This window comes from Aquila chrysaetos, chromosome 18, assembly GCF_900496995.4.
Source record: "Aquila chrysaetos chrysaetos chromosome 18, bAquChr1.4, whole genome shotgun sequence".
Lineage (NCBI taxonomy): Eukaryota > Metazoa > Chordata > Aves > Accipitriformes > Accipitridae > Aquila > Aquila chrysaetos.
This window is the reverse complement of record NC_044021.1, coordinates 26,573,050-26,699,584: the sequence shown is the minus strand read 5'-3', so window position 1 is coordinate 26,699,584 and position 126,535 is coordinate 26,573,050. Positions and strand designations below refer to the sequence as shown.

Here is a 126,535-nt window from a genome sequence, read left to right as displayed (position 1 = left end):
TTTTCACGAATGAAGAACGGAAAGAATCAGATGCTGATGTTCCCAAAAAAGTTCTGCGCAAACAAAGCTCAGGTGGGCATTCATAGCGCAACAGTGTCGTCCTCTCACCGCCAGGAACTGAAGGCAATATTGATGATAGGTGCAATTAGAGAGGCTCTGCAGAGGAAATGCAGATGCCCAGCCATCTTCGCAGCTTGTCAACGTGACAGCACCACGGCCTCTGGCTGTCTCAGCTTTATAGCAGAAAAGTTTATTAACTCTAGTAAGCTTGAAAGAAACTCGTATTAATCCAGCACTATAGTTTTATTTCCACAAACTCCCCAGAGAGCTCTTGCATAAACAAAGACTTAAAGGACTGGATGATGTCATTGGATTTACTGTTGGAAGCATCCTAACGCAGCCTCCAGTTGGGACAAACTTAAGGCTGATTTTCATCATTAGTTTATTAATTGGAGAAATTATTAGTGACTATCATTGCCATGAATAATACCACTTTTTTTTTACATTAGTTAAGAACTCTGAAATTCTATTTCATTAAAAAAATGTGTAAGTACTGAAAGAAAGCAGTAGAGAAGTACTGCCATTTACATAAAATCAAGATGTGAACTAGCAGAATGAAGCAGCCAGAAATACCTGCTGCTACCCAGAAATAGCAGTCAGAGATTGGAACATCATATTATGAGCCAATCAACCCCCAAAAATCTGCATGTTGGATTTCAAGCACCTCTGACTCAAAGGTGCTTGACTGATAGGAGGCAGCTGGTTGCAGAGGGAGGCAGTCCTGAAGGGCAAAGGACTCCAGGAAGGCTGGATGCTCTTCAAGAATGAAATCTTCAAGGCGCAGGAGCAGGCCGTCCCCATGTGCCGAAAGATGAGCCGGTGAAGAATAAGACCAGCCTGGCTGAATGGAGATCTTTGGCTGGAACTCGGGGAGAAAAAGAGAGTTTATGACCTTTGGAAGAAGGGGCAGGCAACAAGTGATAGGGTGAGAGGAAACGGCCTCAAGTTGCGCCAGGGGAGGTTTAGATTGGATATTGGGAAAAACTTCTTCACCAAAAGGGTTGTCAGGCACTGGAACAGGCTGCCCAGGGAAGTGGTTCAGTCACCATCCCTGGAGGTATTTAAAAGACGTGTAGATGTGGCAGTTAGGGACATGGTTTAGTGTTGGACTTGGTAGTGTTAGGTTAATGGTTGGACTTGATGACCTTAAAGGTCTTTTCCAACCTAAATGATTCTATGATTCTATTCATTATTAGGCCAGCGGCCTCCAAACTGCTCCTGTCTGGGGTTCTGTGCAAGGAAGTAGAAACTATTTCAATATACTGTGTTGCCCATACCTTCTTCCTAGATAGTTTTAGAGTTTCGTCAAAGTGAAGTTAATGAAAGACTCCTACTTATTTCAGTAGGTATTGGTTCTTGCATGTTACACTTCTGCTTTGTAGTTTTCTGGAAGAATAGCTCAAAAAGTGGAATATTTCAAATAACTAGAATATTTTCAACCAACAAATTCTGTGTTTTTATAGACTAAGTCAGTTCAAATTCTCTTGGCAAACAGAAAATTTTCCCACAGTAAGGCTTCAGTTACATATTATTCCTGGGTTAAATACTTGCATTAGTAGGCAAGGAAGCCCTGATTCTTTAATAAATATTTTTAAGAAAATAGAAAAAAAAATATTCAAAATGTGTTATGTAAGCTGCAAAATTATTTATTTAGTAAATGTTTTGAAAGATAATTGATTTCATAGTAGGAGTCTTGGTTTTATTTTAGTATTCACAGCCAGTGCTTTGATGCCAATGACAGTGTATTGACTGTGCTAGAAATCTTTTCAGCAATAGCAAGAAAATAAATATTAAAAGTGGATGGATTCAGTCAGTGTTTTGAATTGCAGTTGTTTTGTACTTAGAACTTGGGGTTTGTTTCAGTCCCGTCATAGCTAAGTTATAATAATGCTTATTGTTTACAATTGGCATTCAGCAGATATCTATCGTAGTGTCTTGGGTTTGTTTGGCAAGGTTTTGGTGGTAGGGGGGCTGCAGGGGCGGCTTCTGGGAGAAGAGACCAGGAGCTGCCCCTGTGTTGGATAGAGCCAAGGCCAGCCGGCTCCAAGACAGACCCACCACTGGCCAAGGCCGAGCCCAGGGTCATGCCCCTATGATAACATATTTAAGAAGGGGTAAAAAACGCTGCACAGCAGCTGGGGGACAGGGGTGAGAATATATGAGAGAGACAACCCTGCAGACCCCCAGGCCAGTGCAGAAGGAGGGGGAGGAGATGCTCCAGGCGCCGGAGCAGAGATTCCCCTGCAGCCCGTGGGGAAGACCACGGTGAGGCAGGCTGTCCCCCTGCAGCCCAGGGAGGTCCACGGTGGAGCAGATCTCCACCTGCAGCCCATGGAGAGAGGACCCCACACCGGAGCAGGGGGATGCCCGAAGGAGGCTGTGACCCCGTGGGAAGCCCACGCTGGAGCAGGCTCCCGGCAGGACCTGCGGATCTGTGGAGAGAGGAGCCCACGCTGGAGCAGTCTGTGCCTGAAGGACTGCAGCCCGTGGAAGGGACCCACGCTGGAGCAGTTCATGAAGGGCTGCAGCCTGTGGGAAGGACTCAGTTGGAGCAGTTCATGAAGGACTGTCTCCTGTGGGAGAGACCCCACGCTGGAGCAGGGGAAGAGTGTGAGAAGGAAGGAGCAGCAGAGTCAATGTGTGATGAACTGACCACAACTGCCATTCCCCATCCCCCTGCGCTGCTCGGTGGGAGGAGGTAGAGAAGTCGGGAGTGAAGGAAGAAGGGAGGGGTGGGGGGAAGGTTTTTTAATATTTGTTGTTATTTCTCACTACCCTGCTCTGTTTAACTGGCAATAAGCTAAATTAATTTCCCCAAGTTGAGTCTGTTTTGCCTGTGTCGGTAATTGCTGAGTGATCTCCCTGTCCTTTTCTCAACCCACAAGCTTTTTAATCTTATTTTCTCCTCCTGTCCTGCTGAGGAAGGGGAGTGATAGAGCAGCTTGGTGGGCACTTGGCAGCCAGCCAGTGTCAACCCACTACACATATGTAACAAGCTAAAAGATGAATATGGTAATTAGTGCAGTATTGATAATATTTATCCATTATTTTAAAGACTACAAATCATGTCTGTTTGCACTGCTAACACCGTGACCTTGAATGTAACTTGATGCCGAATTGAACTTGCATAGTACGCAAGGAAATTCTGTGTCGTGTCCTTATACTCCTCCACTTCACTCTGTCCGTATTAGACAGGAGTATATGATTTTGTGAAGAAGGCTTTTTTTTCCCTTTAAACAGTGGATTTATTCTGAAGGAGTACTAGCTACAGTTGCAGTAAAAGATCTCCTTACAGCTACCCTGTTTCTAGAAACTGGCAGTCCTGTTATGTTCATCATAACATTATGATTTCTCAGGCTGTATACTACAAGCTAAAAATAGCACAAGCCATCATCGCAGTTTTTGAGGGAAAGAGGAGGTCAACCTTTGTTTTTTCAAGACACATAAGAAGTCCTTTGGCAAAAATCAACCAGAAATCTTGTGGCCTCTTAGAAACATGAGCTATGAAATTGCTGTCTGATGAGAAAACTCTGATGAAACCATCAACAGCAATCACAATTTAGATGTTTATTCCATTGTCCCCAAGTTTGGACTGTCTGCCAGATTGCACATGTATGATATTGTCACTAGCTTAAAAATCAGGGGCCAAGTCTCCAAAAAGCATAAAGTTGGCTCAAAAATTATAGTATGTTCTAAATCAGGGTATGAACCTTTTCTTTTTCAAGGCTTTAGGGAAAAGTAGTTCAAACCACAGGGAGAGTACTTTCATTTCCTAGCATCAGAAGATGCTTTGGATGCCTCAGAAGCTCTCATCACTGAAGATTCCTCTCAACCCCAAATTTCTTAGGCTCTCCGCTGGTCTTCCTTTATGTCCTATCTACCTCTTTGAACCATAAATAGGAAAAGTTTTCCCATGAACTTGCCTTCAGTCTCATTAAAATCAGTGAGTGGCAACCAGCTTTATTGAGATTAGCATCACTTCTGTCAATGCGCTGGCAGAATTTAGTACATTTAGGTAAAGCCATGTTGCTCGGCTGCAGGCTTTCTGCTAATGGCAAGACACAGCAGCCATTTTTATAAAGCAAAAATACAAGATGACAAATTTCACCATTCAAGAAACTTTCACCTTTGTCTTTTCTCCCTCCCCCAGTTAACAAGTTATAATGGGAATTGATCACAGGTAGGTAGGATCACAATTGTCCCTTCCAAGGGACAATTAGGCAAAGGATCCACTTTATGTCTTTTATATGAAACTGTTACTGCATAAATATAGTCTTTGGAGCATGGACCAGAATATTCCCTTCATGGATAAGTGTCAGAACTATTCATTCTTCCCTCTGCCCCTCTCCTTTCTGGTCCTGTAAGCTAGGGAATAAAGAGATTTCTTTTCTTGTTATTTACCCAAAGAACCTTACTTTCTTTTTCTGTTGAATGGTTTGGCAGGAGAAACGTGACTTCACTGCTTTCCTTCCCAGTCCAGGGTAGCAGCTAGACAGGTGATTGGAATACTGAAAGCAATTTAATCTCAAGGAAAAAAAAAAAATCATACTGACATAATAACTATAAGATAGTACATGCTAAATTTCTCACACTAGTGTTTGTACTGGTAAAAACTTAAGACTATGACTTAGCCTATGATATTAAGAGAACAAGACTACCTTGTGTCCTTTTTCAATAATTTCAAGATCCATATGAGTTTGTATTTTATCCTGTCTAACTAGAAACATACATAAGGAATAATTGGCAGACAAATATAAGTTTAAGAGACTGGAACCGAATCTCTCTCATATGGAGATAAGTATCGATTTTAGTGGACTGCCTCTATGACTGGCGTATTTAAGATCAGAATGCAAAGTAACATTTTTAGTCTGTATTAAGTTTTATACTAATCCAATGTCAAGAGTAGTACCTCAGCTGAAGTCACTGTATCCAGTTAACAGAAAGTTTGCTGAGATCTCATTCCTCTCCCTAAACTGTATTTCTCTTTCATCTGCCCCCTTCCTAGATTTATTTCTGCCTGTTTCAAAGCTATTGCGGTGCTCAATTTTCACAAGGTATCTTCACAGCACATCCAAACAGTTCTCAAGTTGCAGGATTTTGCAAAAATATCAGCACTTTTCTCCCTTTTTTCTCCTCTTACCCATTTGTTTTTTGGTGAGTTTTCTGTCTGGTTGCTTGGTTGGTTTTGGTTTTTTTACTTGTGGAAAAACTACATTTAGTAGGTTTTTCAAATGGCCATAGAGGCAGTTCCATCACATAGAACCGGCTGCATGAAGTTGTGCTTACAAGTTCTTTCCTCCTTACTCAAGCTCTTGTAAGTAATCAGTCATCCATTTAGACCACTGAACATAAATGTTTTGGACGCTGATCCTTGCGTTAAAAGGGAATGGAAATGAGGGGAAACTTGTGAATTAACAATACACTCTAATGCAGTGTAACGTCTGTTAGTCTTGCCAGAGATAAATTGGCTTTCACACTTATGAAAATACTTCTGAAAACCAAACATTTGGAGTTTCAAATGAATATGTTTGGCTCTAAAAGGCAGAGTGCTAAAAATAGAAATTATCTTCCCTGACACATACCAAAAGTTTTTGTTTCCCCTGTAGCAAGCAATCTGAACTATATGCATTGATTAAGCAAAAAGGCATTTAATGCAAGTCTGTTTGTCATGTAATATTGTTTACCTCTTTGGTAATGGTTATGAGAACGTTCTGGTTTAAATACGGAAACAAATAACTAATACATTCACAGTTTCTTCACCCACTCCTTTCTGGAAGCAAATCACAGTTCTCTTCCCTCTTTGGAGGAGATTATTGTGCATACCTTGCACAGATGGAAGCCACAAAATAGCTCCAGTGCTACCAGCTGCTCTGCCAGTTTTCCAGAAAATGTCTTCCAAGAATACGCTTCAAATACTGAATTTCTCCAGGAAAAATAGTTTTTACCTCCTAGGTACCAATGAATGTTTTTTCAGTATCATTTTTCTTTCATGGGCCATTTCTTTTTATGTAGTACTGTACTTGACAATGCAGTGCATGAGAGAGTCATACAAAGAGCAGTTTAAAAGTTCAGTTAAAAAAGGAGGTCTTCAAAAGTGTCATTGACATGAAGCATACAAAAAACCGCCTACATAGATGTGATAATACAAAGGTAAACTGTAGTCTAAGAGTTAAACTCATCATTGAGCATTCTGTGGTGAAGCCTAGATCAGGTAGATTTGCTGTTGCACTTCAAAAAACCAAACCTTTTTGTCTTTCTGTTTCTTACATGTTTAATAAGGGAAGAAAGAGTACATCATGCATGAAGGTTGCAAGGCTTTCTTCTTAAATGGGCAAAAATTGTTCTGATGGATAGCACAGTAAAATGGTTTTGCTTTTATTAATGTTGAAAATCCTGCCATTTATTTGGTATTTTCAAGGAAAGGGATACCAGTGCCCCTAGAACATTTTTTACAAGTTCTTCAATCTGATTTTTTTTTTCTTTTGAAATCCCTGTTTTTCCACCTGTGCAGGTAACAGCAGTAATTTAGTGGCCTAAGTGGTTACCAAGCCACCTGTTTTGCAAGAATCCCAACTCTTTCATGTTGAACTATCAGTTCATAGTGAACAGTCAGTTTATATATTTTCTTGAGGTAGAATTTACATTGCAGTTGGATTATCATTGCATGTCTTCAACCAATAAAAAAATTAGATGCTTTCCTCAACTGAATTTCAGTCATATTCCCCACCCAACATTTGCTGTGTTCCACTTTCTTTTTCTTTTGCAAACTTGAATTTAAATCTATATAAAGAATGGTTTCAATTAATTTGCATTCAGGGGCCAATAAGAGAACAGTGGTTTTGTTGCCAATTTTGTCTGTTACCTAGCTTTTAATAATATTTATTGTAGAAGTGGAATATTTTTAAAATGGAAGTGGTTGGTGATAGCTTACAACTTTCTGATTTTCACCCAAATGAACACTTCTTCCTGAAGTGCATAGTGGTTGGTGTTCAAAAGGTAGAGTGTTGCTGACAAGCCTGTAGAGAAATGCCCTTTAGTTCACAACAGGGTATTAAGTTCAGGCACAGGACACTCTAGGGGAGGCAGGAAATGTAAGTCATGTTCAGTGCCAGTATTCCTGGAAAGTGGCAGGTTTTATATCAGTCTCTTATATCCCATTTTGTACTTTTCCCTTCTCAAAGAAGAATATAATTTTTATTTATTTCTCCAGAATCCCTTGTATCTGTTTTTCTATACCTTCCTTATATACTTATTATTACTTCCTTAAATACAGTGGCTACTCTGAGTGGAAGCCATCCATGTGCAAAATATGTTATCTAGGCTCCCTTGACACTCATTAGAGAGGACAGGCACATTTAGAATGCACTTCATCTGACCTGTTTTAGAGGTGTAACATAGAGTAAGATGAATCACACCGTAAAAAACACTTTTTTCTGTCCATAGATTTATAGGAATCCAGATGACAAGTTCAGACGTAGATACCTACACACGTGGGCACATGAATCCAAATGTAATGTCCCCCTCCCCTTTTTTTTTTATATTCTCTAATGTTCCCTTTGACAATAACATCAGGAGTTTCATTTTCAAGTGCTCATTTATTTTCTTGGCATAGAAAATGAGTGATAACTTTATGTATCAAAAGTATTCCCCCATACCACAGCAACGAAAAAAGCCCTGGTACTAATGTAGATGTTAAAGAATATATCAGTTTTAAACTACATACCCAGATTAAGAGGAAGAAGCTAAAATTATGTTCTATAACTATATCAGTCCTGCCCATATATTTCCTAGCTGCACATTTTTCTCAGTTTGTGTGTTATATTCCTTCTGCTTTGGTACCGGACAGAATCTGTGCCTTCTCAGGGAAGAGAAGATTCTAGGGACTGCAGTGTGTGGCAGGCAGGCAGGAGTGAGAGCAAGCCTACGCTGAATGAAGTAATATTTTCTAGGAACCAGGGAAGACAAAAGTAAGAAGCTTGAAGTTCATAGAAAATAAATCTGAAAGCAACAGACCCATCTTCAAGGACATAGTGCATGGGGAAAGCACCATTTATAAATCTTTTTATTTGTGTTATGTGAAGTTACGTGTTCTAGTTGATACTGCAATAAAATCTGACTTTCTTGAATTTAAAAAGTCTGTTGGCCTTTTTTGAGGAGCTCACTACTGGGAAATAATCTAAACATAACCACCACAAAATGTTGGCACTTAAGACATTCCATTTCATCACCGGATGCAGTTAGTATTACTGAAAATACTGGGAAAGCATCAATCTGATAAGATTATTCAGAATTGGGCTCAGGACCCATGACACTTTGTTGAGAGTTTTGTGGCTCAACAATAACATCCAGCCTAGATCATATGTGGCCACAGCATTAACAAAAAATGACCGCAGGCTTTAGGTGCGTCTGAATTTTTACTGATTAGTTTTCCTTCTTGTCTGTTTTCACTGGCTGTAGAAATGAAAGAGTGTGAATCATTTGGGCTGTAACGGTGGCATTCTAGGCACAGACTCATTAAGTTGTGTCAGCGCTGTCAATTTGGTGCAGCAAGTGTTTTGTTCTTCATTCCCTGGTCAGCTGATCCTCTGTACTAAATGCAGACTTATGTGCTCCAGGGCTCTCGGCAGGTAAGTGGAAGAACCAGCTCATTTTAAGAGGAAACCATGGCACGTTTGAGATTTGCTCAGTGTCATTCTCACAGCAGACAACGTGAGCGTGTGATATGTGAAGTTAGCTCTCTCCCTTCTGGAGAGCCCACTCATATTTTCCCTGCAGACTTCTCGCACGCAGAAGGTGAAGAATGCCTTCCTCTTTTGCCTTGGCTATTTGCCGTTGGCTATACTGTGAAGTTGCATTACCCGTGAGTCACAAACCGGCTGTCTCAAAATTTTGATCCCTTGCCCGCCTGTGGTTTCAGCTACTCTTTGCTCGCGCCTGCTGCACCCCTTGCTTGGGCAGTCCCGTCGTCGGGCTGCGGCAGGGTGGCACAGATCACCAGCAGCTGCCTCGCAGCACTGCAATCCCCTCAGCTTCTTAAAAGGTTTTCTCCGTGACGCAGCCCTTTAATACAATACTTAGATTGTATCCTAGGCCTCCACTACCAAGTAGGTTTCCAGTTCGAAGCAAAAAAATTTTGCAACCACCTCATAAAAGTGGAGATGGAAAAAAGAAAATCTCGTGAAGGTACAGTCATAATGTGAGAGGCAAAATCATATATACAAAAGCTACTATTTCCATACAACTTCTGAGGTGCATGATACTGGATTGCCATGTCAGAAACTCTGTGAGGGTTTCTGGTTTGACAGGGTGTGTGGGTAGCAGATATTCAGCATAAAAGACAACAGACAAGTGATAAACTAAACACCTAGATACACGAACCCTAACGAGCAGGAGATTACAAGAGACAAAGACCAGAACTCTCGGATCACAAGTTGATGGGCCTTTGAAGGGACCACTCAGGCATAACCTTGAACAGACACAAACAGAACTTTGTAACTGATGAGAAGGAGGGAAATAAGATTCTCGTGGAAAACTTATTATGTGATATTTGAGAGGGCTTGTGAGAGTGTGTGAAAATTAGTACGGGATGTGTTAACGGGTCTGCGTGGGTCTTAGTATATTTAGGGAAAGGCCCAAAGGCAAGGAAATGAAGGGATCGGAGTGGTTTGGGGAGGAAAACATGGGAGAAAAGTGAGGATGAGAGGATCTGATCACAGTAAACAGCTGTTGGTCCATATGTTTGGCTGGCCAAGTCCTGGACCTGACTACTGCAGTCTATTCCATCTTCTTATTAAACTCTATTTCTAAGTAGAGCCATCAGATAGGATGAGACCAGCATCTGGAAAGACGCAAGGTCTGAGCTGGACTTTGGATAAATGAAGCCCCAGATCTGGGCATGGATTCTGCGTAAACTTACTATCTGGTCTAGGATTTGAGGAACCTGCATGTGGATCAAGAAAATGAGTGAGTGTATGTCCACTAGTAAACTTCAGTCCTGGTCAGCTACAGAGGAGGAATAGGACGGGGCTTTGTGTTGTTCATGCGCACGGGAAGCACATCTGCTGGAAACGGCATTGCTGTCTGTGTTGATTTCTGCGGCCAGCCATATGTATAGGGTGTGCGTGTTTGTACGCTTGCGATGCGTGTTCAGCCTTGCTACCTGCTGGACTGTTAGCAGACGGGGAAGAGAGATCCCATGGGCCTTGAATTTCAGTGGGCTCACAGGAACCAGTCTGTTCCTGACAAGTTGTAAACCTCAGTCTTAAGATGCAAGTATGAGGGAAGGCAGAGGACAGGTAGCGGTGTAGTTCCATGCGTTCACAGTCACTTCAAAAGACTTATAGGCCTGTAATCCTTATTTTCAACATGAGATGCCTTACAGAAAGGGACATGTGAACTCGAGGCAGAGGACAACCAAGCAGCTTCTGCTGAGAAGCATCCTGCACATACTCTGGAGTAGCTGGAAATGATAGCTGGAGCTGTTGGAAAATCTCCATCTGAAATTTGAGTGTATCCATGCCCCAAGAAAACTAGCAGGCAATTCTTTGAGGTCCATGGGGACCCACAGAGCAAGACAGGAGAGAATAGAAGTGGTAGTGCTTCTCAGGCTTTGCCTAGCCATGAACCTCCTGCTGCAGAGAGCTGTTGTGATAGTGCATTGGGTTTACATGGCAAAGTTTAGGAAGTGCGGTGGCTGCAGGGGTGGCCTCTGCGAGAAAAGACCAGGAGCTGCCCCCATGTTGGATAGAGCCAGTTCCAGCCAGGTCCAAGATGGACCTGCCACTGGCCAAAGCTGAGCCCATCAGCAATGCCGGTGGTCATGCCCCTGTGATAACATATTTAAGAAGGGGTAAAAAACGCTGCACAACAGCAGCAGCTGGAGAGACGAGTAAGAATATGTGAGAGAAACAGCCCTGCAGACCCCCAGGTCAGTGCAGAAGGAAGGGGAGAAGATGCTCCAGGCGCTGGAGCAGAGATTCCCCTGCAGCCCGTGGGGAAGACCATGGTGAGGCAGGCTGTCCCCCTGCAGCCCAGGGAGGTCCACGGTGGAGCAGATCTCCACCTGCAGCCCAGGGAGAGAGGACCCCACACCGGAGCAGGGGGATGCCCGAAGGAGGCTGTGACCCCATGGGAAGCCCGCGCTGGAGCAGGCTCCTGGCAGGACCTGCGGATCCATGGAGAGAGGAGCCCACGCTGGAGCAGGTTTTCTGGCAGGACTTGTGACCCCACGGGGGACCCACGCTGCAGCAGTCTGTGCCTGAAGGACTGCAGCCCGTGGAAGGGACCCACGCTGGAGCAGGGTGTGAGAAGGAAGGAGCGGCAGAGTCAACGTGTGATGAACTGACCACAACTCCCATTCCCCATCCCCCTGTGCTGCTCGGTGGGAGGAGGTAGAGAAGTCGGGAGTGAAGGTGAGCCCAGGAAGAAGGGAGGGGTGGGGGGAAGGTTTTTTAATATTTGTTGTTACTTCTCACTACCCTGCTCTGTTTAACTGGCAATAAATTAAATTAGTTTCCCCAAGTTGAGTCTGTTTTGCCTGTGATGGTAATTGCTGAGTGATCTCCCTGTCCTTTTCTCAACCCACAAGCTTTTTAATCTTATTTTCTCCTCCTGTCCTGCTGAGGAAGGGGAGACAGAGCAGCATGGTGGGCACCTGGTGGCCAACCAAGGTCAACCAACCACAGATAGCCTCTGTTAGAGAGGATCCACCAAACCTTACTGCTTTTCCCTTTTAAGTAATCCACTCCAGTAGCATCTGGATGCAGGAGTCAGTATAATCATCTTCTATAGGAGTAAACAGGGCATATGATCATCTCAGTCATTTAACCGTTTGTGCAATGCTTTGGGGCTGTATTAGCCAACATTCTTCCAAACATGCCTTGGCTAACTATTGGATAGCTATTGGGATAGGACTGAGGTAGCAATGTGGACAAGTGAGTGCTGTTTTGGCAAGTACCCTTTAAAATGGTCCTCTTGGCATGCTCTGAGATCAAAGACACATACACCCTGTTACACACCATACCTGGGACATCGTACCATCACTAAAATAGCACAGGAACCCACTTGCAGAGGCTATGAAAAAGGTCTGTGTGACTCGTCTGGAGTGTCTACGTGACAGTGAGGCAGAAGGATGTAAGGGGAGGTTGCCGGCAGAGCCCCAAGGGCACAGGTAGGATTTGACCGCTCGGAGCAGCCTCACTTGAGACCTCTGTACATGTCCTCTGCCCATGGAGCCAGGAACTGCATTTAAGCTCAAACGTGAGTCTCCTGTCTTTGCATGAGCTATGCGTAATTGTAAGGGGGGGGGCGGTCCTGTGGAAATTGTGATCTTCCCCTTGGTAGTGTGTGGGCTTCAGAGCTGACTTTTTCAAGGGAAATCGCAAGAAAAAGTATATTCTGAGTTTTATCTGTTTGAACCCTCAGTACCAAAATTTGGATCCAGCTTTCAGTCTTCCTATAGCATTTATGTGGGGTCTCATGGACCAAGTGTAAGAAAAGCTGTGGTGCCAAAATGACAACTCTGAAGTGCATGGTAGGAAGGGAATCCCAAAGAGTGATCTAGGCAGGAGGAAGTGGCTCTAACATAAAACATGGGATACCAGGTGCTAAAATAATCAGTGGAAACTAATACTGCTGAAGAGACCAGTGTCAGCTTTGTAAACTGTAGGGCTATCGTTTAATTGTTTTTTTAGTAAGCCGTAGTATATTACATTGCATTAGATAATACAGGAAATTATGCAAAATACTAAGGAGCAAGAGTGGAACCTGAGTTCTTCAAGGGACAAAAAGGTGACACTAGACATACGTCTTGTTTTACGCAGACAGAAGTAACTTCTGTCCTTTGAAGACTAAATGATTCACAGTTTGTGAACTTTGCCAATAACCAATAAAAATCTAGTTATGATAAAACAAGTTACCTGCATTTTGAAGGAAATTCAACTTTATTGCTTCATTCAATGTCAGAGTAATGACATTCTGTAAAATAGATAAGTGAATGGGTGGTCTGCCATCAAAGGAATTTTTCTCATGTATCTTCCAACACGAGTTTGCGGACATCCAAAACTACATATTCTACAGTTTGAAACATTGCTGCAATCGATAAAAAAATCATCCTCTATGGAAACCTTAACATGATTCTCTTAAGTCATTTTAACTTAGTTTCCTGGAGGGATGAAAGATAGGCAGTTACACTGTGTGCGCCATCCATTCCCTCATCCCCCAAAATATTTAATTATTTGAAATTGTATTTGGTGGTAGTAAGCAGAGAAAAGAAATTATCACTAAGCCACTGTATAAGCCCACCGCACGCCTGCATCTTATATGTTGTAAGCTGTTCTTTTTTCCCTCTTCTCACTTCAGCAGTCTAAAAAATGGTGTGGGAAAATAACGGAAGATTGGCGAGGAGGATTGTAAACACGCTGAAGTAACCTGCAGCTGAGGTGTCGAAAAACACATGTATCATACTAATTGTTGTTTAGCCTTGTGTGTTGGACAAGTAGAACATCTGTGTTTTGATAACATCGGCCTGTGATGTTATCAGAGGCACCCTATCAAAGATGCTTGAGATTCCTGCCCTGCTGTGGGAAAGATCAAAGCACAGTGGTAAATTATGCCTGTGCGAATCCCTGAAAAACAGGCACAAAGAGCCGGTTTGGCAATCCTCTCGCATGGACCGAGCTCCGTGGTGCCTGCATCCCAGCTTGTGTGCCGGTGCCTGGGTGCTGCTTCGGGGACCCCCCGGTTGGCGAGGTAACGAAAATAAATTTGCTCTTTGCATTCCATCCGTGGTTTTGTGGTTGTTCCCGCATCCTGCCTGTGCTAGCTTATACAAATGGACACAGCACAATCAGAAAGATTCAGAGAAGGGTATAAAGGAGAAACAAAGGTAGGTAATACATGCAAGAACATGCAAGAACTCTGACAGAAGAGAGGCGACCAGGGTATTTTTATAAAAGCCTATCAGAACTTGAGTTGCACGAAGGACTGTTTACTTTGCCTTCTGAAGTAACTGAGGACATCAAATAAAGTCGCTAAGTAACCATTTCAAAAAAACCAACCAAACAAAAATAGTTCTTCACATAATATTCAGTTAAACTATGGAATTCCTTGACACAGCATACTACAGATGCTAAAAGTTTACTCTCTCAGAGTTATACCAGGTTGCTCTTTGAATCAATTTTACAGCTGTCTCTATTATGAATGACAATTTCATACTGCAAAAAATGTGCCCAATTGTGGACACATATTTAGCTAACATCGGTCGCAAGAACATTCCAGAGGCCTTTACAAGATCTTGAACAGAATAAACAAGAAGACAAAAAAAGAAAGATGCCAATTAGAAGAACACAGGTGCGCATTCCACGATAAAGGGAACTTGACACAAAGAACCTCAATTCGGCAGTTTATCTTGACCAATTAGACTGAGACAAGTTTCGCATGTTTTAATTGGTATAACCAATTATGTCCTATGTTTATGCGCGTGTACAGAGTTAGTATAACCAATTATATCTTATGTTTATGCGCGTGTACAGTGTTGATATAACCTATCATATTTTATGCTTGTGCGCGTGTACAGTGACTGTGCAGAATATGTGACTATAAGTATGTGTGTGTTTTAGCAATAAAGGGTCGTCTGTCGTCTGCTCTCAAGATTACAGGCGTCCGTCTACTTCAATCTCCTCACCCAATGGGAGGAAATTTTATATTAGATCCCATCTTTGAGGAAAGACAAATGGTTCACAAACTTAGAAATTAATGCCTGTTCAGATGATCATACTTTGACTACATTTGTCAGGAAAAAAAGTAAAAATTGTAACGTATGCATGCTTTTGTTAATAAAAGTTTCACAAAACTAAAAAACATTTTAAACTAAACAAGGGCAGAGGAAGGCTTTAAATAGAAAATCAAAAGGGATTGCCATGATGATTTCATCATTAAATTTAAGTGCAGGAATCTATCAGAAAAGTAAATTCCCATGAAATTACTGATTTTGTATTTCAATTCACTGACAGAAAACAGAAAAGAAAATTTCATTGCTCATGTTAGAGGTATTGGTCCTGAATCTGGTTTTACTCCTGCAAATTTCTGAATCTACACAAGTAAAAAAGCCCTCATTTTGAACTTAGTTCTAGAAAAATGACACTAGTTTTGATGAGGGTAGTAGGGGATTGAGACACTTTCTTCTGAAGCTGCTGACTAATCCACAGCTTATTATCTTGTATCATCCAGCAATTGTAGATTAAACTTCATATGATCTGAATGAGATGTCTCAGTCCTGAGCTTCATGTAAGAAGGCTGCCAGTCAGACTTGACCACTGAAAAGAGAAGAGTGAATTTGTTTCGTGCATACCAATTCCTGTGAAGCTCAGAAGACAGCATCAAACTTCCCAATTTTTTTTCTATAGCAATCAGAAAAGAAAGCTAAATTTTCGTGTTGGATGAAAAACTGATATGTGAATTACCAATGTTCTTCATGAGTTACTTCTACTCAAGTTTAGAACAAAATGTTCAGACTTGCAAGTGAGGATGTTCTTAAATCTCTATTTTAGAATAAGAACAAGGTTCATACTATTATTAGAAATGCATCTTTTGTAAAAGGGGCTAGGAATTCTGTAAATTTCCTCTACGGCCTTCCAGTCACAAGCTGCTAAAACTCATGAGATTTTCAGTGTAATTGAGATTGTCTTTAGGGAAAAGTAGTTACTTAAAGCTCTGCTGCTTGCATACAATACAAGGAAACAAATATTTTTGTAGGATGAGGGGGAGTAACTCTTACATAAAAGCTTTTTCCTGGCTAAAATTAGTGACATTAGTTAAGAAAAAAAAATTACATTCTTACTGTATTTTTAATGCTAAGATAATATATTCCAAGCCCTAAGTAAAAAATATCAGCACACCCAGAAAGTTGTGTAGGCTCACATCATTCGGACTGTGCAGCCAGATTTTGTCTCTGTTCACATGCTATATAGAGAATACAGAAAAAGCCAGTATTCCTTTCTGCCTCCTTCCAAAGAAGGGAAGTCTTTCAAAAGTCTAAGAGTGAATGGGTTTGGGAACAATGTCAGAGCGCAGCGAGGACCAGTTGCTCCCCAGCGGATGGGAGCCAGGGGCTGAGCACGATAACAAGCCTGGCAGAGTCTTTACCCCAAGCAAGCAGGGCAGACCCAGGGCTGGTAGCCAGTTTCAGCCAAGAGTCCACAAAAAAACCCAAAAAATCACGGTGATGAGGCAGGTCTGAGGTCAAGCTGGGAAAACAAGTCTACAGGCCAGGGTCCAGATCAATGAAGTCCATGGCCAGGCACAGGCATGGCGGTGATGGAGCTGGAGACTGGTACTCCGGTGACGTCATGCGGGCAGGCGGTGAAAGCCCAGGCATGAGATCAAAAACATGTCCTGGCACCCAGCTCATTCAGTCCCACCAAATGATTCCACAGTGAAGAGAACATGAGAGTGATTGACAGTGATAGATTCACCTGTCTTAAGGAGATTTCATCCATTTTGGTACCAAGTCCAGTCTGGGGTATCAAATGGTGACCATCTGGGCCTGTTCCTTTTCCATAATGGGGAGCAATGTTTTAAATCATGTCATCTGCATCTGCCATTTGTTCCAGAAGAAGAAGGGAGGGCGGCTCTAAACACAGAAGTAAAATAACACAAAGTTGTAACTGCTTAATCAGAACTTTTGTCTGGACAGTGTAGAGCTATATTTGGTATTTTCACTTTCAGTGAATTGATTGATAATCCTATAATTCTGGTGTTTATTGTTCATCTCCAGGTTACTTTACCTTCAGAGAGTCTGAGCACCTATAGTTTTGTTGCCAGGCAGCTTCTCTTCAAAAGTCTTCTCTGATTTAGGTGTCTCAGCTGACTTTGAAAACTTATTAATGTAATTATGCACACATTTATCATGCAGTAAATCTCAGTGAGGTCCATGAAAGTAACATTCATATAACTGAGAGTACAATTTGTTTATGTTAACCAAATATACATACAACTGTCAATTATTTAAAAAATCATTTTAGAAAATCTATCTGCAAAGAAAATTTTAGTCACAGATAAAAACAAATATTACATGACTGACCTCAAGTAAGGTAAACTATTCAAAATGTGAATAGTTTTCCCTTCTTGCAGATGCCTTGGTTTGACATTCCAGAACTTCAACCAGCAATGAAGTATTCTTGTTGTCAGCTTTGACGCTTTCGGCATATGGCATTTGAAAGCTCTTACTTTCTCACTCTACTAGCGTGCATGTAATCTTTTCCAAGTTATTACCACGGAGGAGTAAAAACTGTATTGTCCTTCTGCCTCCAAATTATCAGCAGCATGAAATGCTTATGTAAATTTCATCACTCAGCCAACACAAGGATCATCAATACAGTTACTTAGACCCATATTTTTTTGTACTCCCATGACTAGTTCAGAATAACCACTCCAGTTGCAATCTATCAACAAGCAGTGGGAATGTTACAGCTTAGCGCAGTGATCAGACTTGATCAACAAGATGATCTGGGAAAATTTTCTTGAGTAGCATTAAATGTTAAAATTTATTTTGGGCCGTGGCTGATGACATCCCTGCTCATGCTTCATGCTTCAGTGACATATTACTGCTTCCAGGTCATCATACAGTACTGGATTTTATTACTAAACTCTTGACAACGTGATGAAGACAATGTCACTGAGAGATATATTGGTGGTAGTTTATGACGCCACCATGTATTCATAATTTATATAGAAATTAAAAACATGGGAGCTGGAAGAAATCTGTTGAATCATTGAGTCAAGCATCTTGCAGTCGCATGTAATCCTTTACAGCAATTACCAGCTATTTAGATTTCTTATGCTGCCTGTTTATTGGGAGCTTGTCCAGAATGTCACTCCCTGATTGTTAAAAGCCCATTTTTAATTTCCAGTTTAAATTTAATCATAGCCAATTCATATCTTTTTGTTTTTCTGCCAATTATTCTGTTACCTTAAATAGTTCTGCTCACTTCCAACTGTGTACCCCTATGCTGTATTTGCAAAGAACAAAACCAAACTCTATCTTGACCCTGTCCTGTTTTGTTTTGGCCTCTGATAGGCTAAGCAATCTGAGCTGGTTTTGCTTTATCTCTTAGGAGAACTCTTCTATTCCCTGAATTGTGGATCACATTTTCTTAAACATAGGTAACTGGGGATGTACATGAATTAAATTCCAGATGAGGGAATTCGAGATGAGTTTTACTTGTGCTTTGGATAATGGCAGCTCAGTTTATTTATCTTACAGACAGCTCATCTCCTCTTGCAACTGAAGATCCTACTTGCTGCTGCCTTCTTGAGTTTCTAAACATTGCGACTGGTTTGTAACTATTGGCATGCCCTGGATATTGAGCCATTACCTTTCACTGAGATGCTATCACTTCATTCTCTATAATACCTAAGTAGTTCTGTACGCTGTTGCAGTTCCCCATGGACAATGCTTAGCGTCCTCAGAAAATTCTATTATCATAGACTTAATCTGATGTGAAATCCATTAATAAAAATAAGAAATATTATTGGACTGATTATTAAGGATTTATATAAATGAAGTTCTTTGGCCTGATATCCCCCTCACCTGGTTTTGTTTTTTCTCCCCTTTAGCCTTTACACACCTACAGTTCTTGGACCAATATGAATTTTCACTAGTATAACTAATACTTTGCCTACATTAACTCTTTTAAAGGCTTTACTGGCATCCAAATGTCTTACCTGATGTTGAACAAAAATATCAAATGAGTAATATTACTCCATGGAGATATGCCACTTCCACCTATCCCAGCTGTAGTGATATGCAGAGGTACTTCCTATGCAGAATTTCTATGCAGTCTTTCAGTGGAATCTCTTGTTTCAGCTGCTCTTGCCGATTTCAGATTCTTGTGGTGTTCCCCTATTGACAGTCTAATGTACAAGGTCTCTGAAGTACTTCGCATTCCCAGAATGGAAACGCAGACAAATAGGATCTTACTCTTCTCACTAAAGAGACAACACTTGGGGATGGAACTGCCATCTTCCCTTTTTCTTGCTTCCAGTCCCCAGTACCCTGGGATGCAATAATGGTAAGGAAACAACTAATTTAAGACAGACTCAAAACAGCTATTTTACTTAGACATTAGCAGGCAAGGATATTATAATTTTATTAATATAAATAATATTACAGCACCATAGAAAAAAATTAGCTTGCAAGGGACCTCTGAAGGTCTGTAGTCCAACCTGCTCAAAGTGGATTTAACTACAGGCTAGATCAGGTTGCTCAAGGCCCTGTCCAGGTGATTTTTTTAAATCTCCAAGGATGTAGATCCTACCATCTCTCTGGCCAACCTGCTTAATGTTCTAAGAGTGAAGAATCTTATTCTCCTCTCCAGTCAGAATTTCCGTTGTTTCAGTTTGAATCTGTTGCTTCTTGTCTACCTGTGCATGTCAGATAAGAGCTTGGCTCAGTTTTCTCTATAAACCCCCTTAGGTAGCCGAAGGTAGTTGAAGATAGCCAACTACCTCATTTAGTCTTCTCTTCTCTTGGCTGGACAAAGCCAGTTGCTTCAGCCTCTCCCCATACATATTACGAGGCCCTTGGTGGCCCATTCCTCCAACTTGTCAAGGCCAAGCTGAATGACAGGCCTGCCTTTGAGCAGATCATGCACTCCGTGCAGTTTTGTGTCATACGCAAACTTGCTCAGGGTCCTTCCGTCCCCTTTTCCAGGTCATCGGTGAAGATGTTAAACAGTGTCAGCCTCAGTGTTGACCCTTAAGAAATGCTATTTAATTAGGCTGCCAGCTAGATGATCATTGGCACCTAGTCATAGAAGTCCTTTACCTTTTGTCTATCATCTGGTATATCCAAACTTCTCCCTGTTTTTCTTCTCTCTCTTTCTCTCCCTCACTCCCTGTACAGATATGTACACGCACACACACATATTCTGCAGAATTGTGAGTTTCTGTTACATAAATTGACAGTAAAGGAATTTGAGACAGAATACGCTATTTTTTGCTCTTCTGAATGGCTCTATTTTCACCTGCTTTTTCAGGTTTTTCCTCTAGTGTAAGACCCAGACGCATCAGTTGAACAGTACGCTCGGCATTGTAGACTCGTGTGCTGTGTTATCACTGCATAGTATTCAGAGTCCTGACAACAAATATATAGGAATATTTTTCAGGTGAGTGTACTACAGGACACAAAAAGCTTCTGTTTTCTATAGTCTCATGGATACTGTGTAGGCATCTGGGTGAGTCAACTCCCAGTTCAGGGTGAAAATTATGTGTCGTATTCTAATCTCCCTTCTCGGGCTTTCTCCTTCTTTACCCTATTTTCTGAGTGCTCTGTGCATATTTCTTCAGTACTGCAATACCTCTTTTTTAGATCCTTTTTTTTTCTTCTCCTCTAATTTGTCAGATGTTGGAAAGCAGCTCTGTTGCCACAGGCTGCTCATCAATTCAGAGGTACAGTTTCTTCTGATTATGAAAATAACTCTGAGAGGGGCTCTGATTCTTTGTTCTGTTACCATGACATCAAAGATTTTTTTCTGTATCATTCCTGAAGTATCATTCTTCGTGCCTCTTCTCAGTATTGGGAGAGCAACCAGGTGGTAAATTACCTGGCACGGTCCCCCTGTCTACTTCTACTGTGTGCAGTGAATTCTTCTGCTTGTTTGCCTCTGACATTTGAATGGTTAAGTGGTAGAGGAAGGAAACCGTATGGGTTACAAGGATCTATTTGAAATCCACCATGTTTAAATTTTAAGATCTTTCTTTAAAAAAAAGCTTAAACTTACTGTAGTAAATTGGGTGACACAACATTGGTAGAGTCCTCTTGTATTCTTTTCCTTGAAATTATATAAAGTAGGAAAGGCTGACTAGAAATCACAGGGATGTGACTACAGATCTACTGCATGTCACCTGTACATGTGACAGGTGCACTTGGAGCAAGTGCCTTGTGTTCTGGTTAGAAGTGTAGCTAACTGAGAAATATATGCATGGTAAGCCCAGTATGTTGGATTTTGCATGGGCATTGGAGGTACTTTGTATTCATACTGGGGATCTCACCAGCACATAATATTACTACTCATCGAGATTTTCCAGATAGAAGTATGGATGCTCAGAAATTTTGTAACAAGATATAGTTTATGTTTATACAGCTAAATTCTTCTTCTCCCAAAATAGGGTGTCTGCTGCATGCAGATCAGAAGTTAGTTGCCAGGAGTCCTTTAGCATAAAGGCCTTTGGTCCTTATTGCCAGCATGTCTTTCTAGTATGCCATGCATATCTCCCTTTCCTTACCTCCCTATGGACACCATTCTAAAACAATACTTACTCTATACCTGCAGACTGGTGATCTGTGCTTAGTTCCTGGTAACGCAACATGCTGTGTGTGGGCAATGCACTTTCCTACCTCATTTGCTGCTTGTGTTCATGCCAGACAGCTTTCACCACCTGCTTGGCCCTGTGTGGGGACCTGCCTCTTGCTTCCACCTAGGACAGCAGAGCTGCTGCTTGCTGGAGGCTCCAAACCAAGATGCAAGCTCTAAGAAGGAGAAAGCCTGAGAAGGGAGATTAGAATATGACACATAATTTTCACCCTGAACTGGGAGTTGACTCACCCAGATGCCTACACAATATCCATGAGACTATAGGAAACAGAAGCTTTTTGTGTCCTGTAGTACACTCACCTGAAAAAAATCCCTATATATTTATTCTCAGGACTCTGCATCCTATGCAGTGGTCCAAGTATCTCAGCAATGTGTAAAAGGGAACAGTTGCTGTAGGCAACCTCTTTTTGTCTGTGTAAAAAGGCTGTGTGGGCACTGCAGAACTTGTCCTCCATAAGCTGTTCATCAGGGAGAGCAATGTAGGGACCTGGGACACCAGGACCGCAGGTAGGATCAGCTTGTGCTATGCACCTCAGAAATCAGAAGTGGGGACAGAATTTCAACGTGTGAAAAGTCATCTCTGAAACTCCCTGCTGGGCCACTGTCTTTTGTGAGCACATCACTCTGGGAAGAAAAGAAGTCACTGGAGCCTTCTTATATCTGACTCTTACCAGCCTGTGGGAAGAGTATTAGGTGTTGGCCAGCTCATGATAGACATGAACCAGGCCTTTTGGCCTACCTAGACTGTAGCCAAAAATTAAATAAATAAGCTCTGATTTCTCTCTCTCCATCTGCATCCATATGCTGGCAAGTTCTGCAAGTTTCCCCGTGGTCCCTTCCCTAGCTGCGTTCTCCACAGACACATCCAGTCTCTTCCCTCTGTTTCTGCCTCTCCAATGCATGTGCAGGCAGCCACAATTTATATCCACAGTAGCCATCTCACAGGATGTGTCCACTTCCACTTCATGCTGAGACTGTTGATGTCTTTCCTCTGCCAAATCATACGGAACACAGCTGGCTTTGGTGCCAAGTGGCTGACTGCTCCCAAGAGTTGAGCCTTCCTGGTCTGAGGCTGCAGGAGGTAGTGCTGCTCTGTGGTGTTTGAACAAAAAGGGGCACGGAGATCTTCCAAAGGAGCCACTTGTCTATCTGTGGCTTGAGCTGTTCCATCCACTAGAAGAGTTGGCTGCTGAGAATTGAGAAACTCTGCTAGTGTAGAGCTGAGAGCGCACAATGCCACGGCACGTCTGCATTGTGTCCCAGCTGCTCCTGAGGTAATGCCTGCCCTTGATCTTGCCCCTTCCCTTGCAAGAGCCCTTCCAGGAAATGGGTGAAGAGTCATCATTTTCACTCCTACCACCTTGATCAGGGCAACCTCTAGCCTCATCCCGACTCCTGTGGTTTCCAGTCTCAAATGCCCCTGTGGAGAAAGAATATTGGGAGAGACATGTTTCTTGGTGTTGTCTGGAGATACACACTACAGCACAACATTGCCCATATTGCTCCTTCCTGTGGACACCAGTATTCCAAGCCTTTAGCTTGCAACAGAGCTGGAGGAGGCTTGAGCTAGACTTGTTCCTCTGCAGACCATGTCCCAGGAGAAATGCCAAGACTCATCTTTTGTAGGCCCTTTTGGCCTTGTCCAGCTGAGTTATGAGGGGAGTAGAACCCTGTTGGAGTTGTGTGAGCAGATCTCCAACTTGCAAGTAAGCATGAAGCACCTGGTGTGGCTGGATGACTTCACAGGAGGAAACCAAAGTAAGCAAAGCACAGGGTCTGCTGTGTAAATATATGGATGTTGTTAGCATGGGCAAATGCTACCAATAGGAAGATGGTGACCCTCTCATCTCTGGAGAATGTTACTGGAGGTATTGGTCCAGGATTTGATTGATGTTCAGTCTGATGACTTGTCTGGGAGATGGTACAAGGAGAGGTGGGTTTACGCTTGGAGAAGGCCCATAAGCTCCATTAAAAACCTTGCTGTTAAATGGGCCCCTTGGTCACTAATTATGCTGTCTGGGAGGCCACGGCATCATAAAACACGCTACAGGAATGGTGAGGTGGTCTGTGGAGCTATGGGGCAATTTTCTGAGGGGGATGAAGTAAACTATGTTGGTGAACAGGTCCACAATCACTATGACCACTGCATTCCAATCGAAGAAGGGCAGTTCTGCTATTAAATCCATCTGCACAAATAGCCAAGGCTATTTGGAAGCAGGGAGGAGCCGTTAGAGACCCTGTGATCTTTTGGTGCAAGCACAGGTGTTGTGGGCCTGGACATAGTCAGCCACATCTCCATGTCCTGTGGGCCACCAGGTAATCAGGTACTGCATCATCCAGCAGTCCCTGTGTCTGGGTGCAGGAACATGAAGGCATTGGCAGAAGTCTTGTGTCTGCAGTGGTCCCTGTAGGATGTACAGCTGCCTGCCATGGTACAGGCAACCATCCTGGAAAAATTCTGCAGTGAATTCATCCTCTGCCATGGCTGTAACGAAATGTCTTAGAGAAAACAGGGTTGGGGTGTATGCAGAAGGTGTGCATCCAAATCTGAATCTTCCCTCCATGACAAAGCATCTGCCTTGCTGTTCTGCTTTCCTGGACATAACATGAAAGTGAAGGAGAAGCATGAAAAGGAGGCAAGATGGGGAGAGAAACACTTCACCCACTGATACTATTCCATGTTCTGATGGTTGGTCAGCAACACTGTTGTGTTTTTTGCCCTCTCAAGGCGTTGCTGCCATTCCTCAAAGGCAGCTTTGATTGACAAGACACTCCTTATCCCAGATAAGCTTCTAATTCCTCTCGGGAGGGAGGAGCTGCTAAGAGAAAAAAGGGTGGCACTCCTGTGTAAGGCTGACCTTCTGGCAGAGGATGGTCACTGTGGCTTGGTTTGAGGCATCTGCTTCCGCAACTTAAGGCCAACTGGGGTCTGGGTAGAGTAGGTTAGTACCTGTGGTGAATGCCCATTTCATTTTCTCAAAAGCCACTTGTGCTACAGGCATCCACCAAAAGCAAGCCCACTTCAGGTGAATGCTCCTGTAGGAACCACAATACCAGAAAAAAACCCCTTCATGAATTGTCAGTAGATGTTGGCAAATCCTAAGATCCTTTGCACAGCCTGCACACCAGAGAGTGATGGCTTCAACTTCTTTGGGGTCCATACGCAAGATGTTGGGGCCCCAGGAACTCCACCCTCTGCTGGTCAAAGGATCATTTCTCCAGTTTGGCATAGAATTCTGTGCTGCCACGGGAAACTCAAGACCTCCCAGCCATGGTCTACATATGCCTCTTAAGTGGTGCAGAATATCAAAGATGTAATCTGGACATGCAGCTACGTAGTAATGAAGCAGGTCCTTCACAACATCATTTACAATACACTGGAAGCTGGCTGGAGCATTGCAGAGAGCAGATGGCATCACAACTTACTCTTAGTAGCTGTATGTGGTGTGAAAAGCAGTTTTCCATTCATTCTTCTGCCAGGCCTCTCACAGGTCTAGCTTTGCGAACCAGCAAATTCCCTGCACAAGTTCACAGAACTCCAGGGCAAGGGACAGAGGGTGCTAGTTCTTTACCGTGGTGCCATTCTGCCCACTGCAATCTACAGAAACTTTTTTTTTCAAGAAGGAAAAAAAAGAATAGAGGCCCCAGGGACATGGGAGGGGTGGATAAACCTAGATGCCAGATGGTCCTTGAGGTCCTCTTTGCAGGCTGGTAATTCAGGATGCTATACGCAAAGATGTACCTGAAGGGCACCCCCTTTCCTGGTGCCAGGTCAATGTAGCAGTCACGAGTAATGGGCTAGTAGTGTTTTCTGCCTCCTTCTTCTCACAGACATCCACAGGATCACTGTATTTATCTGGGAGCATAGAGGGGTGGGGAGCTGAGGCTGAGGTAGATAAAGGTATGGTCTTGGCATCTGGCAAGATAGAGGTGCGGTGATGTAGAGGTATTGGGCTGAGGCTGTGCTCTGGTGCCTCACACAGCGTAAAGCCAGAAACATGGGAGTCCAGACCAAGCCACATGGGGTGCTGAAATAGGGAAGACAGCCCGGAGAAGATCCCAGGGCAGACTTTTGCCCTCAGGATCTGGGTATTCCTCTCTTGCAGGGAAACACAAGAAACTCAATTGCCAGTTAATGAGAAGTTCGTGCTTGTGTAACACAGCGGACTGGACATAAATTGCAGGGTTTCAGCGGCAGGTTGCAGAGGTGACGTGCAGGAGAAGATCATGTAATGCTCTGTGCCAGTCACTGCCAGTACCAGATAACTCTGAAATCAATGTAAATAACCCACTACACCCCAAAACTTTAGAAGACCACATGGCACCCTACCTCACATATATTTAAGAGATAGCAGCAGCCACTTAGGGAGGAAAAGAAGAAAAGATACTGAGAGGAAGCAGAGGACACATGAAAGGAGAAATGGAGGAAACACATAGAAAGAGACATTGTTGGGGACACAGCTGGAGATGCACTGCTGAAAAGAGGTGCCCTATACCTGCAGAGGTACATCCCAAAGGGGACTGTGACCCATGGGTGAGCCATACCAGAGCAGAGGAAAATGAGTAAGAAGCAAGGAGCAGTAGAAAGAAACCATTACACAAATTACTCCAATTTCTTGCACCACCCATCACTGCTACCAAAGGAATGAACTTGAGTAGGCAGTAATCTGTAGTGGGCATTAAGAACTCATTCTTCCCAGCCAGTTTTCCACAGCCAATGCATAAATTGGATTGTCTAGTCAGTAACCACCTGGTTTCCCTGTGGGAGCTGGCAATCACAACCATGGCTATGCATCAATGGTCCCCAAAGACACCACTTCGAACCAGTGAGTAAGGCTTCAGGGTTCTGGAAAAGTGTCATTGCATTTCGAGGTGACTCAATCCAGGTCCACCCTGAAAGCCAGGAGATTAGGACTGCAGAGCAGCTAGTATCTATTGCCTTGGCTGTAAAGATTAGCCACATGTGCCTAATAAATCCCTGAACCGTCACCTGATCCCCACTGAAGGGAGCTTGGCAAAGCTGGAGGCAGGCGATGTTAAAGGATCCTGCAGGGCTGTGACCCATCTCTGCGTCCTGGCCAGGGTTTGGAGGTTGGCTTGGAGCTGTTGGGAGCCATTGGGACTAGCCCCTGCACAGCCTGAGGGCCTGGACCCACAGTGCTCAGCTTGGAGTTCAAGGAGGCTTGATCTTGTGGGACTGCTCCACAGGGGAAGACAAGCCAGGACTGACCATAAGACAAGGCAGGGGCAGGGATCTCACCGCTCACGGTGCAGTCCTGCAGTACCCAAGCAAGGCTGGTGACAATAACAGGCTTCATCAACAGTCATCATCAGACACAGGCGAGGTGGTAAGTCGGATGTGAGGTCAACCCTGAAATCCAGGAGACAGAACAAGAAACAGGAGACAGAAGTGGACACAAGTATACCTGTGGTACACCTATGAGGTAGCTCAGGCGAGGGTCAGGGACCCGGTTCTGAACTTAAATGTTGCTCCTGGGCCCATGGGCAGAGCATGTGGGTGGAAGCCTGGGTGAGGCTGGTCAGGGCAAGTAAGGTCTATTGATGCAACCATGGCCTTAATTTTCCTGTGTGGTGCTTTGGGATGGACACTCAGATTTTTCAAACCAGACTAGCCATTCTGTTACTAGTATCATGTTATTAGTATCAGTACCCCACCATTACGTTTTCTTTCAGCTTCTAACTTGGTTGGATCATCGGAGCACCCATACTTGTTAGGTCAAGTGCAGCTTAATCTTGACATTTGACCTTCTTTCAGTGCTGCCTGGCCAGGACTGTAAATGATCTTTAATCTGACATCACCTGTCAAAGGTCAGTGCTCAGTCTGTTTCCTCCCTCTGTGCTGCTCTAGATTTTGCAGACCTCTATCATATCCCCCGCGACACACTCTTTTCTAGAAGGTTTATCTAAGTCATTCTTTGTACAGAAGCCATTGCATGCTTATGATCCCTTTTTCCTTGCCCTTTTCTGAACGTTTCCCTGTGTCTCTGTACTCTCTTTGAGATGGAGGACCCATACTTGCGTATAATATTTATCAATTTATACACTGTCTTGATGTTTTCTCTGTTTTATTCTTTACTCCTTTCTTAGCAATGTTTAATAATTGATTTGCTTTCTTTCACACTGACTGGGCACAGAGAAGACACTTTCATACAACTACCTGTTATAACTGTTGCAACAGCTCAGGGCTCTTCATTTCAAATGTGAAGATAGGACGGTGTCTTCCCATATGCGCTAATTTACATTGAAGTTCCCTAAATTTCATCTGCCATTCTTTGCCCATACAGTCAGTATCCTAAGACTCTTCTGCTTGCAGTTCTTCTCAGCCTGCCATTGCCTGTATTTCCCTAAATAACATTGTACCATCAGCAGACTCTGGCACTGCCATTTCCAGGTCCTTGAGAAATACGTTGCACAGATCAGGTTCCAGAACACATCCTTGTGGGACTTTACTGATGACCTCCTTCTACTGTGAAAACACACTATTGACTCCTACTGTCTTATTTCCTGTCTTTCAACCAGTTATTTACCCCTGCAATTATTTATTTCTTGGCAGTGTAACTTTTAAGAACTTTTGATGACTGACCTCTCCAAATACCTTCCAGAAATCCACGGTCAGGATTCCAGGGTCTATCTCCCTTAGCCACAAGCTTGTTGACTCATAAACGTTTCAGTAGGATTGTGAGGCAGTTCTTCCCTTTACAAAAGCCATTTTGACTCATCCCTATTATAGCATCTTTATGCATATGCTCACTAATTCTACCTTACAGTTTCCATTAAATTGCCTGCTACAGATATCAGGCCTGTACTTTTCTAGATTTCTTATGGCATCCTTTTAGAAAATTGACATTACAGCTGACACCTGCTACCAAAGCGGTTTTATACTAGAGGTTGTACAGGGCAGTTTGTAGTTCACCCTTGAATTCTTTTAGAATGGTTGGTTATATACCATCTGGTCCTTGTGATTTGTTACTGTTAATTTTGCCTATGTGTTCCATAACCTATATGTTCCATACTGACTCTTTCAAGACACAACCCCTGGTCAGTCCCCCCATAAAGAAGAGCTGGCTTGGGAATCTCATCCAGCTCTGCTGTAGTGAACACAGATGTAAAGAATTAATTTAGAGTTTCTTTTATTTTCTCTGTATGCTCCTTTAAATTTCTTTTAATTTTCCTGGTGCTGCAGACTGTCTGGCAGGCTTCCAGAGCCTGAAGTGTTTAAAAAGGGATTTATTATTAGATTTTATGCCTTATGCAAGTTGTTCCTCAAACCCTTTTGGCCTGCCTCATGGTGTGGTTTACTTTTCATCTGTCACAAGTTTGGATTCTATTTTCAATTTTAGGCCCAAATTTAGCTTTTGAAGGGCTGCTTCTGAAAAGCTGTCCCCAGCAACAGGCTCCCTCGTCCCTGCTGCTTAACCATGGCAGGTTCCTTTTTCCCCTTATATGTATTTGCCCCGAGCCTCCAGTATGGTAACCTTAAAGTATCCATGTAACCCTCAAAGACATAATTATTTTAGTTGCCCCTCCGTTTTTAACAAGCTTGCTCATTTTTAGGTAGCTGCTTTTTTTTTTTTTAAATGAAAGCACATATTGGTGGACTTTTTTTTTTTTTTTTTTTGCTTCTCCATAAGGGCTTTATGTAAGGAAGGAAAGGACAAAAGAGAGAGAACATCACTGTGTGCTGCAATGGACTGTGCCCACAGCATCTTATAACTATTCCCTTGCCTTCTGGAGGGGTACACAGTACTGTATTAAATTATTGCTTCTGGCTGCAGGGATTGTAACCCCAATGGCATTTGGAAACACCTAGGAACAGCTTCTTTAAAAATCAGGAACTCCAGGAAATCCTTTGCACAAAAGGGTATGGTGTGTATGCAGGAGACTTGTGCTGAACATGTAGACTTGCAGTTGATTGGCTGTAGTCCGTTTTGTCTTCCTCACCAGAATCTCAGCATCAGGGCAACCTTGCTCTCTTTGCGTGAAGGCATCTCCTGAGAAGTCACTGACCCCACCATGGGCTGACTGGTCTTTAAAAATGACTATACCATGATGCCAGCTCAGGAGTGAATATATTTCTATTAGCAGATTTATCTTCCTTGGCATGCTGGCACTGACAGTCATGGCTAGAGATTCCCTTCCTTCTGCTTCCCCACCTCATCTCCCCTCTCCCTTGAAGGCAAGGCTGTTTACCAGCATCCCTGCTGCATATAGGAGAGATCTGTGACTGTAAGGGCCCTGAGTACATCTCCCCCATGTCCCTTCCCACCACCCTGGGGATTTGTCTGGATGGGATCAGTGCTAACTTTTGTAAGTAGCTGTCAGGCCTTGAGAAGCTTCAGTGGATTCCTGCCCTTCATTCTTTCCCACGCTGCTTTAAAATTCCTGCTCTTGGCCTTAGTGTCTGCCTGAACTCCGTTGTAGGTATGCTCGTGCCTACCCTCTCTGATCCTTACCCACCGGCTTGACTTCTGGCTTGAGCTGCCCTGTCACTACAGGCTTGCCTGGCAACCTGGCCTGGTGCCTGAAGTGTCGGTGAACCTGCTCTGCTCTTCTTGCTCAGGTATTGTGGAATTTGCTGACTCTCAGCTCCCAGCTCTACTTTCCATATGGAGCAGTCTGTCCCTGCTGCTTCCTCACAGTCGTACTGGTCAGATGGAAAAAAGCAGCCACTGAGAAAAGAAACGAGTGATAAATGGCCAAAGGATGGGGAGTTAAATATTCAAGCATGACAAAGTAGAAACAAAAAATATGTTTTAAGGGAGGGTGTATGACACAGTGGGGAGATCCTTGCCCCAATCCCTGCACTGAAAAGGAGAAATGATGAGGAAAAGATACAAAGACTATTCTGGCCAAACTAAAGAAGAGAGTAAAATCACATGCCTGTACAGAAATGCTGGGCAATTAAGTTAGGCTATCAGGAGTGGATGGGTTGGCCCAATGCAAATATAAGACAAGAAAGGAAAAAAAGCAGAACTGTTTCGATAAAAAGGGAAAGGGGTTAACAAGGGAAAAGCTGTATAGACCTAATCATTGGCATTTGTGCAGCAGCACATACAGGTGCAAATCCCTAGAGTGCTTTCCATACCACAACTGGTTTTTTTGGTGGTAGCAAAAAAGAGTGCAGATACTGAAATGGTAGCGCTGTGGTATTCGTGTAAAGCAGTGTTAAAAATTTGTAGCAGTTCTACGTGATTGTTATGGTCACATCCCTACAGTAGTGACAGAGAAGTCTACGAGAACCAGAGGACTATTGCAAGTGTCTTGACAGCAGCAGGAAAACCAAGCGTCACCTCCGAAAGGATGCCACTGCCACAAACCTTTCTTTGCAACCTCAGATGGTCACAATGTTTACATACAGCAAAGCACTTTGAGCAGGCTCAAAATCCATGGCAAAACATGTAGCATCTTCATACGCCTGTTGCCACACTGGTTTGCAAACTTCCTTTGCAGCGGTGACAGGATTCTGGGGTGCATTTCAACAGCTAGCATTTCTGCAGCAAGCCCACTGGTTGTTCAAGGGCTTTGGAGCCATGAACTTTGCTCACTAGGACGGGAAGATCTACGCAGCAAACGGCACTTTGATCTGTGAATTTCACCAGGCGGGTGTGGAGGGCAGAATGCAGAGGCTGTGTGCAGCAGTGCTCCTGAGGTGCCATTCTTCAGAGCTGCAGTTGCTACAGAACCGCGAACTTAACGCTGCAGCGCCCGAGAAGATCAGCAGCTCCGTAAGGACTCTGGAGCCACATTGCAGCCGTAAAAGCACAGAACTGTTCAGTAGATGTACTGTAACCATGGCACTGCAAACCTCTGCAGGGAGGTGTGAATCATGCAACGGTTCAACACGGGTGCTGAAAGCCGCAGTATGACAAAGCGTGGAGTTCTTCGGAGCGCTTGTAGCCGGAGCGTGACAAGGTTTGCCTGCAGCACCAGCCGCGGCCCTGGAATCCTCGTGTGGGCTTTCCAACAGAAGCTGAACTTCCAGCACCCGTTTGGGACGACAAGCGTGTTCCTCTGCCCCCTCCCTAGAGGGCCGCATGAGGGATGCCACAGACGGCCCGATGACACCCCTGACTTTCGGCCCTGCGCCTGGACAAACCGCCTCTTTCACCACAGACCGACGGGCCGTCCCGCCCGCACCCCCCCGCCGCTCTCGGCCCGGCGGGGCCGAGCTCCCAAAGGCAGCCGGTACAGTGAGCCCATTCCAGGGCCGGGCGGCAACAGGCGAGCCGATGGCTAGGGAAACGGGCAATTTATCGCCCGGGCTGGCATTTCCTCGCCGCCGTTAGCTCGCCTCCCTCCCTCCCCCGCAGCACCAGACGAGGGTCCCTCCGTCCCGCCGCCGCCGCCTGAGGCAGCGCCGCGCGCCCGCCCCGCCCCCGGCCCCGCCCCCGGCCCCGCCTCCTGCTCTCCCGCTCGCGCTCCGGGCGCCAGGGCGGCTGCGCGCTCATAGCCGCGCTCTGCCGGGGAGGGGAAAGGGGGTGTGGTGTGGTGTGGTGTGTGTGTGGGCACGCGAGCTGTGCGCATGCGCGGCGGCCGGGAAGCCGGACCGCGGAGCGCAGCGGGGGGGGGGGGGGGGTGCGTGCGTTGCGTTGGCATGGCGGAGGCGCGGCCCGGCGCAGGTGAGTGCGGCCGCGGTGGTCGGGACGGAGGGGGGGGGAATTCGGGGAGGGGGCCGGTGGGGCGAGGAGGAGGAGGAGGAAGAAGGAGCCGTCGCGATGCCCCCGGGCGGAGGGGTCGCGGCCGAGCGCTGGCTGTGGCGGGGCGCGGGGCTGCGGCACCACCTGTTGCCGCCGTCCCGCCCCGCCGCAACTTCGCGGCGCCTGAGGGGCTCAAAATGGCCGGGCTGGCCTCTGCCGCAGGGCGCGCTCGGGACACTTTGCCTGAGGAGGAGGAAGGCGGGAGCTTCTCGTGTGTGACAAACGAAGGGGAACGGCAGAGAAAATGCGAAGAGCCGGTGGGTTTTGTGGAAAAGTTGCCGCGCTCTGCCCACCCGTGCCGTGGAAGCCCGCGGAGGCGGGTGTGCTGCTTGCGCAGGGCAGCCTGACCTCTCCCAGCCCACCCCGGGCCGCTGTGGAGCGGGGGTCTGGGAGCAGAGGCCTGGGGCTGCCTCGAGTGGGTGGCCTGGGCAAGGGCCGACGGGTGGAGGGCGGCCTGGGGACCCGGCCTGGGGTGGGGTTGAACGCCGCAAGTGCAGGAAAAGATTCTTTTCCCTTGTTTGTTTTTCCCTGCTGGCTTTTACGGCGGAGGTGCAGCTTAACTTTGGTTTTACTGGGTGTGGCTGCCGAGGAGGAGGGGGAATAGCCTTTCAAGATCCACATCCCAGCCTCACATTTAATGGTTTATCGTGTATTACGGGCACTTAACGATAGAAGAACCCTTACGTAATTGTGTCTTGAGCGTGTAACTAGAAATAACACTGTTGCCCAGAGTCAGTCATGATATTTAGTGTTTTCGTCACGTCTCTTGATTTTCTTGCAGTCTGGGTAGATTTCTCAGGTAATCAATGTCACTTTGGGGTCACTTGATGAGCTAACTCATCTTGTTGTTTGTAGTTAGATTTCTGCCAGGAAGAATCCTGGACTTCTGTGGCTGGAGTGAAGAAGAAAATACAAACCTCTGCTTTTGCAGCATGTGGATGTTAATTCAGATTAATGTTATCATTAGGCTATATCCTAAATAGCATCCCCTGTCTCTTCTCTGTTCTTGGCAGCCTGGCTATCATGATGGAAAAGTGTTTTTAGTTCATTTTTTAATGGGATGAAAATGGGTCCACAGCAGCCTTGTGGGAAGTGGAATGGCCTGGGTCATGGTTCAGAGAGCAGAGACTGATAGTTTCAGTAAAGAGAAGCTGGTGTACGCACATGTCCGCTGGCCTGTTTATCTTCCATGCTGTCAGGCTGCGAGTCAGTGCTGGTCCTGAAACCTTTTGTACAGTGTATATGTATTGGAATAAAGGGTCTTAAATAGGTATATTGAGCTAAAAATAGCTTTACTGAAAAGCAGTAGATTAGTCTGGATGGTACACCATTTCTACGTTTGCTTTATAATACTTAAGCTAACACAGATATTGTCACATAGCATTCAATTTTGGAGTTCATTCCTTGTTATGGTAGTGCATACTATGTTATCAAGAGCCATCTCATCGGTAACTTTCGAATTGTGCTTGTGCAATATTAGGATGGGAACTGGCTTTTGCTCTGCAACTTCATGGACAGAGGGAGTGTATGATTATGAGAGCTTAAATATGAAAAATATTTCTGCTGTCAGGGTAGATCAGGGGAAGCAGTTGGGGTTGAAGAATGACAGTTTTGGGTCATGGCAGATGTGCAGCCCATCCAGGATATTTTGCCAATAGTGAACGATGCAGGGAAAGAGTATAAGAGACAAAGGGGAAAAATATAAGAAACAAGGCAATTGTAGAATGATTATTCACATTGATATACCTTCCCAGTTTCCAGCCCTGTGCACCTAGAAGGGATAGGTGGTATTTGTATTTAATAGCCATTAATGGATTTTTTTTTTTTCCCCATCGGTTGCCATAATTGCTGTTGAATGTATTTTTAGCTTTTTTGCCTTCACAATGACAGCTGCGTCGTTATATATGGTATAGTGCATCATTAAACTGAAGATATCAGGGAGTTGCCATAAAGCATTGAGTAGCCCACTGTAAGAGTGAACAGGAAAGTGAAAACTTATAATACATTTATTCTCCTTATGCAAAATCCCATTCTGTAGTAGATACTTCTCTTAGGATGATGAAGCTACTCATGGCGAAGTTGTATTGCCCTACTTTCATATTTCTCCTATGTCATCTTGAAATGGGCTAGCTAAAACTTCACGTTCTGTTCAAAATGTGGATGCACAGAATTTGGACAGTAGCATATAAAGACAAAAACATAGCACTGTGCACCAGTATACACAGGGGGCTAAATAGCTGGAGAGTAGCTCTGCAGACAGGGATCTTGGGGTCCTTGGTGGACTATAAGCAGACCATGAGTCAGCAATGCACCCCCTCTGCGAGGAAGGTCAACAGTATCCTAGACTACATTAGGAAGAGTGTTGCCAGTTTGTCGGGGAGGTCCACCTTCCCCTCTGCCTAGCACTGGTGAGGCCACCCCTGGAGCGCTGTGTCCAGTTCTGGGTTCCCCTGTACAAGGAAGACGTGAACATACTGGAGTGAGGCCAGCAAAGGGCCATGAAGATGATTAAGGGATTGGAGCATCCCTCATATGAGGAGAGGCTGAGAGAGCTGGGGCTGTTCGGTCTGGAGAAGAGAAGTCTTGGAGTGATCTTAGTGCTGTGTACAAATACCTGATGGGAGGGAGTAAAGTATATGGAGCCAGATTCTTCTGAGTGGTAATAAGTGAAAAGACAAGAGGCAACAGGTGCAAATTAAAACACATGAAATTCCATCAGAACACAAGAAAAAGGCTTTTTACTGTGAAGATGGTCACGCACTGGAACAGGTTGCTCAGAGAGGTTGTGGTCTCTCCATCCTTGGAGATATTAAAAACCCAGCTGGACACAGTCATGGGCAACTTGCTCTAGCTGACCCTGTTTGAGCAGAGTATTTGGACAAGAGGTCCCTTCCAACCTCAGCCATTCTCTGATTCTATGGTAGCGATGATTTTGCGTGTTAATCTTTCTCTAATAATTTCTGGCAAGAGTTGCGGGAAGGGAGTATATCTTTTATTAGGTGAGCTGTTAGAGTTGGAATAAACAACAAGTTTTGGGTAGGCAGATTGTTTTGCATAAAAATGGGTTGCACTGCTTGAGTCTTTAAGCCTGAAACAGTGTAACTCCTGTTTAGGAAGAAATGCAACCTTTTGTAAATCTGTGTAGTCTCCTGAAATGATAGGATGCTGTAGGTGAATATATAAAATGATCAAAGAAGACAGAAAAGATCAGGCTTAGTGTTCTGTCAGGAAGAGGTTTAAAGCTTTCAGTGCTATGGGGAAAGCCTCAGATTTCCATAATGTACCATTCCTGGGTTTTTTTGTGGTACAGTGTAATACAGGTACTGTAAGACCTGCAGGGAGTGTCTTCCCTATAACTTGTGCTTTGTGTTCAGCTGACTGGACCATTTCTTGTCTGGATGTATGCAGTGCTGACACAAACAGATTGTTGTGTATGGACTCTGTACTGTTGACTGTCTTTAGGTGAAAGAATAGGTTATTTGAATTGCTTTAAAACTGAAGACATCTGTCCTGAAATTACCTTTGTCTTCTACTGAGAGCCAGTATATAAACAGAACATATAATCATACAATATCCTGAAGGATAATCCCTGAAGGGGACTCACAAGGGTCATTGAGTCCAACTCCTGACTCCACACAGGACAACCTAAAAGTTAAACCAGATATCTAAGCATTATCCAAACACTTCTTGAACACTGAAAGGCTTGGGACCATAACCTCTTCCCTGAGAAGCTTTTTCCAGTGCTTGACCACCCTCTCACTGAAGAACTTTTTCCTAATAACTACCCAGTCTGAATTTCCCTTGACAGAGCTTTAAGCCATTCCCTCATGTCCTATCACTGCATCCCAGGGAGAAGAGATCAGCACCTCCCTCTCTACTTGCCCTCATGAGGAGGCTGGAGAGAGCAATGAGGTTGCCCCTTAGCCTCCTTTTCTCCAAGCTGAACAAAGCTAATATTCTCAGCTGTTTCTCCTAAGTCATGTCCTGTCGTCCTTTCACCATCTTTGTTGCCCTCCTTTGGACACATTCTAATATTTTTATATCCTTCTTGTATTGTGGAGTCCAAAACTGCACACAGTACTCAAGGTGACATTATTTTTGGTTGAATTTATGGGTATCTCAATAAGAAGTGATCAATTAAAAAATAAGTGCTTGTCCAGTCAGAAAGACTGGTACTAATCAGTGTTGTTTATTTAGTTCCAGTTTTGTATTGATCTGAAGCTTCAGAAGGAAAATCAGGATTCTTCCTATCTAGTAGATAGAGCTGAATTCATTTAAGAATAAAGAAGTACTACCTCTGACACCTAAGGGGCTACCCTGTGGACTCTTGTACCCATTATATTTTTTCCTGGCTGGACTTCTTAAATATATTTTTTTTTCTTTCTTATATTTATTCTTTAATTACCAACTTCATACAGTCTCTGCCTAATTAAAGTATGTTGTTTAATGGCTTTTCAAAATCTAATTGAATTTAGCTTGCTGAGACCATGCTAAGAAATGTCACTTAGGCATGATGTCTTTAAGTGGCATCTTCAAATGTCATTATTGATGTCTTCATAAAAAAAAGTACCCAAGTTATTAAGTTTGGCTGTACTGTTCCCCAAAATAAGCTCTGTTTTTGAAGCAGAGCTTGTACTTATTAAAATGAGACATGTACTTACTAATTTGCTTCATATTTTTAAAAGTGTCCTTATGAAATTATTTTTCTGAAGGATGGTTCACACAGACTACCTGACTTTGCCAGGGCATTCTGGCTCTGTCCACAGTCAATGCTGAAGGGGTGAATGGCCAAACAGGCATGAAAACATAAGTTTCATATGTTTGGTTTTAATTCACATTGAAGCTCTTAGGGATATTAAAATCTGCAATGTAAGGGTTGTTTCTAAAGGTACTGTGATTTTCTTTGTTTATTTTATAGAAATACAGGCTGGAATCTAGCTTTGGAGGTTCCCTTTTTCTTGGGATTTTTGTGTATGTACTTACAAACATGTCAGAGGAAATTTAAGCCAGTGTTACCTACTGATTACTACACTTGTATATGTATTTTGCTGTTTCTTGTCTTGGCTGACAGAAATCAGTTTTAGTAGAACTTACCACTTCTTTGGAAATTTTTTATAATGTAAAAGCTGACAGTAAGAATAGGAATCCTGTTCCTGGGTGATATAAAAAGTCCTAATGAATTATTCATATTTTGGAGGTGCTTTTAAATATCTGAATCCTGGTTTCCCATCTGTTTCTTCAAACTTAATAGATTATTTGGAAAGTGCTTTCAAAAATATCACTTCCACAGCTACATTTCCAGTCCTGGTTATGCTTCTTGGAGGCCATGCTCAAAAGTCAACTTGACTGTATTTTAGAAAACCAGCATTTTAAAGCCATGTCCAGCATGTTTTTTACGTCAGTATAAGATAGTATGTTTTAGTGATCTACAAAATATACTTAGCAAGCTTATTTAGTGCGTTCATTTGAAAGCCCTCTGCAGCAATTTGTTTATAATTCATGCATACATTTTACATACCACATCTCATAACCGAAGAAACAATGGTCTTTAATAATAGAATATACTTTTTAGAGGCAAGCTGTGTGATTTTTTTTTTTGAAAAACATGTTTTTATTAAACATTAAGAAGCTATTTGGTTTACCTTCTTACATCTATCCATCAGACTTTTAAATTTTAGGGTATACAAAAGAAATCTTAAACCAACTAATAAAATGGGTTGTTTCAAATAAGGTTTGTATGTAATTATAGGATTGCATCCTGTCTTCAAATCATCCTATGTGAAATTCTATTTTAAGTAATCTATACTGAATGAATGCTGTTTACATTATAATGTAAAAGGACTACAATTTATGTTTGTAGTCCTCGTTATTAGTGATAGAAAAGAAACTGGCAAAACACTGGAAAAACTGAAAGTGTAGTTGTAGAAAGTAAAAAGGACAACTTTATATTTTGAGTTCTTTACAGGATACATGTGCTAAAATGAGAAAGATAGAATGTTTCCAGGGAAGCTGCTTGCAGTCCAGATTCTTTCAGATATATAAGCCTAATATTTTGATCCTACTAGGTTCTGCAGTCCTAATGATAGAATAGGATATTTCAGTTAGAATGGACTTACAACAATCATCTAGTCCCACTGCCTGACCACTTCAGGGCTGACCAAAAGCTAAAGCATGTCATTAAGGGCATTGTCCAAATGCCTCTTAAACACTGACAGCCTTGGGGCATCGGCCACCTCTCTAGGAAGCCTGTTCCAGGGTTTGGGCACCCTCTTGGTAAAGAAATGTTTCCTCATGTCAAGTCTGAACCTCCCCTGAGGGACACGGCTTTGAGCCATTCCCACACGTCCTGGCACTGGGTACCAGGGAGAAGAGCTCAGCACCTCCCTCTCCCCTTCTCCTCCCCTTGAGTTAAGATTGATTCTTAACTCAATCCCCAGCTGTTTTGAAAGACCTCTCTCTGGTGTTCTGATTCTGTTGTCTCAAAATCAGGTTAGTATTACAGGTTTGAAAAAAAAAAAACCAAAAAAAACCTCCAACCAACAAACTACAAACACTTTGTATTTACCATTTGTATCTAGTGTAATAATAATATTTATTCTATAGCATAGCATATAATAATATAATATGCTATGCTATATTAACAATGTATACTTTATTATAATATTAACATATACTATAATTCTAATACCTCTTAATATATTATAATATATAACAATATATAATTATATATATTGTCTTTGCAAAGACAAGAAACCAAAGTGATTTCAGCTGAGTCTCTCTTTAAAAACAAGTATGAATTAGGTTATGTGTTTAAGAACATCCTTAAAAGTAATTTTAAATTCCTAACTTTTAGTAAGCTTAAAGCTTCACTTCCACAAAGTTGTATGTTATATTTTTTTATTTGGCCACCAAACACCTCATAGTAGTTATGACCATTCCTAGAGGTTTAAAAGTACTCTTTCATTTGAAAGTAAATGAAATTCAGTGAAAAACCCCCAAACTTAATGCTTGGAAGTGTTCTGGTTCGTTCTTCCCTTCAAAATGTTAATTTCCACAGTCTTTATTGAAAAGTTAAAATAATAGGTAGTTGAGAGACCAGATAGCATCAGCCTTTTGGAGAGTCTCTTAGGTTCATAGCCCAAGTGCTTGATTCTTTCTTCGAATTGTTCCGAACCAGGAATAAACTTCACCTGCCCTACTGTCAGAGGTAACCTACCTAATCTGTAAAATGGGCACTACCCCCATGAGATTTTAGAAGCCTCTTCTCTTTTTTACACTACTCTGTAAGACTTAACCAATCTGCCACAGCCCATTAAACTGTCCCTGATATTCACCTGATAATTCCTGTTGCAGGCAGGCTCTGCTGGCATGATGTGATATGAAATTGAGCAACATAGGATTTCTAACATGGACCTCTTTCTTTCGTCTAGAGACATAGAAATAATAGGAGACCTCCCAAATAGAAGCATAGTTCATGTTGATGGCCTCATAACACAAAAATAATTTTGTTAAGCTGCCCTGGGTAATCCCTCTTCCATTTAATATGTCTATATGTAGAACAGTGTAATCAGAGTTCATGCAAGCATTTAGTATTGCTACTCTTTGGCTGATGGATTTTAATTTATATTCAAAGTTCTGTGTAATTTTAAAATCTCAGATGTAGACGTATTTAAAGGACCACTTTTTCTTCAGGTTTGAGTGTGTATGTAAACATGCTAGGAAAAACTGCAGCACATGTTAAGTGCTGATTATCACACTTGCATGTCTTGTATACGTACGGTGCTGCTTCAAATGTTTTCTTCACCTTACGTGTTTATATTCTTATCTTAACTCTGGGTCATCACAGTCTTTCTCTGAAGATGACAAGGGAAGGTAACTTCCACAAAGCACTGTATGATTCAACTGTGGTTTCTGGAAACTTGTTTGCAGTTGTTTTGTCAAGTGTGGGATTGATTGAACTTCTGGGCCTTTGCATGCATGGTAATTTTGCTGAGAAGAAATGTTTACTGTTTAATAGTCTTACACATATGTTTTTATTTTTTCACTTTTTAGGTGCATTGAATTTCCATCCTGATGCTGCTGATTCCATTCCAGGAGAAAGACAACCTACAGATATAAACTGGGTAAATAAAGATAGGAAAGACTCTAACAGTAATCAGAATAGAAGTAATTTACCATTTCCTAGTCTGTCTTCTGAAAGAGGTACAGATTATGAAAGCTCTTCCACAAAGCATCATGGCTTTTCTAACCCAGAAAGTCAGTATGGGAATTCCGAAGACTTCCACCAATATTTTGGTACCGGTAAAAGTTTGAAGAATCGCAACTTGCAAAGCCAGAGATGGCACAGATCAAGAAACGATAGCACGTGTACTAGAAGTAAGATAAGGCAAAGTACTGTGGATACTGCTGCCGGTCCAGGAATTTCTGATGCTGCAGTAATACCTGGGAGAAGAGCACCTCCTAGGGGATACAATGACTTTCTCTCCTCAGAGAGTGACAGGGAGGTACCTAATGCAGATAGCAGAGGAGCAAAGCCAAAGAAGACACATCTGATGCATGCATCTGGAAGGGGTTTCAGGGAGAAGGGAAAGCAAGTACATGACCGGGAAAAGAGAGTGAGCTCTAAACAGAAAGTAGAGCTGTTTGAAAATGTTCCGTCTTTGGATATGACTCAGTCTGACTCTTCAGAATCATCTGTTGGAAAGGCATTCTGTGATGCACCTGTCGGTAGTGGGGATGAGCAGAAAGGCTACAATTACGTAAACAAAAGATATCCCCGGAAGCCTGTGTGGAATAAACCCCCAGTAGAAAAGGAGTGTCAGAAAAGACATGATTCTCACCGTAGTAAAAATACTAAAGTAGGTAAGAAGTCTTCTCTTGCATATACGCCAAAAGATAAAAATGAGAGGAAGAAAGAGCTCTCTGTTCACAAGAATGATGAGAACATGACCAGTGAAATCAGGCATCAGTTGTCCGATTCTGTCAGGTGTAATGGAAGGAAGTTCCTTCTGAAGGGGGATCAGGCACCTGCACTTCATTTCAGCTGGACCCAGTACTGGAAAAAGCAAAGTGATGTACCAAAAAACAAAGAAACTCACACAGGTAAGCTTCCTAGACTGTCCTGTACTCCTGTATTAAAGATACAATCTTGAGTAGTTTAAACTGCCTTCACATTTGACTAGCTGAAGGATCTTATTATTTCACATTAGGTCAGTATCAGTTTCAGAGGGTAGAATTACATGTAAATGTGTGGTTTCTGAGCGGGGAGGTGTTCTGTAAGTTTACTAGGGAAGAACAGATTTTGTTTATAAAGTTGTTTTTGTTTTACTACCAAACTGCAAATGATGGCCTTGTTAGGCACTGTGTTAAAACATGTATGTTGCAGGAGTGGGGAGTAAAATTCTGAGCATTCTGAACAATGGGACTTGGAGGGACAATCTTAAAACTGATTTTTGCAGAGTAAGTTTTCTCATGTTTTATGTAGCAGTAGGAAAAATGCCAGATAGAGGAATTCTATTCTGCTCCTAACTGGATTTTTTAATACGGTAGTATTAAAAGGTAATTAGAAATAGAGAAAGTCTCTGGATACTATTTTGGGAAGTTGAGAATAGAAACAAGTCCCATTGACAAGTCCCATTGTCCCTGGTAAAGCAGACCCACAGGTTTTGACTGTTGGGAGTGAATTTTGTGGCAACTCATACCATTAGGGACTTAAAACATTAAATGGAAATCAGCTGAATCTCTTTAGTGCCATGGTGCTAGTTTCTGTTTCTAGACAACCTAGGTAGCTTTTTCGTACTGCTTTAGATAAGCTTAACTGTGCACTGAGAAAATAGTCTCATGTTATTCATAGCACCCAGCAGAAGTCCTGTTTTCTTTCAGAGGCAATAAGGAGAGATTTTTTTTTTTTTTTGTCCCCTTCCAGTTGAACAAACAATAAGAATTATATTTAGTTGGTTTTTACAAAGCATCTCAACCTGATCTCCTGCTGCCAAGAATGATAGAGAGGGGTAGACTAGTTCTTGTTACCTTAACTGTGGTATTGAATCTTTTGAAGATTTTTGCATCTCGGTATCTCTTCTCTTTCAGAGCTGAGAAAGCAGTAGCATAATCAGGAAGCATAAGATAGCTCCAGTCAGAAGCTTTGTTCCATTAGGAGAAGCTCAAGCGTTAAGATCTTCCTTGACCCTTTCTAACTTAAACACATGCACTTTGACGCTCCTGGGTTCTACTTGAATCATAAAATTAAAGATACCTCAGTCTTTCTCCCAGCATTATTATTAAATGAAAAACATCATACGCAATAAGCAGGAAGAGAAGTAGTAATCTTTTACAGGGAACTTAAGGAACTTCCCCCTCCAAAATGGCAGTCTTTCTTTGCATGCTTTAGTTTGGAGCTATTTTGGAAACACTATCTGCCACTATTTTCAGGGGACTTAGTCTGTGTTTTTTAACTATTTATGGGACAGCTATCCTTTCTGAGTATGGTATAGCTTTAGTCTTCTGGAGAAAAGTAGTACGTTTTAAGTGGGGATGCTTTCTTTGCAGCAGGTAATATTCATGGGGTACCGAAAACGGAAATGACTGTTCATTCTAAAACTTGTGGTGCTTGATGCAGCAGGGTTGGAAAAGAAGCTTGAAAGTGCTTATATCCTATTAAGGAGGGGAAATGGTGTTAACACTTCTGGGTTTCCAGGCATCCATGGGCTTGCTTTCAGTCATGTGTGGTCCAAGCACATTTTGAATTGATAGTCATTTTTCTTTTGTTATTTTCATTTTTTTGTCCTTCATTGTGAGTTCTAACTTCCCTTGTATTGGCACCATCTAAAAATGGTACATTTTTACACTTTACGCTTGTAATTAAGATATTTTAAAATTCTGTGGGCATAAATCAAATAGCATTTCTAAGGTGTATTTGGTAGCCTTACCGCGATGGGGGAGTTAATCTGGCAGAACTGAAGTTATGTGGTGCCTTTGTTATGGTTGCACATCTAACTGTTTTCAGGCTGTTTTGTCTTTCATGTGGAGTTCTTGCTTTATTTTCAAAGTACTTTTTCCATGTTCTTTCATATGGCTCAAAAGGCCCTGTACTTTGACTATTGTTTCCCAGTAATTCCACTCCTAAAGCAGTCAGTTTGAGGGGTTTATTTCTGTAATACAGGTACTTTGCTGTTAATATTTGTTGTGTGGTCTTCCAGGAATACTTGAGGATGGGAATTAAATTTAGTTTTGGCTGAAACTTCTGTAGTTAAGCGCTTTAAGATTTTTGGTTTAAACTTTATGCAAAAGTAAATTTTCTTATAAAGTGATGAGTAAAGTCTCAAACTTCTGCAAAGTTTAAAACTATTAACTAATTTGTAAGATCAGAATGATTGCTACTCATCAACAGGAATTATTGTTGCCACTTTTATGGGAATCTCATACTCCTTTTCCTGCTCTGAAACTAGAGAAATGCATACCGAATATGAAACTGGAATCTTCTGGGATTAAACTAATACCTTGCTTACAGCCACACAGGAAAAATAAGTTCTGTTATAATTTAAATGAAATCTTGGCATTTCACTTGAATTTTGTTTCTCAGCTAGCTGATGTTTCATGCACAAATAATATATTTTATTTGCAGGGTCGTTGATTGAACAGCTGACCACAGAGAAGTATGAGTGCATGGTATGTTGTGAGGTAGTCCGAATAGTAGCCCCGGTGTGGAGCTGTCAGAATTGTTACCATGTATTCCACCTGAATTGCATTAAGAAGTGGGCACGATCACCAGCTTCACAAGCTGAAGGTTGGTATTCTCTCTTGCACACACTTTCTCTCTCAAATATATATAATAGCAAAGTTCATGTGTTTCTTATGTTGGAAAACTACTTATAAATATTGTCTAAGGTAACCACTAAGCTGTGAACAAAGCAAGTTTTAAATAAAAAAAATTTTTTTCAGTGTTCTTTGGACGCTTTGTATAATTCTCTTAATTGTTTTGATTCTTTCTAGTATTCTAGCTAAAAGTAATTTCCAGGTTTGGATAGATAAGTGTAAGATCACTCAATGAAATCAGTGCATCAAGATGCAAAGCTCCACGGCTGTGTTTTTACACACCAAGAAATGTCTCATCTTCTCTCATCTGTGCTTGGCTGAGCAGTCAAACGTAAGAAGCACTCCAAGCATTAGTTGTCTGCTTTTACTCAACCACTTCTTAGTTCTGTTCTCAGATAAAGTACTCCTGAAATGTCACAGATGCCATGCAGTGAAATGAAATTCAGAGAAGACAGAAAGCTTCTGCCTTTGTCATTAGCTTAAACTGTTTCAGATTCTTTGTGTTATACCACTTTCTGAAACTCTTATACCACTACATTCTGCTTTTTGAATGCCTTGGTGTAAGTTAAGGCTGAATTGCAGCTTCTCTGTGTGACGTAGACACGCTCTGAAGACTGTAATGTTAACCTTGAAGTAGGTTAATTTCTCCTGTACCCTGCTTGTTTAGCATTTACCATTCTTCATGTTTTTCTGTCTCTCTCTGGGCAGACTGAGAAAATGTAGTCTGTCAGCTACTTCCAAATGTTTGAGAGAAGTTCTTACAGACTGTAAATCTCTTGCAGAAAGGATTGGTTGCAAGGTTCTTGGATTTCTGAAGATGCATAGACAGACTTCTGGGTAGGGCTGGTCATGCTTCATATTGACAGTAGAAAGGAAGTTACAAGTATCAGCACAAGATTTGAAACATAAAGGCATTGGAATGTTTGAGAAAGGAGCAGATTTTTGGGTAAGACTGAGATCCTAAGCCAAACTGAGAATGACTGCTGAGAACCTTTATCTCCTAGCTGCTTTTCTGTCACGTTCTTTGGAGCTGATTTATCTCCCTGAAACAGCTTATTGCTCGATCAAAAGAGTATCTGTTTGTGTAAGGGAGGTTTTGCTTATCTGTCAAGACAGTGACCTTAGATGCTTGAATCCTGACCGCATTTCAAATACCCATATCTTTTGGCCATTTGCTTTTCTTGTAAGAATTTGTGCACTAAATATGTTACTGTATCCCATGTGTGAGAGAACTTGAGCTAATCATTAATTGAAATTAAAGGTGGTGGCCTCAGTAGACCTGATTCCACAGCTCCAGTAAGGACACTGATGCATATTTCTTGACCTGCAAGGCCCTGCTACCCTATCTTGATTAGAACTTGTACTTCAGAGTGTATTTGTTTTATCTTAGGTTGTTTCAATGTAGATTCTACTTTTTAGGCTTTGTATAATGTTGAAGAATTCACTAGAACGCTAGCAGTAATTATTGTCTATAGACAACAGAGAAGAGAACTAGGATGCTGTAATCTACCTAACTTGGTAATTGGCTGTTTTTCTGGAAGAGGAAAAAAACCTGTTTTTTTTTCTGGACATGATTTATTTTAAATTTGCTTCGATTCTGCAAATGTTGTAATGAATTCCAAGAAATCTTATCTAATCTCAGCACCCAAACTTTTCACTGCTACATTTCACTTCCAGCCTAGTGAGAATATTTTGTTCAGAAGATCAGGTTTGAGCGTTCATTCTTTTATGTTTTTGAAGCAACTGAATGTTTTGGTGAGAATGTCCCTCCATTTGGGGTCTTAGAGCAGCTCTTCTTTATCACACATAGTAGGAGGCTGAAAGTATGTATGTCTACATAATTTCTCACAGTTTTTTGTGGTCATAGCATTCTATTGGAGAAATCCTGAATACTTGGATGAAGTAGATAATGTCCTTGGTGGGGTATCTTCTCACATTGTTCCATCTTCCAGATCAATAGTAATGGGTATCTGTTATGAGGGAAAAGCAGGTGCAGATCCCTCAGGGATGAGGCACAACACTCACCAAGTGAAAGCTTTGGCTTTAATGAACGGGTAGCATTACCACGGTGGGAGCCCCAGGACACCAATGCTAACCAAATGGTGACCCAACGCAATGGAGCCCTGCTCGGGAGTGAAGCTTAAAGGAATGCACCGCAGGGATGGATAATAAAACTTGTGCCGATTAACATGTTGTACATATGCAGTGTTCTGTTTTGCTCATTAGTGAACTTGATGATGTAATGCAGGTGCTGTTCTCCAAATTCTGAGATCTGCAGCTGGCTGTCAGGTTAGCACCCATGTAAAGGTGGGTGCAGATGAGGGGGGGGGGAAGTGAACTATCCTGGGTTACCATGTCAGTGAGATAAGATGTGATTGGGACTCTACATGTGTGGGTGGGAAGAAGCAAAGAACTCTCCTAGGTTACCATAACAAAGTCTTCTCACAACCTATGGTATCTCTCTTTTCAGGGACTCTTTCCGATGTGTTTTACTGAAGGTGTCTTCCCTCAGAGGCTTCTTTGCCTTCTATTGTCTTGGCGGTCATCTGAAAAATGACTTTTAGTTTGGCCAAGCCAGGTGAAAGAATCTCCTGATTTTCTGTGGGGAGTCATAGGGCATTGCTCTGTTCTTGCTCTGATTACGTTAGTCTTGTGGTTGACATCCACCATTCAGTATTTCTACAATGCAGACTGTCAGCAGCACTCAGAACTAGAGAATGGATTTTCATTGTGTATTGGAGATGTCCTGGTCAGGAGGAGGTGCTCTGCTAGGCATCGCTTTGCTGTTACGTGGAAAGATCCTTTTCTGTAAGGAAGAACATAACTTTCTCCTGAGGAAGCATTTTTACTAACAGTTTGAATTATGTCTTGGAGGAATGTGGCCTTTAGAAATGGCACAGCTAAGGTCAATCTGACAAAAATACCTGCATTATGCACAAGATCTTTTATAAAGGGGAAATTGTTGTCTCTTGCCCCCTTCCTCCTTCTCCTTCTTTTAAAAACTGATGCTTCAATGGTGTTTGACTTGTGCCCTTACATTGATGGAATAAATGTTTAAGGCATTTGCTCCCCTCTTTGCAGGGAAGGTAGTTTTACTGATATTTTCATTTTGGTTGGAAGGATTGGAGATATTTGAGTTATTACAACTGTATTCTGCTCCCTGTGCTACCCCTGCCCTCCACTTCCAGATGAGCTAGTGGTCTGTACCAATCTGATATTGGCCTCTAAGATGGCTTCTGAGTTTCAGTGGTCAGAATATGAATCTACTTGCTTTTATTTTCTTTTTTCCTTTTTTTTTTTTTTTCTTAAGCCCTGCTGTTCAAGGGCTGAAGCCATTCTGTGTGCCTTGGATATTACATAAATGTTGTCACTTTTTTGTTACTGGGACAAAAGTTTTTGATTGTGTCTGGCTGAGAAGTCAAAGCAGTAATTTATTCTGATACAGATTATCTCATTGGAGAACTGCATAAGACCTTTTAGAAATGGTAACATGAAACTGCCAGTGTTGATTCTGGTATATTGTGCTAAAGTGACTGAAATCCTCTGTTCAGAGTTATTTTGATGTACCTAGCATTGTATGTATGTTGAAAGTTCCTGCTGTATTGCTGCCTTTGGAAACGTGGCCTTCTAGCATTCACTCTTTATTCCAGCAGATGTGTTTGGATCCTTTCTTACGTAATCACCTGTGACTCATCTAGGCAAGCATGTAAAGAGGAAAGTTGCTTGTTTGAAACTGCATGTAAAGATCCGTAGTCTGTATATGTAATTCCCAGCTCTTCCTACTCAAGTTTCTTTTGAGCCCCTTAATCCTTTAGGATGCTGGAAACTGAGGAGAGTGTTCACTGTGCCTTTATGACAACAGGTATGCAATAGGAAGGGCAGGGTTTGGGGCATGCTACCACAGGTAAAGATTTTTGTGGCTGAAAGTGCTACACATAGGGACGCTTGCAATATGAAAGTGTATGGAACAAATTTTGGTAAATAATTACAAGTAAGGAATCTTTATCCCAGAAGGAGAGGATAGCAAATACTAAAACAATCTCTAGTAAACGGGAGTGAGATGTGTTGATTTTGCTTAGACAACTGTCCTTTTGGTGTCTTTGGTTGGAATTCTGCCTACTTCGCTCCTATTCATGAGAAGATTGATGAGAATGGAATGTTCATTCTCTAGGATCATCCTCATTCTCACTTTCTTCAGTAATCAGGATTTGTAAGGAGTGGTTACAGGACCACTCCTTACAAATGTGGATGTCAGGAGTCATCCTACTGTCATTCTATCCTACTGTAATTGCATCTGAATCCAGGAAGAAAACTTTTGTATCTTTGGAAGAAAGCAGCCATGCATGTTCCTTGTGGGTGGAATGTAGTTATGTCTTAGAGGAGCAAAGGATAATCAATGATTAAGAAGAACGAAATATATCTTGAAAGGCTGTTTTGCTTTGTGAAAGGTCGCTATTTTACAAGGACCTTCACGATACTCTAGAGATACTGTTGCTTGTAGGGGACTAGGCATCCTGCTCTGGGAGAGATGTTGATAGGAGAGGCCTTCTGCTGGCCTACTCAAGCTTTGATGATAGGCTTACCTTCACAGCTTTTGAAAAATGTAATGTGGAATAAAAATGAAAGAAATTGTTGCTGCTGTAATAGTTAACTATACTGTATGAAGGAATCCCTTAGGGTTTAGTATGCTAGCTTTGGGAGGAGCCACATAAGGTGCTGACAGCTTCGTCAGCAGATACCCCTTTCAGTCCCCTGCTGCCAGTTTTTACCTGTAGCTTTTAACACTTCTGAGATGCTTCTTTCTGAGGTGTTTCAGTTTGTAGCAGTAAAAAAAAAAAAAAAAAAAAAAAAAAAAAATCTTGGTCAGGAAATACAGGTTGGTCTTGAGCACGAATATGAGAGTATACTCCTTGTGCTACTGTCCTACAGCTGCTCAGCCCATAACTGTACAGCTCTCTGCAGCAGTCTTGGTGGCACAGTGATCTGAGCTGGGATATCGAGGGGTATGAATAGGCACAAAATTTTGAAAAGAATAGATGTGCTTTAGATTTGCATTTAGAATCATAGAATCATTTAGGTTGGAAAAGACCTTTAAGATCGAGTCCAACCATCAACCCAACACCACCATGCCCACTAAACCATGTCCTGAAGAGTGTCAAGGCAGTCTATAATCTGGATCATTTCTGGTGTGTGAAGATCATTACTGTGCATTATGATGGTTAACATAAGAAGTCTCCAATCCAATTGATAGCATAGCGAACCTAGGTGTGCCTGTCATTACAGTGCAGTTGTCTTGTCACACATAGGGTTTCCTGTTTGCAATCCCTCCTGCATTCATAACATGAAAAATATAAATCTTGGTCAGATTTCTTCATCATGAAGAACAGTTCTAAAATCACAGCTTTATTAATTTACCGGCACTGCATTGGTTGGTTAAGAGAGACGGCAAGAGCTAATGAGTTTATACATTTTTATTTTTATATCTATCTATATAGATAAAAAAAAAGAAATCTCTCCTCCCTGCCCCCCTTTGTGTTCAACAGTGCTCTCACACTGGTATCCTTCATAGCCAGATATATACTACATTTGGGAAACATCTTCATGAATGTCACTTTCCTTATGCTGATGTTCTTTACTGCTAACCAACACCCTCCTGAAATGCAGAAGCAAGAAAACTACAATTTAATAAAATACCAACTTGAAAAATAATGTCCTAGTTAATAGCTAGGTATTGTCACCTTTAAATTAATTAAAGGTAGATTATTCTGGTTGATATAGCACTAATCTATTCTGGACATGAAGCAATACTAAATTGGTCTTCTACAAGATGTGTAAACGCATAGCATGAGAGGATAACAAAAAGGAAAATACAGGTGGTGCTTAAGACTGTAGGTAATTGTATTTTTCTCACCAATTTCCCACACTTTAACACTTTTTTTTTCACATCTTTCAATATGGTGAAGACTGTTTATATTCTGGTAGAATGTCTTATAACAGGGTACATGATAGTAGAAAAAGTGCAATTTTAAAATTTGTTCTTGCTTCTATATAAAGTTGGAGCTTGGTCAAATGAAGGACCACTGCTGTGTTTATCTTCATACTGTATAAAATGCATTTTTATTAACCTGCTTTCTCACCACTTCTGACTAAATGGAAAAATTTAGTTTGGTTGCAGCTGTGGTAAGAAACAAGGCAAGAGCACTTATTCAAGGTTTGCAAATTAGCTCCTTTATTTACTTTAAGTAATTTTTATCTTTAATTTTTTTATCTATAGATGGTAATAGTGGTTGGAGATGTCCAGCTTGTCAGAATGCTTCTACGCAAGTTCCTAAAACTTACACTTGTTTCTGTGGTGAGTTTCTTGCTTGCTTTTGCGAAGAAAAACAATTTTGTCCTTTTGATTCTTTTTTTTTTTTTAAATTTGAATTCTGATGTTGCTGCTTGTTTGCTACATCCCTGAAATTTAACCCTTTTTAACACTTTATTGACACTGGAAGGTGGCTGCACAGAGAATCACACATATGTTGCTTAAAACATTTTAAAAAAGAAATATTAAATCATAAGTGATAAATATTTTCCTATCACTATGTAAAAATAGGGGTTTTTATAGACTAATGGTAGAATTGGGCTGCTATCCTACATGCTTTCCTTCTGTAGAAGGACTGAAATAACTTGCATGTGTTATGTCTCTTTGTGGCAAGACACACCACAGTAATACACAATTAAAGCATACAACTGTCTAAACCTTTAAATTGACATAACAATTTTGTCATTTATGTTGATCGGGGACACATAAAGGTTAAATAGGAAATAATATTCAGACTTTTCAGACCTTTATGTAGATACATCTTTAATAAGAGGTAAATGAAGTGAGTACAACATTCACTAAGACATAAGTATATGACAAAAAGGGAGAAATTGTTACTTAATTGCAAATAAATTTTGTTTGGGATTTACACTTTTGAAGTTTGTGTTGATTTCACATAGCTTTCCCTTCCTTAAGTCAGAGTCACTGGGAAGTTTCACCTCACTTTCTACAAAACAGAATATTCTGGAATTGAGACAGGAAGTGGGAGTCAGTGAACTTGCCCTAAAGAAACTAGATTTATGCTGTAATAGGTAACAATTTTATCTAAAGTTCCCTTTATTTAAATGTGTTAGTGAGTCAGTTAAGAACAGTGCAGTGCAGGTGAGACAGAGTCTTGGTGTGACAACGTGTGAAATGTTACAAGTATAGAGATAATAATTCAGTTAGAATGAATGTTTTGATTCCACTTGAAAATTACACTTTAAGACAGGTTGTCCATCTGTTAAATAGGAAAGAAAATCTGCCTAGTTTTAAAGACTGTTTCATAGTTTTGGGAGATCTACAATAGGAACCTCAAGTTGTCCATAGGCTTAATATTAGCAGAGCACCATGTTGGAACATAAGACTTTAATCTTCTATAGATAATTTTACTTTAATGATATAGCATTTGGACATCACCAGGATTTTCCTGGGTATTCAACTAGTTTAATTGAAACTTAGGTGAATAAATGCCATCTGTGGTCTTTATTCATATTTTTCTAGCTTGCTACTTGTAGAATATATGAAGGTATACTAAAAGAGTTAAAATGATATGTCACCAAAAATACATTTTCTTGGTGTTTTTCATTGTCGCAACTCAAATTTGTAATACTGGCTCGGTTGCTTCATTGCTAATTTAGTTCCCCCCTTGCAGAGAGCCAAATTAGGTGTGTGTATGTTAACCATGGTAATTAACTTTAACCCTGATGATCATCTCATGCACTTAGAGCTATGAAATTTGCTAACAGTGTGTCAGGTTAATTAAAATATGGTTTCAGTGCTTGTCTGAAATACAGAATACTTGAAGCTAACATACTGGATTTATCACTTCTTATTCAAGCTTTAATGTTTAGATTTATGTAGAGTCTGCTTCTTTTTAGAGAAGTAAATTTTATAATTTGCCCAGTCATTTCATTCCGCCCCTATTCCCCATCATGTTACCTGCTATATCTTATATCTTATTTTCTGGGAATGGAGTCTCCCCCCCCCCCCCCCCCTTCTGCATTGAGGCAGCAAGGGAGTTTCACCCTTTAATTTTCTTACCTACTGTGCAGCCTGACCAGCTAAGGGGGGCTTTTAATGTTCTTGTATTTTATCAGTTTAATGTAAAATACCAGCTACCTAAGTGCCTGCTGAGAGCATAGAAGGAAAGAATCTTCTAGAGCTTGATATTCCAGTGGCATGCACTTCTAAAGAAGTTGAGTATATATCAGCACTGAAAGTGGAGAAAACCACAAAACCTCTTGTGTCATTTTGTTTTTCAAAGAAGAATGCTGCCAATATTGAAAATATAGCTTTTTCTTTTTGGTGTGGTATTTTTCCCAAATTCAGTATTGTATTCAAGGCAATAAATATGTTTTTGTCTTTGACATGGTTTAGGTAAGGTGCACAATCCTGAATGGAATAGAAATGAAATCCCACATAGCTGTGGGGAGCTTTGTGGAAAGAAGAGGCAGTGTTTGGACTGTCCACATCTTTGTAACATGTAAGTAAATGTTTATTGTATGAATATTGAAATGATCCAGAGAAAATTTCTGGAGTCCGTATTTGGACGTTTTTTGACGGTAGGATATGCTTAGAGGTGTATTTGGTTTATAGCTCAGCTGAAACATGGAAAAAATGGAGGCTACTTTTATTTGTATTTCTAAAGTGAGTTCATAAGAGAGAATGAACAGGCAGTCCACAATAGGTGTAGCAACATTTCCATCATATTTTAGGAACTGAACCAGCTCCCTGACTTGGTTTCAAGAGCTTTCATTGAAGTAGAGAAGTTATTCTTGATATTGCCCTTTCTCCAGTATTTAATCTCATCTATTCCAGGAAACCCTTTGCAGTTGAAGTATGTGGGATTCTTTGTGGCTATTCATCAACAGTCAGAGTATGGGAGATTTAGATGCTTATAGCTATCCACTGCTCTTTATATCTGAATTATTTATGCAGTGCCTAGCAACAGAATCTGAATTGTAGTATCGTCTTGAGTTTTCAGAAGCCACACACCATGTATCTACACTGCAGCTATCTGATGTGACACTACCAGAAACAAACAAACATCATCCCCTTTTCTCCCAATACATGACACCAGAGGAACATTGTTCTCATTGCTTTGCATTAGGATGCTTGTACTTGCTCCCTCTGCCGTGTAGAGGAAATGTGCAGAGTACAGGAGATTTTGAAAGTAAGCCATTGTAATAGTTGTTGGTGGTCTAAACTGCAGCCTCCCTCTGGCTCTCTGCCCTTTGTGTGCATTGTGTTACACTATATGCTAGGTTTGTGCGCATAATTGTCCCCTGTGGAATGAGCAGCTCTGAGAGCGATGTGACTGTTCATGTAATCTTTTGGTGGTGCCAGTTGTGCTATTCCAAGTGCTGCTTAGGTGGTTACATTATTGAAGTAGCAAGTTGAAATGGATCAAAGTGGATTAAGTTACTTTAGAATCTGTTTTCCCTTTAAAACTGAGTAAGCATCAGACTCTTGTGGCTGAGGAGAAAGAATTGGATTAAAAGTCATGGGAAAAGATTTTGATCCTTTTACTTTAATACTTTGTAAAGTGATTTGTTTTATCAAGAAAACATTGAAAATATGGGGATTTTCACCCCGCTGTGTTCCCCGAGTAGGAAATGAGACCTTCAATTAAATCAGAAGGTGGCAAATTCAGAATGCATCAAATGCATTGTGCTAGGCAGGTCATCTCCGTGCAAGAAATTGATGCAAATAATTAATAAGATTCAAAAGAGAACAGATCCTCATACGGCTAGTAAGAATGTCTAGAGCTCTCAGTATCACGTAGATGCTTTTGGAAAGGATATTAAAGCTCATACTCTAGTTAGAGATTAGGGTGACAGCCAGCTTCAGGCAAGAAGTGTATTGTATGTGGGGAGGGTCTAATTGGTCATCATTTTCTACTTTTGCAGTGTTAGACCATCATTTCTGAGGCCTTTGTCTCTAAGCACTGTCTAAAATGATGTAATGAGACATATGCATCCTACATATTTTCAGTTTGAATCAGAGCTATGTTTCCTTAGGTTTTGTGACCCTGGTGGTTATGGCTTTCACATTATTTGGCATCTCCTTTATACTTGTCAGGAATGTCTGAAATTGATGTTCAGATTTAAAAAATGAGCTTACAGAGATACAGCAATTCTTCAGCCTACTGTTGCCTGTAACCAGCTTACAGCTATGTGTTGATCCCCTTTATACCACTGGAACAAATGGTTTTCTACTGAAGTGGTATTTTGGTTATTTGTTTATGATTTGGGGGTTTGCTTCCCTCCCCCCCACCGCCCCCAACCTTGTGTATGGAATTGTTTAAATGGTTGGCCAATTCCTAACTGTATTTCCTCAACCTTTTTTTTTCTTTTTTTTAAAAAATGTAGATGTCATTGTGTTAATCTCCTTTCCATGGTATAGAGTTTAGTTGGATGCTTGTGTTAACTGTGGCGCTAGCTAGCCCATTTTGGTGAAAATGAGTGAGGGTAATTTACACTGTTTTAATAATAAATCTTTAATATTTGCTCAGATTTACTGAAATGTGTTAGTAACCATTTATATAAACAGCTTCTTGGCAGAGCTGAGGAACAGGCAAGCAGCTGTTTGAAAGGGGATTGCTTTGCAAGCCTTTTACTAGTGTGAGCTGTGGCATGCGTAGCACTTCACAAAGTGAGTTCTCTTCACATTTTTAGTTCAAATATGCTGAAATTAATTTTGCTGTGCTAGGTTCTACATCAAAGAAACATCTAGCTTAACCTTCAAGAAAATGTTCCTGATAATAAACTTCATGCAAACTTAAACTTTTAAGACTCTGAAGTTCTCCCTGCCAACTGGAACTATGCAAGGCCTTGAGAGCATTTGAAAAAGGTCTTACAAAGGCAGTAAATGAAATTTTCTCACTGCTAGTTTGAATTTTAGTGTCTGGTCTTCCTTCATAGATCTTTGGTGCTTTAATCTTTTCCACAGCAGCTACTGGAAGCCCTTTTGGGCTGTCTTACAGTATCTAGTATTTTTACTGTCAGGCAGATGGATGTTTAATTTTTTCTATGTCTAGATGTATCTATCATTACAACTTTTGTTGTTTGCCAGTTCTCTAGAGAAGCGGTAGTAAATTGTGAATTAACTGCTCCGTGCTAATGATAGATAATGGAGTTTCAGTAAAAATAAGACTTCATTCACTGAACAGAAGTTAATACTGAAGTCTTTAACCTGTCTTTCTGAGTTTAGTTTGTAACACCGTTAAGATGTTTAACTTAACGTTTTGATTAGTCCCTTAAAACAGACTAAAACTCTAAGGTATGACCCATCTTTATCATCTAAGGAGAATTTCCTGCACTTTCTCTGTGTGTCTGCGTGCTGGATGAAATTTGAATTTCTATCTTAACTGTTGTTGTATTGATCAAGTAAATCTTGGAACCGTAGACATACTATAGCTTCTGTGTAAACCAAATTGCACCAGAGACTTTTGCTAAATAAGTAGCATGCAAGTGCATGTACCTGGAGGAATGCGTAAAGAATACTTATTTTTGAAGTTGGAAGTTTCGTTTCAAAGGGTTAGTTTTTGCATTACTAGAATTTTTCTGTTCATATTAACAAAATGACACATGCTTACTTAAAACTGTCTCGGAAACAAACATTATCAAAAATTGGAGATGTCTGGAAATTAATTGTGTGATACCCTTCTAACAAAAGGAATCTTGCTATAAGACTGCAGTCTACTATTACAGATATTTACAACTTAAAAATATCCGTGATCATTGTAAATTGCTGTTGTGTGGTATAGTATCATCAGATAGTGTGCCACGACTGGGCTCACGGAAGCAATGTTAACATTGCTTGAATATGACAGCGTTGAGGAAAATAATATACCAGGTAGAAAACTTAATGTAACAATATTTCTGAAGATGACGTGTCTTCTCTCTTTTCCAATTTATGACCTACATCATAGTATTTTTAGTTTATATCTACTTTTAATCTGATTCTTAAGTTTGTAAGGTGGCATCCAGCCATTAGAATCCTTCATGGGTCAGTGAGAATTGAAGTCAAGACAGTGAAATATATAGCACTGTCCTCTTACAAGAGGTTTTCTGTTGCAGAGTGCTTAAGTTAATTCTCATTGTTTGAAGTTCTACAATACAGTTTTAATTAATTTAATGGATTTGCTTTCTTTCCATTTCTCTCTGTATTGTGTTTTCTCTGTTCCATCCAGTTTTGTTCTTTTCTCCTGGTCCTTGTGCCTGTGCTGGTGCTTATTTAATTCTTCATTATGCCATAAAACTGACCTATCGAAGAGGGAGGGTTGTGGTTTGGTGGTTTGTTTTTTCATTTCGTTTTTGGTGGTGGTTTTTTGTGTCAAATTGGTTTGTCGTGTAATGGCTTGGCTTTACTGTTAGAGCTGGTATAAGCTGGATGATAGGTTAGGCCTTGTTGTCAACTGGGAGGAGTGGTAGAGGAAGAAGGGAGCCAGACCACTGTTGACAAACTGCTGACATGACTCAATTATATTTCATATGACTATAGTAACTGGTGTGCTAATTAGTGCTTGCATAATGACTGTACTTGGGGAATTTATTAATTGGGTAGTCTGTGTTTATGGGTTTGGGGGATTTTTTTTTTTTCCTTTTTCTTTTGGCTAGGACATCTGGGCTGGTCAGTCCTGGCTGATAATTGTTCCACGTGAAAGTTGCTGTATTTGCAAAGGAAAGCAACTGGGAGCTGTCTAAGGAAGAGTGCAGACAAGTTAGTTAAGTACAATTTCACAAACCTGCAATTGTCTGTGCCCAACAGAGGTCTTATATGCAGATAGGGACCATCTAGTGCTTCTTGAAGTAGGAGGTGAGATCTGATAAGTAAAGGACTGGCAAGTTCCTGTGCGTGTCATCAATGCACTTGATAGTAAGGAAGAAAACTGAGGCAGACTTGCTGCGTCTCCCACATGTTACCTTACAGGAAAAGGAACAACAGCTCTTGCTGGTGGAGTTAGAGATGCTGAGTTCAAAGATAAAGCCACCAACTCAAAAGAAGAAATTTGTAGAGAAGTTTTTGTCTCTAATCTATTTAAGATCACTGAAGAAAGAACTGTATTAATGGTTTGGACATGTGATGTTTGTTTTGAGTGTTATCAGTGATGAACACAGTTGATACTGCATGTCTGCTGGTGAAATGCAAAATATGAAATGTGTTAGTAGCACTGTTACTGTTGATTTGACAGCAGCAGGAATACTGAAGTCTTCCTTCAGCATCAGTGACACTTGAGACTGATGGAACTGTAGTTATCCAATACTCTTTTCTTGTGTTAATAGTGCTTTCATACCCTGCAGGAGTGTAGATGGCTTGTATAATATTCTGCTAATGCACTGTGGATTGGGTCATGGTGGTTGGTTTTTCTGGGAGTGTAGTAAAGCTAAAGTTAACTTTACAATTTTGTTTGCTTTTTTAACTTATTTTTAAGCCTGTGCCATCCAGGACCTTGCCCTTCATGCCCAGCCTTTGTGACAAAAACATGTGAATGTGGACAAACAAGGTGAGAATGCTTCTATTATACAAAAAAAAGTTTATATAAGAATAGTTTATTAAAAGTTTATTTAATAGAATTTTTCTTTCTTATAGTTTATTGAAAGTTTACAGAGCAAAGTTTATTCTGAGCTGTAACTTTATTTTAGCATGCAAATAAATGTGGAGAATTTTATACTTTAAAAAATGCAATTACTTTTAATCTTTTAAGAAAAAATAAAAATAATTAAAAAAGAATTGTCTGTGTTAAAATCAATTTGTGGTACACGTAGCTGAATTGTCCAAGCAATCTGAGTTGGGTTGATTTTGAAATCCTATTCTAGTATTTATTTATTTCATTTTGTAGAAGACACAGGGAAAGAAGCAGAAAAAGGTTCACACCCTTTCTGTCTGAATGGAGTATAATGTTGAGTTACTCCATTCCAGAAATAATAATTTCAAAAATAACATGTACATTTCTGGGAAGCTGTACCACTAGCAAGAGAGATGTATTATATTCCAGACCTGAAGGCTATCTTTTCCTTGCATGTTTGATGTATATAGAGTCATTGCCAACAGCAAGACTGTAGTGCCCCTACTATCTGTGATCTGTCACATTCAGTTGTTCTGAGCCTTTACAGTCCCTGTTCTAGCTACCTAGAACTGATTATGTGTAATAAAATATCTTCCTGTGCTTGTTTCCAGAACCAAAACAAACAAAAACTGATTTCAGTGCTAGCATTCTTGCTTTAGAAAAAAGGTTTTCAGACTTAATTATTTCTGAAAGTTTGAATGTAATATTAAGTGATGTTAATTTTTCAAAAGAAGGTACAGCTATTTCTGTGGCAGTATTTGTAGTTGAAAGCACTTTGTCTTCAGTAGAAAAATGGATTGGTTGTAGATTGCTGAATTTTATTTTACATAGTAAGATCACCTTTTTTTTTTATTCTAGCTATTCTTGCATTTAAACATTTAATAGGTTCAACCAACTTTGATTTATTATTTTTTTCCCAGGTGCCAGGTACTTTCACCAGATTGCTGATTTTTGTAATACTGCATTTAATACTTAAAACTTGCTTCTAAACAGCATTTTTTCATATGTACTGTATTAGCACACAAGATGTATGTGGTATGGCACCTCTGACCTTAAGATATTTTAAAGTTACTATTTCAAATATACATTTTTACAGCCATTGTATAACGCCAGCCAGAATAGAAAAAGAGGAGAATTTATTGTTTTATCCTACTTTTTTAACAATTTAATTTAAAAAAACTAACTCTTTTTTGTAGACTACTGACTCAATATTAAGGCCCACATCCCTATCTTCATTGTGCTCAGTGGACTTAAGATTGTTTAAGTCTCAGAAAGATGTTTGTAATAGAAGTAGCTGCTCTTCTGGCATGATGCATAACCATATGTTAGGTTCAAGTTAGTGTGACTTTTTTTTTTTCCATTTTGTTGAGAGAAAATTCTGTAGACTTACTGCTGGTCCTAAGTGTCCTACTTTAGGGGGGTGGGAAAGGGGAAGCAGGGGGAAAAATAGGGGGGTTATTTCCTAAAAACTCTTTCATTAATAAGTTATGCTCCCTTTCAAAGGCTTTGGCATTTCACTGAAAAACTATTTTCCTTTTTAATAAATGCTCTATAGATACTAAGGTAGCTGACAGACTATGGTGTCATTTCTCTACAGTCATTCAGTTCGCTGTGGCCAATCAACAAAAATTCATTGTTCTAATGTATGTGGAAATACTTTAAACTGTGGTAAGCACAGCTGTACTCAAGTGTGCCATGCAGGAAAATGTTCACCTTGCCAATTAACAGTACAGCAAGGTAAGTGTTGAAATGCTTTATGTATCTCCACTCTATACTATGAAAACAAGAGGGTGACAAAAAACAGTACCAAGAGGCAAGTGCTTTATTTTCACTTAACAAAACCAAAATCTATTGCTAGAATATTTAAAAAATGGAAAATGGGTCAGCATCGCTATGTATTTAAGTAAGAATATAAAAGTGACTAGAAAGAATCCTGCCAAGATGATTAGGCTGTTGGAGCACGTGCCCTCTTAGGACAGGCTGGTGGTACTGGACTTTGTTAGCTTGAGAAAGCTGAGAAGTAGCCTTTCAGTAGCTAATAGGAGGTAATCAAGTAGACAGAGACAGGCTGTGCATGGAGGGGTGGATGAGAGATAATGAGCCTAAGTTGAAATGTTACAACTAACTATAAGGTAAAACACTTTTCTTGGAAACCTGCAGGTTTTCAAGACCCAGCTGAATAAAACACTTGAGTAATGTGGTCTGATCTCATTGCTGACTCTGCTTTAAGTAAGGGCTTGGACTAGCTGATCCCCCCCGAGGGCCTTTCTGACCTGAATTGTCCTATGATCCTACTTAATCTTTTACTATAATTCTGAGACTTGATTCAACAGTGCATGGAAGAAGAATAGAAAGAGGTATAGGAAAGCATATTTCAACAAGCTACTCACAGTTTCTGTTAAAATTTTCTAGACTTAGTCTTGAATGGAAATTAAATTGTCCAAGTATATGTGCCAATATACAAATACATTTTTGTTGAACAGTTTATACAGAAAATTGCAAGTTAATTTTCTCAACTTTTAAGGTAATATTTAACTTGTTATGTATACTCCTTTAATAAGTAAGCTTTTTGGGCAGACAGTACTTCCCCTTTAGTTTTTATCTCCTTATCAAAACAAATAAAACAGGAATTCCTGCTTCTGTAGGACTGAGAAACCTCTATTGCTGAAATAAGTCTAAAGAGGAGCAACTTCATTATCCTTCTAAAAACTGACTGTAACATTTTTTCATATTTTATCTTTTTATATTTGCTGTACTGCTGGAAGTGTTTTGTCACTGATATTCTCTTGTTTTCTGTGGAATATTGCTTTCTTTCAGTGTGTTACTGTGGAAGCAACTTTAAAGAAGTGTTGTGTGGGACAAAGGAAGAATTCTCTGATGGATTTGGGAATTTCTCATGTCAGAATATATGTGGCAAGTAAGGTCACTATAATTTAGGCTTTTGAAAAGAAAAAGGTAATTTTATTTGCATTCAGTGATCGTGATACCCTTAGATAATTCCGCTTTTTTGTTTTGTTTTGTTTTTTGTTTCTTTGGTTTTGTTTTTTTCCAGAAAATTAAATTGTGGGAGGCACAACTGCACACAAGTATGCCATCCTCAGCCTTGCCAGCTCTGTCCACGACTTCCTCAAGTAGTGTATCGCTGTCCCTGTGGTCAGACTCCTCTCAGCAAGTTACTGGAACTAGGATGTGTTGAACGTAAAATATGCACAGACCCTATCCCGTCATGTGGAAAAACATGTGGCAAACCTCTCTCTTGTGGTAGCTATGGTAATTAGAACTTTCTGCATTAGAGTATTCAAATTATTTCGTTGTTTAAAAAAAAAAAAAAGTGGTCCTTAACTGTATCATTTCAAGAAATAAGTATTTGCTTAGTGATTTGGGGGTTTTAACTGAACTGAGTGTAAAAGCCACTGAATGTAATGTAAAAGCCTGCAGTCTGACTGTTCATAGTTATACCTTAAAATCAGGTAATATATTTGTCTAGAAAGCACGAACACTAGCTAGCCTTTTAAATTTTGTTTACATGCACCTTTCCTATATTGGCAGACGAATAGAGCTGTAGGAATTTCCAGAGAGTAGTATGTCTTTTAAAAGCCCACCAACATCTTTGACTTTCATGTGGAGACTGGTAGACATAAATGACTTTTTTCAGATGTCTTTAGTAAATACTCATTTACTGCTGCTGTAAGAGGGTCATGAAGTAAAAAGTAGCATTGGAAAGTTGGAGAAAGTTATGTGCAGAAGCAATTTGACACTTCAGTGAGTGCATTAGGTAACTCAAGTGTATTTAACTGTGAGATTGTGTGAAGCTCAAGTTTTACAGCCTACATATTTAATCATGATTTGTTAGACCTTAGAGAGGAGAGAGCAATGCTGTCAAGATGAGGGCTGCTTAGTAATGAGTGATCCATTTTGTCAGGCAAAGGACAACAAGTAGAAAGGGAATGAGTAATTTAGCTTTTAATTGAATTTCAGTTACCCTAGTAAGTGAAATATGAAGGTATGCATAGTAAGTCATTCTTTTGGGCTGAAAGGGAAGACAAAATTACTTAAAATTCCTGGATCTTAGGGAAGATAGTATCACACAAAATCTTTTTTTTTTTTTTTGTTTCGATATGTTAATGTAAAAAATATTTAAAACGTATGCATTTTCAGTGTTAATTCTAGACCAGAAACTCTTGTCTATAGATTCAGGATTAAAAAGTTGAAAATAATGACAAATTTTATGCACATTTAACTCAAAATAGTTAATTTGTTTGGAAATGCAGCTGCACATAAGCTTAGTATCTTTGACCAGTGATGCTCCTAGTAAGTATGAAGTTCCAGGTCATGGATTTTATTTCTTTATTTATTGTTAATCTTTGTATTTTCTTTTTGCTAGAGTTCGTTCATACATGTGAAAGCCTTTGCCATGAAGGAGAGTGTAGACCATGTTCTCACACATCAAATATTTATTGTAGGTGTGGCTTCAAAAAAAAGGTGAGTGTATAAAGCTTGACCATGGAAATGGGTAATCTTTGTTGGTTTTTAAAGCTGTGGAGGAAAAGGAGCTGAGCTGAAGTAGTTGAGGAAAAGAAAGTTAAGAGGTATAAGAGGTGCTGTGCTCCTTAGTTGCAAGAACCTCCATTGTATACTAACTGATAGATGCTGACTACATTATACTGTGAAGTGCTAACATAGGCTACTTACTGTGAAGGCAATTTTTTTAAGTATTTTTGCAGAGTTTACACAGAATTCTGTTTGTTTAAGCTGGTTGCAAAGTCCTATATTATCCTGTAATGTTTATATAGCACAAAGAATGGTAGTTTTACTGAGAGTAATGTAAACAGAGAAGAAAGGTAGCCTGACATAAAAAGCTCACTAAAAATTTATAGTAATAGCTCGTAGATTTGTTGTAGAATTTTTTGGAGAGAATACGAAGTTTTTACTGGTCCCCATTTATATATCTATATAGTAACACAGCAATTGTTATATAATAATTAGTGTATTTTTAAATTACGCTACTTTCTGTAATCATAGCTTTGAAATCTTTGGCTACTATCACAGGAGCCTTGATGACTTTTCTGACCTGTTACATATCATCTATAAGTAGACATGGCTTCTGAATATATAAGTCCATAAGTACATGGAAATGACTGAGACTTTGCTTGAGGTTGGAACAGTTTTTTCCTGCAAGTTTGCTGAAGGTAGTTATGGGGTAGAAGGCTTCAGATTATCTTTCATTTTGAGGCCTGAAACAAAGTAGTGAGGTTTGGGTTTTAGTTTATGCAGCTTCTTGGACAAGAAAGCTACTTCTTGAGAAAGTATGAGTGAACTACAGTGATAATTTAAATCAGTCATGAAAAATGTGATGCTTAGAAATGACAACTCAGAATGTAAAGTTGTGATGACTGAAGGTTCAAATGTAGGCGATCAACAATGTTTTGTTTTCATCCATCACCTTTTGTTTTCATGTTGAGGTCTTTAGGTAAAACTACTTTGATCATGAGATTTGACTTCAGTCTCTCTTTGTCTGTGGTTTGGTTTTTTGTTTTTTTTTTTTTTTTTTTTTTTTTTTTTTTTTTAAATCAAGTCAGACTTGTATTTTTTAGGACAGTTGGTCAAAGCACAAATTTACGTGCTCTGTCAGTATTCTCTGGGAGAGCTCTTTTGGTTTCTTCCTTGCAAGTTTCTGGTTTCTTAGGACAAACTTCTTCTGTCACTTCACAGCATTATCTGCTGAATGAAGTGGGGAATACAAAACTACAATTTTTTTAAATTGGTATTGAATCTCTAAGGAAAAAGTATTATGTTGAAAGATTTGAGGATTTTTTCCAGCTTTTGTTTCAATTTTGTATACAGATGTGTTATACACATGAAAACTGAGTGCTTCTTTCTGTCTGATGTGACTAGGAGTTATATAGATAAGTAAGTTTCAGTTGTTTCATGTGTTTTAACCTAATGGCTCCCTGTTTGTTTCGTAGGAAGTCCCATGTGCTCTCCTCAGAAATAAAGGTACAATGTTATGTTACATATATAATGTGAAATTGTTTTAAAAACGATACACAGCTCATTCTAGTTTGGGGTTTAATTGACGAAGTGGGCAAACATCTGATGAGTAGTGCTTCTTTTATCCACACTTCTATGCCAAGTTGGTTGTTTCTTGAGATGCTGCTACTTTTGGGAAGAGGTTTGGAATAAACTTCTTTCACTTCTATCCATTTTTTATGTAAGGAAAAACTTCTTCAGCATTTGATCTCAAAGATTCCAGACAAGCTGTCTATTTCAATTTGAACATTTCTTATGCCAGCTGCCGTATTCAAGAGGTTGCCCCCCACCCAGCATCCTGCACATCTTTGGGTCAACTTGCATAGCTCAGATGCAAAGTAATGCTTTTGCTCTGCTCTTGTCCAAGTTCCTGGGGAAATACAAGCTTTGATTTTGCTTCACAGTTGTATGCTGCTGGTCTTTGCATCTGAGCTTGGCAGAGAGTTCCCATTTGACACTTCTTAGTATTCTGGATGTAGCATCTCAAAATTCACCTCAGTCAAATGTTTACTTGATGGACCCCTGTCATACTGAAGTACTTATTTACAAGATACATAAGGAATTAATATGTATATTTCCTAATTCGAGCTTTTGTCTGTGAAGACTTTGCTCTTCAGAATCCAGAAGCGATTGCTTTTGTTGCCTATGGATAGTGATAAGGATGGTATTTGTTAGCCCTACTTTCATGAGCATATCAGCAGTAGTTGTATTTACCTGGCTTTTACTGCCTTACCAATTTGAGCAGTCTTAAGTTGGATGTTTGTGTTACTCCAGTGTGTCAGGATATCCTGTTTTCTGTGCTCTGTTGTGCAGAGTTTATGGTGTAAAGACTAATGTGAAATAAACTAGTTTCATGTATTCTGTTCTCCAAAATCCTTTTGAACAAGAGTTTGTTTAAAGGAAGCCCAGTGTTCACATAGGAATTAATGTGGTAGAGCAAGTAATTTAAAAGTTTGCTTGCTGACTTACTTGGAGTTAGTCTCTTCTAGACCATGCTCTGCAACAGCCTTGGCATAATATTGTGATCGCAGCTTTTGTTCTCAGCATAAGCAAATACATAAAAGTAATGACTGTTTGAGTTTGGGGGTTTTTTGTTGTTTTTTTTTTAATAGCTGCTATTACATTCATGTGTGACAAGCGATGCAACAAGAAAAGATCATGTGGACGACACAAGTGTAATGAAGTTTGCTGTGTGGTAAGTTTATGTGTGGTTTTCTAAAATTGTTAGTTGTGATGTGTGTCTGGTTTTGGTTGTGATGTTAAAAGACTTTTTTGCCATCGTATCTTTCCATTTTTGTGCATCTTCAGTCTCTATTTGCAGTATTGGTCGTGCTCAAAAATTTGTGTGAATGCATTTATTTTGCAGTATTTGTTTTATGGGTATCATTATAAATGTAAAACCATTTTCCAGCCTAAATGCAATTAAATTGGTTTAAAGGTGCTTTTTGTCAATGCAGTGATTCCAGGGAGAATGGGGAGGGGAAGGATATTGCTTAATACAAGAAGCACAAGCTATCATGTAGCTATGTCTGCAACAGAGGTCTTAACAGAATCCGCTTTAAAAATTGTGTATCCATACAGTGATGGAAAAATTCTATAGATCAGGCCTAAGCTATTTTTTGCACTATACAGTTTTGTCAATTAGTAGATTATGACCTCACAGAGAAAAATAAACCACTGGGGTTTATAGTTTAATTCTGCTTTTCTTTTTTGCCTTCCCGTAGGACACAGAACATAAGTGTTCTTTGGTTTGTGGTCGTAAACTCAACTGTGGGCTTCATAGATGTGAAGAACCCTGTCATCGGGGCAGTTGTCAAACATGCTGGCAAACAAGTAAGTTACGTGCAAGAATATTATATTTTATTTCTTATATATTATAGAAATTTATTCACTTAACTGGTCAGAATTAAACAGACAATGTGATCCAAATTGACCAGAACCTGGAGAATAAGCAGTTGATTTTGACTGGGTTTTTTTTTATGAAAGAGGAAGTTATTTCATTTTAGATGAGTTTACCAAGTGTTGGATTTTAATACTTAAAATTGAATTACAGTGAAATATATTCAGTTATGTATGTTCATCCAGCAATCGCTTAAAAAAAAATCGAGGAATCATGCAAGAAAAAAAAGCCGTTTAGAAAGATAATTTCTAAGTGAAGGGAACTCTTGTTTAACAACGTAATAACTGTTCAAGATATTGAAGTATGTAGCAGAATTTGTTTAGCTACTTAGAATTCAGACTTTCCCAACTTGGTACACTAGTGATTTTTCTTTAGACAGGACCATCTGAACAAACAAGAGATGTCAGTTGTGTGTGTCTTAGGCTTTCTGATCACATTCTGGATGGTGGAAATTAGTACTGAATTGCTAGAAATAGATTGACAGCCAGCAGGTACTAATTTTCTTATGATTGCTGAACTATTTAAAGATTTAAGCTGGTGCAGTAGCTTTAGACAGATAGGTACTCTGTTAAAAGCTGTGCCACTTTAATTTGCTAGTTTTCTACAACTGCTTTTTACCACTTGATGTAGGCTACCATATGTTGATTATTTTGCACCATTATAATAGGTAGATAATACTAAATTTTCTGATTTTGGCCTGAAGCAGACAGAAGAGTGCTTCTACATTTCCTTCTGCTAGCAGAATCTTCAGTTGATCTGGAACATCTTCATATGTGATAACAGTTTAATTTTTTTTTCTCAGTCTCCTATTTTAATAGAGATTTCCCCTTTCTTTATATAGATGTAGCTTATCACAGAAATTATAAGCTATTTATGAAATGCAATTTCTGAAAGTTGGGCAGAAAAAAGCCCTTAGTGGATTCTTCAGCTTGTATCCATCCTTCCACTCAGCGCTTGCTTAAGAAGTTTGAAAGTTTTCTTTAAATCCATCATCATTAAGTCTTACAGCTGTGAATTCTATGCTTATTTTTGCATCTTCTGTAATCTACAATAAAACTGTGAGGGGAGAGTGTTTCTAGAATGGAATATAAATACTTACCTGTAGTTCCCCTTCAGCTTTCATCAAATACTGTCTTTTACCTAGTAGTTCTGTAGTCACTCCTGGAGAAAAGTGAGTCTTCTCTCTCAGAAGCTGGGTACTGCTTTGGAACTGCTCATTGGAATGGGGGAAAGGGGACAGTGAAATGTTGAAAGTGTGAACCAGTGAAAAGGAGAGAGACAGGTGTTGTACATTGTAAGGATACTGTTTACAGCTGGAAGTGTCTTAGCTGCAGTAGTACATGTATCTGTCCTATATTGTATGCATATGGACATAGTCAAAGAACTCCATTTTTATGGAGACCAACTTTTCATGGAAACACCTTCTCTTTTCCAGGATAATAGAGCCTCTATAGCTCACTGTGGTTGAAATAGCGCTGTAGTCTGTCTTAATAGCCTACATGCATGCTGACTGTACCTCTCTTTAAAAAAAATAAATGGTTGTGTGTCCAAGCATTTCTCTTGACATAGCAAAATAGTAATCTAAATGTCTCAGAGGTCCTGTTAGTAACTTCTGGTCTAGTTGAGTCAGAACGCACAGGTTTTTCTGACGGGTTGTTTTTCTTCACTGGATTTCATGGGTTTGATCTTCAAGATCATTAAACTTCTCCCCATTGCTGCAGTACTTCTGAGGATTGTATTTCATTTTCAGACCTAAGGTTCAGATGCCTGTCTTAGCCTGGAGAGACCTAAGGATTGCCTCCCCTGTCAACTGTTCCACTATTGGATGTGATGCAATTGAGAGGTCAAGCTTCTCTGCTGAAATTTTGCAGTGGGGTCCTTTTCTGAGCACAGGAGAAGCAGCTACTTACTCAAGGAACCAGATACTTACTGTCATTTGGCTCAAACCTTTGTGTCCCTGAAGTCTCCCATTCTGAATCTGTCCAGAGGTAAATCAGCTAAGCAGTATCTTCAAAGATTTTTTTACCTGCTTTCCCTGGATGCTGCTAGTTGAGATTTCAGAGGCATACATTGTGTGGTTCTGACCTTGTAGCTGATAGGGAGTGCTTCTCAGCACCAAGAAGTCCATCCTTGGCTCTGATCCACCTGTCTAGCCACCAGTTTGCAATTGGGCTGCATCAGCTGTGGTATCGTGTGCCATGGCATGGTCAGCTGTAAGCCACTTGCCACTCATTAGATTGGATATCTTGCCCCTGCCTCCATCTCCACTACTGGTTTTGCTGGAAATGGTGAGGGCTGGCATCAAGATGCAGTACTATAGTGCATCTACACCTCTGTGGTTCTGTGTTCTTCCCATGTACTTTACATTTCCAGTGTCATTTCCTCAGTGCTGAAAGGTGAGGTCCCTTTCTATGCCAGGGTCTCTTTATACACACCCAGTCTACTTCAAGAGAGCAATACATCTCTTGGGGAAGATAAATTATGTCAGTGTTAGCTCTTTTTTTTTTTTTTTTTTTTTTTTTTTTTTTTTTTTAAAGCTGTCAGATGTTGTATTTCTACTCTTTGGATCAGACCTCTCTGCACTTCCTCCCCATTGTCCCAATTAGTGCTAGTTAAGGAACCTTCATTGCAGTTAAGATTCTTCACCTATCACTTCTCATCAGTAGCAAGCAGCCAGTGTAGCTGTCTAACACTCAGGTCTTCCAGGGACTTTGGTCTCTGGTCTTTCATCTTCCTGGACCAAGGAAGATTTGTGGCTTTGAAGCCTGGAAGGTTATAGGTTGTTTCAAGACCTGTAGTGAGGGACAGCAAAAGCCCTACTCTTTCCTATGCTTGCTTTCAACAGAAAATCCATGAATGTTCTGAAACTTTTCAGCTTATTCTACTTCTTTCTACCTCTTCCTTCTAACCCTTAATATTTTGTTCTCCCTAGCATTCTTACTTGCTGGAATTTATTGTGATTGAGTCTCATTAGACAAAAATTACGATCCTTTCTACTAACTGCTGCACTCTAAGATACACAGGCAAATGCCTAGGACCTGGCCTGAGATTTAACTCGCTGAACAGACCATAAAAAACAACCACACATGAGAAATTTCTGAACATAACAAAAAACACAGTGAAAAGCTGACAAAAGTTGGATTTCACAGATGTTAAGGGTAAGAGATGACTGAGCTTCACAGATAACTGGAGGAGGGAGGTATTGGGAACCTTTTGGGGAGTGGAATATTGCAAGGCTAACAGAACTTAGGTAGTTGTGTGAGGCTGGGATGACCTAGGTAATGATACCAGAAATAGCAGATTTGGGTACATTTGTAGCTATACTGGGACCGATGGGGAGAAATTTATTGTGGTAGATTATTTGGGAGGAATCAGGGTGGATGCACGGGAAAATGGAGAGAAGGGGAGATAAAAGACACCATTTGCACAAAGGAAGCTGCTGGTCAGTGCACTGTTCTGACACAGCCCTGTGTACTTGATGGCAACTGTCTATCCTGTCCTAGTTAAGAATAAGATTTAATATCTTTCACTGTAATTTCAGGCTCTATTCTGCATGTGAGGTCTAAGTGCCAGCACCTGGAGACTTGGCCGCAAATCGTGCGGGCACATAGTCTCTGTGCTAGCAACTGGAGAGACCAGACAGACTTACTATACTGTGTGCCAGCAGCTGGAGAATGGGATCACAAGTTATAGGGGCCCCTCGGTCTGAGTGCCAGCACCTGGAGAGACCAGGGGGTCTGCCATCCCTTGTTAATTCCAGTCCTGTCTGTGCCTGTGTATGTCTGGGTAATTTGCTAATGAACTTGCTTCAAAGCTGGACTGACTGGCTAGTGGGAGGAGATCTGCCTCTGGAAATACCCAAGGTTTTAGCCAGTGACTGGGTAAGGGGTCTGTCCAGATATGGATATTAGACAGAGCCTATGCTAATATTTGAGATCCATGAATGTGGCGTGCATATGAATCTAGAGTGCATGCGTGTATGTGTGTTTCTTCACTAGTGAACTTCAATCCTGATGAGCTGGAGAGGAGGAAGACTTGGCTATTGGTATTCCTGTTCACATGAATCTTGTTTGTGTTCAGTTGGCTCTGTGTGTCCGGTCATGTTGTTGTCATGTATGTATTGTCTCTCTGGAATATGTGTTCAGTCTGGCTACTGGCTGGACCTGCGTATTGATCCAGCAGCCTTCATATCCATATGGAAGTGGGACAGTAGGAACCTTTGGGGTTTTAGAGTTCAACAGATTTTGCTTTGGTAGACTAGGAGGGAGGAATCCTGTGATTCCCGAAGTCAGAGAACTTGCTGAACTCAGCAGCTCCCTTAACACACTCGTCTTCTCTTCAAGTTGGAATTGTTGTTTTGTATTTTTATTGCCCCATTATTCTTTTACCTCCTCCATCATTCTCTTTTGTTCTCCCTGATCCACTCTCTCTATTTGTTTATAGACCAATCATATTCTCTTTTTGTTCTCAGATCTCCTTCTATACAACTTCTGATGTTAATATTTTCTCTTAGTGTCCTGTTTTTCTAAGAATTTATCTGTTTGAACTGTAGTTTGCATTCCAATCAGTCTCCCTCCCAGTTTATTTATAGTCTGAAAAACAGCAGTGAACTCTAATGATTTTTGTGCAGTGTTAAGTTTTAGTTGGGATGGTGTATGTAAGTTTTTCTATTCCTTTGCTTGTTTTATCACTGAGACTTGGAATCTTGTGATGAGTTTAAAATCTGTTTCCCAAATGTGGAAGGAGAAAAAAAAGAAAAAAAAAAACAAAAAAAAAGAAAGAAGAAAATGTATACTGCCTGAGACAGAGAACTTCCAAAATGTACAAAGTTGGCTTTAAAGTATTTGGACAGGTTCATAAGCTGCTTATGAGGATCCATGTAATACGAAATGACATAAAGAAGCATACAGAAGAAATTACAGGAAGAAGTCTACATACTGGATGCCTTTTGGTAATTTTCTCTGGAATCTTTCCAGTACCATGTGCAGGACTTGGTAAAAGGACAAAATCTAACCATTGGTCTGAAAAAGCGATGCCAGAGGGAAGTTTGGAGCACAAGGTTTGGATGATGTGCTTTCTAGAAGGGAATTCAAGAGATATCTCCCCATTTTTAAGTCAAGGATAGAACAGCAACAACTTTCAACTTGACATGAGCATATCTCTTACTCCAGTTCAAAATGTTGCTGTGAAAGAACCACTCTCTAAAAGCAAGCATAATTCCTAATGAAGTGATCATAGTCCAGTTTTCTTGTAGGAGCCACAAAAGCTAATAAATTCGCTACCCTGGTGCTTAATAAAAAACGAAGCTGGAGTAAAACGTTTGCATGTTATTTAAAGGTTTCTCCTAGTGGAGAAATGCAAATACATGTAGCCATTGGGGGATATATTTGACTTGTTTTTTCAGGTTTTGACGAGTTAACTTGTTATTGTGGTGAATCCGTGATTTACCCCCCTGTCCCCTGTGGCACTCAACCACCAGAGTGTAAGAAAACATGCACCAGGCCACATGACTGTGATCATCCAGGTAAGTCAGGCCATTCAGTTTTGCTTGGGTTTTTTGGTTTGGTTTGGGTTTTTTTGATCAAAATGTAGAAAAGTGTACATAGGTCTGTTTGAAAATATATTTGCTTTTTTATTAGATGCTTTTTCAGTAGTTGTGAATATTTCCTAAAGTCTACGCTTAAAAGCCAACCAACTAAAAACTTGCCATGAATACTAGTAGTGGTACTTCTGACTGGTAAAAGCATTGAATTTTTTTCTAATCATTGTTAATAGTCACAACACATTAAATGCTATATTCTAATGATTGGAACAGTAGGGTAAACTAGTGAACAGTTAGTTTCTATGTTCCTTGGAACTACATTGGCCGATCGCAAAAAATACAACGCAGGTCAAACAGATGTGCTTTCTGACAAATTCTGTCTGATAGTATAACCCTGCTCAGAAGTTAGAAAATTCTCTGTTATTTAATTTAGAAAATATGGAAGAATATTCACCTGAAAACCTGCCATCATAGTTTTTAAAGAACAGATGATCCTTGCATGAAGCATCATGCTTCCCATAAATTTTGTAGTTCTGAAATGCAAACTCATGTTTAATAGTCTTTATTGTCTCCTTTAATGCATTTGACTGAAGTATGCTAAAAAAATTGTGCTGGCTTTTATATTTCTGTGACTGCAGTGTACCACTCATGTCATAGTGAGGAGAAATGTCCACCCTGTACCTATCTCACTCAGAAATGGTGTATGGGCAAGCACGAAGTAAGTCTGGACGCTTAATGTTTTTGAATACTAGATAATGTTCTAGGACTGTAGGCTTAGATTCTTGTGGCCTCTTTAGAATGGAATATGTTACTGGACTTTTAGTTTAATGTCATTAAATTAGACAAGTGTCTCTTTTATGCCATACACATTCAGACCAACTGCTGGACTATGATATAAAGAAAAACTCAGTCTTTGTCCTAAGATATTTTAGTATTGCTATTCTTATGTGGACAGTGCCAAATGGAAGGTGTGAACAGTAAAAGTACTTTGAGATTTGCATTTATAATTTTTCATTTTTAGTTGTCATCTTTTTCCTCCCCTCTTCCAGCTGCGAAGTAATATTCCTTGTCATCTCACTGACATTTCCTGCGGACTTCGCTGCAATCAAATGTTAAAATGTGGGATGCACAAATGTAAAAGAATCTGTCATAAAGGAGAATGTCTTATAGATGAAGAGTGTAAACAGCCATGTACTATTCCAAGGCTATATTGTAATCATCCCTGTATGGCTCCATGTCATCCTTCTTCACCCTGCCCGACAACATCCTGCTGTGCAAAGGTTAGATACCCAAAGAAAATTCACTGCAAATTCACAGGCAAATTATATGGTTTAATTATCAGCCAATAACATCTGTGACAAAAAATGGCATGTTTATATATGGATAGCATAACATTTTTCTGTAAACTTACAATACTGAGATTTTTTTTAACAACTATTCATCACTTTTAATTAGCCATTATTCCACTAAAATAGGACTTTTTAAAGGAATAAATTTACCTCCCTCACACCCCTCCGTGGCCATAAAAAGACAAAAATTTTAAAAAGCTTCTCTCTTGTGTGATACAACAGGTTGATCTTCAATGTGAATGTGGAAGAAGAAAGGAGAGTATGATTTGCTCAGAAGCATCTAATACATATCAGAGGTTTGTACTGTAATAATTCTTCTAATTCCTTACTGGACTTACTTCTTTGCACTTTGATTAAATTTCAGGCTTTACTAAGTATATTTAATTCATAAGCTTTTTCAGACTTTTTTTTGTACTTTCACGTATGGTTTCTTTTTTTTGTATTCCCCTGAGCTTTCATACTAGCTATGCTGTACTAGAACACATTCCTCTTTTCACTGTTGTTAGTCTAACTGTGGTGGTGTGTCAAAGCTTGAATCTCCCATCTGTGGAACTCTGCTCTACCCACACAGAGCAATTAGATACAGACTAATTGGGCAAGTCCAGATTCAAGCTCCTGAATGTTGTGATTACATATAGCAGTCCATGTGTGAGTTGCTGTTTGTTTCCCTTAATGTGTGATGTAAGCTAGTCAATACAGATAATGAGTGATTTAAAGTCATTCTGAAATGGCTAAATTTAGGTGGGAGAGCTTTGGCATCTAAATCTTCGTTCTTAACTATGCAAACTGAGTCCTACTCAAGTCCATTTATTGCAATAGGTTTGTCTCCAGATCCTATTTCTAAACTTATTTCTCATAAGAGAGGGCAAGGAAGGGACAAGGAAAAGAAGAAAAGTAGGGCTTTGGAACTTTTGAAATAAAAATAGCAAAACAGTAATAATAACAGTAATAAAAAATCTTACTCTGAGGCTGTGATGGAGAGGGAGTCAAAAATTAATCTAGAGAGTTAATATGCAACCAGAGTTCTGTTCTGCATCCCAGTTGATAGGAGAGCACAGTCACAGATTCTTCCTGTCTTTCAGAGAAAGCTTCCCAATGATTGTTTTATTTGGAACTGCTATTTGAGGGCTCGTTACTAGCCCAGCTTAGGATATGCTGCTTTGTTCCTGCTGAACACTGCCCAGATTCAAATTCTGACAGAAGGTAGCTTAGCAGCTACATAATAGGTGCTTAATACTACCTAATAAAAACGAGGAGGAAAATGTGCTAATCAGAAACAGTTAAGAAAATTGTAGTCAATACTACGTTGTATGCAAGATAGACTTAGAGGAGTGGTGATATAATTTTTTCTGTTTTAGAAAAAAGGTGGGTTTTTTTTAAGATCTATTTCACTATGAATACAAATCAGAAGACTGACTCAACTTAGAAATACCTGTTTAAATTGACACATGCTTGTCATTAATGATAAGCTGGGAAGGTTATGTAACTACAAGTCCAAATTTTTGAAGGCTCTCATTTCTCTACTGTTTCTGTAGCTCAGACGCTGCAAAAGTATTCACACAAGGAAAATGGTTCTTTGAAGTCAGTGAGAGTCCTTGCATGCATAAGCTGAACACATATGTATTTACCTAATCAGAGCCCAGGTCAAGAGGAAGGGAAAAAACCAATCCGTTTAAAGCAAGTGTTTGTATCTGTTCCTTCAAATGTGTTCATATATGTTTAGAAATTACTCTTGGCCCATGTGATGTTAACAAAAGCAGCATTTAATGCCAGCTAAGTTTGATAATTCCAACTGTTGAGGTTGCTGAAAGATTAAAATATTCTGATTTTGTGGGAGTTAGGTTTGGCTTTTTTTCCCACCATCTACACACTTGGGGAGGAAAGAAATAAAAACCAACCCCAAACACAACCAAATAACTCTTGTAGTACTGCTGTGGAAAGGTCAGCAAGTTAATGGCGTATCCAAGTTTTCTTAACTTTACAGGAGTGATGAAACAGCTTTGAGCTTTGTCAGTGAATGTCAGTGGAAGAATGCCCAAGGGAACAGGAAAGTGAGTGTGCTGCTATGTCTGTACACATGATACAAATGATGATGTCATATCATCTAATGGCCCATTAACTAGACTTGGTCACCACCTGATAAATATGAAGCTGATGGTGCCTCTCAGTGCTTGTTGTTTTTATGTAGTATGATTATCCTCCTTCCTGATAGATGATGAGTTCTCGAATGTGATGCAAAACGTATACAGACAAGCATATCCTTTTATCTGAATTTAACAGAAAGGATGGTTCAGAGGATAGAATGTTCCATTTTCAGGATTTTGTTTGTGAATGGTGTGGGATGTTTCACTAAAAACTTGCTGTATATTTTAGTTACAGAAATTTTAGCAAGAAAATCAGACTGTGAAGGCTTGTTATTGAAGGGAATGATGAAGAATCTTTATAAAGAAAATTGTAACAGTCTCAGTAGGCATTTTGCTCTTTCCTTATGGCTTGTATCATGCATATTTTCTAAGAAAATTTCTAAGTACTTTATAAATTAATTTTACTGGTTTTAGTTGCACACAGTTAAGGAAGAATCACATAAAACTAAAAAGGCAATTAAAGCTACACGGTCAGCTGTAGTTTGAATATTAAGTAGGTGAGAAGAAAGAGTATTTGCATTGCGTAGAATCGATGCTCTGAAAAATTCCCTGAAGAAGCATGTCCATTTGTTAGTCTTGCTCCTAGTTGCTTAAGCGACATGAGAGAGAGTAACCTCTTAATTTACATAGCTAGATTAGACTCCTAAAACTAGGTGATGTGGAACTAGAGTCCCATTCTGTAATCTGATGAGGAAACGGTCAGTCTGTCTTACTCCTTCCACCTGGAGGTTTAAATCTGCAGCTTTATACACCTTTTCAAAGGTTTATGTGTTGCCTGAAATGAAATCTTAACACTCTTCTTTTTCAGAATAGCTGCTATATCTATAGCCACTAAGTTAACAGATCTACAGCTTGGGGATTCAGTGGAAATCAGTAGGCTTATTACGAAAAAAGAAATGAAGCAGGCCAGGTAAGGAGATATATGTAGAAACATATTTGAAACCCTTGTACGTACCTGAAGCATAGGTGATGTGGAAAATACATACTATTGTGAGCAAAATCCCAGCTAAAATAGGAAGAATTTAAGTAGCCTGCCTCTACTGTAACAATACTGCTAAAAGTATTTTGCAATTCCTTAGCAGTTCACGTTTCTGCTTTCTTGTAGAATGAGTTCTCTATCATTGGCTGGTTTGTTGTTATAATTATGTATGGAACAATATAATTGTGGTTTCAGAGTTTCTTTCTACCCAGAAAACTCCTTAGAGTTCCTCTGGATTTTTTTCAGATTTCTATACAGTATAACTTTTTGCTATTATCTTCTGTTTCAGCATCCAGCATTCCTTCCTGGATGATTAATGGGGCATATTTTCCCCTAGTCATCATCTTACTATTTTTAATATTTTTCTATTATCCTTTTTAGATTTCTTACATTTGTATCTGATTGGCACTTCTGTGTTCTCACACTGGCTGGCACTGCAAATCTGCTTTTAAGTCGCAGAAAACCTTGTGACTTAAGTTTGGTGACTTACTGTTCCTCCTGATGTTCCTCAGGATTGGAATAGCTTGTCTTTTAGTATCATTTCTTTAAGGAATTACCAAGTTTCTCCAACATCCTTCTGTCAGAAACTTGACTGCCTGAAGTTTTTGCCCTTGAAGTCCCTAATTTCTGGTTTTAGTTTATTTTTGTTACCACCGCTCCTTAATTGTGAATTTTGTGAATTGTGAATTTAATTGTGAATCTCTCTTAATTGTGAATTTTATTATTTCAGGGTCAGTCTCTTATGTGTGTAAAGTCAAAATAGTGAAATTTCCCATACGGTTGCTTCATGACTTCCTGTATCAAAAGCTAATACCAGCATACTTCAAGAACTTTTGCTAGTCATTCTGTCTGTTTATTTGTTTAATGTCTATGAAATTGGAGCACATTATTACCAAGTCCTTTTGGATAATTTTCTACACTGAAATAATTTTAACTCTGAATGTATGGGCAAGATGAACTAACACCAGAAACGATGCATGGGAGCACCTGCTCATCCCAGTCTCCAGCTTCATTCTAGTTGGGCCAGTGTCATACTTCAGAAGAAAGGGGGGGGGGGGGGGGGGAAAACAAGGTGAAAGAGGGAGACCTGTACTGATTCCTGCACGCAACTTTAAAGAGCAAGGTATTAGTAATGTATAAGCATGGTATAAGAAAGACACAAATAGGAAGCAGTAATTGAGTCTTCTTTTAGCCTACCCTGTTTGTTTCAATTAATTGAATACTCAAAAATGTACAATATAAGCATTAATTTTTGTCTCTAGAATTACTTTAGAATAATTTCTGCTTTACCCAGATTGAGCCTCAACTACTTTGTTCCTATTTGTATCACAATGCCAACCAGATACGAATATACTCAACAACATGAAGCCAACTTCAGCTTCTCCAAAAAAAGTTACTGTTTAAAGAAAGCAGCCATTTGGCAGTGCTAGAACTCGAGGGGGAGGATGTGGGGTGGTAGAAGAAGGGGGTATGACTTTTTCAGCTACTGAAGCTGCAAGTCTGTCATAACAGCTGTATACTTGCCAGGAGAGCAAATAAGACACCATTGTCTCTGTTGGTGTCCCAGCCTTTGCAACGTGTAATATAAATTGTGTCATAGTCACTGCCGCACATCCTTCCGTGTGGGCAGAGTTATACTGCCCTTTCCTTGAATAGCTGAAATTCCCACAGATGACTTTTCTTTGTGCAGATCTTTCCTAACGTGATATCTGAACTGTGGCAGGTAGCCTTTGTTCAAGGACAGTCAGAGGAAGTATTCTCCCTTCCCCACTCTTTTCATCTACCAAATACCGGGCCAGGGGAGGAAAAGAGATGGTGGCACATAAAGTATTTATTCTTAAATTTCTAGTTTATTGTCAAACTCCAGTATTTTCAGAGTGACTTACAAATCTGCTTCATTCATTTACAATAGCAGAATATTTTATGCAAACTGTGCAGAGATTTCCTTTCTTTGTTTCTCTCTGTGGTCCTGTCTGTAGACATTTTATACTCTAGTTTGGTTTCCTTTCTAGGGTTTGGGGGTTTCTGGTGACAAATTTGGTCCGTCCTAGAGTAGCTTCTCTAAATTGGCTACATTCCTTTTTTAGAGGAGGAGAAAATGGTTCTTCAAGCAAATGACTAAACAGTACCATGTTGATCTTAGAGTGGAAGTATGTTAGCTTTTTTCCGCCTCCTTAAAGAAATCCACCAGAAGTTCTAGATCCTATAGCTGTGTGTCTCCAAACATAATACATGTCACTGAATGAACCAGTTTCCCCTGTAGAAATTATTTGTTTGAAATCAAGGAACTATTATCAACAGAATCAATTCACTTATGCAGTCTAAGGGGCAGAAGTTTGTAACTGCCACTGAAATTCTGGAGAACTTTTGATCCTTCTCTGACATTTTAATCCCTTAAAATAAATTACAAAATACCTTTCAAAGATGAGACAGAAGACTGAAACTCGTAACTCTACTGACACTAGAAGTTATGGGCTCAGTTGAAATACTGATTTTTATAGTGTATCGTAATCCTCCATACGCATAGCTAACTTCCCTGTTTTTCCTGACTGATAATTTTTTCTGATGCATATGAGTAAGTGACCTTGTCACATATTCCTCTGCTAATTTCCCATCCTTCCTAGCATCGCCTCAATGCTGATATCAACTGCTTTTTTTTTTTCCTCAAATTATCTAGTTTACCAATACAATAAAACCTAATTCAGAAGCTGTTTTTCTTAGTTTCTGTATGGCTTTGGTAATTGCTGCTTCTGTTCAAGACCTGGAGAAGGGCTTGTGTGCTCAAAGATCTTTGCTGTTTGGTTTTAGCTCTATTATCTGATCTAATACAATAAACTATTCTCACACACTCTTCTTACTTCTTTAGGCTGTGATAATGATATGATACCAACAAAGCTACAGTTTGAAAAGTATGAGTAGCAGCAGTGATTCTAATTGTATTTTTCTTTCATAATTCAGGTTGCAATGTGATGAAGAATGCTTAGCTCTTCAGAGGAACAGGTGAGCAATGAACTTGCTTTTTTTCAGAAGTCCAGGTTCAGAAAGTTAATGCTATGTGGAAGAAAATCCTGTCCTGCATGACCCAGAGAACTGATAAATGTGGAGATCTGTATTGAGTGATCTGAGATCTTACTAGAATATTCTAGTGACAAGTCCTAAATGAGTAGTTTCAAATGTACAGACTGTATCTTTTGCAAGCTGTTCATCTTTATTAGTAACCTGTGTCTTTACTCTTCAATGACAACATATTTGGGAGGCTAGGGGGATTTGTGTGTTTATTTTTGTTTGATTGTGTTTTTGTTATGTTTTGTTTCTTCCCTCCTACCCTCAAATTTAGGCGTCTTGCTGAGGCTCTTGAAATAGATGATAATTCGGATCCTTTTAACATCCGTTCTTCTGGACCAAAGTACAGTGACCTTTTAAAAGAAGATGCGAGGTATGTGTTCTAATGAGGACAGGTGTCATAGGCAAACAGTGTTGAGAGCAAGATGGGACATGCAGGATAGTTACATTTAGTCTTGTAAAAATGCCCGTGTTTACTCTTCTCTCCAGCCTTGGCAATAGGTGATAATTGAGGCAAAGGAGGTGATGTGCACTTCTCAAGATCTCCAAAACAAGAACCTGAAAAATAAAAGTGCCCAATAGGTTGCTTTGTTCTGTAACAGGACCAGATTTAGAATGAGAACATCATTCTCCACCATTCTTCTCACTACGAATCAGTACCTGTACTTCTAACGTCTCCACTGCTTTCGTACACAACCAAACCCCATCTCAGTGCTCCTTGTAAACTTTTCAAGACAAAGACAAAAGTGATGGCTAAGTAATGAAATATGCTCTCATAGCCTGGCATTATTTCCCTCCACCAGTCTCATTTATTCTTTTGCCTTACTGCCTTTATTTTACAAATAAAGAAATGGAGTTAACAAAACACTTGGTTGACGTAGAGCTAAGCCTATGCCAGTGCTGACTGCAAAGAGGGCTGCTAGACAGAAACATCTGAAAATGAGGCAATAGAAAATCAAGGTACTATCAACAGCATCACACTGATAAATACTATGCAATCTGTAATGACAGGGAGGGATCAGACACTTTTTTAAAAAGGCGCTTGAATGATAAGCATCATCTAAGAATTTTTTTACTCTTGGGTGTGTGTGTTTGTAGGCATGACAGTAGTTTTTACCAGCTCTAAGTTTTTAGAACAGCTGAATTTGTTTTTCTCTTGCTTCACTGTCCTATGATACATAAATTTCATATTTGTGTGAGGATGTTTTCTACTTGAAAATCCTTGTCCTTGTTTCGGCTGGGATAGAGTCAGTTTTCTTCTCAGTAGCTGGTACAGTGTGTTTTGGATTTAGTGTGAGAACAGTGTTGATAACACTGATTTTTTAGTTGTTGCTAAGTAGCACTTATCTGAAGTTAAGGATTGTTCAGTTTCCCATGCTCTGCCAGCAAGCAGGTGCACAAAAAGCTGAGAGGGAGCACGGCCAGGACAGCTGACCCGAACTAGCCAAAGGGATATTCCATACCATGGAACGTCATGCTCGGTATATAAACTGGGGGGAGTTGGCTGGGAGGGGCTGATCACTGCTTGGGCATCAGTCAGGGGGTGGTGAGTAACTGCATTGTGCATCACTTATCTTTGCTTGGGTTTTATTTCCTCTCTCTCTCTCTCTCTCTCTTTATTTTATTATATTCCTTTTCATTACTATTGTTATTATATTTTATTTTACTTTAGTTATTAAACTGTTCTTATCTCAGCCCGCGAGTTTTACTTTTTTTTTTTTCAATTCTCCTCCCCATCCCACTGGGAGGAGGGGGGAGTGAGCAAGTGGCTGCATGGTGCTTAGTTGCTGGCTGGGGTTAAACCACGACAATCCTTTATTTAATTTGCTGGTGTGTTGAGACAAGTGAAAATTTTGCTTAAATAGCCACACAGAATTTAAGAGTAAATCACCTCTTGCTTTATTTCCAATGGATTAGCCTACTGCAAGGCAAGAGCTGAATCTTTTCATTGTGTAGGTACTGTTTTATTAGTATTTCTACTTAAAAGTGGTATTTTATAAGAACTATTCTCTAAGTGTATATAGAATATGTTTTGTTCTACCTCTCTCAGAAAACAAAGCAGACATTTTCACTTTCTTACTGTGTTGAATATCTTGTTGTGTGTAATCCCTTCTCTTTTTTTTTAGAGTACAATCCAATCTCACCTTCTTGTCAGCCATTCTCTGCCCATAGTGCAGTGTTCATCTTTCATGAACAGAACTGACCAGAATCATGCACTGTATTCCAGATGGTCTAACAGATACCTTGAAAAGTAGCCTTAATGCTTCCACAGTTCTCTATGAAAATATCTCTTCTCAGTCATTCTGCAATTTTACTTACATTTCCTGTGTAGCCACTTTATATTGTTAACTCACAATAAACTAATACACCCAGGCTATTCTTACTGATTCACAACTTAAAGCAAAAGTTTTTGTTAGTCCTCAAGTCAATGACTTTGCACATTGAATTACTGGATTTTATTTATCTAGTCTTCAAGATAAATTAGTTTCTCCCTGTATTAATATATCTCTCTTTACATGAGCAGCAATCTGCAATTTGTAAAGCTATGGCTTTATGAACTTACTTCATTGACTGCTCTTGATGATCTTCTATCTCAGCAGTCTTGCAAAAGATCTGGGTTTCCCTCATAATGGCAGGATCTACAAAGTGTATCTGTTACAGCATTTTTTTTCAGGTAGCTCAGCATTCTTTTTAAGTTTTGACAGATGCATTTATTCTTGCTTGAGCAGGTCACTTCAGTAATACAAGAGTTCAGGGCTTGTGGTTTTCTGCAGAGCATAAGTTGCACATCTATGTATGGGATCTCAGAATGATGAGAAATATAACAGCCACCTTCCTATGCATTCAGGGTCACTGCCTCAAGAAGGCGGCAGCTGCCAAAACCGTGAGTAGAATGCTGTGATACTCCATTGATCTATGAAGCTGATGCATTGTCAAGTGCTGAAAAAAATGCACATCTACAAATGAGAAAACTTGAGAAAGCTGTGAGAAAACTCCTGATTTTGAGCTGTAATCTTTAATTACAGAACTCTAAAGCTCAAGATGCAATAGAACTCCTGGTGACAGGAGGAAGATGAGTAAGTGGAAGCATGCCAAGATAATGTGTCTCCTTTGTAGGAGAATGACAGGAGATGGGAGCGAGCACCAGGAATAGCATGGTAATGCTGCTGCATGCTGATCTTGCTGATGTGTTTGTCAGAATCTGACAAGAAATGAGAAGAAAAGTCTCTACACCATACAGCTTTGCATGAGGAGATGTCCTGCTGCCAAGGGGAATCCATCGTCTAGCATGGAGATGACTGTACCAGCACAACTGAGCACAGATCAGAGGGTACAGATCCACTGGGTGGACACTTCAGCATTGACCTTCTTAAGAGGCTCCAGAAATAGACACAGAGAGCAAGAAAATGCTCAGGTTGGCCTGCTGACATGAAGTTGGAGGGTAAACTGGCACAAGTATCAATGCCCAGTTTGACAAGGACAGTGCTAAGGCTGCTATTTGATGAATTAAGACTACTAGAGAAGGAGAGGAGGACATCTGGAATATCTGGCCATATGGAGCTACACAGAAGAGAATTCTCTTACTTTGTCGCTGCCTGTGTGAGACCCCACAGCAGTTGTATGGACCAGGGAAATCTTGGATCAAATGGTTAAGTCTAGAGAAACACAAAGGGAGATGGGTCCTTCGTAGGCATCGTCTTAGCCAGTCTTCCCAAGAGTTAACCCTCCACATGCTGCTGTAGACAATGAAGGTGTGTGATCTGGAAACAGGAGCAGTGTAAGGTTTAGGGGTAGGAGACCTTTGTAGCCTTCTTAACAAGAACTGAAGCCTGAAGGAAGGGGCAGTGAGGGCAGCTTCTCAAGCACATGACTGGCAAACTGCAAGCCTGGAATGTCAGTCACTCAGAGGCAAAATCTTACACTGGCAAGTGTTGCAAGAATAAGGAGATTTTTGGCAAAGGCAGCAAAATCTGCAGAAAGCAAAAAAATACAGCAAGAATTACAGTGGAAAACCGAGCAACGAAAAACATTCTTATGAAGTAGTGTGGCTGAGAGGGACTGAAATGGCAGTAGGCCTGCGCCTTCTTACATGCAGTGCGAGGAGGTGAGGAGAAGCCTAATGTATACCATTTATAGACACTGCACAGAAAAAGAGACTTTTAAGTCCCACACTGCAGGATTTCAGTATACCCACTGTCAGTTCAGATGTGTTTATTCTAAGAACCACTTCATTTCCTCACTGTACATTATTTTTCATTAAGTATCTATTGCAGGTTAGGACATAGGAGCTCACAACAGCAGTTAGCTGGTTGTTTGTCCATAACTAGTCATAAATAATTGAAAGAATAATGTGCAAATCATTATTTCTGTGCTAGTAAGTAATAACAATATTCCTTTTAAAATAAAACAAAACCAAAACAACACACTTGGCAAAACTTGGAAAACTTTTATTGTAAGAGCTCAGATGAATAACCCAAAAGAATTAAAAATACTTTAGAAAATACTTCAGTCAGGTAATAGGTACTCAACAATATCCTGGGAAACGGAGATACTCCATTTGCTTTTGATAAGGCAGTGTGAATTGTACGTTGGTTAATTTTTAAATACACCAGTGAATTCCAGCTCAGGATGACCACAGATGAAATTCCCCAAACAGGATATGAGCAAGCTGATGAGGCACCAAAAAAAGCAACCTAAAACTGCAAGATGGGAACCAGAGACAAGCACAGGTGAGAAATAAGGAGTAGCCAGTTCTCACTGTCCTTACTCACCCAGGTATCAGATCAGGATCATACAGAGAAGACTACTGAACCCATAGGATTTGTTTTTTCATGTTCTTGTGAAATTATTTACATCAGGCTTCAGTTTCTTCCTCATCTTGATGGATAGTTTCTGTTACCCTTGGCCTTTCAAGACCTTCACTAACAGTTGAGGTTGCCAATGTTTTCTTGGTAACTGCAGGCGTCTTTTGGCCCTTCAATGTGGGTTCATGCTTCTGTATAGCTAGGAGTAAAGAGTGTACTTCCTTGTATGTTGACCTGACACTCCCCATCTCATGTCATGGCAGTCTAATGAGAATTGCTCCCAAATTTGGAAAGGAAAGACTGCACGCTGTTGAAAAGAGACTTTTATTTTTTCTTTACTGTTTCATCTGGTGATCTCAAAGGGAAGTTTGATACTGTAAAGAAAATCTTACTTGTGCTTTGTGAGCCTTATTGGCAGAGCAGTAAACAGCCTGAAGTACTATTCTTCACTCTGAACATCGAGATACAGAAGATGCATCTTCCTGTTGGATTGCCTTAGCTGTTCACTGATGCATCCAGAACTCTCTAGGGCAATCCAGATGTTTGTTGAGAGTAGCTGTTTCAAAGGAAACTTTAAGATTAAGGAATACCAAAATCCACCATTTCCTTCAAGATTCCTCAACCCAAATTATGCTCCCTTAGAATCTTCTTGATGATTTCAAAGAAAAAGCAATTGTTCTGTCCCTCCCACCATCTGCATTGTCCTGCCCTTTGTTGTTCCTGTCTGAACAGTCTGTAGGTTGAGGCTTACTTAGATCATCAGGTGGCTCAGGGTTGTTCTTCCAGGAAGTTGTTCTGGAGATACAAAGTGCACATAAAATACTTGCCTCACCTTTGAATACGCATATGGTTAGTCACAACTCTGCCATTGTGTTGTATGTTACAAGCGAAAGGTAGTAAGGTCCTGCTTCTACTTGTTAGAGAGTTATTGGAACTAGGAACGTTAGGTGTTGCCCGTGAAGTTAGTTTCTGTACTGTTCACCTACTCCAATCCATCTCACCTCTTCCTACGGGGAAATAACATTCTTTTAATCAGTTGATTTCTGCTGCCACCACCACACTCACAGCCCTGTCCCCAACGTAGTATGCCTTCTGTTTTGTCTTCCTATTTGAGTACTTCAGTCTTGACTATCTTGGGATTTCTTGAAGCTGAGAGACATTCTAAGTATTCCTGAAAGAACTCCCACCTGGTTGATTTCACTGGTGACTTCCAGTTGGCAACTCTGTTTTTATAGGCTGCTGAAGGGTTCGTTTTTTGAACATATCCCCCAATCTGTGAGCTGGTTCCTCAGTAGTTTTTAAAATATTACACATCAGGTGCTTGTGGACCCTCTCATCGGATTGTTGGTTCCATTTTTTTCCCATTTTTTTCTTACTTCCTGTGATCACTTCACCTTGAAATTTGGGTGTTTATGGCTGGCATTCCATGTAGTATTTGCTTTCTGACTCTGGAGTTAAGCTCATCCTGAAGGGATCAGTGGTTTTGTTTGGGTTTTTCATTGTTGAGGTTTTTGGGGGCTTTTTGTTGTTGAGGTTTTGGGGGGGGCGGGGTGTTGTGGCTTTTTCTTTTTTTTTTTTTTTCTTTTTTTTTTTTTTTTTTTTAACCTGAGATTATTGCTGTAATATTCTTTCCAAAGCCTCATGCTGCATGGGCTGACTCTGTATTTCATAGCCCAGGTGTCTGGAGGCCCTTTTCTTTTTAACTCTGCAAGTCCAGGTCCTTTTTGCAATTCTCTCAACGTAATACTTTTCTCCACTGAAGATCCAGGAGTTCTAATAACTACATGCAATGTCCTTCTGCTGCTACAAAATCTTGAAGGTTTTCCATCGTACCACTGATCAAGTGATGTTGGTAGCCGAGCTACTCGATGTTGCCATTTTGCATGTTTGCTTGAGACCACTGGGTCTTTTGATGATGCATTCACTTCAGCATCCAGAACTTTGGTAGGGCGTCTACCAAAGATGGTAGTGCCTGCTTTGGTAGGCGCTTCTTGACTGATGAAATTCTGACATCATTTACAAAGTGGTGGTGTGTTGGTATGGAATGGTGCCTATTTTTGAAGAAATAAGGTTATTTTCTACTAAGCAGCTTTCAGATATGAAATCTTCAGGTAGCTTTTTTCCTCATGCGGATGGTGCTCTAACAAATAACAACCTTACTTTTGGAGCTAGTTTACCTGTTTATTTAAGAACAGAGTGCAAAGCTCACCCTTATGTAAAAGACTTGACCTACTGTGATTAAGCAAAGTAAAAAAAAAAAAAACCAAACCAAACAAAAAAACCCTTAATATCTCATATCAAGAACACTTTGTTTGCTTGCAAGTAGCCTTATGCTTCTTCTTTTGTTCGTATTAATCTGTTACACTAGATGAGTTGAAGACCAAAGTCAGTGCACTTTTTCTCTGTCTTGGAAAGGACGCCACTCTTTACCCAATCCCCATTTTTGTTTCTAATCGTGTATTCTAATTAAGTTAATTGCCTTGATGACAAGTAATTTAAAAACACTGAAATGGCAACTTTAAAATCTACATTATCCATTTAGAAATGTAGAATCGTATTGTCAGAGAGTAGAGTTGTATCATAGAATTTTATTCTGGATTCCAAGGGTTGAAGGGAAAATGATTCATGGTTGTAATATTTATGACATACTAACATTTTTTTAATGTAAATAGTGTAATATATAAATCAAAATGTGCTCTCACTCCTGCTTTTGCTTCAGTCAATTGAGTACTTTAATTTTGTTCTTGTTGAAAATAATGTTACGAAAGATGAAGATATTGTATCTTTGTACACTCTCTTGCCTCATTTACCTAGAATGCTCTTCTTGCAGGAAGGATTTAAAATTTGTCAGTGACATTGAGAAGGAAATGAGAATGCTCGTGGAAGCTGTGAATAAGGTCAGTATTTCTGTATGACTTACTATAAAAAACAGTTTTATTTAGTTTGGGGGGAGTTTGTTACTAAACTTTATTAATACTAGTAGTTATGAGCTGACACTAGATGCGTTTGGGTTCCAATAGAGTGCACAATTTAATTATAAATAGAACAAAATTTTTAGGAGACATGGTAGTTGGTGACAGCCAGGCTTTTTTTAAAGATTCAATATATATGCCTTTATATACTGCCTTTATTGTACACACATATGTACACAAGTGTGTACATACATATATATTTTTATATATATGATAACTGCATATACCAATGTATATGCCTATACTAATATCAAACCAAGATATGTAATAAATATTTAAAAAAAAAAAAGGCGCAACCACAGGTCTTGAATTTGCAATATACAATGAATCAGTGACATCAAATATGACAGAACAAAAGAACCAGAGAGCTCAAGAGCATCTCCATTGCTTTACTTCTCAGCGGTAACCAACTATTTGCTAAATAATGATCCTACAAAGCAGACAAGTGGTGTCTGTTAAAGAGCATCTACATTGCAGAAGAGAACAAAAAAATGAAAACAAACCAGATGTGACAATCTTTTCCCTGTCTGACCAAAAGGGAGAATTACCCAGTGGTTACTTTAAGCTTTTATCATGATCAGGATGAATCAGTTAGGCCAACATGACAATTCAGTATCTCGGGGATCAGTTCTGCACCATCCTGCCCCTCAGGCTGTTGGGAATTGCTATTCCATAACGTACGAGAAGTCCCCAGAAGTCAAATTATATTTCAGAGGGGAAGAGATTTCTTTCTGAACACCAAAGGCAAGTGATACAAGCCTTGAAGCTTGGTATCTATAAATTAGAATGCAAATGCAGATAAGAAAGCATTCTTCTTTCATGAAGTCTTCAGTAGGCAAACCCAACAGTTACCTGAGGAGTTCCATGACAATCTCAATGTTCTGTCCCTAAAAATTCTCTATTTAGTTACATATTACTTTTCATAAGGCTGTCAGGTGTCTTCTTGAACCGCTTAGATTCCTGATCACCAGTTTTCTGTTTAGACGCCCATTCTAGATCTGCATTATTCACATTGCGTACAAACTTCCTGTGCTTCTGCGCGTGAGCCCATTTGGTAACAGTAGATTGACTTGTGCCCTGCTGCATGAGGTTGTAGTTTTTTCACAGAATTGCAGAATGTTTGAGATTGGAAGGGACCTCTGGAGGTCATCTTGTACAAGCCCCCTGCTCAAGCAGGGCCATCTAGAGCCAGTTCCCCAGGACCATGTCCAGATGGCTTCTGAATATCTCCAAGGATGGAGAGGCCACAGTCTCTCAGGACAACCTGTCCCAGTGCTCGGCCACCCTCACAGTAAAGAAAGTGTTTCCTGATGTTCAGAGGGAACCTCCTGTGTTTCAGTTTGTGCCCATGGTCTCTGGTCCTGTCACTGGGCACCACTGAAAAGAGCCTGGCTCCGTCCTCTCTGCACCCTCCCTGCAGGTGTTTACAGACATTGATAATATCACCCCTGAGCCTTCTCTTCTCCAGGATGATCGGTCCCAGCTCTCTCAGCCTTTCCTCAATGGAGACATGCTCCAGTCCCTTAATCACCTTTGTGGCCCTTCACTGGACTCTCTCCAGTATGTCCATGTCTCTCTCGTACTGGGGAGCCCAGAACTGGACACAGTACTCCAGGGGTGGCCTCACCAGTGCCGGGTAGAGGGGAAGGGTCACCTCCTTCAACCTGCTGGCAGTACTTGGTCTACCGCAGCCCAGGATACTGGTTGCCTCCTCTGCTGCAAGGGCACATCGCTGGCTCGTGTCCAACTTGGTGTCCAGCAGGACCCCCAGGTCCTTTTCTGCCAAGCTGGTTTCCAGCTGGGTGGCCCCCAGCATATACTGGTGTGTGGGGTTGTTCCTCACCAGGTGCAGGACTTCGCGCTTCTCCTTGCCGAACTTCCCGAGGTTTCTGTCAGCCCATTTCTCCACCTTGTCAAGCTCGCGCTGGGTGGCAGCGCGTCCCTCTGGCCCATCGGCCACTCCTCCCAACTTTGTGTCATCGGCAAACTCGCTGAGGGTACGCTCTGCCCCACCGTGCAGATCACTAACGAAGATGTTAAACAGGACAGGACCCAGTACTGACCTCTGGGGTACACCACGAGTTACCAGCCTCCAACCAGACTTTGCACTACTGATCACCACCCTCGGGGCCCGGCCATTCAGCCAGTTTTCGATCCACCTCACCGTCTGCTCACCCAGCCCCGACGGCAACAGCTTGAGGGGCCACGAGGCTCTTACGGGAGACAGTGCCAGAGGCCTTACCCAGTAGACACCAGCCACTGCTCTCCCCTCATCTACCAGGCCTGCCATTTAATCGTGTAAGTTAACCAGGTGGGTCAAGCATGACCTCCCCTTGGTGAAGCCATGCTGACTGCTCCCAAGGAGTTTCTTGTCCTTCGTGTGCCTGGAAATGGGTTCCAGGATGAGCTGCTCCATCACCTTCCCAGGGATCGAGGTGAGGCTGACCAGCCTGTAGCTCCACATGTCCTCCTTGCTCACCTTGAAGATAGGAGTGACAGCACGCATGGAGGCCATACTCTGATTTTCTTTTCCTTCAAAATGGTGGCGTGTATGGTGTAAAAGGGAACATGTCCCTTGCGCTGTAAAGTTAACCTGCTCTTCTACTCAGTTCTTCTTGCATAACTTTTCTTTTTATTTCTGGAAGTCTCAGAGGCTTTATTTTCTCCCTTGTAAGAGTCATGTTTCATCTTGCAACCCACAGGTATTTACATTGTCTTGGGCATGTCTCCATACCTGGTAGGTGTTATCAGTGTTGCTCATTCAGGCCTGTGTCCAACCTGACCAAGTCAACTTCCCCTTTTTATGTAGCCAAAGATTGGATTAATATGTTTGACATGGCATTATGCAAGGAGACTGTTTTTAATTGTTCTGCCATGATCCCCAACTCCTCCTTATGCTTGAGTCTGTGTTCAGTTGTTTATCATGACTCCTAAATCCTTTCTGACTAAAGATGTGGCTTATTTTCTTTGTTTCTAGATGTAGAGCTTTACTTACTTGTGTTAAAAGTATATTTTGCATGCTAGTCTATCAAGCATTCAGGTATCTTTGCCTGTGTCAGTACTATGTCTTTCATACTGATTACTGTTACTTATCCCTACACATTTCACTTTGACTTTTTTTTTTTGCACTGTGCCTTTGGAGATACCAGCTTCAGCTTAACTGAATAAATGAGTAATAAAAAGCATTTTGATACTTAGAAGTTTTAGCATTAATATGGTTCAGCTGTTATCTATCATTATATGATTTTGCTTGCTTCATGAACATCTGTTCCCCTAGAGTCATCAGTATGTACTCATCCAGCGTAGCAGAGTTGTCATTGTTGATATATGTAAGCAGACACGACAGGAAACATTTATAGCATCCAGCTCTGTCTGCATATGGACAGGAATTCTGATGTTTTTCTGAGCATGGAACCATCACCACTTTTTTTTTAAAGCAAGCTTTAATTACTAGTTATCATAAATAGGTACAGGATCTGTAGAGTTTTCTTCACTCACGTGCTTGTCTATATGCTGGAAGTGGTCTAATAGGTGGGAGGTTTATTACTGTTTATTGCTAAGTAAAGATTATATCCTGACAGCATGTGATTACTCTGAAGACTTATGGAAATGATTGACCACAGTTTTTGGTCCAGTTACTACTTGTAACTTAGCTATTTTACAATCTAAGAGGAAACAGATACTAATACTCTATTTACAAGATAGCTACAATGTGTATCTTCTCTATTACATGTGGTGGTCTTTACATTAATTTAGGTGCCTGACCATTTGTAAATCCACATTGACTACTCCCAGGGCCCTTCTCCTTTATGTACCTAAAAATGGCTTCTAAAAGGACTTGCTTTATGATTTCTTCCCCATACTTTGAAGTGTAGCTGATCAACCTGCTGTTCCTGAGTTGGTTTTTGTTTGGGTTTTGGGGGGGGGGGGGGGGGGTTGGGTTTTTTTAACATAGTTGCAGCAATTACCTTTCTCTAGTCATTGGGTTCCTACCCCATTCTCTACAATTTTTCAGAGATGATGGAGAGTTGGGACATCATCCTGGTCTCTCAGTGCCCTTAAATGCACTGCCTGCAGTCCCTGGAACTTGTATAGGTTGGGATTTCCCTAGAAATCCCTGACTCAAACTTACTCTACTACTGGTAGCTTGTCTTTCCCTTGAACCCTGTCTGTAGAGCCAAAGACCTAGAAGACTTTGTTGGTGACAACCAAGGGAAAAGCTGAAGCAGTGTCTTGAGTCCCTGGAGCAGACTGAAGCACTGAGTGTCTCATGCTTATCTGCCTCTGCTGTTACAAAGTCACCCAACCTATTAGGACCAGGCTCATAGGGCCCTATTTTCATTTGTTCTTTTACTGTTTATATAGCAATCAGTGTTGAATCAAGCATTTTCAGTCTTTTGTTAACTGAAATTAAAACTACAATTTTGTTTTCATTTAATAAAAAGTCTATTGATGCTATTACGTGGCAGATTTTGCAGATAAATAGCTTCCTTGGTAGAGGGAAGTGATACATAAATCTGACACCTTCGTAGCTGTCTGCAATATGTGCATTGCAAAGCCAGTCTGAAAAATAAAATTAGATCTGATTCAAAATTGGCATATTAAAATGGTGAAAATATTAAAATGCTTCTTTGGGGTGTAAGTAGAATGGATACGTTCAGGATTTGTATTTCAAACTTAAAAGATATGTGTGTGTATACTTTGAGGTGATGGAAACAATAGAGAACAGATAATTTAATTTTTGGGGAATAAATGGGCATTTTTAGATGAGTTTTCTGTCAATACTGAGGTATTAGCAATTTGTGGTACTAACTTTGTCATAGCACCAAAATTTTAAAGGTAGAAGCACTGTCTGTCGTCGTCTTTTTTTTTTTTTTTTTTCCTTCCCCTGCCCCCCCCGAAGGAGAACTTTACTTTTTTTTTTTTTTTTTTTACCTTTTCTCTTGAATTCAGGGCAAGCATACAAAGAAGAGCCATTGTTACCCACCAATGAACAGAGATCATCGCAGAATCATCCATGAATTAGCTCAGGTTTATGGCATTGAAAGTGTGAGCTATGACAACGAACCAAAGCGTAATGTTGTTATCACTGCAGTGAAGTACGTAAGTCATTATTGTTTTCAAATCTATTAACTATAGTTTAAATAATTGGATGTTTTTATCACTTATTCGAATGAGTTTATTTACAGTCCAGTTTGCAACATGCAGGAACTTCCGGCAGAAATTTTTTTTTAAAGCCGTTTTTAATTTGATAATTTCATAGGCTTCTATTTCCACTAGTCAAGTAAATCTTCAGAGAAGAAAACCCAATTAGAAACAAAAAAGCTAAGTATAGGTTTTGCAAGGCTGTTTTCTGTTCATCTTAGCAGTAACTTTTTTTGTCTTTTTGCCATCAGCTAAATTTGATAGAGGTATCCAAGATAATAAATGTCATAAAATTTTATGAAAACTAATTGCCGGATTGAAAAGTCATACCTAAATTGGTACCTTTGAAAAAATCTGGTTATTGGAACTTCCTTGTTCTCAATCTATCTGCACCTGCCACAGAGCATACTCCCTCTTTATTTAATGGACAAAGAGGGAGCTGGAATTACTGCAAATTGAAGAGATTTCTAAGCAAAACTGGAAATATTTGGAGAAGACCCACAGAAGGCAGTTCATATTAGAAAAGGAAATGAAAGCAATATAGCTGGGGGAAAAGCAAGGTGATTTTACTGGAGACATAGTATGGGAAGGCTTCCCAAATCAGGTATCAGGGCTTCCTTGATACTGCTGCTCACTGAGCAGCATATTTAGTTTAGCAATGTCAAATCGTGGTTCTCTGACAACCAGTTGTTTTTCACTGTAGATATTGACTGTATTTATAAAAAACCCTGTTACCTTCTGTGCTACTAAAGTGCGATGAGCTGTTCTGAGCCTGTTCATGTGTTGGTAGCTTAGCTGCAATCTTGATTTCTTCTAAGGGAGATGGAACACCACTTCGATACGCCTTTCTGTTTCTGTGAAATAATTTAAGATACTCTCTTTGTTTCTATTAAAAGAAGGTGAGAAAAGAGATCGTATTTGAAAAAGCTTATTTAAGAAAAAGAAATAGATGGGGGGGATGAGAAATTAGTGAAGAGGATAAAGTGTCAGAGAAAGAAGCGGGGCAAATGACCATGCTTTAGAAACAAAGATGTATCCTGCAACTTGACAATGGGAGACCTTCCTCTGTGATTTTAGGAGAGATTGCACGCCTGTTCCTTCCCTTGTGGTGTTCAGGGAACAGCATACAGTGCAGAACGCACATGCTGCTATTTCACCCCTGCCACTCTTACAGACATGGTGTGGTCTACTAGGAATGTTCTTCAGCCGTGTAGCGATGTTTCCTATTTCAGTGGATTTATCCAAAGCTTCTTTTCATTGTTTTTATCTGCCACTTCTTAAAGACATAAAAAAACCATTGAAGCCTCAGACAAGTGATAGCTCAAGTTTCAGGATGATATTTTTGAGTATTTCACAATGGCTTCTTCAAGTCCAGGTGCTAGTAGTCACCAGAAAGTCCAAATGGTTAGATTCATTTTGTTTCATCCTGTTCTCAGCATTCCCCTTGGATTTCTATTATGGGCTCCTCTGAGTAGAGATAATTCAAAATGATGCTAGGCAAAGAGACCATTCATTCTTCCTCTTCACGCTCCCCCGTTGTGTCACTGAAATGGTAACATCGCCGTACAGGTTGGTCAGAGGAGTGAGAAAGTCTCCTTGATGCTAAGAAAGCTTCCTCCAACCGGACTTCTTCCTCTTCCGGATATCTAGGAGCAAACACCACACATCTGCTTTGCCCTCAGCCCCTGCCCCATCATCATTCCACCACATCAGTAGGAGCTGGTCATATTGGCTGCATTAGAATCACTGATGTACAGCGCTGCCAATGTCCAACCGCACAGAGAGCATTCCCAGTATTGACTGTCAAGGTTGACCTGAACGACAGTTCTGGTGTCATTTGAAGTATAAGACCCTGAGTGAATCCTTGCAAGTGCCCTTCTCTGTGCTTCCCTGTTGGTCATCTTTGCAGTCACCATCTTTTGAGCAGTTGCAATACCAGATTTCTGCTGAACCAGGTTCGAAGATAGTGTTGAGACTGGTATGGTGAGAAGGGGAAGGCTTTCCTTTCCAAGTTGACACATGCGCTTCACTGTACCTGTCAGTGGTTTCCTGAAATCTTTTACACATATGAATTTCCTCTTCTTAGGAATAACTCTGGATGCCAGAGCCTGAAGGGGTGTCTGCTGCTTGTTACGTAGTGACCAGTGTTTAAGCAACTTCTATGGACTTTAGACACCCTGGAAGTGTTTTTGAGAACAGTCATCCCTGTAAGACCCAGCCTTTTCCTCTTCCTTCCAGGAAGAACAATAGGGTCAGTCTCTCCTCACAAACAAGGGGACTTTTCAGGAAGGTGACAGGGTCCCTGCCCATTGTTCTCACTGAGAAAACCACATCCTGCCACAGTCTCATTGACATGTTCTCCATTATTCTTCTTCACCCAGGATTTTTTTTCCTTTCAATGAAGTCAGTCTGGAGACAGTTCAGGAGTGGTTACCTAGCTGCAGGCTACGCAGGACCAGTAGGAACAAAGACCTAAAGAAATTAAACCCCCTGTAACTCCATGGAATGCCCTTATCAGATCATGGCAGCTGGATCACAGAAGGCAAAAACTGTACATCCCAGTAGCAGGGTTGAAAGGAAATTATGTGTTCTGAGGAAACAGAATTATTCTTTGCCTTCTTTAAGTTTTTCTGGGCACATTTCAGTACTTGATCTCCAGGTGCGAGTTCATTTTACTTAAGTTAACTGTCTCTCCAGTGTTTCTGGTATCTGGAATAACTTCACTTCCAATTTGACAGAAGTTCCAATGACTTGCTGAAGGTACTCAATCGCTTTAAGGACTTTTAGTTTACCTTTCACTCTCTAGGAATTTTCTCCTCTGCCATGAGGAAAAAGCTAACTTTCTCCCCACCCCTTTTGCAATCACAAAGGCCTTTTCCAGTGACTGCATCTCAACACCTCTGACCTCTTAAGGTTTTTTGAGCAATTTAAGCACAAATAATGCTACAGGTTACCAGGCGAGGTGGTTTTAACAGCAGTCCTGCTCCAGAGAAGAGCTGCATCTCTTTCTTACTATTTTTCCTTCAATCTTGACATTGTTTGCCCTGAGAATAGTATGTGTTGCCTCTTGACATAGGATATACGAAGTCTAGACAATCAGGAGATTGTTTGAGACCTACTTGCTTCATTATTCCACCCAAACTGTATCAGCTTTTGGAGACACTTCTTACAAAAACCTGCTCTGTCTGAAAGCTGATGAATCATTATTGCAAGGCTACATGGAATCAGTTCTGGACAGATCAACGGGCAAAGAATTTTGTAGTAGTTCATACCAAAACAGTTCAATGCTGATCCATCCTGAAGTTATGAAAATTGAACTTCCAGTCTCTAAGGAGAAGATAAGTTTGAGTCCTGGTTTCCACAGTTCAGTTGTATACAACAGGCCGTCCCGTCGGCACTACCAGTGCCTTATAGTCAGCAGGTAGTTATTTATGTTCTCCTTGTTTTTCCCTGGAGCGCTGCTAAAAATTTGTCATCTCATCTTTGTTACTTGGGACAGGCAGTTGTCTTTTTTCTTTACTTTGAGAATAAGATAATAGAATGAAGAATGGCAACTTTCATATCAAAATGTCCAAAGTACTTGCAGAGCCTTTTGGTTCCATCTCCACAGTTCTGTTACAACTAATGATAGATAACTGTCATTTACATTAGCAGGAAGGGAGAGTTTGCTTGCTTTCTTCTTTCTGGCAATTAGTAAGTCAAGGGGGTTTTTTCCATTGTACACCTATTTAGTTGAATTCAGTTGTTTGGTTTTCTTCCAGATGAGCTTAATATGACTGGCTGTTTTGGTTTGTTTGTGTAATTGGTTTTTTTTCTTTTTTTTCTAACGAGTGAATAGAAATATTCACAGAATTTTGGGGAGATTGGAGTCAGTCTAGTATTGTCCTGTGTGTCACCAAGGTATACAGGAAGTGCTGTACATTTTGCTTGAGTGTGAGTTGATAGATTTTTGTCTCTAAAGCCTCTGTGGTTTCATGGCTGCATGGTCTGCTGTATATCTCTTCTGGGTTTTTGTTTTTTGAGGGACACTAAATCTTGTCAAAGCAAAAACAGGGCTAGGCCTTGATGTGACCAAAGCAAATTTGGTTCCAGGATCTCCTTCAACTGTCCTCAAGGCTTTGGTCCCTCCTCATTTTTAAAGGTTTGATATATTAACACTCTACATCCTGAGAACACTTCACTTCAGAGCAGAGCTGCTATATTTACTTTCTTGGAATGTGGAAACATGCTCTTTTTTTGTAAGATTTTTTTTTTTTTTTTTTTTATTAGCAAATTGTAGAAATACGTGCATATGTACTCTTCCAACTGTTCTGTTTTCCTACATTGCAGAAGTCTCATTTATTTTCTTTTTTTTGCTACACAAGCAAGATTTAGCCTGACATTCTAAAGACAGACACCTTACTTTACTTGGTGAAGGCCTTTCTAGCCTTTCTATTTTTCACCTATTTACCTCCAGTCAATTGGGTTTCCATGTTTTTGCACACCACAGTGTATAAAAATGAAAGAAGACAACAAAATATTCTCCCATCTACCTTTGTCCTCTTTTAGTCTTTTCAGGTAGAGCTCTGCAGTTGAGACTTAACTGAAATGATAATGGGAGCATTTGGCTTTATATGCCAGGCTTGGAGCTAAAGGAGAGGAGGAGTTTTTACCTGTTCTATATAAGAGGGGAAAACTAGCTGTTGTCAACTGATAGGATAGTCATATACTTGCTATTAGAATGTACATGTAGACATAATAAATCTTGGAAAAATGGTCAGTGGCAAGTAACTTTTTTTCAAATAATGAACACTTTCTGTGTTGGGGAGATGGGGGCACTTTTTGAATTGGTGACCTATGTTTGCAAGATTTTGCAGTTCATTTGAACAGACCATCAGTACTCAGTTCGAAACAATACTCAAATGGGGTCAGGGATCATGATTTCGTATTTTAGTGGACTTACCTTGAGAATGTTGTGGAGTTTTTCATCTGCGTTGCCACAATATCACGGGTATTGGCTATTATATTTTCAGAGCTGATGGAAACAAGACATAATGGAAATAAGACAAATATGATGGAAATAAGATGAATACTTAATTTTTTTTCTAAGCTCTGAAAGAGAACTAGTGTTCATCTGTGTACTGATGTGAGATTTCAACTGCTGAGAGCTCCGAGGGAGGTGGGGAAAAAATATGAATTACCAAGTATGTGAGAAAGCATGGAGCTCTTCACACATGCAAATTTCTGGAATCATAACAATATACAAGCCATCATTTTACAGCATTTTTTGCTATTCAAAATGTAATTTTGAAAGGAAGATGGTGAACTTGAAAGTAGGAATTTAATGTGATTAGTAAACACGGAGAATCTCATGCTCTAGAGGACTCTGCTCTGGCAGGAGTTTATTTAAAAATTCATGAATAAAATAAAAGAGGAAACATTATTTAGTGATTGACATGGAATCATAGAATCATTTAGGTTGGAAAAGGCCCTTAAGATCATGGAGTCCAACTGTAAAACTAACACTACCAAGTCCACCACTAAACCATGTCCCTACGCACCACACCTACATGTCTTTTAAATACCTCCAGGGATGGTGACTCAACCACTTCCCTGGGCAGCCTGTTCCAGTGCCTGACAACCCTTTTGGTGAAGAAATTTTTCCTAATATCCAATATAAACCATTCAGATAAAAATAGGAAAGCAATGCAGTTTAGCGTACCAGAAGTAGTTCGGTCTTAAAATGTCAGTAGCATGGGTTTAGAGGAAAGTGCAAGACGGGTAAGACGTTGACCTTGACAAGGTTTAGGAATTTTAATTTATTCAGCTTATTCACCCCCAGAAAAGATGAAAAAGAAACTGTTAATGGAAAAGGTGTTGATAGCGGAAGGTTTTGTCAGTCTTGCAGTTAAATCATAACAGTGACTGGAAGTTAAAATAAAGCAAGACCACTCTTGAAAGTGGCTCATGAATTTAGAAGAAATTTTAAGACATCTCCACAGCCTATTAGAGGTATAGTGTGTTTGGCAATTATTTGGAGATTTTTTTTCTTTTATTAGGTGCCTTTTTGGAACAATCCTTCCAGGTTTTTTTCTGGGTTTTGTTTGTTTGGTTTTGGCTTTGTTTTCTTTTTTATATCATTCCTCTTTCTCCAGCCAGTCCAGCCTTTGGGCATGGACTGCCATACTGAAGTTGAGTGTGATTCCCAGCCAATATATGCTTAAAGCATATAAATATATGTGCTTAAGTACACTGTCGTCCTGTATTGGAGAAAATACTGCTCTGCGCCACAGCAACAGGGTGGCCCTTGCACTGCAGATGGGACAAGCACAAGTGGGATGCCTCATCGTGGGTCGTGATCACATAATAGATTGTAACTAGTGTGGAGGGCAGGAAGAGCTCATTTTTTTTCAATGTTATTTTATTCCCCCCCTCCCACCCCCCAATGCATAATGTTATTTTTCTGATCTTGTTCACCTAGGCTAGCTGACAAGGAAGAGGCAGTGTTGCTGCATTGTTCCTGGGAGAGTACTGCTTAGCAGGGCTTCTTTGGGTGCAGTGATAAACAAGTTTAACGTGACTTACTGCCAGAGTTAAAGAACATGTTTCCAAAACAGTAGATAACATGCTAGAAAGATGCAGTGAACAGTGTTCACGTGATGCCGAGTTAAGCTATTAAGTTGTTGCTTTTGATCTTATATCTGTTCTGTGAAAGATATATGTTGCCCTAGAATGCAAGTATTGCGTTTTTTGTATTCTAGCAGTTAATCGTGTTGTGTACCTCGTAGTAGAAAGGAGTTGGGCACTTCATATGCAGAAAGGAAAGGGTCTGGGCACCAACAGTCAACTCTAGTAAGCTGCTTCTGCATCTTTCTTGGTAATGAAAATGGACTTTGCACGCTATTGGTCTCCATGGTTGGAAAATTAAATATTTGAATAGATGATTGAAGTATACAAGTATGAACTCTGACACCAGAACTGCTACTTACAAATGTAACTTTTTTGCCTTAACTTCTTAATGAATGTGATTTCCTATTGAATTAAATAACCTTTCTTTTATTTCTCTAGAGGGAAATCCATTTGTCCAAGCAATACCTTAACTTCTGTGCTAGATAAGGAAATGCAGAGCAGGCCTCCACCTCCTATTCCTCATTACAAACAAACAGATAAGTAAGGAATTTGTTTTTAAAACAGTATTCTTCAATTTTGTGCTTAGTTACCTGAGGAGAGTGTTCAGAGCTTCAACTTTATACTCCCTGTTTCTTTGTTTTCCCAACCCACACACAGCTTTGGAGCTTGCAGCCTGCACTAAGATTTTCTTTGCACAGAAGTAAACCTGTAATGAAGTGCTAAGAAAATGTAGGATTGACTATGTGGTATAAGAGTAGTAATATAACAAATATTGTGGACTTTTTTTTTTAATTTTTTAATAAAGATTAGATAGTTGGGAAGAAATGGCTGTTTTGGAGGGTTTGGGATGTTTTTTACCTTTAACTGTTTTGTGTGAAACAGTAATGTCTTACTGGCATAAAATGATTTATTTGGAAAGATAGTAAACGTATTTTTCTTGTGTAAACAAATGACTACACAGTTGGCTAAAGGTGAACTACCATTTTTTCTCAGATAGTGAAAACCATTGAAGATGGGATATATAAGGCTTCTTGGTGAATAGTCTAATAGAACAATCTTTACTTGGTATGACCTGCCAGCTTCACGTACCTGTAGTCATCTCATAGTTATGAATTTTTTTAATGGATGGCTTATTCTTTGTTCAGGTTTACCTTTCAGAACTTTTTTCCCCCAAGTTATTTCCAAATTAGCATTCGAAATCATGTTCTGTAAAGTACTGTTTGCAGAAAGGGACAGCTTAATTTTGCAGTAACTATTGCAGTAGCTATTGGGTGTTTAAGGTGCTGCTGGGATATGAAGAGAAAATTTAAATTGTTTCTGAACTAAGTATCTAGAGCAAAACATGTTTAAAATGACTGCTTATGGTGTAACTCGAGATGAATTTTAAAACGGTTGTTACTCTTTATTTCCACTTATTTCAGTGGGATTCCTGTCTTCAGTGACCCTAATGAAAGAGGGTTATGTGGCAAAATTAAATTAAAAAAGGGCTTTGGCCATTTATTTTTAATTAATAGAAGTGAAATTTCTTCAGAAGTGCTTAATTCTACAAAATCATCTGGAAGATCTCATACTGTCTTATGGAAAAAGTCTTTACAGTGTTTGGATTTGGTATTACCATATATTTTTTGTTACTCTTGCTCTTAAAACTGAGCAGATTTCACCATTGGCACTTCAAGAGTATTTCTTTTGCTCTTTCTTTTAAAAAGGCATGTTGAACATTTAGTCTTCAGTACAGTATCATTTTTGTAACAAATATTACCAGTAAATGGTATTTTGTGGTAAAACCCCCAAACAAATTGTATCAATTCAGCCACACATTGACATACATTAATTTAATAAAGTATATGTTTTTTCCAAAAATGAGTTAACGAAGGCTTTCTGGAGCATTAAGGTACTTCCATTAAAACATAATTTAGAAATGCATGCCATTTACCGATGCAGTGTGCAAGTACACACTGAGACGTTAGGAGAGCTTGTGATTTCAGTTTACTTTGTGTCTTGTTTTTCATGTGGGTGAGTAACGTCTAATATTCTTATAATTTCAGGAGTAGTGGAAACAGTGGTTTATCCAAACCATTAAAAGAAGAGCCAGTAATTGACTACTTTGATGTCCAGGACTGAAGTGATTGATGTAGAATTACGATATAGAAGCTTAGAGGTGAAGATACTAAGTTATTGTGTGAGGCACTTTTTGGGTATCTGTCAAATGATCAGTTGTTCAGCATATTCATGATTTAACATCTAAAGTTAGATTGATTATGATACTTTAAAAAGTTATGCATTTTTACAGTTTACGTAACTGCATAATACCTAACAGTAGTATAGCTTTTTAAACCTGGGTTTGGTGCAATTTTTTATCTAATGTGCTGTCAGAATGATGTAGATTTTCCATTGATGCCTTTAAAGTGAGAGAACTGGTAATCAAATATATTTTTGGGGGTAGTAAGAACAACGATAAATCTCAAAGATTTATTTTGACATATCTCAACTTAAAATGGACCATAAATAATCTGTGTTAAAAACGCTGATGGGAATATTTTTAGTGTTTTCATATTTTATTAATTCACTTTTGTGTTAACATGGTAAATTTGGGAGTTTGAGTTACTCTTCTACATGGAAGGAAATACAAAATTTAGTCAAGTATGAATATATACACTAAATGCCCATTAAGAGCACAGACTTCCTTTGGTATCTGAAGAACCAGGATTTGGGGAAGGTGGGGAATTAAGACTTATTTTGCTTCATCTCAAATCTGATGTGTTTAAAAAAAAAAAACAAAACCCACCAAACAACCAAAAAAACCCACCATAAAACCCACCCCCCAAAAAACAACACAAAATTATTAATACTTTGTTATTCAAGACCTTGAACAACATCAGACTTTATATATTATTTTGGTGTTCTATTTGGTTTAATTTGTATTTAGATATGCTAGCTTGATGGTCTTCTGGGGTTTTTTTTGCATGGTTTTATTGGGGGTTTATAATCTTTTCTGTACTGTGCAAGCTTAAGGTGAATGTGTGAAGTTTGGTTTACGTATGTTATGAATTTGGAACAATATTTGTAAAACTTATAAGACCATCTGTCTAAACTGTTTGGCAATGGAAGATCTCTGTTTTATGGGAAATGCCATAAACAAAATGGGATGATGGTTTAAACAGTGAAAGGCACCAAAGTGGTCTCAGACGGTGAATTATTTCCAGATGATGAGTTAAGGTAGGTGAGTAGCGCTCTGGGAGAGGAGATTGTAGGTCTGATCAGAAGAAGTGGCACGGCTCTGAATTTGAGTAATATTTGTTCGCTTCAGGAGAAGGTTTTTTGAATTAGCGTTAGTGACTCTGACACTGACGCACGGTTTCTTGTTCCTTGTGCCTGGCTACGTGTAGCACTAGAGGTGCGTCCCCTGCACAGCATCAGAGGCTGCTGCTGAAAGGGGCTGAGCATAATGAAGAAAGAGATCTAGCAGAAGACTTGTCATCTGTTGTTGATTTATTTTTTAGCCAGCTCACTACGGTGTAGTGTGAGATTTGTTGCCAAGAAAATGGAAGGCAGTTATCCATGCTTACATTCACTTACAGTTATCACATGACTGTGAGCCTTACCTGTGAAGCATTCCGTGGCTACGTTTCATCTTGAGCAGCTTGTGAAACCTGAAAGAATAAGTGGCAAACTCACAGACCGTGTCTGTCCCCAAAAATGTTTTGAAAATTAAAATGCATGCTGTTAATACCTATTTTTGTAGGAGCTTATTATTTCACATCAAAAAAAAAAAAAAAATGCAGTCTTAAATGTTTCTAAACCTTTGAAATGCATATGCTTCAGGTAAAACAGTTACCAGAAGGATTCTCAACCCTCAGGAGCGTTCAGGCTTTTAATTTGCATGTAGTGGTTTAAATTGGTTTTACCTTTTCTGTCTAATATTTTGTGAACAGAACTGAAAAATAAACATACATAGCTTATATTGCCCTTAATTTCTTAAGCAAATCAGTGTTTGATTCTACAAGGTGTACTGCTTTGCTAAGTTCAGCTAAGAAATAAGTTGCTCGGCATCTTTCCAGGAATGTATTTCTTCAATCCCTTCATTGTGAGGAGTGCATCTATTACAGTGCTTGCAGACAAGGGGCAGCTCAGTGTGGCCAGACAAAGGCTAATTCTGGTTTTGAAACTCAGAGCTACGTGCAGACAGCACTGTTTTCCACTGTTTTCTCTCCCGTCAGGGAGAACGTACATAGTTACGCTGCAAAGGTGGGTTCTCGACAGGAGCTGGCACACACGTCTGGTGAGCTGAGAGTATAAAGTTAGATGCACATACACTGGAGCACGTGCAGTTGTTATACTGTAGGCAGGCCTAACGTTACAGGTAATAAATAGAATAAAGCTGAAGCCTACTAACTTTTCACGCAGTTTCACATGAATATAGCTAAAACTTCACATTTGCACCTCTGATTTGAAATTTAAAACGTAAAAGGTTAATAGCATTATATTTAGCTTTGCTCTTCGGAAATTTTATCAGATTATGGCTTTAACATAAAAATGTGAACGTTGGTGAGATGCACTTCAGCAGTCAAGTATTCTGCCACTGCTTTTAATACAAAAGCCCAGGTAATCTTCAGCTTCTCAAGATGAGACTAATAATTATTACTGAAGCTGTCCATACTGAGAAGTCATAATTCTCATAACTAAACCTCTTAACTACATGAATATCAAAACATTTTTATAGATCTGTACTTTATACATCTCTAAATCATGGCTCTTGGAGCATATCTGTAGTTACAAAGCAAGTCACGTGTACAGAAACATTTATTTTGAAATACATTTTAATAACTTGGTTAAAAACATGATACCATACGTTTACCCGGGAAAGTAATACCAAAAAGAAAGTATTGATGTCTTTCTTCCCAGAACACAGTTACATAGCCTTAAGAAGGAACTCAGCAAAGTTTAACAGTGGTGCTCTCCTCTCTGTTCTGGTTTGCTTTTGCTGCAATGTATCTGTGACTTTCATATGGAATAGTACTAAAGGCTGTAGTTTTGATATCTGTGATAACTCATCTTCATATTGCACGCGTGCCTCATGGAAATATTTTTCAAATAGCTATTTTGTAAATCTGAGCTGGCCTTTACACCTTTTATCTAATAATAGAAAAATGAGTGGATAAAAAAAATCTTTGCATCAGTGAAGTCAGTGGCAAAAATCCTTTTGACATCACTGGAACCAAGACTTAAGCTTTGACATGCTAGTCATTTTCCACAGCCCTAAGAATAATATTGTTTCTTGTAAATTTATTTGAAAAAAGTACTCTGCAATAAGCATCTTCAGAAATAAATTATGTGATGTCAGTTGGAATTCATGCAACTTCATGAAGTGCTTTTAAAATTGTGTATGAACTAGGCAGATACTTTGGCATTTGGGCTGTGCTATTGCCTATCTATATTGTTTAATATGTTTGAAGTGCTCTGAATATTCAGTGCTTGGGTTTAACCTAAAGTTGTGTAAGATGCGTAAGTAGACTTCAATACCACTGTTTTTGTGGCAGTTTTGTACAGTATCTGCCGCATAATGAAATGAGCAAAGTAAAATTGTTCTAAAACACTTAAGAATAAGTTATTTGTTGAAAGTTTTATATTTTACTTGATTTTTTTCAAGTTACTGGTATAAAATTACTTTCTTTATAAAGCTGAAATAAATCTAAGTTGAAAGTTCAGTGCTTTGGAATTGTTTGCAAGCTTTGTCTTGGTATTCCAAAGTTGGAAGACTGACATATCACAGAGAAACAATATAGATTTACATGGAAGTTTGGGGAGTCCTTTTCCTCAAATTTTGAAATATGAGGTGTGATTTCCTGGATTTGAAGTGATTTTAAATGAATGCTGTAAGGAGAGTGAAACAAGCACAGAGGGACTCCCCAGGAAATGGAGGGTACGGATTATCTGCTACCTTTCTGGGATTCAGAAGTACAGGAGAAATGATGATCTGAATAGAAATGTACGTTTTGGTTATCTGAAAAACCCTTCACTATGTCAGCCTAAATGCTACTTGGCAATAAAATGTATGATTTTAGCTCATTGTCCCTTCATTGTTGTTTGCCCACCATTCAGTTGTAATAGTGACCGTAAAGAAGAGCGGTATGGGGCAGGGGCAGCGGGGGGGGGGGGGGGGGGGGGGGGGAAGTGAGGACTAATGGCACTTAAAAGTCCCCGTGGGCATTGGATTTGAGAAATACAGGATGACGGATGTTGGGGTGGGGGGTGAAAACTTTGCCAACACAGCTCAGTAGATGGTAGGGGGACTCAAAAAGCAAACAGTCCCAAAATCAGAAGTTTGAAATTATTTGAAGTGCTTCCTCCTGAAACTTTTGTAACAGCAAGTAACGCATCTCCAGCGGCAAAAGCCACAGAAATGAAAAATAGCAGCAAAAAATTACAGCGGCCTGACCTGATATTTCAGATGGAGTGCAAGATGGCTCAAAGAAGCTCAAGAAGTGATCTGAGATTGAAGAGTTCTTTAAGGGCAGCTGAAAACCTTTTGTCTTACTACTGCAACTGCTAGTAAGTTTGGACTTTCTTTTCAGGATATTTTGGAGGATGAAGATGGCATGTTGCAGGTATACAAGCGCTGCAAAACAGATCTTAGTTGGAAACCTCTGCCTGAAAAACATACTTGCACTTTAGTTCAGGACTGTCATTGACTAGAAGGTGACCAAATGTGTCATTGTTATCAGTGTGTGCAAATGGCAGCAGAAGAGACAAATCAGTTTTGCTTTCTGTTCACTGATCTTGTTCATGTTTGGAAATAGTCATTCCAGTTGTGACATGGTCACAACAGTCCCCTAGTAGGTTAAAAAAAAATAGTGCTTAGATAGATACTACTGTTCAAATAGTGTTGTTTTTGAGTATTTTAGATTTCATAGATGCTGAATTCCCAGCAGAAGCCTTGCTACTCAGCAAAAATGCTGCTTTCATCCTTTACTAAGATGCTGAATTCCTAAGATGGTTGGTGTGCAAATTTTTATGTCTATACACTTGTCATTTAACCATGAACCCGAATGCCAGGGACATTAGAAAGGGTATCTCTCGAAAGGCTGTATTTTGGATGCTCCTCAGCTCTCAACAGGTTTCTTAGTCTTTGTCATCCCAGGATTTTTGGTGGAAGTAGTGCAGCTTCTGGGGCAGAGGGGAGGAGACCAGGTTGCTGCTATCCTGGGACCCGGGTCCCAGAAGGATCCTGGGAATCCTTTGGTGATAACAGGACCCTGTTGCAGGTAGCAACACGTGGATTCTCTTTGCTTCCAGCCAAAGGATGGGTGAGTGTGCTGTTATGTTCAGCGGGTGAAGTCTGCTGCTGAATGCGCTTTGTTTCATTCTGGAGTAGGGCGGTGGTGCCCTTCTACAGCCTGGGCTTATGTCTTGTTCTGCCACCCCATGAGCTACTGTTTGCAGCACCGTCTATTTTTTTTTTTTAGTTCATGGTGTCCCAATTTTACACTTCTGTGGAAAATGCAGGTCTCTCACAATAGAAGATGTTTTTGCCACTGAAAGAATCTTCAGAGCACCCACCAAGGCGTAGCACCTTTCTCATGTTCCAGGCGCTCCTCTATAAATTGGTTTTGGCTCCGTCGTTGTATGACCTACTGCTGCCTGCTCTGGAGCTCCTTCCAGTGAGAGGAAGGAGGGGCAAAACCTGTCTGTTGTGTGGAGATCTGCTTTGCTTGCCCCTCACAACTTTACTTTCTGTGACATCGTGCCTAGGAACTGCCACCTAGTAAATGATTCAGCTTTCTACTGGATTGAATGCGTGCTTATTCCAGTATGCAGTCTTCTTGCTACATCCACATTTATTCCATTAATGTGCAGGAAATTTATTCTGGTTGGAGGACTAGAGGGCGTCGTTTCTAAGGAGCTGTAAGAAACTAAACTAAAAATCATGATCACTGTAAACAAAACCTCATCTTAATAGAACACTTTTTATATAGTAGGTAGGAACCAAAGGGCTGTCTCTTTCAAAATTGTGTATGTAGGGTAAGCTTACGTGTTTTACTAGGGAGCATTTTTTATAAATCTAAGTTCTAGGAAATAAAAGCTGCGGTGAAAACCGACTAGTGGGCTGTGTTGGATAGCTGCCTGCCAAACAATACAGTCAGGAAGGTACATTCTGTCCACTCAAGGCACCTAGAGAACTTATCTTTTTTTTTAACAAGCAATTTAAGGGATTTCAGCATTTACTGCTTACCCAGTAAGTTAGATACCTCTTAGTAGGTATTAACAAGTGCTGTTTCAGGAAGCATTAATTAAAATCTTCAGTCGGTGCAGTACCTCCTGGGGTAAGTACTCATTTACACTGGTGTTTAAATTCAGTATGTTGGCATCAAATAAATAGGTGTCAAAGTTTCTAATTAAGTATGTGTCTGTGTGACTGCTTAGGAAGGACAGTTCAGCAGTGTCAATCAAAGGCTTATGCAATTCTAATTCTCTTGAAGTAGGCAGTGATTAAACAGGTATCGGATTGATGCCACTGAAATATCAATGAAATAACTCATTAATGAATTATTATTTAAGGTGTATTTCTGGTAACTTTATTAGGCATTTAAGGAGTGCTACATCTTACCTGTTAGCTGGCATCTAAGTACTTACTAAGTATGTAAGTATGTATTTACTAAGAAGTAGCTGATAAAGCCCCATATGAAATCAGTGAAATATTTATCCCACACTTCTCCCATTTTTTCCACTCCTGACTATGAGAAATTATTTTAGTCTTAAGCCTAAATGTACACAAAGCAATGCACCTGGAATGGAATAACCCCATGCAACTCTACAGGCTGGAGCCCACGGTCTAGACAGCAGCTTGGCGTAAAAGCCCCGGGGGGGGCAGGGGGTGCTGGTGGGCAGCAAGCTGAACGCGAGTGAGCAGTGCAGCCTGCGGGAGGGCAGCCAGCCGCGTACCGTGCTGTGTTTGTAAGCACAAAGAGAGCGGGTCGAGGGAAGTGATCGCTCCCCTCTATTCAGCACGCGTGAGATGAATTCTGTAGTACTGGGTCCCGCTGCGGGCTCCCCGGTACAAGACGGACCTGACTGGAGTGAGCCAAACAGAGGAGCAGCAGGTTGGTCAGGAGGCAGGAGTACGTGATGTTCGGGGAGAGGTTGAAGGCACTGGATTTGTTCAGCCTCGGAGAGAAGACTAAGGGGAGATCTTGCTGCTGTCCCCAACTGCCTAGTGGGAGGGTATGGAGAAGACCGAGCTGGAGTGCACTGTAGAAGGACGAGAAGAAATAGAAGTTGAAACACGAGGAACTATGACTTGATACATGCAAAATAACTTTTACCATAAGGGTGGTAAAATACAGGATGAGTTTGCTCAGAAGGGTTACAGAATCTTCTTCCCTGAAGACATTAAAAACTCAACTAGATGAGGTCCTGAGCAACCTTCTCTAACTGGACATGCCTGGAGCAGGTAATCGGACTAGATCACCTCCCTGAGGTCCCTTCCAACCAATATGATCCTACATTCGTGGTCAACTTAAACAAGCTATGTTCTTGACTCAGTTTTGTCCTTGAGCTTTAACAGTTCTTTTTCTACATACAATGTTAGCTGTCAAAAGTCTTTACAGAGACCAGTTAATCAAATTCTCTCCATGTCTTTGCTGGGCAAAGATGTCTTGGCTGTCTTGACCTCCCTGAGTTTCCTTTTGAACAGGCTGTTGATTCTCATTAACATCTTGGTCTGTTTTGTTCATCTTTCTGAATGTTGCATACAGTCTCCAGAATTCACTAGCAATTCTATTAATATGCAAACACCTGTGCTATATTTTGTCTTTTTCAAAAAGACCATGATTTGTTAATTGAGAAAAGAGGCAATTCTGCAGTCACATTGAAGTGTTTGATGCTTATGGCTTCTGATGGTTGTTTTGTTTGAAATCTGATAGTTGTTAATCTTTTGTTGTTGTTGTTTATTCTGATACAGCTTTTGTACTTTTCTAATGTCTACCATTCAGTTGTTTTTACACATTTATGGGCAGAATATCTTCTGATAGAACAGAATGGATTGAATGACAGGAAATAAAATGTTCATGGTTTCCTAGGACCCCACAAGCTGTATACGCAATTTTGTAACTCATCTATGATAAGACTGTAATCCTTTAGTTACTACAGTGTTTGCAGATTCAAAGATGGTTATAGTTAAATTCAAATATTAATTTTGGGGATAATGTTAAGAGCAGCAGATTTTTAACAGATTTATTTTAAGTGAATCAAAAAACCTGTTTATTTCAGTGATTCATATCAGGTTTCTTTTGCATCAAAGAGTGTCTAAAATTAAAATAATTTAGAAAGGCATTGGCTTTTTCTTGCCACCCTTGAAGAGAGAGCTCTTGTTATTCTGAAATTAATATAGAGTTCTTTAAGTATTAGCTGATATTTAATTCCTTAATGATGCAAATACTTTTAATGGCCAAACAGCTTCTATCAACAAAAACTTACCAAAGCAGAGTCAGTTGATTCCGTGGAATGGACATCTTACCAGCTATATCAAGAAGTTACAGAAAAGGTTTGCTTCAGAAGCAAAAGGATTTGCAAAAAAATACCTGAAAGAATCAGCTGAGTAGTAGCAGATGTGTTACTCTTCAAGTGAATATAAACTAAAAAGTTACCCTGTAAAATGTTCATAACACTGTCCAGGTCTACAAATTGAAAATATTAATGTGAAAGAAATTAGTATCAATAAAAACTACTTTAGAATTATGCACATGTACAGCTAAAACTTCCCCCTTTTCCCATCAAGGTCACAGCTGAAGAGTGCAGTTTGGGATTTACTCCGTAGCCTGCTGGCTCCCATCAGTTACCGATTCCTCTTTGGTTGTTCAGTTCAAATTCAGTCCTGCAGCCAGGTCAGTAATGATCTTTCCTCTCTCAAGGTTGTCTCGAGACAACCCCCAAGTTGTTACTGGATGGAAGGTTTGGCCATTCTAGGTGCAGAGTGGGAGTGTGGGCCCGTATGAATCTGTGACAGGAGGAGTTTTAGGAAAAGTAGATCGGGCAGGAGAGAGAAAAAGGCATGGACTCGGGTAATGACTGAGGATTTTCATTCCAGAGTTCCCGGAAGATTGTGTTGTAGCTGGCAGTCTTTTGTCATAAGGGTGCCAAACAGATGGAGAACACTGGAAGGGTACGGGGAGGATTTCTTTCTTCATGCTTGAGGGTACGAAGGTAGCAAGGAAGGCAGCATACATCTGCTGCTGTAGATGAGCAACGCTGGAAACTGGGCTCTGTGAGATACTGTTTCTTTGGCTCCGCATCTTCAGTGATACGTTCCTGTGGTTGTAGAACGTGGCTTGCAAAATATTAACATTTTGACTACTACTGGTAAACCCCATGTGATTTTAATCTATTGAGAGTCAAGTTCTAAGGCCAGGCACAGTGGTTACTCAACAGCTTGGGCAGTCTTCAAAGCAGATGAGCCCAATGCTAGAATGAACAAATTCAAAAGACTGCTCGTGTCACACATTGTCCTCATGATTTTCTGTTTGTAGCGCAGCATAGTAGTATTGTGGCTGGACTTCTGACATTTACAGGGCAGCAGATTCCTGCTAGTGGAAAAGAAGGCAGCTGTATTGTTTGAATACACAGGGAGCCCCAGGACAAATTCCTCACTCTTAGTACTGGAATGAGAGAAGAGACAGTTGCACTCAACTAGCAATCCCACGAAATGCTTTAGTTTTGCTGCCAAGGGTGGTAACACCAGGTGGAGAGTACGTGCTACTACAGTGGTGTGGGCCTTCTCGGGGCTGAAAAAGCCAGATTGTCACAGAAGGGGAAGTCGGTGTTGTACAGAAGTCCTTAGGAGACGCTGGTGGGCAGTCAGAGCCTGAAGAGCGTCTTGTAAAAGACCACATGAGCCAGGGCTGTGAACTGAATTTCAAGGTAAGTTTCACTTGGAGAACATGGGTAGTGGGGAAGCCTCCCTTACCCACTGTTGTGGGGGAGCTCACAGCAACCTGTAAGACTAATACTTGGGTTGGAAGCTTGTGTTTCCTTATCCTTAGGTTGATGTTGCAAATGAAAAGCAGAAGACTAAGGATGTAATAAAGACAGTACTGTTAGACCATGATTACTGTGGAAGCAGCAAGACCCAGGCGTTGGGATGCAGCCTACAGGCACGTGGTCTTAGAGACACGGCTATGGCTGAAATACCAAGGGTAGCAACCCCCCCCCAAACCAGTGGGAGTTTTGCAGAGCTGAAGACCATGGTTATTATTGGGTACAGAGGAGTAGCAGGCAAGGTGGAGGGCATAGAAGTGCTGGTGTTGCAGGCAATTCTTGGCTCGGCAGAACAGAAAACACTGTTATAACAAAGACTGCTCGTTAGTAGAGCTAAACAATTTCTGCATTATTACGTGCATCTTGCTAGAGAGTGTTTATGGCAACCACAAGTCCTGCAAGTGCAAACTGCTTTTCTGAGTCTGCTGGGCAGTGGACGTGTGTCCTGCTGGGGCAGAAGAGGATCCCCTGGAAGGGACATCCTTGATATTGCCGTGCGCTCACCCGATGGAACAAGGCGCTGTGCCCATTGTCAACAAGCTCACAATGAGGATGTCTACCAGGAGGGGGCCACTGGCAGCACACCCGAGTGCAGGGAGGGCATTTGAAAGCGCAGTGTTACCTCTACGCCCAAATGTAGCAGAGGAGGTAGAGCGGGAGGCGTCCAGGGAAGATGTGCAGCAATGGTAATGGCACATCCAGGGGCTTGGAGCTAGGCAATATGTAGAAGAATACAGATCTGTGAATTTGGGCCAGGTATCACTACAAGAACTGTATGAAATGTTTGTTTTAACCACTCATGCCAACTGTTTGAACCTGGTGATGATGCTCCGCTCCATCTTGAAGCTGTCAGCATGCACAACCCTTTATATTCTCCCACTATGAATTTAAGCAATATGAAAGCAGAGACAATTTTAGACTGCATCAGCACTTGCCTACAGAGTAGATGAGAGCTGTGGTTTTGATCAGACTTTCCTCTTGGCTATCATTACTATAAAAGCAGTTGGGAGCATAGGACACAGAAACCTACAGTCTATCTGCCATTCTAAAATCACAGACAAAAAGTGGTACTATTTAATTGATCTAAATAATGGTAACAATAACCTCTGTTTTGCTGGGAGTCTCACAGGACTTGAAGCGGTGAGGGATCCGACAGATGTACAATTGTTAGTTGGTGCAAAAGAGCTGCCTCAAACTGGGGTGGTCTGTGCGCAGGAAGGTCATACTGAGTGAGATCGCCTTGCCTGAAGACCTGCTGCATGTTATATACACATCATCTTCCTGTCTGAGGGGAAAAAAATTGGAGGGTATTTTTAAGCCAAATGATCACCACAGATATCCCAAGACCTCCTTCCTCCTTTCACATGATCAGACTTATCACAGTGTTACGGATGTCAGAAAGTTATTTAGGGCAAGGGACTTTGGTGGTGTGTTTGTCACAAGCGCTGTGATCACGTCCTTAACTACCTGTTGCCAGCTCTGCTTGTCACACGACTCTGCAGTTAGCACGGATGCAGGAGTAAGGTGGCATAGCTGCAGACTGATGTGCAGGTCTGGGAATGTTTGCAGAAGCACAAGGCCCTGGCTATTAAAAACCAAATTGTTTATTTGGCTACATTTTTTTTGTGAGAAATGTAAAGCCTACGTGGAAAGCATCACAGATGTAAAGGCTGGAAGAGTGGAATGTGCTGTGGATAGATCTGTAATCTAAACAAGCACCTGTGCTTCATGCCTGTGTTCAAAAATCTAGAGGCAGGGAAGGGCTATGTTTCTGATGACATAAAGCGTATGCAGAAAACAGAGATACATGTCCCAAACGACATTTTTCCCTCCCAGCTTCTAGTCTGCTAAGAAGCTTGCGGACTAATTAGCACCAAATTGCCCACACTTATGGTCCCCACCTACGCATTCTCCCAAAGTTGGCATTTTTGTTCTATTTTTCCATTTTAGTGCGCAACGTTGCCTCTATCTTGCAGCACAGTGCAAAGCCCCAACGTTGTCCAAGGACATGCCACGGTCATCGTGGCAGCTTGGGTCAGGGCGCACGGGTCTCTTGGTCAGACGCGCAGGATTAGCCTCCCTGCGTGGGACAGGGCTTGCTTGGGGATTTCTTGGTGGCCTTCCAAGACTGGGGCATAGCCCTCCTGCATGTTTGAACTTGCTGGTGTTCCCCTATGCTTTTAAGGTTAGGGGGACCACCCTATTAGATTGCTATTACTACTGCAATATTACATCAACTGAACAGTGTAAAATCTGTGGACAGTCTCATACAGTGGTCTTGCAACAGTGTCACGTGGCAATCAGTAAGGAAGAACAGGAAAGGGGTACACAGCTCGGTGGTCGAGGAAGGAAGAGGATGGCAGTGTACCGACGTGCTCCAGCAGCTAGAATGAGGGCAGACACGTCGATAAAGCCCAGCCAGAGGAGACAATACAAACCAAACCAACATGGATGGAGATATGATTTTTCAGTTACAGCCAAGGTGAAGGTGGCATGTTCCAATGGAATTAATCCGGTATCACCCGGTAAAGGAGGGGGGGTTTGGCTGTGGGAAAGTTAAATAGAAACAGCAAAGATGGTACAGGGCTGGCCTGGCGGACTACATGCAAAGAGAGAGGGGTATGTCTGTGTTGAGTTGTTATGGAACAATGGCACGCAGTGGACTCACACAGACACAGATGGGAATGGAGAATATACTAGGAGAAAGAAGAAGTGGCAGGTCACACAGGTGGATGTGGGCAGTGAGCCCCTCTGTTCCATCGAGTGATGGACCGCCTCTACTGTCTGGGCTTGATCAAAATCAGCCCTGTGAAGAAGTCCTATAAAGAAACAAATTCCAGAGCTTGAGCAGTGACTAAGGGTCAAATGACACTGAGGAGAGCTGAAAAAGAGCTTTTAGCCTTGCAAAAAAAGTTGTGGAATCTACATGTTTCAGGAATACCAGAGGAAGGGCGTAGGTGTAACCCTGCACTGAACTCCGGAGGGACCATGTGATAGTCACAGCTGCAACTCTTCTCCCTCTCTTCCCTGCCCTCCCTCAGATCCAGGCTGCATCTATTCCCTGGCTTTTCCAGGTTTCCTGTTCTCTCAACGAGACAGAAAGTCATCAGTTTCTGTCCATCCAAGCCCAAACACATTGCACACAATTACGACAATTGGTTCCTCCCAGTCTCTTCCTATGTAATCTTTCTCGTGGGCGGTTTCTTCCACCTATGTTCCATTTTTCTCTTGTCCAAGTGTGAGACAGGTCTTCTTCACAAAGTCTGTGTTTAAAGAGGGATCTTGCAGCAGTTTCTGAGCTAATTGTGCAATTTCTGACTCCTTTCTCTGATATGACTTGCTGCTGCCTATTTCCTTGGCTTTGACAGGATGAACAAGCAACTCTGGCTGAGGAGGTATTCAGTCTCCTTGTTCTAATCCTATAGGAATTATAACAAAAATCATGTATCAGGGTGTATATATACACACATATATGTCTATATACACACTTTATACAGCATACACACACTTTATAATCTATGTACGTATTCCAGGTAATAAATCCTACAGTAACAGTCATTTTATATATTTAAGCCCTTAATATTAAAAGGAAAAATGTATTCTCACAGGCAGCAGAATCTCTAGAGTGGGAGTGACTGAAGATATTTATTGTCTCCAGATAAATGTTTTGTGTGTAGCAGAGTGATGAGCTGAAATAGTGGGAAGTGCTCTTTACAACAACACTGTACATCTCTACAGAATTCTAAGATTTTAACACTGAAGTTTTAACTACATTATCTATACCTTTAAATTTTGATACTGTTTGCTAGAGATGCGATTCCCCCCACCACTTTCCTACATAAACGTATAACCAGCTAAAAGAAAGTATATTCTGCAAGTATGACTTGTTCTATTTAGGATGCTGTCCTAAGTGATTGCCAGCCAAAGTATTCTTTTGCTGGTAGAGGCTGTATCTCCCCCAGGACGACCTGACTGAGATAGCTCTCTGTACATATGTATTAGATTAGAAAAAATAAAATCTGAAGTCACTTTTGCTATGCTCCCCCAGCATCCCTCCAGATTACATAAAATTAATCTGGTTCCAGACATTTTAAAATAATTGGTAAAGAAACTATTCCCCCAAAATCCAAAAAAATGATCACTAGGTAAATGGAAGCATAAATCAAGATGACAGCTTCTTGTTAGGTGCAAAAATGGCTGCAGACTTCAAAGACAAGGAAAAGTAGTAGGAATAAGGATGGTTGTACAGATTTTTAAATGCATGAAGTTTAAGCTTACAGGAGAAGTTACTGGATTTTGCCCAGACTGATGTACTTCAGAAGCTTTTAATTTCCACCAGGATTGAGCCAATAGCTCGTTATCTGGTTCTGGCATCAAATCAGTGATTTTTTTACTAGATTAATTGCTCTTTAGTACCTTGTATTATCTACCTGCAAAACTAGTCTCATACTGTAATCTGGTCACTGGATGCTCTTGTTAATAGAACATAGGCTGTCTTACTCTGAGCCGTTTTCTTCATTTCCTGGAACAAACACTTCTGTGAGTCTTTTCTGCACTAATTTAAATATGCAGGCATCAATTCCTGCATTTCGAATTCTGATTCCAGTACTGCTTTGTCTTCTGTCACACACCGTTATTGCCACATCCAAAACTTATTTTTAAGCCCCACCACAACTTCATGTAACACATCCTCTAAATTACTGTGCTCTCTTGAGAAATTTTACTCGTTACTCATTGTACCCATTGGAATGCCTTTACTTTTTAATGACTGACTTACTTTTTTTTTTACAATCCTGGCAAACAAATGTTTGCTTTACTGTGCGACAGGAAGCAGATCACATTTCTGCTGATCACATTTTCTGATGAAAACAAGTGTTGATAACACAGGGAGGTTTTGGTTACTGCTGAGCAGCGCTTACCCAGAGCCAAGGGCTTTTCTGCCTCTCCCCCCACCCCACCAGCGAGGAGGCTGCGGGGGCACAAGGAGTCGGGAGGGGACACAGCCGGGACAGCTGACCCCGACTGACCCAAGGGACGTTCCAGACCATAGGACGTCATGCTCAGCATGTAAAGCTGGGGGAAGAAGGAGGAAGGGGGGGACATTCAGAGTGATGGTGTTTGTCTTCCCAAGTCACCTTTAGGCGTGATGGAGCCCTGCTGTCCTGGGGATGGCTGAACACCTGCCTGCCCATGGGAAGTGGGGAATGAATTCCAAGAGAAACCCCTTTGCCTTGGTAACAGAATGACAGTTTTCATGGGTTTTCTCAAAATATAAGGACAGTAGAGTTACGTAAGAGACAGCAGCTTGATCATAATACCTGCCTTTACTGGAAAGAAAAATGTTGGACTGGACGAAGAAAGATACTCAGGGATGGGAGAGACAAAGCAAGGCGGTCCGCGTGGTGATCGAATGGTCCCAGTCTTAACAGATGCAAAAACTATGGGTGTCCACTAATAGCTTTAAGATGGTTTTACAGTTATTTAATACGATAAGGATAATTTCATTAGGTGCCGTGGATTCAAAAACATTCAGTTGATACAAGTATTCTGAAGCTTGTTCTTTCCTAACTCTGGCCAAAGTTGCCATAGGTGTTTAACTTTGCGAGGCATTAGCAGACCCTTTCATTTCAAATGAACGATGAAGTACGCAAGTATTGAATACTTAATTTTCTGTACGGACCGCTGGTTGGGCTTCCTTTTACTGCTAGCAGACTATTTTCTTGTTACTACTTAAGTCCTCTGCTAGCATTGTCCATTTTGCATGCTGGCCTTAATTGAATCCTGTTTCTAGGAGCAAGTTGGTGGGCAGCCTATATGACTTTCTTGTAATTTTGTTCATTAAATTACAGCCAATTTCAGTTATATCAGCTTTGGCTGATTTATTTCCAGTTCCATATTCCTTACAACTCTTAAGTGATATTTTAAACAAAAAGTGTAAAATTTATTCTTTCTTTTCTTACCCTTTCTCTGTAGTCCTACTCCTTCTATTAACATTCATTGATTTATTCTGTTGAAACATTTACTAAGGCGCCCCAAATGTGTCATTGCTGAAATCAATTATTATATACCTTGGCAGCTCAGATGTATCAATATGGCAGTATCATCCATCTTTTCTATCAGTGTCAGTTCTGAAAAGCTCTTCTGAGAATCCACATTTGCTATGACTTTCAGACTAAAACCAATAAGCTACAGAAAGCTGTATATTTTTCCTTTCAAGGCCAATTTTTTCTAAGATATTGCCACCAAGTAAAGATGTAAAGTAATTTCATTTATTAGTTTCATTGTAGCACACTCTTAGGAATAGTGGAGATGGTGGAGAGCCAGCCTAACCCCTGTGTAGAGGAAGATTACCAGCCAGAATAAGAGTTGCTTTCTACTTAGCTACATAAAAAAAAAAGGAAAAAATAAGATAAAAACATGAGCACTGTAGTTCCCAGTTGAGAACTAATGACCCGGAACTCTCCTGGCTATATGGGCTGAGGGACCAGACTCTCCATATCCATGGCTTACTCAGTCTGACTTCAGAAAACCACTGCCACGTGAGCTGCCCAGCTAGGGAAAACAATGCCCTTCTGTTTATGCTGTAGAAGTTCAAAAGTTAAAAAAGGTGAAAAACTTGAAAGTTCAAAATTAAGCATCATTTCCTTGGCTGAGGCCATCTTCTTGGCTGCAAACCAGGTGATATTTCATGAAGAGTTACAAGGCCTTGCTCAGCCCCCAGCCCTTTCATACAGTTTCCTGAACTTGCATTTAGAAAACAGTCCAAGGTGTGATGTCCTAAATGATGGTGCAACACAAATCAGGACTTGCCTTTGCATTACAGCATAGGCATTTATTCTGTAAGGCAAAATTGGCTGATGTTGAGAGCTTATCTCTAAAGAAAAGCTGTGAGAACAGGTTGTTGTAGAGATGTAGACAGCTTTTCTAAAAGCAACTAGCATCTCTTGGCTTGCAGCACGCAGTCTCTAGATAAGTGTGATCAAAGTCCATACAGCAGGCACAACGTAGCCTGTTTTCCTGGAATCCACCATGGCTGTGTTTGTCACTGAATTACAGTTAAGTTTGAAAAACTCTTTTAAAACCCGTCTCTTGTTTCCATGCTCTTTGGTCACCAAAAAATGCCATTTCAGCACCAGATGCCTCCCTGCTTCAAACTTGAGTGGAAAATTCTATTATTTGGTTCTTGGTTGGAAAGGTGCTGTTTAATCATGTTTTACTTCCTCAGGCTATTCTGATAGCCACTGTCCAACTGTATTCCACTGGATGATGGTATAGAACAATATGGGGACACTAAGTCATGATAAACAAAAAGAAATGATCCTCAGAGACTACGTGTTCTTAACTATTGTGAAAATTATGATTTTTAAAAAACAGTAAATCCAATACAGATAGGAGTTTCTACATTTATCTGAACACAATTATACAAAGGGAATAAAATTATGTTAATTAGTATTTCAGCATGACAAGACGTATTATAATTTTAGCCAATAATCAAATTTGACTCTGTAATTGTAGCCATTGCAATAGGTTATAGAAAGGCCTCATTTCGATTGGCAGTTTTCTATCAGTTTGCAAGCTCATTAAGTTGCCTAGCTTTCCTGATACATAGAAGATATTTGCTCTCTTTACTGAGAAATAATTGGGCAGTTTATTACTACAGTTCATAGAACTTGTTTCCATCTTTGTTTTAGAACCCTTCAAAAATGGAAAGAAAGATAGCACCTGAGGAGAAATGCTAGGAAACTCTGCCTCTAGTTAGAACACAAAAGGTGAACCTAGCAGAATCTCCTTATAAGCAAAGAGATATATTTACAGTTACGTTTGTGTGTGTTTTTAACTTGACTTTATCACAGGTGGTAGCAGAGAAGCGTAGGAAAATTAAAAGGAAGAAAGGTAAACTATAACTAACATCTGGGGGTTTTAATTTCAGCATTTTGGAAGCAATTTATATGTTTTTTTTTAATCCTCTAGTCATTATCATCTACAGAAGATGTAAAATGGATAGATTTGTCACTCCTAACCATGCCTGTGAAGTCTCTATATAGGTGAAATATTCTCAGTTGATAGCGACAGACAACTTACAAGATAAAGTAATGTTCAACCGAGATGAATCCTTGATATTATTTTTTTTAAAAAAGTAAATTGCATAATTTATGGAGGGAGAAGGAAAATTGCCACCAGCTGATTCTAACAAATGCTCCAATCTTTTACAGAGCCAATTATAAACAATAATGAACTACATTAAGGCCATGTTCCTTGGCATTTAATACAACATATGGGAGGAATTCAGTGGCCTGGGTCCAAGATGGCAACAGAGAAGACATACTTCTCTGCTAACACTATAAGTGCCTTGCTTGATTCAATCAGTACCTGATACTCCATTTGCAGAATTTCCTTAATGCTGGTATTTGAGCACCTTCACATGTAAAGAATCAGCCTGTTTGCATAGATTCACTGCAATTCAGACAAAGCAGAGAAACACCTGATTTTGCCCATGTCTTCTGAGGAGCCTCATCCAGCAGGTATATTGAAGAATATGGCATATAACAGTCAAAAGTTAGTTAATTAAAAACAGAAGAAGTGCCTAGTTCTAGCATAGTAACCTGTTATTTAGAGTACTCCTCCAGGTGGATTCTAAACATTTCTTGCCTGAGGGAATTCAACTGTGCTATTCCCATATCCCAAAATAATATCCTTAATGAGTATGCAAGAAGCTACTCCCTACCCTTTCTACTGAAACCATAGTACCATCCAGCTGAGAACTTGCTCTTCCAAGGGAGTGCGTAGCAGGGAACCAGACAGTGCTGTTACTCGGAGATGAGGGGTTCTTGCTGAGCTGAGCAGCGTCAAGTTAAGCACAGTTTCCCTTCAGAAGAAAAGCAATGCAATTGGACTATGCAGGGTTTTTTTCTGCCAAGTACTCTATGTCAGCAGAATAATCAAGCAGTTAAAGTAAAGTAGTATTAAAGCAAAAGAAATATTAACTTCTATTGTATTATCTTAATGTTTTTACCTGCCATTCATGTGACAAGGTATTGTTTTCTAAAGAACTCTTTACATTTTTCTAATGTGCTCCTCACTGATTGGGTGTTATGAAACTTGTTTCACAATTCATTTAAACCTTGGCAATAATTAACCTGCAATGCTAATGTTGCAAGTCAGTATCACTGTGTCTGCTAGCAGATGCCATTGAGAGGGCGGAGAGGCTATTCATTTTGGCAAAGGATGAGTTCATGAGGCACAATTGCTTTAAATACTTCCATGATGAGTGAAGTTTTCCCTCCCCCAGTGCAGTGGTTTAGCAATGACAAACAGGTACATGTGAAAGGTATGCTAGTGTACTAAGCAAACATGTTGGTGTTCCTACCTTCATCCTGCAGGGAGGTTTGCACTGCAGTTTTTTTTAGTCAGTAAGAGGAGTTTATTTCATGATTTCTGTAACAAACAAAACTAGCTCCAGCTGGCACATACTGTGCAGTCAGAAAAATCTACTATGCATATTGTAAGGGTGCATCTCCACAGTTTTGGCATCTTTTCCACACCACAATCTCTCAGCTCAAGGTATACGTGAAACACTACATCAAGCAGACAAGGAACAAAATCGTCCTAGTGCTATAATGAATTGAACTGCTGTCTTTTGAAAGAACAAGCCCTATGTGGATGGATTAATATTTAATGCCAAGGCCAAAGAAAAGCAACTTTCCATTAGGAATTTTGGCATTGTCTTGAAAACACTCTATCTGTAGCTGCTGGCAAACACGTCAAAGTGGCATGCCAAACAAGCTAGAGGATGCAAAACCGTAGCTTTGTGCCTTTCATTTCTGAAATTAAACAACCAAAACCAACAAACTATACCTTTGCACATTAATGGTTGTAGGAGCTTAACTGTCCAAGGAGACATCAATGTCCCAGCCCACTGAGCCATGCAAGCTGAGCATAAGTCAGCGACTGTTAAGAACGTCACAGTTGTAAGCAAAGAGATTAAAAATTTCAAGATGCACTGCATGATTTATCTTCTCTTAAGAAGACAAGCTACCTAGAGAATAGAAGTACAGACAATAGTATGAAAAGTACAATGACACAGGCTGAGGAGACACCGTGTTTGTTCTGTGACATATTGTTAAAGAAAGCACTGAGAGGGAAAGGACAGGAAAGTTAATTCTGCAAGTAATTGAACAATGCAACAAGGATGCACAGAAACTCGAGCTCGTAGAGCTCTAAGACAGCAGTGCTGTTCTGTGCACCAGAACGCAGGCTTGGCCTTTCTCATAGGAGGAGATGGCTCTCATTCTGTTTTATCACCAGAAAAGATGGGACCTATTGCAATTAATATTCCTTTAGTGTTTCCTATGTGGCATGGCAAACCGCAGGAGCTAGGTCTCATGATGTCCCCACACCACGCAATACTGATAAGGAGAGGCAAAAGTAGAAGGGAGAGAGCAGATGTAGAGGCTGAAGGCAACAGATAATATACCAAGCTTTCTAGTTCCCTTCCATTTTTCTGTTTTGTTAAATAGCAAATTCTGTTGTGCCTAGTTGACATGGGCTAGCGGTTGCATTTGTACAGAATCAGAAAGAAGTAGTTTGCGAAAGACATCTGGAGGTCATTTGGTGCATCCTCTTACGCGCTAAGGGCAAACTTCAAGGGTAGATCAAGTTACTCAGGGCCTCATCCAGACAAGCATCAAGGAACAGTCGGGACTGGCTGCTCCCTTTGGGAGAGAAGCCAAGTACAGTAACAAGGCTAGCAGGGCAGGAGGAGCTTCACCAGCCAGGGACTGGTTCCACAGTACCCACATGAGGCAAGCAGGCCAGGCTCTGGACCAACAAAGCCCGTAGTGAAGCACAGCTGTGATGGAACTGGAGGCAAGTACACCTATGGCATAGATCTGACAGAGACAGAAGGCCCAGGCCTGAACTTACATGGAGCCCCTTGGCCCAGGGGCAGAGGGTGTGCAGGTGGAAGTGTCTCAGGTGAGGCTGGTCAGTGCAATTAAGGCCTATTCCTGCACTCAGGATCCTGACAGCAAGGTCCTTTAGATATCACTAAGGATGGAGAAGGATGGAAGCGATAACCGCCTTTGCTAGGTTTCTTCAAAAATGAGGATACTAAGCTAGAATAAGATCACTCTCCAAAGAGAGGAATTTCAGCTCTGCCAGTTGAACAAATTAATCTAAAGTCTCAAAAGAAATTTGCCTAGTGTGGCCTTTACAACAATCCTGCTGGACAGTTCAGCAACTTTATATGGCATTGCTGGAGTTAAAACACATCATGTGGTTTCTTTGCATCTATTCCTTCCATAAATTCTAATCATTGACTATTGGTACTGGTCCCTCAGATAATCAGATCCCTTTATCTTTTGAGGAGTTTCTCATCTAATGGCTTCTTCTTGCCTGCCTGCTATGTCTTGCACTTTGGAAACTGTCTCTGTCGACCAGTCTCAGTTACTGTCTAGAAAGGCAAAATCCCTATTCCAGACCCCAATGTCAGAGAGGTCCATGTGAAAAACACTGCATTGGCTAAGCCAGGTAAACACACACCTTTTTGCTTTGCTGCTTATCCATCTGATCTTTTCAACAAAATAGACAATATGCAGGTTTTCATACAGTAAACTGAAGCCACAAATTCAAGAAATGCTGCCATCTGTCATAGCACCTTAGGAGTCTACCCAGCCTCATGGACTAAAAAGCACCATAAACTATCACCATGTAAATTAACAACAGGATAAAGTGGCCAACTCAGTCTGAGGATTTCTACAAAGCTCAGCCATGGAAAGCTTTATCAAACCAATAAAACTCTTGAGTTTTTCTCTTACTACAGAAGTCACAGGAGTTTACCGAAAGATAAAATTAAGATGTCATGCAAAGCCTGCCCATGAGCCGACAGCATTGCTCTGCTAACAACTCAACTAGAATCAAGATATGTATGTGCATTTAATGCAAAGAGACTCATTAAAGGATTACAAAGCAAATCTCAGTCTTGTTAGAAACCTGTGTTGTGATACCAGCACGTGCTCTGGCATATCATTACTCAGTAAGCATGCTGGCATTGTAACCATATGTGACACCCCTAATTTCCCCAGCCTTGGGTCAGCTAAGATTCATACACCTTCTGAATGGAGGAATAGTTGTTGAATCCAGTTGTGTTTTGAGCCTTTTATAAGTAAAAATACTTGCCACTGGTTTTGCAAATATGGTTCAATAATTATACATGCCCACCAGTTTTTTGTGATGGTATCCTAACATGCTTCATACTGTGGTGGATACAGCTTCCTAAGTCATTCCAGGAAAGGATCCTCCAGAATGCTCTCTATCAATGATTTTGTTATTTAGAAAGAATGAGGAATCCACCGTGCTGCCAGATGCCATATTTCAGTAGCATTCCACCTTCATACCAGTATATGCTCTTCTATCAGCATGCTCTGCTCCTGGAAGACTGTAGCCAACTTCTTTCATAACGGAGAGGTCATACAGGATTTCTGGAGCTGCTGCTGGGTATTCCATATCCACAAAACAGTGTGACTACACCATTGTGGTCTTGTTCAGCCTGCCTAAAAAGTGCCAGTTCACTACTTGCATTGACTATGTTGGCAATGACTCATCAGGTTTTCACAGGCTTCCATTTCTATCTGCTCTGAATACAAGACAGACGGACAATCTGATACTTTGCTTCAGGTATGTCTTAATGATCACCACAGATATGAAAAGCTACTGCAGCATCTCTGCAGAAATGCCCTAGGCATGAGCACTTGGGCAATGGAAACTCTCTGGCGCTCACAAAGTTGGAGTCCATTGCGATGTGCTAACCTGAACTGTGTTCTAGATGACGGTGGTAACAGGCTGTAAGGAATCAGGTGATGGCAGGTTGTGATGCCCCTCACCTCTTGTTGAGGACAAGTAGTAAACACACTAAGTCTTAGAACAGTACCACTTGGCATGGTCTGTGGGACTCTGGGAAACGCTTGTTTGTACCCAGGAAATAAAAAGCACAGTGTAGCTGGCTTGCATTTTGGTCACAGTACGAGACAGAAATATTTGAAGAGTCAGGAAGGTCTGGCAAAGGTCAGACCAGGAAGGTGTCACACTCAACTTGGGTTACACTGCATCCTTTTTGGAACTATCGCTTCCCAAGATAAATGTTCACTTTCTGCAGCCCTGATCCTCAGATGTATTTATGGCTGCATTATAATGCCTTTATCTGTTCGATTCAGATTGCAAACATTTCCTCCCATTACTTATTATTGCAATCATTGTCACCCACAGACTTTACCAGAAAATCTAAATGGCTGATGAAAAAAGCATTAGAGCAAATCCTCATCTTCCTTGCTCCCTGTCTTATGTTTTGTTATCTTTCTGCCTCTGCTAACACCTTGAGTGCTGTCAGGAAACAGTTTTGAAATATATGGAAGGTATATGGAGTTAATTCCATAGAAATTTCCAACCAAATTTCAGCTGGTACCAAATCAAATGCCTTGGCTATTTTCATGTGGGCTGTAACACTAGAACAACTTAACTGTTCAGACATGTTATCTTGTCCCCCCAGATTTATACATCACGATCATCTTTCCTCAAAACAAAATTACCATTGAGCCAGTTAGCTCAACTTTCCTGAGTCACTCTTTTTCCTCTTTTTACTGACGACTCAATATTGCTAAGGACAATCATCCACTCTTTTGGAATTTTCCCAGTTTTTCAAGATTTCTAAAAATTTAACATTCCTGAGTCCGAGAAGTCACTGGCTAGCTTATTTTCAGTTTCATGTACATAAACTGCATTAGTCCTGATGACTTGCAAATGTGTAATTTTAGTAAGATTTTTATTGTCAGTCACATAGACTATGATCTGGATGTATTCAGCATTTTTCTTTCCTTCTTTGCTATTTCTGATTTTACTTTTTTTCCTGTGACAGTAACTGTATTATTTTTTATTTCTAATATCTCAGTGACATCAAAGACAATATAAGTTTTTAAGGTACTGGTGTCTTAGTGACATCATTAATTTCCTTAGGCAGCTGTCTTGTTTTAAATCATAACATATTCATCATCAGCATTAATTTAGTCCTTTTTCTATTCTCGGTATGTAAACTAGCTTCATTATACTTTCACATCTCTTCATGTGTTCTGGTGGGTTTTTTTTTTAGGGGCAAGGGGGTGTTCAGCACTCAGTAGAATATTCACCCCCCAAATCCACTTTTGTTAACAAAAGGAATGCCTTCTAAAGGTCGATCTGGATATATCTGGTTGAATTGGTGATGCACCTGCTGCATTCCTATTTTGGCAAACAGAAAGACGGTGATGGTCCAGAGCTCTGTGTTTTCAGTGAACGTCACAAACTGAAAGCTTTTTCTTTTTTTTTTTTTTTTTTAGAAAAACACTCATGTAATGTTATGATTCCAGCATTGTGCTTTTTAGACACAGATCTATACAATGTCTTAACCTTACTCTACTTTTGCTCTTTTTTTGTTTTGTAGTCTGTTGTTAAACCTGGCATGTATCACAACACTACTTATCTCATGCTATTTGAAGGGAAATGACAATAAATCAACATAAGTGAGTTACTTTTCCCAGTCCCAGGTCCTCATTGTGCAAAAACTTTTAAGAGGCTCACAAATCACAGCCCTCAGATTATAGGGTATCCCTGTAATTGGGGACAACCCACAGCCCCGTATGAATTTACCATCCTTGCTCCACAGAACTGCACCTATTTGCCATCAGATGGCTCTCCGTGGCTATGACAGAGGAAAGAGGAGTTGGCAGAGGAATTGCTGCCTCTGTTCATTGAAAGGTTGTTTGGTTCAAAGCTCCTCTTTCTTTGGCTCTTAGCTATTTTAGACAAAAAAATCTGCACCAGGTTGAAGTAAAATTGAAGGCTGCAGTCCTAATTTCTCCCCACTCAACCTTTTGCACATGTAGTATGATACTGTATGATACAGTTTTCACCTTTATCATACATGAGTTTCAATAGACTTCTCCAGGCACCAGATGGATGGTACTTAAAGAATGATCAGCTATTTAAAATTTTCTTCTCATGCTCATATGTGATCCCATGCCGTATACATTGCATGCTGTTCAGTCCTTGTTTTGAAGAGGCAACTGGGTTTTTTTGCATGTTTTAAAACTACACTTACTCTTCTAATTTATCATTGTATCTAGTTCCTTACTGGCACTAATTTTGATAATAGTCTGTACCATGACAAAATGAGCTTTAACATTAAAAGTGCCCCAAAATACCCTTGCCTCTGCAGGTAACATCATTACCGTATTGGAAATCTGCTATTGCTAGCCGAGACACCATTCCAGTTGCTTTCTTAAGCTTGGAAAAAGGCAGGGGGGAAGATGATGAGACACATCCCCAACACAGAAACTGCTTTTTCATGCAGCCACCATTCTCGTTACTGTAGTTACACCCTGGTTTGAATGGGGGTGGCAGTGGAAGCCCATACCAGATATCAAAATGCTACCACGCTTCTCTCCCTCCCCTTTGCTTGCTGCTCTACCACCTCCACATCTGCCACTCCGCTGCCACCTTTGACGGCCAGAATCACTTCCTCCACCCCCTGCTTTGAAGGCCTCTACACGGTGAGACAGACTGCAGCGTTAGGTAGACATCTTCCATCCCACCAAGGTATGGGACCCCCACAAACCCACCCGAGTCCCCTTCCAAAAGGCATCGATACAGACTGACGTGAACAGAGTCTTTCTGCCCTATTCCAGCACTTTGCTGGGAAGGTAGAATAGCAGGAGACAAGAAAAAGGCCCGTGGCTTCCAAGTCTGTTTTCTTTACTTTTGGAGTGGAGATGCTACAGCCTCCTCTGGGAAGGAAGTTTAAGGTAACCACTAGCGCTCCATCATCAATATTTCATCTGATACACTGCCCGTCCACTGACTCATTGAATCAGCTTACCCGCTGACTCCAGCCTGAATCACCGGGCCTTCAGCTGTCCCCTGCGACCCCGGGGCTGCTGTGCAGGAGAGCAGATTTCTGGGAACCGTCTTCATCTCCCGGTAGTCCCAAAGCACACAGTGGACCTTCTCCTCCACTCGTCCAAAAGATGACCCGCAAATCTCCTGCTTGGGCCTTCTGGATGCTGCCATCCCTTTAGAGACCTGGAGGCTCGGGGCCCTACCCTGTCCGGCTCTGGTTTCCTTCCGAAGCCAGTTTCTGTCAGCCGCGACCTGAGGAGCAGCGGCCTGGTGGTCCCGCTGCTGCAAGGCAGGGCCCGAGAACGAGAGGAAGCGGGTTTTTTTTGTTTTGTTTTGTGTTTTTTTTGTGCCCAACAGCCATAGCTGAAAGCCAACAGAAGAACCCGGGGCAGCCCTCACACACACGCTCGGACACTCGCACACGGGAGCTGCTTCCC

General features: G+C 40.5%; 1 protein-coding gene across 5 annotated transcripts; it reads left to right on the top strand.

Annotated features, from left to right (window-relative positions):
- Positions 1-31,991: 31,991 nt before the first annotated feature.
- Positions 31,992-104,205, top strand: NFX1 (nuclear transcription factor, X-box binding 1). Of its 5 annotated transcripts, none has more exons than XR_003927347.2 (24): positions 31,992-32,074; positions 40,205-41,254; positions 43,776-43,937; positions 50,241-50,318; positions 52,413-52,518; positions 57,472-57,543; positions 59,204-59,343; positions 60,424-60,523; positions 60,659-60,876; positions 61,991-62,088; positions 63,573-63,603; positions 64,749-64,831; positions 65,361-65,469; positions 70,941-71,060; positions 71,717-71,796; positions 72,128-72,358; positions 72,650-72,723; positions 75,380-75,481; positions 78,509-78,550; positions 78,888-78,986; positions 86,249-86,315; positions 91,344-91,493; positions 98,583-98,684; positions 100,190-104,205. XR_003927347.2 is itself a non-coding variant. In XM_030041766.2 (24 exons), exons 1-24 carry the CDS (start codon positions 32,050-32,052, stop codon positions 100,263-100,265), a joined length of 3,411 nt encoding a protein of 1,136 aa, XP_029897626.1. In that variant the 5' UTR covers positions 31,992-32,049; the 3' UTR covers positions 100,266-104,205. The 5 variants fall into 5 exon arrangements, 2 of the variants coding, with proteins under 2 accessions (XP_029897626.1, XP_029897628.1); XM_030041766.2 differs by having other exon boundaries at positions 91,344-91,489; XR_005930818.1 differs by lacking the exon at positions 86,249-86,315 and having other exon boundaries at positions 91,344-91,489; positions 100,190-100,290.
- Positions 104,206-126,535: the final 22,330 nt, after the last annotated feature.

Coding starts and splice junctions, on each gene's coding strand:
- NFX1 (XM_030041766.2), top strand. CDS start 32,050: ATGGCGGAGGCGCGGCCCGGCGCAG. Junction 60,524..60,658: donor TGTCAGAATATATGTGGCAA/GTAAGGTCACTA, acceptor GTTTTTTTCCAG/AAAATTAAATTGTGGGAGGC. Junction 63,604..64,748: donor TGCTCTCCTCAGAAATAAAG/GTACAATGTTAT, acceptor TTTTTTTAATAG/CTGCTATTACATTCATGTGT.